Source organism: Sabethes cyaneus, chromosome 1 (assembly GCF_943734655.1).
Source record: "Sabethes cyaneus chromosome 1, idSabCyanKW18_F2, whole genome shotgun sequence".
Taxonomy (NCBI): domain Eukaryota; kingdom Metazoa; phylum Arthropoda; class Insecta; order Diptera; family Culicidae; genus Sabethes; species Sabethes cyaneus.
Window position 1 is genome coordinate 153,052,858 of NC_071353.1, and position 144,179 is coordinate 153,197,036.

Here is a 144,179-nt window from a genome sequence, read left to right on the forward strand (position 1 = left end):
TATGTTCTGCTTTTCTTCGTTTTCTATCCCGGTCTATTTGCTGTTTTTTTGTTCCGTTTTTTCTCTTCCCTCCAGTTTGTCATTTTCTTTTTTTCTTTTCTCGTTTTATTTATCGAAGGAAAAACCTTGTTTGCTCTCATTTTTTATCTCTTCCGTTATCCCTCTTTTCCTTATCAGTCTCCTTTTTTTGTCTCGTTTCACCTTTTTATCTCATTTTCTTCTTTTTCGTATCGTTTTCTTGATTTTTCTCCATTTTTTTGATTTCCTTCCATTTTTCTTTCTTTTCTGTCAAGTTTCATTCAGCTTTCTTCGCTTTTTTCCCATTTTTCTGATTTTTAATCCTGTTTTTCTTTATTTTTTTATATTTTCTCTTCCGTTTTTTCCTGATTCCGTCTTTTCTATTCTGTTTTTTTTTATCTGCCATTTTTCCGTCTCTCTGTTTCTCTCATGTTTATCCCTTTTCTTTGGTCATTTTTGCTACTTTTCTTTTCTTCTTTTTCTATCCCAATTTCCCATCCCGGTTTGTCCCATCTTTCTCCTTTTATATTTTATGCCTTTTTCTCTCGTTTTCCCTTTTCACCTAATTTTTTCATTTTTCGTTTTTTATTCTTTTGCTTTCCTATTTTTAGTACTGGTTTTCCTCTTGTTTTTCACTGTTTTTTTGCAATTTTCTCACCCGTTTTCCATCTTTTCTCTTCCCTTTCCCCGTTTTTCGCTTCCAGTTTTCGTCTTTTTTTACTCTTTTAATCTTTTCGTCTTTGCCTGTTTTACTATATACATAGTAGAATTTAGCTGGAAGGTTTTCTTTCTCGTTTAATTTCAGGTTGCCTGTTTTGTTTTTTCTCTTTTGTACGTTCCGTTTTTTTTTCTGTCTCGTTTATTCTGTGTTAGGGTCTCTCAAGTTGTGTCTGGTTTTTCCGGCTTTCGCTCCATTTTCTTTGCTCCGGTTTTGCTGGTTTACTTTTTCAGTCCCATTTTAACATTCCATTTTGTCCCATCTTTCCCCTTTTATATCTTGTTTAACCTTTTTTTGCCGTTTTCCTTATTTTCTATATCAAATTTCTTTTCTCTCTCTCACGTCAATCTTCTTCTTTTGATTTCTCTTGTTCCGTTTTCGCTCTTTGTTTTCGTTTTCCCTTCTTTGTTCTTTTGTTTTTCCTTCTCGTTACCCACTGTTTCTTCTCTCTCTTCTTTTCTAGTCTCGTTTTTCGCACTTTACAGTCCTGATTTTCCTTTTGATTTTTCTCTTTTATGTTCCGTTTTTCGTCTTTTTTCATTCGTTTTTCTTTATTTTCAAGCCCATTTTTCCTCTTTTCCTGTTTTGATTTTCTTTTCTGTCACGTTAACTCCTTTTATATTTTCGTCTATTTAGGTTTCCTTCTATTCTGTCATGTCCTATTTTTCTTTTTATCCCGGTTGTCTTTCTTTTCATTCTTTCTCTCCATTTGCCTCTCTTTTGTTCTCTTTTCCTAATTTTTATGCTCTCGTATTTTCTCCTTTTCTGTCCGCTATTTTGTTTATACTATTTTTATCTCTCGTTCTTCCGTCTTATTCTTTCCCATTATACCTTTTTCTTTGATCCATTTTGCTGCTTCTTTTCTTATTCTATGCCATTTTCACATCCCATTTTGTCCCATTTTTCTCCTATTATATCTTGTTTGACTTCCCTTTTCTGTTTTCCTAATTTCCTTTTCATCCTGTTTTCCTTTTTCGGCAGTCTTCATTTCCCTTGAATTCTTTTGTTTTTCGTCCGGTTTTCACGTCACGTTTTTATTTCTTTTTTATCCCGTCTTCCCTTTATTGGTCTCGTTTTCCTTCGTTTTGCTATGGTTTTTGCTCTCTTGTTTTTACTTTTTTCTGTCCGTTGTTTTTGCACTGTCTCTTTTTCCCTGCGCACTTTTTTATTTTTTTTATTTTATATTTCAGAGGCTTTCAGACTGAGGCTAGATCCTTTTTTTCTTGTTTTTCTCCATTTTGCTCCGTTTTTCGTATTTTTTCTTCTGTTCTTCTTCCTTTTCAGTGTCCGTCGTGCATCTTTTCCTGTCACGTTTTTTTTGTCCCGGTAAATCCTTTCTTATTTTATCATTTTTATCTGCTCCATTATTTCTCCTATTATGTTCTGATTTTTTCTTCTTTTCTGTCATGTTCAATTTTTCCGTTTCATTTTGTGTTCTCCAGTTTCCACTTTTTTTCTGTATTTTCTCCCTTTTTTCTCTTTTCTAAGCCGTTTTTCTGCTATTTGGTTCGGTTTTTTCTCCTTTGATGTCCAGTTTCTCGTGATTTGCTTTCTTGCTTCTCTCGTTTTTAGGTAGTTTTTCTTTCATTTTTCATTTTTTTTTCATTTCTCTTTCGTTCTCCCTCTTTTTCTGGTCAATCTCCTCTTTTTCGCCACGTTTTCCCATTTTTCTCCCATTTTGTTCTGATTCAATATTTGCTCTTTCTACGTCCCATTTTCCCTCGCATTCTCTCACGATTTTTCTTTCTTTTATTGTTTTTCCATGCCAGTTTTTCTTCTTTTTCTCTGTCGAGTTTTCTCTTTTCTATATTCCGTTTGTCCAGTTTTAGTAGTCACCTTTTTTCTCATGCTCCTTTCCGTTTTTTTTTCTCCGGGACCAGCAAAAGACGGATTACCGTGAACGCACGTAACTCCGATCAGTTCCTAACTACGGTCACACAACCAAAGTAGCCAATTTTTAAAAGATTGAACTAAAATTCATAGTTCAAGGGTTAGCTTTGACCATGAGGATTCACATTAACTATGGTTTTAGGTTCAATCTTCTAAAAATCGAAAAATTTAATCAAAGAATGGGGACTTTTAATGGAGAATTTTAAAAAGAAGCTGGGGCACGTGCCCCAATGTGCCTCAACCTGGGCACGCCAGTGAGTGTAAGTAACAACAAATAATGGTTATTGCGAATTTTATGAACCAAAAGGAGGAAGCATCGATAGGTTGGAAAAGGTTTTGGTAAGAATGCGCAAAACATCAGACAACGGGCAGTTGTCGGAAAATATCGATTATAATGCTCGATTGATGGTTTTTATAAATAATAAAAATAAACAAACCTATTGCCATGTATAGGTTTGTACCTAAACAAATCCTTTTTTCCCATTCCAGAAAATATCCAGAACTGCCTTGACCTCTTTCCCGTGTCGCATTACTGCTGATCCCGATCCGCAACCAGGTTCAACAGAATTCTACTTGTTTCCTTCACATTATCCCCACACACCAGGTCACCAGGGGTTAAAAGTAAACTCTCCCACTTCCCCCCGGCGGGGGGAAGTGGGGAGACATTAACGATCGTAATTTAAGATTTATTTTTTCCACTCAATAGAACCTTCACCATGGGCAACGGCATGGGTCGTTCGTTATAGTCCTCCAGGGGAAAAAGAAACCTGTGTTCCCGCGTATATTTATGACCCCATAACCCGATTTGTCGACCGTTCCCAGCGCAACGGAACGTCAACAGGCAGCTTGACAGCTCGCGAAAAGTGGGCCTGCTTTGTTTCGTTCGTTATGTTGCGCCCAGGCTTGCAATATATAGTAATGATTCCGCTATCGATGTCTGGATCTCTGCGTTTGCCAAATAGCACACTGACTGGTCGGAGCAGAGATAAAATAGCCTGCGACTGCGAGTTTATTTCGTTGCTGCATTCCCTGTTTCCCTGTTTTGGAACGAACAATATATTCCTCCCCGCGGAAGGACGATTGTTAGATCAATGGGCACTGACTGTGCCCGTCACTAGACACATAGGACAATACAGAGGTAAGTAAGGGTAGGAGATTGAAGTTCCAAAGTTTTGTCATTCGAAAGAGGCCTCTTCTCTTTTCCCTTTTTTGCGCCAATAACCAACAACGGTGAGACAGACTGTCGCAATTTCGGATTGCAAATGTTTACTTACAGTAAAAACAGAACAGCCGTTCTGGTAAAGCTGCTTGCTTTTACTGTGAATATCTGAGGGGCCAACCAACGCAAAACGCCAACGGTTGGGTGGGAAGTTTTGCAATTTTCCTTTATGGGTTCTACGAAAAAAAAATCGATGGCGGGAAACATTGAACAGTTTGATACGTACTTTTCCCAATCGACATTTCATTCAATTTTTAATTTACAAAATCACAGATGGTAAATGAGTTCATTGTGTATTTTGTCATCTTTTTCTACGTATGGACCCGACAACCGATAACTTACTTTCTTGATTTTTGCTAATCCGTTCCTTGATTTCATCCAAACTTGCTGGTGAAAGCATAGCGATTAATGACCCAATTTCCTCACGAAATCTGCTATCCTTTGAAAGGTTATCCTCTAAGCCAAAGTTTACCTTCTCTTCTGCTAGTTACTTAACTTGTTCACTAACCACTTCAAAGTTACTGTCAACTCATTGAACACTTATGTTTTCCACACAATTTCGCAACGAATCACACTGGTTAGCACAGACAACTTTATCTAAATTCTCCAGGTCAACGCCTACTAACCGTAACTAACAATCATGATTGGATGACAACGATGACGGCGACGACAACAACGGTAATACTTCTAATTCCGGAAAACAGATGATGACTCGGGCGAAATGACTCGTTCCGGTCGAAAGACGGTACAGGAATGATGTGCATATCTGGAGCACCCTCCAGCACAGTTCGGGATTGGGGCTTGTTTATGCGGTTGCCACCTGGAGACCGTGCGTTGCGTTTTTTTGGCGAAACTTCCGTGCCCACCATTTACCAACCTATCGCGGGGTTAACCTGGCTGGCGAGGTTGCATCTGGGGAGAACCGTTTTTGAGGTTGCCTACGAAAGTCAGCGGGTAGGTATATACTAGCAGGGCAGCACGTTGTCTGTCCTATGACGACTGACGATGATGTTTACGAATGGTTTTAGGAAGTGAAAGAAAATCACCCATCAGTTAGTAGTTCATAGGATAAGTCTCAGTTTTTGCCTTGCGCGTACAGCGCCTTCTGTTAAAAATTTAACGTGATTTCGTGTAATTTGATTTATTAAATTGAAAGACAAAACTGAGTAAATTAAAATTAAGAAAAGAAAATTTAGGTTTCATTTAAGTTAAATTGGTTATTAGGTTAAACTGACCGTATTTAACACTCCTTGCTTCGTGGTGCCGAAAATCTCGTTCGAAGCGTGAGCCTTCGTACGTCTTTTACCAAGTGTTTCGAGTCTCAGGAATCCGATAGGTATCCGATAGGCACGAACGTCATGGCATGACCTAAAATAGAGTAATTGAGGTAATCGGGCTCAGAATGCGGTACTACTTGATTATGTTACATTAGTGAACACTGAGAGTCAGCTATTTTTTGTACACCATGCTTTAATCTAATTGCTGTTGTTTACAACATTCAAATCACGACTAACAACAATTAAAAAGAGCCTCCAAACTGTAAATCAACCGAATGAAGGTTATACTTTGCTAGACTAGCATAGAGAAATGAACTCTCACTCGGTTTGGTTATATGTATTTTCGATTTAAGACTTATTCAACGACTGCCAACGGTTACCGTCCGTGGAAGACACGCGTTTGTTGCCTTTGAGCCTCTTCCTTTCATGTATTTGGTCTTCGACGCATTTATTTGTAGCCCAATACTCCTAGAATCCGCTATCAGCCTGGAGTAGATTACCTCCGCCGTCGCAAAGTTCCTGGCTATGATATCGAAGTCATCTGCAAAGCCTAGAAGTTGGCTACCCTTAGTAAAAATCGTGCCGCTCGTTTCGATGCCCGCTCGTCGAATCACCCCCTGAAGAGCGATGTTGAACAGCATGCAGGATAGACCGTCACCTTGTCTCAACCATCGCCGCGTCTCCAAGGGATGCGTACGAAAAACATCACTCGATCCAATGTAGCTCTGATTAGTCGCGTCAGTATGTCCGGAAAACCGCGTGTTCCTGCATTATCTGCCATAGCTTGTCTCGATCGACTGTATCGTATGCTGCTTTGAAATCAATAAAGATGTGACGCGTGGGCACGTTGTACTCCCAACATTCCTGCAAAATCTGTCGGATACTAAAAATTTGGTCCGTAGTTGCGCGAGCCCCCATGAAACCCGCCTGATAATTCCCTACGAAACCTTGTGCTATCGGTGACAACCGGCGTAACAGGATCTGGAAGACTACCTTGTAGGCGGCGTTTACCAGCGTAATACCACGATAGTTGCAGCAGTCCTTCCATCCATCCACTCCTTCCATCCATTGCTCCGGTTGCTTTTCTTCCTCCCAAATCCTCGATATAACGTAGGGTGACCATATCGATCCAACTAAAAATCCGGACATTTTTTGCCCAAACATGCCGATGAAGATTTACTTACATACTTAAATATTTTGCCGTCCTAAGACAACGTATGTTGAATAACGTTTCACCAGTTAACTCGGCTGTGGGCTACTGCTCTCCAATTCCTCGTACACCGAGTACTCTCCGCCAGATCTCGCTCCACCTCAAACTAACTCGCTTGTAACCGATGATTACAAGTTTTTGTATTGTCTCCGCCAATTTAGTTTGTTATTTCAAACTGCTCGAAAACGCCCCTTCCTAAGTCCACCTCTGAGCAAACTGTCGACAGTTGGAGTGATAGCTCTCCAAGTCTTCGGACGGATAGATGATTCCGAGAGGAAAGTTTGCTCCGATGTGGATAGCGAGTACCCATCGCTGGGCGAGCTGTCATCTGTGAGGATGATAGCGCTCCACGTCTTATAGACGGATCGGTAACTCAGGCGGGACGGCTCGACCAAATGGAACACAATGACAGTATGGGTTATAACATTCCATGTCTGCGGACGGAACGGTAACTCACGGTGGTAAGCTTCCTTAATACAATCACGAAGACTCGCAACAGTATGGGTGATAACCATCCAAGCCTGCGGGCGGACGGATCACTCATACATAGCCGCGTACAGATACGTCGGAGATGTAACCAAGGTATTCAATACCACAGGATGACACTACCGAGGGAATTGTCCAAAAACGGCCTATTGTTTGGAATCGGAAAGCTTTTGAAAGCCCGATTCCAAACTGACAGAAGCTTTAAAAAGGCTCTACTCAAATAACTAGGGGTATTCGATCTCGGGAGCTAACCGAAGTTAGAAGTGCGCGCGGTGTTCGAAACGAGAAGTTTTGTTTAAAATTTATATTATCTCTATCTGTATAATGTCTTGTGTAAATTGTAAAAGAGGCAAGGTGTGAAGAAGAAAATCAACTATACAAAGTTATCAAAGCAAATCAAATAAGTGAAAGTAATACACTCAAGTCTTTTTTTACACGGTTTGTTTTTTTTTCGATTACTCAAGAACGGTGTAACTTAAGGACCACTTACAAACTACCTGACCAATGTCGGGCCCCTCCCAAATGTATTTAGAAATAAATGAATGGTCCCTAAGTTGCCCCGTTCTTAATAATCGAAAAAACAAATCGCGTAAAAAAGTACTTGAGTGTAGTGTCAAAAATAGTAGAAACAAAAAGGTCATTGAGGGGCCTTTATTCTCAATTCTGGTCTTCACAGATATCGGATCGTTTAAATTACCTTCATTGCCTTCGTCCGTGGCGGTGACGATCGATTTCGTCCACCATCAGCCAGTAATACCGGAAATCGACACTACGTTGCGGGGCGGTTGAAGCCAGTCCACGTCAGAATCATCCCACTAGTCAAGGCGAGGCTAACCATACTGGCACGCTCTATGCCGGGGATGGTGAAACGCCCAGTTTAACAACGGACCGAAGGAGAGAGGAGAGCCTTGATAGTACACACCAGCAACATGAAAAGCGCGCAAGTAGTCTAGGCTAAGCATAAACAGGGCCAGGGAAAAATAAAATGGCAAGGTAGACGTTAAACCTATTCTTTTCAACTTCACTGAACATTATCCTATAGTATAAATTCTATTGCTATTCGCGAATCGGACTCAAAAGGAGTCGCCAGCCCTCGTCTGTTAGTTTCCACTTCGAACGACTGACTGGTTGTTTGGTTGATCCTTTACAGCATCTTGGTACATGGTAAGATTATCGCTTTGGTTACAGTTATCCGTGAAAATTGGTTTGCTTCGGCTATTGCTGTCCCCGAGTGTTACGTGCATGTATTAATTTAGCCCAGAGACTCACACCCTATTCCCCTTCTGCATTTTCCCTCCCCAACCGCTGAGCAGTTATAGGCTAACACGCTCGCTGCGCTCCTGGTCGTCTTCTTCCTACTGGATTTGAGGCAAACACCATATTTGCAGGGTAGTTGTCCGGCATTCTTGCAACATGTCCTGCACATCGTATCCGTCCAGCTTTAGCCACCTTTCGAGATCCTGGGTTCGCCATAGAGCTATGCAAGTTCATCGTTTGGTTGATGGTTCATCATTCATCCATGGTTGATCCTCCATCTCCATACTCCGTTTTCCGGTACGCCGTCGGAGATCGTTCTTACCGATCGTATTCCGAAAACTCCGAGTTGTAACTGACGAGGTCGTAACTACCCAGCACTTACGACACCCCCTAAAACAAACCTCAGGGACTGCAAACGTTCGCGACTTGTTGTCAAGAAAACCCCTGAAAACCTTCTGCTTACTGTTCCCTTTATTAACGGATTTCCCTCGGTAACTCCTACCTTTAGATATCTAGGGATTTCACTTCCAGCGGAGATGCTGACCGGGATCCGTTTGCGGTCAGATTGATGACTTCTGGTACGAAGCTTGATGGCCTACTCCCGGCGTTCCGGTTTCGGGCGCACTTGGGGCTCTGCACAAGCGCGATGGCGACGACGCGGCGTAACTGCGATGACGTCGTTGGCAGGGACGCTTCTTCAGCTTCAGGATTGACGGATGTGGTGGTAACGGCGGACGTGAGGACTAACTTCGGTACAACTCAAGTACAGTTTCGGATCACGTTGGTAACCGTCAGGTAAATGCAGAAAACTCAGGAAACTCAGGGGTCCTAAGAGCGAGATGGTTTGTTTAGCGTCGAGTTTTGGAGCGGTCATGGTTGGGAATATGCCGTGAGCCATACCTGTTGTTTGCTTCTTTTCACAGGTCTTTTTAGTCTACGTTTAAAACTTTGTATATTTGTAGTGGTCTTTCACTAAGAATTTCTGATACGTAGCTTCATACACTCAGCTCAGACTTTTACTTTAGTTTTGTCTTCACTGTCTCAGTTGTGCGACTAGATTTCGTTTTTCAGTACCGTACTGTTTGACTTCAGACAGGGTAATGGCTCAAGCTATCTTTTGTCCAACGACCTAAAACTAAAACTAAAACCTCCACTGTCTCTCGCTTATCGTTTTTTGGACTCTTTATCGCCACACGCAATCCATGTTAGCTTTGCTCCATTTTGCGCCCCCTGGTGGTGGGTGGGTGGCAGCCGTTGACGTATGGCTGCGTACACGTCATCGGGGAAAGCTGTTCGCAACAGGGTGTTCCAACTACTCTCTTGACAATTTATTGCGGGACATTCATAAAATATTTTGCACCCGCGACAGTATCCTAAATCTTGGGCAGATACTAAGCCGACGGTTACAGAGAACTCAAAGGTCCTCCTCGAGCATTGTCCATGTTTCATGCTTGTAGAGATCAACCGATTTAGTAAGCGTCTTGCACAGGGTACACTTTGTACAAGGCCGGTCTGCTCGACCGCAATTACTTATGAAGCCCATAGTAAGCATGACTTCCGCCTCCGAATCTCACGACTAGTATCATTGTCTGCCGTTACCAGTGAGCCAAGGTAGACACATTAGTCGACTACCCAAACTCATCGCCGTCGGCCTATGAAGATTTAGATTCGATAAATCGACCAACCTAACCTTCCGCTTCTTGTGTTTAGAGGTACAATTCTCACAATGCTAGACAAATATGATCGTGATGATGTACCACTAACACCATACAGATAACCAAATTTATTTATTTATTTATTTATGTACCATCTCCGACTACGTCGTACAGATTACTAACTTATTGCTATTTTAAATCTCTTATTCTAACACTGAACACATTTCTAGACATCGTAAAATCAAACACTTTACAAACATCATTAAAAGACCGTAAACAAAAACTAAAACACTCTATTGTGGAGCCAAATGCTTTCTTGTATAGTGAGCAAGCTAAACCTAACTACCATCGAAATGGTACCGAAAACCAGAGGAAAAGGCCTCAAATATCCTGGCAAGCCCCAGTAAAACATCATATAGGAGACCAGAAACGAATAAGGCATACCATACGAACCCGGGGTTGCTCATGCTATATCAAGAGCTTTTCTCCATTGTACTTTTCTTGGGCTATTGGGCGTTCTTGTGCATCCCGACATTCGCAAGTCAGCTGCAATCTGGTCGAGCTACACAGCACGTAAGGCCTCTCTATTTCTAGAGTCGCTGGTGCATTTTTGCGACATGGCTCACATGCCTACGCCATTCTCTGCTTTCTACTTGTACTCCACCCAAAATAGTCCGCAACACCTTTCGTACAAATACATGTCTATCTTCCATAAACAAGGCTGCACACGTCTTGTGGAGTGAAAAGAAGGTCCGAATTCCAGCTTAAATGCATCGTTGAATCTCCTTAGCTGTATTATTAGCGGTTCCCCTATATATTTGGGTTGCTACTCATTGATTTTTTATCCAATCCTCTTAACCTCCGTTTTCCGTCGATTACAAAGACAAGTAGTTGACTACGTTTGTTGACGTTCGTCTCATTCGTTCCGATGCTCGCTCCTCGGATCACCTTCAATAACGATGCTAAACAAAAAGTCCAAAGGACAATTCGAAAGGAGTCAACCGCGTTAGTTGGTCTGGATAACCGTTCTTATGCACTAACTGTCATAGCTCTTCACGTTTAACTGTATCGTATGCTGCCTTGGAATCCACGTCAATATTAACCGTGGGCATGTTGTACTCCCGACAACTCGAGAGGAATTGTCTGAGTGAGAAAATTTGACCCGTAGTAGCACGGCCTCTCGTAAAGCTCGCGTGATGCTGCCCCATGAAATTTCTTGCTATTGTAGAAAGACGCCGCAACAAAATCTGCGAGCACTTTGTATTTCGTCGGTAGGTTTGAGCGCACACCCAAGTAACATTTTTTTTGTATAATAGCTTAATAAACTATTGTATGGCTAATTCCCGTGGAACAAGTGCGTGATAAGCTATTATACAACAAAAATGTTACTTGGGCAGTTACTGGTACTAGGTAATGATTCAGGGTGTATCTGCATCTCGTAGGGAACCCATATTGACGATATTTGAGAAAAATCGACCATCGATAAGAATTAGACAGATTAGGCTCAATACCCCTTGGTCAGGTGATCCCAAGGGTGGCTTGTGATTACCTTTGCTTGGAAAAAAGTGCTTCCGATAATCATGCAAAGTTCTCGTTCGTGTCGGTGCGCAGACAATAAACGCCTTCATAACCCCGATGACGATCTTGATGCCCCATCGAGATCAACTGTCTAACGTCTAGAGAAACTGACAAAGCAGGACTTTAAAAACATTTGTACTTCAATGTCTTTAGTAAAGCAGGATTTCATTTTAAAAATCAGGATTTTCCTATGTAAACTAGGACACCAGGACGCCGCTCGTGAAAACAGGACATGTCCTGGTAAATCAGGACGTGTGGTCAACCTAAGCACTATAGTTGTCAAAAAGACTAATTGCACCGGCATGGATCGTAGTTTTCAGAATCAGGGTAGAGGAAACCGCTATGGGCAGGTTTCCACGAGATATCTGGCAAATTGAAGTCGTCCAAAATAACTCTCATCGAGCGGCGTAGCGTCCCTCATAACTGAGTAAACTGACTGGCGATGAGCGTCAATTAGATTGTTGTTTCGGACACGATCAGGTGGGATGTATAAGGCACACGAAAAGACGAAGTCCAAACCTGTTCTACGCAGTTCCATGAGGCCTTCTCAATTGCTCTTGCTTTCAAAGCACGTCGAACAGCTATCAGAACACCACCGCCAGTGGATTTGCGGCTGTTGTTAGGGGTTTGATCACAACGGAAAACTTCGTAATCGGATCCAAAGACTTGCCTGGAAATCGTCCAAGAGTTAAGCCACGTTTCGCAAATGACAATGGTATCATAGCAGCAATCCGATACTAGTCGGTGGTCTTCAATATCGGAATTCATTCCACCGGCGTTTTGATAGAAGACTAGGATATCTTGCTTGCGACTTGGGGTCGGAGTACCATTTTCCTCGATAATTACGAATGCGTCGGAAGAATGCTGTCCATTAGCGGAGCTGGAGGAGCCCCCGTCGCCGTCGTTAGGCTGGGTTATCCTCGCGTCAGAAGAAGGCCGGGCCAAGACGGAGCTGTCTACGCTGACATAAACGTTGCACGCAGTGCTGTGAATTGGATTGACATCAGACAGCGAATGAACTGATTCTCGAGTATACTTGCCAGAGCAAACAAGTTGGAAGACTTCTGATCCACATCTTGCCACAGTTCCGCTGAATACTGGCGGGAAACGACAGGACAACAAGTTTTTAATTTCCAATTCGGGTCCAGTTAGATGTCCAATTTTCAGTCCAAGTTCAACTTCGAATTCAACTTCCAATCCAATGTGCTAATCTAATATCTAATGTAAATGTCCATTATAGATTTATTTTCAGACCGAATTCGGATTTCATGGATGGGCCCAGGCTGGAACACACTTGCCATCTCCTCAATAAAATTTAATGTAAAACCCGAATTAATCCACCTAGCGGCGTGACCTAGCCTTTCTACTGTCACAATAATCATCATTTAATTTCTCAGGAACATCTATGTATAATTAACTTGACTATATTTTTAAATATCCGTTCCGTATTCCTCAAAATCCTTATTTGCCAGTAAAATTCACAACGTATTGGAAAAAAGGAAAGAAATTTTCTTTCCTTGTGTGCGTAAATACTTGTAACACCTTATTTAGTTTTATAATCGGTCGGCCTAAACTTTCGGGCTTCAGAGCCACATAGGAAACTTGTTTTGAATTGACAATATGAAATATGTGTTCAGAACAGATTTTTTGATAATTAATTAATACCATGTGTTCAAAAGTTAGCATCTTTGAAAAACAAGAGTTCAGAAAAATTATTATTATACTTCGCCTTTGAAGACAAAGAATATCAACAACAAAATGATTAATCTCAAAATTTTACTATTAGTTTGCTTGGCTTCAATTTTGCAGTATATCTGAATTAGAAAAAATAACTGAATAGAGCATTAGATATAGAGATGCCAATACCGGGAGTTATTTTGAAAACCGGTTTTTCGGTATTGATAAATGCAATACCGGTAAAACCGGTAAAAAACCGGTAAAAGTTAACTCTTGAAAACTATATTTAAAAATCAAATGATTTAAAGAATATCCTTCCATAATCAATGATACTTAATTTCTGTCGTATAGTAAATTGACTAGTTCATTAAAAAATAATATTTAACAACGCGAAAAGAATTTACCGTATCATCTTTTAAACGAGAACAAATTTCAATGAAAAACTTCCGGAGGCAGAGAATCTTCATTCGGTGTGCACAGAGAAAAAAAGAACAATTCCTAGTGATAAATTAGAAATGTAGCGTAGGAAAACTCTTGTTCACGAGCTTTTAATAAGCTGCTTAGATACTGACATTTATGATAAATTATAACTGAAGGTTCACTCTGCTGCTCGGTTTCTGAGTTTATTCCATTGACTAAAATAATAAAACATTGCAGAATTTTATTATCAAAACATCCTTGATGTCTTGAAGAATATTACGAAGTCATTGCAAATAGTGCGGCTAATTATAAAACGAATAAATATACGAACTCTCTCTGAAATTCTACCAATACAGTAACTCGAACAGCAGTTATGCGATAGTTGAAAGGTGTTCCTTGAGTAGTTTTAGAGTTCGTAGTTCGTAGAGTTTGCAATTTTTCCGGTATAGCAATTCGACAGCAGCCGAGGCTGGTTCTTATTCAACAACAATTTCTTATTTATTCATGAATTTCTCATCGCTTAAGTAAAGCGTATCATTGTTTCTCAGCAACGAAAACAGTTCTCTTCAACGACCCCATCGACACCAATAACAGAGGAGCTCAACATGCAAGATGGCACGATCAGGTCGATAATGATTTGCGACTTCTGAGACGACTGAGAAATTGGCGACGAGTAGCCCATGGAGTGGAACGAGTTGAATGGAGACTACTGCTTAAAAAGCATGAGGCACTCCGGCTCACGCTGACAGCGGTGAGGTATTTCAGGGTTTTCCCTTTGGAAGAACTACATAATTGAGTTATTATTTGTAGAACCTTCAATCATGAATTTAAGTTTCCCCGTGCTTTACAAGTTTTACCAGCGATTCAGGCTTCTTGAGTTGTTATTTGATCATGCAAAAAAATACCGAAAATACCGGTTTTTGGTCTTGGAAAAACCGGTAATTCGGTATTGGAAAATAGCCCGGTAATACCGGTAAAACCGGTTTCGGTAAAACCGGTATAGCATCCCTAATTAGATATGAAAAAGAGAAATTGAACTTTTTCTTAGCTGGTGCTCCTTCAGATAATTATTTTTGCATGAAAATCAAAACTTATGCTTTTTTTGAATGTACTTTCATGAAAAGATAGTCATTAGCTTGATCGCATCGTTTTTACAATGTTGGAGGGTTAGGAAAACAAGAGGGTTGCAAAAGCTGCGCCTTAAACATGCTTGAGAATGGGAAATATGATCGATATGATTTTCAGTGCTTGTCATTTTTGATTTATTTGTTGAAACATGATACATGACATAAGACATCTGTCCTTTAAAATGTCATTAACGAAAACAAATCTTACAAAATTACTACCGTGGAACGTTTACTTCCTATTTTTCATATAACATTTCTAAGCTCTAGTATCTATTGATTGAAAAGAGCATCTATTGATGCGCAAAATTTGTTTGAAATTTGTATAAATTTATTTGGAAAAATCAACTCATTTTTAATCCTATACACCACTATACCTTCATGCTTAAATCAACTGCTTTTCTTCGCTGTTTGCTTTTCGTGTACAAATGTGAGTAACAGCAAGTGAACAAAATGACAATTGAAATCTGAAATCAAAGAAAAGAAAAAGCTTTTCGATTGAATCCCATTATTTAATATTTATTTGCAACAGATACGTAGTTCGCCTACGACGTGCAGGCTTCAACAGCGTCTTATTTCAAAGCGTATACGTATCTGTTGCGAATAAATATTAAATAGTGGGATTTAGTCGGTAAAAGTTTTTTCTTTCCTTTAATTTCAAATTTCGTATTCCACTAAGAGGCTTCAAAAATTTCAGACAATTGATTCAGAAAAGTGAGAAACATCTTTTCTTGAATTTCAATGCAAATTTAAAAATTGCAAATTGTCATCCCAAGTAACAATTTGAGTTTTATTACACTCTTATGATGACATTCAAGACCAAAATTGGTCATGAAAACCACCAGAAGAGTACAATCAAACTCACATTGTTGCTTGGGATCACATACACACACATACATACATACATACATACATACATATATACATACATATATACATACATACATACATACATACATACATACATACATACATGCATATATACATACATACATACATACATACATACATACACACATACATACATACATACATACATACATACATACATACATACATACATACATACATACATACATACATACATACATACATACATACATACATACATACACACATACTTCACACACATTGAATACAATCAACATTTGTTTTGAATTCACACGTTTTAACGGTTTAATATACGGTGCTTAAGTGTTAAAGTTTAAATAACTTTTGAATGAACTGTCCGATTTTAAATAACTCGGTTTCGTTTGATAGATCTCAGTAGTAATTTTCAAATAATAATAAAATGTGTGATGTTTTTCATTGAATTAATGCTTATATGTTACAAAAATATGTTTTAAATACTATTTTTTCACATTTCTTTATGTAACTTTCAAACTACAAGCCCAATCGTCATGAAATTTGGAAGTTAAGGGTTTGCAAGGCTCCTCTTTCATATGCAATCAATTTTGTTCAAATCGGTTAAGGGATCTATGAGATAATGAAGTCCCATATTTTTCATATTTTTATACATAACTTTTGAACTAAAAGTCCGATCAGTATGAAATTCAATAGCGACCAATGGGACACCTAGACCTTTCATTTGACACTAAGAACATTAAAATCGGTCCAGCCATCTCCGAGAAAAGTGAGTGAGATTAAAAGCGTTACATACACACACACACACACACACACACACACACACATACATACACACACACAGAAAATGCTCAGTTTTCGAAACTGAGTCGAATGGTATATGACATTCGGCCCGCAGGACCTTCTTTCCATTTCCGGTTTTCCAAGTGATTTCTATACCTTTATACTATATATTTATATAGTAGAAAGGCAAAAAGTTTTAATGGTGTAGCTCCCAACTTTGAAATTAAATTTTATCGTTTTGAATCCAATGAGAGGGAGAAGAAAAGACAACAATGTTTGGAGCATTCATGTTCCAGCATTTTAGTACAACAAACTCACCATTTCATTTTGTCTATTTTTTGCGGCAGTTTCAAGGTTTCAATTCATCGCTTGGATGGAGTGGTGAAGTGGTGAATAATGCGGTTTTTAAACTGACAGCACATAGAATCTCATAGAATCGAATTGTGACAATTCGATTCCACTACTAGTGCAAAATCGTATCGTATAACAAAGCACAGTCAAAACAAAAGTGCCGAAGTCGCGGATTCACACAATATAATCTTATTTGCTATTTACAATAGTCTCGAATATGATGCAATTAGTCATCTAATACTTTGCGATCCTCTCGAAATGCGTTCTCCAGCCGCACTGTGGACAATTTGTGGTGATTAATCTGCGAATATTCAAGTGCACCAGAAAGAGTGTGTGATAAAAAGCATCGAAGTTGGAGCCAGTGATTATTGTTTTCTTTTTTCTTGCCCACCCCCTCTTCGAATAAAATTACGTTTGTATATTATTTCGTTTAAGTTCTTATTTAAGCCGGTTATTTAAATAAAATCGAGGGATGTCTAAGCTTTATTTGCTCCCGATCACGGTGTTTCTGCTGTTTAATTTTACGTTCATCGGAACGTGAGTAGTTGCAAAATAACAAATAACTTTTTTAGCGAAAAAAAGACGCATTTAGACTGCGCTTTCGCGCGTGAGTCATTCGCACTTTCCATTTAACTTGACCTCTGTCATTGGCAGGTACATTGCTGCTGTGCTACAAGGACATGTAGTGCCAACGGTGCCGTACATTTCGGATGCAGCAACGTACTCGCCGGAAAGCTGCGTCTTTGGACAGCTGATAAGCGTTGGCTGTGTTCTACGTGAGTAACAATAATTCATTTCCTCTATTTCCTTACGAAACGATGATTCTAATATTCTGCGTTCGGGGATTTTCGCTTGCAGTGGGAATCACCATCTACGTGCGCTATCGACAGATTCAAGAAATTGGCCTTCGTCATGCCGATGTTCAGCCGGTTCTGAACCGGTTGAACGGTCGCGCCTTTTGGGTCGGAATGGGTTCCTGTTTGGGGGTCAGCATGGTCGGAAACTTTCAGGAAACCAACGTACGGCTAGTGCACTACTTTGGGGCATTTTTGGCTTTCGGTTTGGGTACGGTTTACTATTGGATGCAGGTGAGAGGGACCTGTATGATGAGATTGTTCAAAAATACCCATTCTGTGCGTTGTTCTAGGCTTATATTTCCTATCATCTTCAACCGTACATTGGATCAATGCTGAAGGCTCACATTCGGCTTGCCATCGCAGTGATATGCACCGTTTTTTTCATCATCGTTTCCGTCACCGGAATCATTTCACATATCCTATTCAACGGTACTGATCCTCGCAAGTGGTACCCATCGGATGGTGGATGGGAATATCATGTGGCCAGCTCGATTTCCGAGTGGATTGTTGCAACCGCTTTCTGCTTCTATATTCTAACTTTCACCGATGAGTTTCGAATGATGCAGCTGGAACATCCTCCGGTAAGTCACTTGAATTATGACCCTTTGAGAGCGATTCTTAATTACGGTTAACATTTTAGCTAATTTTCATCGAAGTGGAAGGTAACCAGTATTATGAACCGGTGATAAACGAGCCGGTCAGCACCGTCTCGTGATGTGATTCGCGTAGCCCGCCAAACAACCCGTCACCCATATCATCAGCAGTCCTCGTGAAAATTCCCCCCTGGAAGCTTCCATCACAGCCACCGGCCTGTACCGTACGTAAAGTAAAGCGATCGCAAAGTCTACCAAACCTCCACCCACTGAAGCGACACAGCAGAATCGAACGACAGCAGCACTGCCGACCATTGCACAGCCACCCAATCTGCGACGGTTACAATTGCATCATCAGCATCAAAAACTCCTTCCACAGTCGACGGAGTCGGAACGGGCCTTCCAGCAGTCCAGTAGTCGCCGCTGCTACCGCCGCCGATGGCGGTGATCTGTTCCAGCAGGAACTGGAACTGCTGGACGGTTTAGTTGAGCCGTTCGATCTGTGCTCTTCCGAGCTGGAACTGTACGAGCTGGTCCGCGAAAAGCTGGACCCCCGCAAGATCGCTTCGCTCTCGATGTCGCTGATGTTGGTCGCCCTGCTGGAGGCTCTGCACACGTTGACCGTTTTCTTTAGCGACAGCTTCAATCGGCACAGCTATCTCTAAGCCCGTTTGCTTTAGTTTTCTCTCTTTCTCATGTAGGTTTAGGTATAATTAATTCATTTATCATCAAAAAATTTGTGCAGAATTCGTTTTTGTCAGAAAAAAAAACGAATTACTGCAATAATTTTTTTTAATTAAGACTGGGTTTACCTATGATAAATTGTTTCATAATTAATTGATAGAATAAACTTAGTAGTTTTAAGAAGTGCCGATGTATTTAATTCCCATTCTCAACCCATATAGATTCGTTCGTCTATTCACCACCAAATAAGCTGCTCCAAATCAGCTGCTCCAAATCAGCTGGTCAAACGAAAGCAAGACGACGAGTGGTGAATTTGGCACTACTCAGTATCAAAACAAACGACATTCCTCCGCCTCTGCCACCGTTTGGGGCCCGTCGGGCCCATCAATTCAATCAAAACGCTCATATGAATGGATATTTGCGCGAATGCGCAGCGCATGCTGCGCATGATTTTAAACGCACACTTTTGGCATAGTTCACTCACCACAGTCGCAGAAGGCCGCGCATTAGGATTGGTGGTTCAATTATTTTGTTTCTGTCAAAACGAAAACAGTGGACGTGTCCGGCTTAGGTCATTTTTTATCACATTTCTGCTCTGGACTTATCGAAGCATTCAGTTAATTAAGTGCGCATAACCGGGAGGAGACGCCCAGTGTTTATTTGCTTGCATGTGATTGGTGTGAAAGTGTCAAATAAGCCCGAGAATCGGATCAATTGAAGGTAAGTGCGGCGTATAGCTGAAAAAGTGATTAAATTGGCCGACAGCAAGCAAGCGTTCGGTATCGAAACTGGTTTTCGTCGAAATGACGTACCGCACCGACTCTTGGGTTTTACTTACTTCTTCTATGTTGATACCGGATCATGATTGCGCACTTAGAACCGGTTGGAGTTTAGTGACTTATTTAAGCTATTCTTAATAATATCCAGTTACCTAGATACATTTGGCACCGTGAAAAGTTATGTAATCATTGCGTACCAATCAAATGTCATGATTATTTACAAAAATTTTGTTATCGTGACATTGAATTAATTTGAGCGGCATTTGTCTTCAAATCAGATAGAATAATAAGAAATACAGTAATGTTCCGATTTTGTCAGCCTATAAATTTTGCTTAACTTTTGTGCTTTAAACATATTTATAATACTTTTCAGCCTGCTTGAAACTATTCTTATTCTCTGGGGAGAGTTTTTGAATAAAATGATGCCTTCTTGCCAGTTATTCGGGGTCAAAATTAGGGTATTTTTAAAGTAAAAGTTCTTACTTGTTTACTTAGGTGGCTTGCCGTCCTAAGACAAAGCCTGTTGAACAAAGTTTCTCCAAGTAACTCGGTTGAGGGCTACCGCTCTCCAATTTCTCGGACACCGAGTACTCTCCACCAGATTCCGCTCCACCTGGTCTAACCATCTTGCTCGCTGCGCTCCTGGTCGTCTTGTTCCTACCGGATTTGAGGCGAACACAGGGTAGTTGTCCGGCATTCTTGCAACATGCCCTGCCCATCGCATCCGTCCAGCTTTAGCCACCTTCTGGATACTGGGTTCGCCATAGAGCTGTGCGAGTTCATGGTTCATCCTCCGCCTCCATACTCCGTTCTCCTGTACGCCGCCGAATATCGTTCTTAGCACTCGTCGTTCGAAAACTCCGAGCACTCGCAGGTCCTCCTCGAGTATTGTCCATGTTTCATGCCCGTAGAGAACAACCGGTCTAATAAGCGTTTTGTACGGGGTGCACTTTGTACAGGGACTTAGTCTGCTCGACCGCAATTGTTTGTGGAGCCCATAGTAAGCACGACTTCCGCTGATAATACACCTCCGAATCTCACGGCTGGTATCATTGTTCGCCGTTACCAGTGAGCCGTTACCAGACTAGCTCAAACTCATCGCCGTCGATCAATATACTACTGCCCAAGCGGTGTCGTTCGGCCTCGGTTCCGCTGGCCAGCATGTACTTTGTTTTTGACGTATTTACCTTTAACCCAATCTTTTCTGCTTCGCGCTTTAGTCTGGTGTAGTGATGTCCGAAATTTTCAATTATTCGATTACCGATTAATCGGTGAGCCTTGTCTGCACTAATCGATTAATTCAACTATTCGTGCTAGTGGTGTTCGATTCAAAATATTCGCATATTTCTTTGAATAATTCGATTAATCGAACGATTATGAACGATTAACGAGCATTATTCGGGGATTATACGTACTGATTGAACTATTCGATTAATTCAACTACTCGTGCTGGCATTATTCGATTAAAAATTATTCGAATATTCCTTGTGTTATTCGATTAGTTGAATTAATCGAACGATTAACGGACATCACTAGTCTGGTGTACTGTTCCGCCACCGCCACAGATGTTCTGCCGATAATATCCATGTCATCGGCAAAGCAGACGAATTGACTAGATTTGTTAAATATCCTGCCCCGCGTGTTGATATCCGCTCGGTTCATAACACCTTGTACCGCTATGTTGAACAGCAGGCATGAAAGATCATCACCTTGACGAAGCCCTCTGTGTGATTCGAATGAACTTGACAATCCACCCAAAATCCGAACACAGCACTTTGTACCATCCATCGTAGATTTAATGAGTTTGATGAGCTTCCTGAGGAAGCTGTTCTCGTCCATGATTTTCCAAAACTCATTCCGGTCGATGGTATCATATGCAGCTTTGAAGTCAGCGAATAAATGATGCGTGGGAACTCTGTATTCACGGCCCTTTTGAAGGATTTGCCGCAGTGAAAATATTTGATCCGCTGTAGACCGACCTTCGACGAAGCCGGCTTGATAAGTTCCCACAAATCTATTCGCAATTGGTGATAGACGGCGGAAAATGATTTGGGACAGCACTTTATAGGCGGCATTGAGAACGGTGATCGCTCGATAGTTCTTACAGTCCAACTTGTCGCCCTTTCTATAGATCGGGCAGATAACCCCATCTTTCCACTCCTCCGGCAGCTGTTCCGTATCCCAAATTCTAACAATTAGTCGGTGCAGACAAACGGCCAGCTTTTCTGGTTCCATTTTAATAAGCTCCGCTCCGATGCCATCTTTTCCAGCTGACTTGTTGTTCTTTAGCTGCATGATGGCCTCCTTAACTTCGCCTATCGTTGGGGTTGGCACCTCTTCCCCGTTTGTTGCACCGTCGAAATCGCTTTCCCCGCCGCCATGGTTTTCCGCCTGGGCGCCATTCAGGTGTTCGTCGAAGTGCTGCTTCCACCTATCGGTCACCTCACGATTGTCCGTCAGAATACTGCCAGTCTTATCCCGACACATTTCCGCTCGCGGCACAAAGCCATTGCGGGATCCGTTCAGTTTCTGGTAGAACTTTCGCGTTTCCTGAGAACGATGCAGCCACTCCAATTCTGCATATTTCTGCTCTTCCAGGTAGCTCTTTTTCTCCCGAAAGATTTCGTTTCGCTGCATCTTCTTCTGTTTCCACGTTCTGACTTGTGGCACTGCGCATCTTGGCCGCCCGCGCAGCGTTCTCCTCATCCATCACCCTCCTACATTCATCGTCAAACCAATCGTTCCGCTGATTCCGGGCTACATGCCCGATGGAGCTCTCCGCTACACTGCTGATGGCTGTTTTGATAGTGTTCCAACAGTCCTCGAGAGGGGCTTCGTCTAGCTCGTCATCTTCCGGCAGCGCAGCTTCGAGTGAATGCACGTAGTTTGCGGCGATGTCTGGCTGCTTCAGCCGCGTGAGATCTAACCGAGGCTGGCGTCGGTACGGAATGCTGTTCACAACGGAGAGTCTTGGGCGCATCTTAACCATCGCTAGGTAGTGGTCCTGGTCAACGTTAGCGCTTCGATAGGATTTGACGTCGATAATGTCTGAGAAGTGCCGACTGTCGATCAAAACGTGGTCGATCTGTGATTCTGTCTGATTTGGTGACCTCCAGGTGTACTTGTGGTGGATTCTGTGCTGGAAAAAGGTACTACGTACGGCCATATTCTTGGAGGCGGCAAAGTCGATAAGTCGATTTCATTGGTCCGCTGGTGTGCACTGAACCTTCCAATCACCGATTTGTATTCCTCCTCCTGGCCGACCTGAGCATTGAAATCCCCGATGACGATCTTGATATCATGTTTTGGGCAGCGGTCGTATTCACTCTCCAACTGCGCGTAGAATTCATCCTTGTCGTCATCGGTACTTCTGAGGTGAGGGCTGTGCACGTTGATGATGCTTATATTGAAGAATCGGCCCTTGATTCTCAACCTGCACATTCGAGGATTGATTGGCCACCACCCAATCACCCGTTTCCGCATCTCGCCCATCACTATGAAAGCTGTACCCAGCTCGTGTGTGATGCCGCAACTCTGGTAGCTGATATGTCCATCTCTGAACATACGTACCGTTGAGCTTTTCAGCGCACCTCCTGCAGCGCTACGACGTCGAACTTGCGGCTCTTCAATACGTCGGAAAGCACTCGAGTGCTCCCTTGGAAGTTGAGAGATCGGCAGTTCCACGTCCCGAGTTTCCAATCCATAGTCCTTTTTCGTCGCGTGGGTCTATTCCGATTGTTCCAGTAAGAATTTATTTGTTCTTCGTTCCGTGCTTTAGTATTTTTCGTGGTGACGGCTTGCAAAGCCTGCTACACCAACCCCCTGTTTCGCCGGAGGGCCAACGAAGCTCGAAAGAGCCCTCCTTTCCTGTCAGCATGCGACCTTGGCTTTCACCAAAGTTGCTCGTATCCCGGCTGGTACCACGAGGCGGTAGGAATAGGAGTTGCTAAATAAGAGGCTATGAACCACTATAGGGTCTATTTTATGCCTACACGTGCACAAGGCACCGACGGTACGCATTATTCAGCCGTTTACCAGCCCAAATTTATCTCACATAATGGTAATTGTCGTTTTAGTGAAAATACTCCCCGTACCGTTGGTAACAAAACGCGCTGCACAATTTTCTGGCAGCTTGAAATCGTTGGAGGCAAAAAAATTAATTTTGCACTCGCAACCTGAGATCAGCTCGCGGCGAATTTGGCGATGAATTCGTCCGCGACAGTTACAATTTATCGCGTTCGATAAGGTGAAGAATTTACAATAACATTGTCATCTTTTTTCTTGCATTTTGAAAAAAAAAGGTTCGATACCGGTGGTATCGATAGTATCGATACTTTATCGCAGATACTCCGATACTTGGTATCGAATATTGGTAAGTATCGCCGATACCAAGGTATTCGATACTTTGCTTGGTATCGCCCATCCCTACGAAATTGGGATTTTTGACGAAAAGTTAATGCCTGCTAATTTCCAGTCCTAGTCCAGCTTGATGTCTGTGTTAGGGAAGTGTGCCAGAAAAAATGTCTAAAGCCCATTGTCTCAACAGACTGCAAATTCTTTACGGCGAGACGATTAAACCTAGGCGAATTTTATATCTGTGTTGGAAAAATGCGCTACAACTGTAGTGTTCGGTTATAATTTAATTCTGTATGGATAAGCATGTTTGGCGTTTCATTGGAAGTGTAGTGAAAAGATGTGCTGTTGATCAAATGAGATTGAATTGGTAAAATCGCTTCAACGTAGAGGAACCAGAAACCATTGGTAATAGAAACAATCTTTAATTTCTGTAAGGTAGCAGGAAAGCAATTTGAGTTCTTGATTTTGATAAATTGTTTTCATATGCACATAGAAATAACTCTGAAATCTATTGAGGATTGAACGTTTACAATGTTACTACTTTGATAAATGTTACATACAACCCAGGCAACAATGTGAGTTTTATTATACTCTTATGGCGGTTTTAATGACCAATTTTGGTCTTAAATGCCATCATAAGATTATAATAAAACCCAAATTGTTACTTGAGAACGCATGTAGCATGTATATATGCTGCATATAGCATGTATACATGATGAATCGAATGATTACATGCATGGATACATGCTACCATCACTACAAAGAGATTTACGTAGTCTTACGTCACCTACATATGCGGTCGTGTCTTGTTCACAGCCCCTCTGATTTTTCTTTCTTTGGGGAGGTCCACAGCATCATTGTAAGTTCCGGAAGCGGTCGAGAGACTGGCAAAATCATCCATCAATGCCAGAATGGGCGCAGAAAGTACCAACCAAGTCTTTTGCTAGATCGAGTTGGTATTCGCCCAGATCCAACCAAAACCGCAGCGATCAAGAGCATCCTAACAAACATTTTTGCTGTATAATTGCTTACTAAGAGGTTGATTGCTGAACATTGGCTATATAACAGTTGAATAATCTACTGTTCAAATAAAATGTTTGTTGGGATGCCTCCACCGATTCATTCCTTTCCCCTCTTCTGTTGGATACTCTTACCACTGCGTCCAGTATTTTGAACTATTGTGGTATGCCCCGTTTTATTATTTTACTATACGCTACATGCTTACCCATCACTTGTTGAGGAAGTGACAGGCTGGTAGCTGGAGCGAGACATGTGCCAATCAGGGATGATTAGGTTTATGAACCTAGTATCCTGATCGGCGACGCCAACCAGATCTCCCCTTTTTGAGATACTGCCGTCTGCGTACTATTTGTGCTCCGAGATTCCGAAGATGTTATTTACTCGGACAATATCCTGTCGCAAGACCGGTATGCTTGCTGAGATCTCTCTTATTGAGACTCAGCGACTTTTGAGTAACTCTCATCCTCGACGTTATATATTTTTAGATTGTTTGAGCGGTTGTACAGCCATCCTACTGGCCATAACTGTTCGGTTCTCTTTTTGTTTCAGCCCACCCTCCAGCATAGTCAGAGATCAAGCAGAGTGAATCTCGACCCGTGAGTAGAGAGTTGGAGCCACATCTTCGTTTGTCGCCTCACAACGAATCGGCGTGTGCATCGTTCAGGTCTTGTTCCTTCCCTATTCTGCTCTTCACCTCACTCGTTTCTTTGTTTTTCGGCAGAGAGAGCATGCACGGTAAGAAATCGTCCACTGCATCAGTGACCGGCTTCATGGTACCACGAGGAGGTAGAGATAGGAGTTGCTGAATAAGATATCCATATCCATATGCACATATGCGCATTATTCAATCATTTACCATCCGGTTCGTTCCTTCCTGGGCGCAATAAATTATTACGGGAAGTCTCAAACATGGGTTGGCCGAGTTACTCAAAAACAGCTCATCGTTCAAGTGGACTGCGGAATGCCAGCAGGTGTTTAAAAAATTCAAGGATATTTTATCCTCCGAACTCTTGCTTACCTATTACGATCCAAAGCAGGAGATTATAGTGTCCGCTAACGCGTCCTAAATTGGATTTGGTGCAACAATTAGCCATAAGTTCCCTGACGGCAAAATCAATGTCATTCAGCACACTTCCCGGGCACTCAACGCTGCAAAGAAACGATACTCCCAGCCGGATCGTGAAGGTCTGGCGATAGGTTTTGCAGGCACTAAATTCCATGAGCTCATTTTTGGAAGGAGATTCAGGCTTCAAACGGACCATGCGCCGCTACTACGGATTTTGGGGTCTAAAAAAGGGATCCCGGTCTACACCAGAGATGCCAGAAGTGAAGACATGTCTTCATTTTGAAGACATTTTTGTTACAATGAAGACTTTTATTTTGAAATGTCTTCACTTGAAGACATGTCTTCACCATGCAATTCAAATGGGTAAAAAAATCTGGAAAGCCGGAAGAAGACAAATGAGGACATTTTTCTTGATTTGTGAAGACTTTTCAAAAAATCACCTGGCATCCCTGGTCTACACCGCCAACCGGCTCCAACGTTGGGCCCTTATTCTGCTCAACTACGATTTATTCATGGAATACGTCTCGACTGACAAGTTTGGGAACGCCGATGTGTTGTCCAGATTTCGATTCACAATCTAACGACCAGTCCGACAGTTTACGTTCCAACGAGCAGTCCACAAAATTCAGGAGGAAGAAGGAAACATCAGTCTAGCATTGGATATTCTCTCGAATCGGACAACACCAAATCCGAACATTGATGGGAAATCGCCGGCTGAAGCTATGTACAGTCGGCCACTACGAATATCTCTGGATCTTTTGCGAGCACCTCAACAACAGGTTCACGACACCGCAAGTCAAGCTGAAACTAACTAACTGAGAACGTTTGCACCGAAGGCAGTTGTGTAAGCCAAAGTCTACGCACACAACAAGTGGACTTGGGCACCTGGCACTGTGGTGGAGAAAATAGGCAACACAGCAAGAGGATGATTCGATCCCACATTAGCTAGCTTCGGGCCCGAACTCCGTCAGGACTAGATTTTGAGCAGATAAATAAGCCATCGAAACAGTTTCCAATCAACATTCTGCTAAATGAGTGAAAGCACCAAGGTCACCAGTAGGTCAGCCCGTAGCCTCCACAGCATCCAGTAGGCAAAGCTCAACATCATTCTCAACAACGGAATTTCTAATCAACTCGTCTCCTATGGTCCAGCTACCTAGACACTCTTCTCGCTACCAAAGATCGCCCCAATGGTTCCAGGCATACCGGAGGTATTAAGGAGGGAAATGTTGGGTACACGTGCAACCCTAACACAGAAGTTACCACACCAGTTAATCGTGAATTTTCATACATTTATAACTCCACCTTGTCACGTTACGACACGCAGCTATGCGCCAACAAATGCTGCCGACCTGCAGTAGAGAGCGTTTACAGTCAGCTGAACAGTGTGGTTGAGAAAATCCCGAAGGGGGATAGTCAGATCCACTTGGGCGACTTCAACGCGAAGATTGCCTTAAACATTGCGGCCCCTCAACGCGTTCTCCCCCATTGACCTCCGCACAAGGTCACGTGTGTCCCTCCGAATGGCCGAATAAAAATCAAATCGATTATATCTGCATCAGACGAAAGTGGCGAAGGAACCTTCCTAATGTACGCAACGAACACAGCACCGATAGTGCACTGTCGAAGAATACTGTTGAAGTGGATTGGCACTAAGACCGCATTTGTCACAACGAGTGATGATGTAATGGAATTCAGATGAATCCTGGAGAAAGGTGAAAGTCAACACTGTGCGGGCACGGAAAGTAGGTTATAAGCAATACGCTGGAGATAGCTGTTAATGCGGTTGAAAAGATATAAAAGACCCTGTGATAGCACCTTAACTGAGGAGGGAGAACAAAACCAGCAGCGTATGACAGCGCACAAAGTATCTCACAGCAACCGCATCAACGTATCAGAGGTTTACGTACTAAAATGGGCTAGTAATCGGCTGGATAATGCGTCTCAAGTTCTTTCCTACCATAGCTTCCGTTTTGATGGCTCCCGGAGCATTTGTTGTGTTAGGTTTCATCAAACGCAACACTCAGGAACACACCTTAATACCACCATATTGCTTAAAGTCATTGCACTGCTCTCTGGCATGAAGCATCCTCGAGTAGGAAGTTCAAGTTTGGGCGACACATCAACAGGATTGAACGAGTACAACATTCATACAACATTCAGTACCATTGCACTGCCACCCAATGAACGAGATAGTATAGTATCAACTCATTAGTCTGTCTACTCTTGAATGCAGATAGTTACTGCTTCAATGGCTTTTCATCTTTCATTATCAGCAATAACATCGGCTGCATGCTCTGGTTGTCACTATTACGATTCAACGATTATCTAGGTACCTTCTTCAGAACGGCTCATAATCGCACGTAATTTGGCCAATTTAACCCTCTAGAAAGGTGTTGCCGAAGATTCAAAGAAACATTATATGTATATAATTATGATACAGCTAAGTCCGTTTTTAGATTGCATCAGCTCTTCAGCATTATCTGGCAAACCGCGAAAGTTCTGGTGAAATGGCTACAGGGCATCAGAACAAAAATCCTCGATCTATCTGAATCTATCTGAAGTTGTGAACTGGCGTTGCTCTGCGTCACTTCCAAAATACTCAGCAAAGCGATCCTCAGTCAGTTAGCTCCAGCAGAACGGGAATTTGAACGGATAGGTTGGTAGGATAGCGATGTTTTTGGAACATCACCAACATTCGCCCCGTAGGAATGCAGACAAAGACCCGCGACAAAACCGTTCTCTTAGGTCAAACATTTGGCAATCGAACAGTCCGCAAGCTGCCGAGGACTAAGCGTACCGTCTGGATGAGGCTCTACTGTCCTCTCAGGAGGTGATTCGACCCTCGAGTACTCTGGCATGATAAAAGCCACAAACGCAGTGCTAGGTGATGAAACCACGAGATCGAGTTTAAGAAATGACTGGATTAACCGGGGGTGCCAATAAGGCAAACACGTAGTATCAATAGTTTCAGTGTGAAGGACACTTCTAACTATGGTCGGTGTATTCCACACGTATGTACAAAATCCTAATCAGACCGGTAGTCCTTTACAGTTTTAAGACTGTAACTTTGCTTACGGAAGACATTTCAATTCAATTTTGCATATCTCCTATACCTTCAGATATTAGGGAAAACTTTTGTCGACATATATGGATTAAACGTTTAGCATGCGACAGATCCCAGATAAGTTCTGGGAGCACAACCTGCCGATTCCTGCATGCCGATTTCAAGGCGACATACGATCCAGTTAAGCTAAATGAGCTATGTCAGATAATGCTTATCATAAGGTTACCTGAATTTTAGGAAATTTTCGTACTAAATATTTTTTCTATAACTTAGTTTTGTTGCTTCACAACAGTTCAGCTTTAATTTCACAAAAGTTAAATGTTGCTAGTTGTAGGCATATCCTTGCTACAGTCTAGTTACATACCAAAAGTGTTATTTCAGCGTTCGCTCGTCCGAAGGAAATCGAAAAATTACCATTTTAACATCAGCGCCCCCATCCCTACGTCTGTCTATCTATCCATCCATCTGTATGCGAACTCCTTTATTGGTTTTATCGATTTTCGCTTGCCAGGGCAGCATGTCTTCGGAGGGACTTCTTTCCTCCGAGCGCAAAGAAATATCAATACTACTGAACTTGGCCAAGCGGCAGCATTCGCAAATATTGGACGGAATAATGATGATGACGACGACGACGACGACGATGTTGGGGGATGGAGGCCTTTTAAATGGACGAACGGACAGGTCGCTCAGGCTCAGGACTGATGGAGGAAGACGGAATTTCTGTTAAGTGTGTCCAAGCTTCAGGACACTGCCAGCCAGGGAATCCAATTTATATGATAACGACGACGTTCCACCGGTCGCTTGCAACAACAACAATAACAGCAACAACAACGTCGACGGTCTCGGTCGTAACGATTGCTTCGCTAGGCCAACTGGCCGGGATTTACTCGCCGGGAAGTTTATAGCGTCAGTGAAAAAAAATAACGAAACGTAAACGTTTCTCTTTTGGAGTATCGTTTCGGTTCAGTCGATTTTGCATAATTTGCCAAATTTTGTGACAAAGTGACACGTAATGAAAAAGTGTTGATGATGCTGGCTGGGATGATTTTTGCTATCGAAGAGTTGTTTTTACTTTTTTTAATCAAATTTTCATATCAAACTACGCCCACATAGGAAAAATCTTTAACCACCAGGAAAATCCTAATTTGTAATTCCTATTCTATACACTAGAATAGGTTTTAGACCCCCGTTTTTACTTCCATCAATTTTAGAATGATTTGATAGATGCAAATAAGTTATTAGCTGTCAATTGCCTTGATTACATCATTATGGAAATCAGGTATATATTTAACGAAATACCTTCCACAATTCTCCCACGTTCGATTTTCCCTATCTAATAGTTTCAATCCCCCCTGATAAGGGGCAGGGGAAAATACCAACGACGACACAGTCTTTCATCGTCATCGGGAGGACCTAAACGATAACACTCAGCACTAGCGTGTCCAGACATAAACGAAAGGTGGGTCACCTGACCTTTCAGATGAATGTTTTGGTCTGGAAAAACGGATTAATCGTAGGATGGCGAATCTATTTTATTACTAATTACACAAATAACAAATACTGGACGATTGAGGCATTACAATAGACTTGAATTTGGACTAATTTGAACCTGAATTTTACTTTAAACCGGACATGGACACGAAATTAGACACGAAGTTGAATTTAAAATCTAAATTGACATTTTCTCACACGTTTTACCTTTTTTCTGTTCCGTTTTTTTCAGTTTTTTCCTCTTTTTGTTTTTCTTGTCTTTACTCCAAATTTCCATTCGTTTTTTCTTTTTTTTGCTTTTTTTCTGTCTTGTGTGTTTTCTGTTCCAGTTTTATTTATTATCAATTTTTTCTTTTTTAATTTTGTTCGTTTCTAGTTTTCGTAGTTTTCTAACTCTTTTTATGTCCTTTCCTTCTCGTTTGACGTTTTCGCTAGTACCGTTTTTGATGCCCCGTTTTTCATCTTTTCAATCATTTAATTCTGTTTTTGTCTCCTTTTTATCTTTCCTCTCCGGTTTTTCTGTTTTATCTCCCAGTTATCGTCTTTTTCTCTTTCGTTTTAACTTTTTTTCGGTTCGCTTTTGCTGTTCTTTCTCTGTCCCATTTTTCCGATTTTTGTCCCATATTTTGCCTTCTATTTCCCGTTTGATCCCCTTCCTCTTTTCAACATTTTCCTTCATGGTTTTTTTTCTCTTTCGTTTTTCTTTTTTCACTTTTAGTTTTTCTCTGGTTTTTGGAGTCCTGTGTTTCGTTTTTTGTCTACATTTTTCCGTTTTATCTGCTTTCAGACCGGTTTCTCCTCTTTTCCTGGTGCGATTTCTGCCATTTTCGGTCCCGTTTCACCTTTTTCTCGGTTTTCTTTTTCTTGCTTTTTTGTCGTTGTCATTTTCTTTCCCGTTGTTGGTCCTTTCTCTTCTCTTTTTCCCTTTCTTCGTTTCCCGTTTTCGTATTTTTCAACTGTTTTTATCTCATTTACTTTTTATTTTACGTCTTCGTCTTCTTCTTTCGTTTTCTTCTTTTTATGCTCTTTTTATTGTGTTTTTAGCTCCTTTCTGCTCTTTCCTCTACAGTTTTTCTTCTTTCTCTCCCATTTATTGTCGGTGTCTTCCGTTTTACCTATTTTCAGTTCGTTTTTTCTGTGATTCTCCTTTGTCCTTCTTCCTTTTTATCTATGTTTTCGGTTTTGTGTCCAATATTTCTTTATATATATTGATCTCTTTTTCTCGTTCTCTGAACTGATAGTGGAGAAATTCGGGTTAGAAAACGGAAAATTGGCTTTATTATTCTTCTTTTTCCTTTTAGTTTTTCTCTGGTTTCTGTTTTTTTCACTTGTTTTCTTTTAAATATTCCCTTTCTTCAACGGTTTTTTTTCTCTCTCCTTTCCTTCGCGTTTCCTTGTCCCATTTTTCGCTTTGAGCTCGTGAGTTCCTCTGTCTTCAGACCGGGGTTTCTTCTTGTTTTCTGTTTCATATTTCCTTTCTTAACCCGGTTTCTCTTTTTTTCTCTCGTTTCTTCTTTTTTCGATCTCTGTTTCTTTTGTTCTACTTGGCTGTCCTGGTTTTTACCTTTAAAATTAAAATTAAAATTTTCTTAGTTCTGAATTTACTCTGTTACGTTTTTCGTCTTTCTTTTTCAGTGTTCCCTGTTTTGAAGTTTCTCCTCTTTTCCTGTCTCGTTTTCCGCCCCGTTGCAACTTGTTTCTTCAGTATTTTCAGTCAGTTTCTATCCCGTTCCCGTTCGTTGTTCGTTTATTTTTTTCACTCGTCTGTTTCGTTCTTTCTCTTATTATATACTGCCTTCCTCATTCTCATACTCATTTGCTGTCATTTGTCCTTCGTTTTCATTTGTTTCTTTTCTTTTCATTCTTTTCTATCTCGTTTTCTCTTTTTTCTCTTTTTTGTAGAGTTTATCCTCATTTTCTTCATTTTCTATAGAGTGCTTCTCACTTTTCTCTTCAGTTCTTCTTCTCAAATCTTTTCATTTTTTGCCTTGCTTTCGCTCTTTCACCATCCAGTTTTCTCCTTTACCACTTTCTTTTTGCTTTTTTATGTCACGTTTACACTTCCGTTCTATTTTTTCTTTCATTTCTCTTTTTTAATCATGACAGTTATTGTTATTTTCTCTCTCTCTCTCTCTCTCTCTCTCTCTCTCTCTCTCTCTCTTTCGTTATTATTTTTTTCCATTATGGTTTCTCTTGTTTTCTGTTTCGTATTCCCCTTCTTGACCCGTTTTCCCTCTTTTTCTTTCTTGTTTCTACACGTTTTTTCTGCTCCTTTTTTCGTCTTTTTCTATTCAGTTTTTCACCCTTTTCCTGAGTTCTGAATTTCCTCTGTCTGTTTTTCGTCTTTTTTCTTCCGTTTTTCCAGTTCCATCTAATTTCTTTTGTTTTTCTGTTTCGGTTTCTGTGCCGCTTCAACTGTTTGCTTTTTCCGGTTTTCTTCTTGTTTTTTGCTTTTTAACTCCTTTTCTGTCCCGTTTTGCGTTTTCTCTTTTTTTTTGGCTCGTCTGCTTTTCTTCCTTTTCGGTCACGTTCTTGTTTTTTCGCATTTCTGTTCTAGTTGCTCTATTCTCCTACTTTCATATTTTCTGCTTTTCTTTCCTCCTTTTTTATTTCGTTTCTTGTCCTTTTTTCTCTTCGTTTCTGTCTAGTTTAACTTCATTTTCTTCGGAGTGCATCGTTATTTTTTCTCATTTTTCTTTTCTCTTCATTTTATGTTTTTCTATAAAATCTCTTCGTTTTTTGTCGTCTTTTACAATCCAGTTTTCTCCTTTTCCACTAGCCTTTTGCATTTTTATGTCCCGTTTTCACTCCCATTTTGTTTTTTCTTTCGATTCCCTTTTTTATCATGACAGTTATTATTACTTTTTTGCTCTCGTTGTTCTTCTTTTCCATTTTGGTTTCTTTTGTTTTCTGTTACGTATTTCCTTTCTTGGCCCGTTTTCCCTCTTTTTCTCTCTGGTTTCTATACGTTTTTCTGTTCCTTTTTTTCTTTGGCTGCTCAGTTCTTCGCCCTTTTCCTGAGTTCCGCCCTTTTCCTGAGTGTCCATGTTTCGCCTTTCTTCTTCCATTTTCCCTGTTATCAAGCTGATTTCTGCTCTTTTCCTGTTCCGTTTTCTGCCATGTTTTTTGGTACCCTTTGCCATCCCGTTTTTCGTTCGTTCGTCGTGCGTTTTTTTTTCGCTCGCCTATTTTGTTCTTCCTCTTATATCCTGCTATTCCTCATGTTCTGTTTTTTCTTGCCGTTTTATCCCTTTTGTTTTCCGTTTTCATTTGTCTCTACACATTCTCTATTTTTTCCATTTTCTTCTTTTTTTCCTCTTTTTCTATCTCGTTATTTGTCCTCTTTCTCTCCGTTTCTGTCAAATTTATCCTCATTTTCTGCATTTTTTACGGAATGCATCCTTCTTTTCTCTGATTTTTCTTCATTTCCTTTCTGTTCTTCATCTTTTTCTATACAACCTCTTCGTTTTTTGACTCGTTTTCCTCTTCTACTGTTTTGGTTTTGCTCTCTTTTCGCTTTCTTTTTCTCTTTTTATGCTCCGTTTTCACTCCCATTCTGTCGCGTTTTCTCTTTCGCTTCGCTTTTTTTTTCGTGCCAGTTTTCCTATTCTTTTCTCTCTAGCGTTTCCTTTTTTTTCTAACACATTTGTCAAGTTTTTACTATCCAGTCTTCTCTTTTCTTTTTTTGTGTCTTTTCATGTCCCGTTTTCACTTTTATTCTGTTTTTTTCTTTCGTTTCTCTTTTTTATCATGACAGTTAGGCCATTGCAAATCATTTTAAAAGTTTTTGTCACCCCCCCTTGGAAATTGGCTTGAAAAATCGTGGGGCAAAAAATAATTTGTAGAATATGAGTTAATTTTATTTGTACACTCAAATCTCGTTTTACGTCCACTATTGGGGGGACGTAAATCAAATCGGTCGTAAAAAAAGTGGACGTTAATTCAAATTTCGGACGTAAAACGAGAGGACGTTAATTCAAGTTTTGGACGTAAAAAAAGTGGACGAATTGACATAATTAGTTCCAACATGGAATAACTCGTGATCCTGACCGTATAGAACGTTGGTGTCTTCGACAAAGCTGTTTAGCAGATCAAGGGCTTTTCGTCGGATTGTATGGATTATAGAATTGTCTCACTACGTGGCGCTAGTGTATATGTAGTACTCTTATGCAGGCCATATCTTGCGCTGCTGACTGTCTAGAATGTTGCGGTCTTCGGGAAGTTTACTCAAATGACTGACACCTTCAAGATGGTATGGAAAATAATGCAGAATTCGCTCATTACGTGGCGCTAGCGTATATGTAGCATTCTTATACAAGCTGTACCTTGCTCTGCTGGCTATCTAGAAAGTAACGGTCTTCGGGAAGTTTCGGAAAAATTTCTGTTTTATTTGTATGAGAGTCCTTATCCTCGTACCACAGGGGTGAGGAGTCTCAAAGCATTGAAAAATAAATTCATGTCTCTAAAAACACCCACAAGCCAAATTTGGTTCCTTTTGCTTGATTAGTTCTAGAGTTTTGAGGAAATTTGTGTTGCATTTGTATAGGAGCCCCCCCTCTTACGCCCTACTCAAAATTGCTCTTTCACCCACCCTTAAAATTGCTGGTCATTTTATCTATCCAACGACATATAAATTGTTCAGTTTCGTTCAGTAGTTTAGTAGTTATTCGCATTTGAAATCTTTCATTCAAACGTTACACTTCTATTTTCGTTTTCACAAAGTGGTACCCAGTCCCAGTATAGTAAACAAAGACGTAGTCCTACGTCAACATATTTTAAAAATTTGAGCAGTCAATGAAAACCGTGAGCTTTAACTCCATATTTGGTACCAAAATAATAAAAATCAATTCTGTGGTTCAAAAGTGATAAATTATTAAAGAAGGAAAGCTTGGCAAAAGTTGGGATTTTTTGGGACCACTCTTTCTCAAAACGGGGCTCCCTAAGTGCCAATTGGAAAAATACGGGTATAAATTTTGTAGAATTTTTATGGACGGTTGACCAAGCGGGAAAGTGAGGGATAAAAAATACACAATCATCCTAAGAAACTCCCTCGGCCTGCACGTTAATTCAAATTTTGGAGGTAAATCGATAGAACGTTAATTCAAATTTCGGACATAAAATGAAATCACGTAAAATGAATGGACGGTTCGGCTAAACTACCTTTCCGAAGAAAGGAACTTCTTGTACAACCAAGATCATGAGCTATGGCAAATACAAAAAAACATACACTAGTGCAGCCGGTTCCATACCACCTTGAATTTTCCATACCATCTTGAAGGCGGCAGTCATTTGAGTAACCTTCCCGAAGACCGCAACTTTCTAGATAGTCAGCAACGCAAGATAAAGCTTGTATAATAGTACTGCATATACGCTAGCGCCACGTGGTGAGTCAATTCTGCGCTATTTTCCATACCATCTTGGAGGCGGCAGTCATTTGAGTAACCTTCCCGAAGACCGTAACTTTCAAAATAGTCAGCAACGCCAGATAAAGCTTGTAAAAGAATGCTACATATACGCTAGCGCCACGTAGTGAGTCAATTCTGCGCTGTTTTCCATACCATCTTGAAGGCGGCAGTCATTTGAGTAACTTTCCCGAAGACGTTAATTTAAATTTCGGAAGTAAAACGAGAGGACGTTAATTCAAATTTCGGACGTAAAACGAGAGGACGTTAATTCAAGTTTTGGACGTAAAAAAAGTGGACGTTAATTCAAATTTTGGACGTAAAACGAGAGGACGTTAATTCAAAATTTGGACGTAAAAAAAGTGACGTAAAACGAAATCACGTAAAATGAACGGACGTAAAACGAGATTCTAGTGTAAAATCAATTGTCTGTGGGCTCTACAGCCTAAAAAACTTCAAAAATGAGTGTACGAGTTGAGTTAACGCTTCTAGCATGAAATAGAAATGGAAATTCAAACAGCGGAATTTCCGAAAATCGGCGAAAAAAATTATTTTTTGTTTTTGTCTTTTTTCGTAGATTTTTGCATGGAAATTAACAACGTATTTATTAAAAGCAAGAATAGATTTAGTTTTCACGTTTAAACTTAAAATAAAAATGCCAAAAATCCATATTTTTTTGCCCGATTGAAAATTCTCTGTTTTTTTCGCCCCCCCTCCCCCGTTCAGTGGCCCAACACCGGAGGGACAAAAACTTTTTAAAATATTTATAATGGCCTTATTGTTATTTTTCCTTTCTCGTTATTCTTCTTTTCCGTTTTGGTTTGGTTTCTCTTGTTTTCTGTTTCGTATTCCCTATCTTAAACCGTTTTTTCCTCTTTTTCTCTCGTTTCTACTTTTGTGCTGTTCTATTTTTCTTCTTTGCCTGTTCTGTGTTTTGCTCTTTTGCTGAGTTCTGAATTTCCTCTGTCCGTTTTTGGCCTTTCTTTTTTTTATTTACTTTATTTATTCTTCTTCCGTTTTTCCTTCGTTGTGCGTTTTTTTCTCGTCTGTTTTGTTCTTCCTCTTATATCCTGCAATCCCTCATTTTCTGTTTTTTCTTTACGTTTACCGCTTTTGTTTTCCGTTTTCATTTGTTTCTCCCCAATTAATTTGTTTTTTTTTTGTCTTCTTTTTCCTCTTTAATGTTCCCGTTTCTCTATTCTCCTGGTCCCATATTTTATGCTTTTCTTTTCCTCCTTTTTATCTCGTTTTTTGTCCCGTTGTTCTCTTTTTCTGTCTAGTTTATACTCATTTTCTTCATTTCCTTCAGAGCACCCCCCACTTTTCTCTCCCTTTTTTCCTTTACTCTTATGTTATTTATCTTTTTCTATTCAAGTTTCTTCGTTTTTGCCTCGTTTTTCCTCTTTTCTCTCTGGTTTCTATACGTTTTTCTGTTCCTTTTTTTTCTTTGGCTGCTCTGTTCTTCGCCCTTTTCATGAGTTCCGAATTTCCTCTGTCCTGTTATCAAGCTGGATTCTCCTCTTTTCCTGTTTCGTTTTCTGCCATGTTTTCTTTTTTTTGGTGCCCTTTGCCATCCCGTTTTTCGTTCGTTCGTCGTGCGTTTTTTTCGCTCACCTATTTTGTTCTTCCTCTTATATCCTGCTATTCCGCATGTTCTGTTTTTTCTTTCCGTTTTATCCCTTTTGTTTTTCTCTATTCTCTGTTTTCTCTATTTTCTTCTTTTTTCCTCCTTTTCTAGCTCGTTATTTGTCCTCTTTCTCTCCGTTTTTGTCTAGTTTATCCTCATTTTCTGCATTTTCTTCGAAATTCTTTTCTCTCATTTTGCTTCTTTTTTTTCTGTTCTTCATCTTTTTCTATACAATCTCTTCGTTTTTTGCCTCGTTTTTCCTCTTCTACTGCTTTGGTTTTGCTTGCTTTTCGCTTTCTTTTTCTCTTGTTATGTTCCGTTTTCACTCCCATTCTGTCGCGTGTTCTATTTCCCTTCGCTTTGTTTCGTGTCAGTTTTCCTATTTTTTTCTCTCTTGCGTTTCCTTTTTTTTCTAACACGTTTGTCAAGTTTTTAATATCCGGTCTTCTCTTTTTTCACCTTTTGTCTTTTTATGTCCCGTTTTCACATTCATTCTGTTTTTTCTTTCGTTTCTCTTTTTTATCATGACAGTTATTGTTATTTTTCCTCTCTCGTTATTCTTATTTTCCGTTTTGGTTTTGGTTTCTCTTGTTTTATGTTTCGTATTCCCTTTCTTGATCCGTTTTTCCTCTTTTTCTCTCGTTTCTACTTTTCTTCTTTACCTGTGCTGTGTTTTGCTCTTTTGCTGAGTTCTGAATTTCCTCTGTTCGTTCTTGGCCTTTCGTTTTCCCTTCGTTGTGCGTTTTTTTCTCTCGTCTGTTTTGTTCTTCCTCTTCTATCCTGCTATTCCTCAGTTTCTGTTTTTTCTTTACGTTTATCGCTTTTGTTTTCCGTTTTCATTTGTTTCTCCTTAATTAATTTGTTTTTTTTTGTATTCTTTTTCCTCTTTTATGTTCCCGTTTCTCTTTTCTCCTAGTCCCATAGTTTATGCTTTTCTTTTCCTCCTTCTTTATCTCGTTTTTCGTTCCGTTGTCCTCTTTTTCTGTCTAGTTTATACTCATTTTCATAATTTCCTTCAGACTACCCCCTTCTTTTCTCTCACTTTTTTCCTTTTCTCTTGTGTTATTTATCTTTTTCTATTCAATCTCGTCGTTTTTTGCCTCGATTTTCCTCTTCTACTGCTTTTGTTTTTCTTCCTTTTCGCTTTCTTTTTATGTTCCGTTTTCACTCCCATTCTGTCGCGTTTTTTGTTTTCCTTCACTTTGTGTCGTGTCAGTTTTCCTATTCTTTTCTTTCTTGCGTTTCCTTTTTTTCTAACACATTTGTCAAGTTTTTACTATCCGGTCTTCTCTTTTTTCACCTTTTGTCTTTTTATGTTCCGCTTTCACTCCCATTCTGCTTTTTTCTTCATTTCTCTTTTTTATCATGACAGTTATTGTTATTTTTCCTCTCTCGTTATTCTTCTTTTCCGCTTTGGTTTTGGTTTTGATTTCTCTTGTTTTATGTTTCGTATTCCCTTTCTTGATCCGTTTTTCCTCTTTTTCTCTCATTTCTACTTTTCTTCTGTTCTAGTTTTCTTCTTTACCTGTCCTGTATTTTGCTCTTTTGCTGAGCTCTGAATTTCCTCTGTCCGTTTTTGGTCTTTCTTCTTCCGTTTTCCCTTCGTTGTGCGTTTTTTTTTCTCGTCTGTTTTGTTCTTCCTCTTCGATCCTGCCTTTCCGATATTCCACATTTTCTGTCATTTTCTGTTTTTTCTTTTCGTTTTATCCCTTTTGTTTTCCGTTTTCATTTGTTTCTCGCCTTTTAATTAATTTTTTGGCTTTTTTTTCCTCTTTTCTGTTCCCGTTTCTCTATTCTCCTGGTCCCATATTTTATGCTTTTCTTTTCCTCCTTTTTTATCTCGTTTTTCGTCCCGTTGTTCTCTTTTTCTGTCTAGTTTAAACTCATTTTCTTCATTTCCTTCATAGTACCCCCTTCTTTCCTTTTCTCTTCTGTTCTTTATCTTTTTCTATTCAATCTCGTCGTTTTTTGCCTCGTTATTCTCTTTTACCATCCAGTTTTCTCCTTGTTCCTTTCACTCGTCCCGTTTTCACTCCCATTCTACTGGGTTTTTTCTTTCGCTTCGCTTTTTTGTCATGACAGGTTCTATTGTTTTGGTTTTTTTCCTAACCCGTATATCAAGTTTTTATAACGTTTTCCCTCGTGATCTCTTCCGTATATTCTCCTTCTGTCTCATTTTTGGTTTTTACTTCTTTTTCTGGAGAGCAGAGCGGCAGAAGATACTCCATCTATGAATATGCTAAGAAAAGTTATTAACATCTTCAGAAGAAACTGTTGGTTTTGTGTTGTTCGGTTCATGAATTTTTGAACAAAGTAAATATTCAGGAAAAGCGAGTTTTTCAGCCATATCTCAGGAATAACAAAAAATGTTATCTCGAATATTTTATAATCGACTTTAGTGTAGAAATTCACGAACAAGAAAAAAAATATTGAAAAAAAATCCATGTGACAGAACTAACTTTTGCGACAATTGTTCTGAAGTTTTCCATCATCACTTAACTTAAATTGGGCTTAAAAATAGAAATGAATTGGTTTCAAATTGGACTAGAAACTAGATTCAAAAATGGACTTGAAATTGGTGTTGAAACGGGATATGAAATTATAATTGAGTTTGAACTTGACATTGAGCCATTGAGACATTGATTAAATTTCTAGTTTCAACCCTAATTTAGGGGTTGAAACTAGAAATTTAATTTACAACTGGATTTGTAATTAGGTTTAACTGGAACAAGTGTTACGCATTTAATTTCCTTATAACAATAGTGGCCAATTAAATTGAAAACCGCGGACGTCTTTGTTACAGAAATTATTTTTACATTTTACATTAAATTTTACAGAGAATCTTACAGTGTGACTTACCCTGGACACGCCAGTGTCACTCAGGACCAACTCTACTCCACGTCCCAACATCCAACCGTGCGATATAATATGAGCATGTAATGGAACTCCCGCGTGCCGATACGCACTCTGCCTGCACCCACCGTGCACCGATCCGATCCGATCCGTGTCGGACGGTAAAGCCTACGTGGGTGATTGTGATGCGATGAAAATGCGGTCACCACCATCGACCGGGAATATTGTTGTTCGTTCGTTCAGGGTCGGTCGGAAACGACCGGAGAAGCAGCACCGGAGGTCGGTTGGTTAGCACGTACCCGAAATTCCAGCATGTACTTCCCCATTCCAACGCAGGCGGCAGCTGATCGGCCGGGAGGATTTGGTCCATGTCAAACAGAAGTACCACACGAGCAAGGGGGGGGGGGGGGGGGGCATGTATTGTGTGTACTATTTGTGGCCTATTTGTATTCATAAATGTCTCTCGATGGTACATCGACGGTTCGGTTGGGGTGCTGTTGTCATCGATCTGCCTCCGGCTCTTTTCTCCGGTGGAGATTGTGTAGTAGTTCTTGGCCGAAAAGGCTGTTAGCTGTATCTGAGAAAGAGCTCCAGAAGCTCTCTATCAATACATTCCCGTTTGATAGTTCATTGGGCAATAATCACATCTGTTCCTGCAGGTAGGATTTGTTATTCTAAACAAATGCTTATACGACACAGACAGAGCGGCCTATCAGTGCAGGTGACTGACCAACCTAATGAAGTATACCAACTGTAATTGGCAGCATTGTTGCTAACCTTTCAGTTACGCATCCTATTTTAATATTAAAACGTTCGTGCTTGCACCGATTGTTAGTGAGGTGTGATAAATTAAATTTTGCAATGAAATCAACTTATTCTAAACTGAGAAACAGACCATAAATCAACCCCAGCGTGTCTGCTTTGTCCTACACCCACACACAGAGAGGAAAGTACAGTCTCCGCCCTTCGACCGCCCACACCCCGGGACGGGTTCGTTCTCTCTTCGTCAATATGCAAATCCCTCATACATACATACATACAAACCTACACGACATGCAGTGCATGTGCATCGCATATTCCGTATGCATATTCATTAGTGAAAATTTTCCAACTGTTAAACGTGTACCGTTGTAAGTGATTTATGACAACATTTTCTTCTGTGTGCCGCATCTGCATCAGCCCCGTTCTGAGCAGGGAGCATAGATGCAGCACTGCAACTTTGTAACGCGTGCATAGAACGTTGTCGTCCTGCTGAATCCGGTTGGTTGGTTGGTTGGTTGGACCATTGAGAAGGTACCTATCTTTCAACAAATCCGGAAAATGTAACGAGCGGAGCGCAAAAAGCGTAAATATAACCACGGCAAAAAAAGAAGATACACGTCTGTGACAGTTTTGTCGACGACGAACGCGGCGGGAAAGTGTGAAGTGTGATAATTTTCAATCCTGCAATTATGTTCAGAAACGTTAATTACAGTTTCAATTACTTTTTCCTGTGCGTTGGAGTTTTATCACATTCCCGAACTGTCTTAGCTTAGGAAGCATTTAAAATTTCGTGCGCAATCTAACTTTTGGAATCTTAAAAAAATATTAGGAAAAAAACGACAAAAAATAAGAAGGTGAAATAATTTTAGAAATGAGAACGGAAAAGAGTTAGAAATACGTCTAAAGTTATAAGCACCTAGAAGGAAGAATATAAACACTAAACAATCTATTAAAAAATTAGAATAAAAATCAATGATCGAAGAGCGGTTAAAATAATTTTTTCCGATTTCGCTTCTCGGCAAATTTTCGCATGGAAAATAATAACTTTGCATAATAACAATGAATTTTGCGGTGTCTAGTTAAAGTGTCAAGGTTGATCAGTTTACAGCGATCACGGTAAGGTGGAAGATTCAGAGGGTCACGCCAAGGCAAGTTGCGCAGAGCAACGCGGATGAATCGTTTTGGGATTCTTTCAATTCTTAGATCCCATGTCAGTTGATGAGGGAGCCAGACTAGAGCTACGTTTTCCAATACAAAGCCTTGAGACTGTAAAATCTTTGGCTTTGCCTAATTGTCTATTAGCTTTGGCGATGATAGCTGACCGATGATTGGTAAAGGTGAGTTTTTTGTCCATCAGAACTCCTAAGTCATTTCTTTCTTACAGCCACCATCGAGCAATAATGCAACATCGTTGAAATGAATAGTGAACAGCAGTGGTCCCAAGTTGCTCCCCTGGGGTACCCCGCTTAGGTTACCAAATGGCGATGAAATACATGCAGCCATTTTTACACGTAGCGTTCTATCGCTAAGATATGAGTTGAGCCATTCAATCAAGCAATCAGAGGTTCCATGACGACGTAGCTTGTGCAAAAGAATGCGATGATCTATTCTGTCAAAAGCTGCTTTGAGGTCAGTATAAATCACGTCAACCTGAGCTTTCGATTCAATATGTGCAAAACAAGGAAACGTGAAATCTAATAAATTCGTAGTAACTGAACGGCCAGGCATGAATCCATGTTGGTCTGCAGAGATGTAACATTTTGCGCTGGAGAGAATGTTGTGCGAAACAATTATTTCGGATAATTTCGATGCTGCCGAGAGATTGGTAATTCTACGATAATTGCGAACATTTCTTCTATCACTTTTTCCCAAAATTCCCAAAAATTTGGAAACAATCACTAATGTTGCACTAGTGTTCAAACATTTGGAATTCTTTCCAGATTTTTGAGAATTTACGCTGTTCGAAAGAGCTATTGAATATCACGTTAAGTGGGTAGGCACGCACTCTTTTATTCTGCGGAACGGCAACACCGACTTCGACGCTGAAGGGCATTACGTACTCGTTTTAATCTTCCCAATTCCCAACAAACTAGTATTGCTGCAAGTGATCCAGCCGTCGGTGATTGATCAATGCAAGTGTGGTTGATTGTAGTCGCCACATACTAATACGGTGCTGTTTTATCGCATATCTCACGGATTGATGAAACGTGTTGTTCGAAAGCTGCAACATCACGACTTTTGTCCGGTGGCAAATATACAGCGCATAACGAAAGTTTCTTTCCACGAATTATTATTGTAACACATACCTGCTCAATTGTTGAGTCGTTGCCCGTCTCTATGAGTAAGTGAGCTGACATACTTTGCAGCGACTGCAGTAAGGACTCCACCAAAGCTAGTCTTATGGCTATTACGAGGTGAGCAGTCACAGCGGTAAACACTGAAAGCGGAGCCAAACAGTTGCACAGAGCTGATAGTCATTCAGGCCGGATTCTGTTAGAATAATGTTAATATAAATACCTCGTCAGTGCGAAATTCGTGCTGCTACGTACAACTAGATGCCGGATTGTTTATAATGACAGAAAAATTCTCGCCTTTGGCAGAAACCCTTGGGTTTCTACCGTCCACATCCAATCGCATTATAAAAACATCATTCGAGGCAAAACCCAAGGGTTTCTACCGTCCACAGGTAAAAGCATATTCGCAGTGTCATCTAAATTGCATCGGACGGGTTTGCACCAGACTCCGCCGTTCCCCCATATCTATTTTTTGACATATCGACGAATTCCCGGAACAATAATCCCCGCGGCCAGGCAGATGGCATCAGCGCCAGTTGTTTAAACGATGGGTCCAAACCAATTTTAAATGACACAAACGCCAATTTTGAAGTGTCCGCCCCGTTTGATACTAGGCGAACGACGTCAATTGAACGCTCGTCATCGAAGCCAAGGCAGCGGGAAACAACTTTCCTTCATGAGATGACATGAGATTAGTCTATTACATAGGAACGGAGCCTTCCCCCGAAAACCCGCGCTAAGAATTGCGGCCAGCACGCTGACAGACGAACAACGTCACGTGCAGTACCTTGCAAGTCGTAAGGGCCTGCATAGTGTTGTCGTCCTGCCAGTAAAAACAAGTTAGATTTAAACTTCTCGGTCGGTGGTTATCTACAATAGACGGAGGAAGAGGCACAATTTGTGTCTAAAACCCAACCAGACGCGTCGCTATTGTGATAAGTGGGTTTTGCAGTCTCCTTTTGTCCAGCGCCTCTATGCCAGCCGATATTCACAGAATAAATTAAGAAGTAATATTGATTTGATAGAAGCCGCACGTGTGCGTTTTATTCGCCCCATTTTCTGAAAGTCTTTTCCGATAGTTCGTCCGCTTCGGTCATTGATATTCCTTGCGCTCCTTGGACCTCGCGCTAACACCTTCTATATTCTGTTTGACCTTTTTTCGTTTTTCTCGTCTCTTCTATCGTTTTTCTCTTTTCCCTGTCGCTATTCAGCTTTTCCCTTTTGATTTCTTTTGTTTTCTGTTCTATTCTCTTTTTTCTTTCCTTTTTTCTGTCTCGTTTTTGTTCTTTTTCTGTCCCGTCTTCCCGCTATTTGTCTCGTTTTCCCTCTTTTGCTCTCTTGTTTTTCATTTTTTCTGCCCGTTGTTTTCTCTTTCTCACGAAAGAATTGTTGTCCCATTTTTCTCGTTTTTCTTCTTTTCTGCTTCGTTTTTCGTCTATCTGTTATGCGTTTTTGCTCCATTTCAGGCCCGTTTTTTCTCTTCTCCTGTGTCGAATGTTTTTTGTTTTCTGTCCCGTTAACTCCTCTTCTATTGTTTTTCGTTTTTCTCTTCCTCGTTTCGTTTTCGTTATTCCTCTTATCATGTTCTGCTCTTCCTTCTTTTCAGTCACATTCTCTTTTTCTTTTCCTTTTTATCCCGTTCGTCTTCCGTTTTCATTGTTTTCTCCATTTTCCTCTTTTTTTGTTCTCGTTTCTTAATTTTCCTCCTCCCCTACCTTTTCCTCCCTTTCAATCACCCGTTTTTACTGCTTTTCTGTTCCGTTTTTTCTCCTCTTCTGTCCTGTTTGTCGTCATTTTCTTTTTTGCTTTCCTCATTTTCGTGTCATCGTGTCATTTTTTTTCTCTCATTTTTACTCATTTTTCTTGAATTCTCCCTCTTTTTTTTGTTGATGAGAATTTTTGCCTGTTTTCTCCCATTTTCTTCGTTTCCACTTTTTTCTCTTTGTACGTCCCGGGAGTTGAACCCGAGTTTTAGGCATAAGAATTGTAGGATTAACCCCTGTATTTTAACGTTTGTTAATCGTTTTTCGCTGTTTATAACCAGCGCCGTAGTGTGATAATTGGCCAGGTTGGTCCACGCCAAGGGCGCTAGCTCTAGGGGGCCCCAAAACTGGGCTGAACTCCAGCAAGGCGCTCTCAGAGTTAGCGAAGTACTGGACATGAGGAGTTGTACGAATCATATATGACAGTTTAATTCTGAAAAACAAACTTTGGGGGAACACTAATTTAAGAAACGAGGAGGCGCCAACAATGATGAATAATGTGGTCTAGCACATGTCCAAAGAGTCCAAATGTGTTCCAAAATCTGGAAAAAAATTGATAAAAAAATATGGCCTAGATCCAGGATCCTGTTTAAAGTCTGATCCAAAATCTGTTTGCTGGTTTAAAATCTCACTGAAAATGTGGCCCAAAACCTGATGAAAAATGTAGTCCAAAATCTGATTTCTGATCTGGCCCATATTTAGAATCTGGTCCAAATTTTCCAAGTTCCAAGAACTGGACCAATACTAATATAAAATGTGGTCCAGAATCTGCTCCATGCCCAAAATCTGGTTCTGGTCTGGTCTGGTTCTGATCCAAAATTTGATCCAAAATGTGGTCCAAAATCTTATCCAAAATCTGGTCTAAATTTGATGAAAATGCCGTCCAAAATCTTGTCCAGAGGTTCAGGACCAAAATTATGGTTAAAATCTAATCGAAATCGTATTCTAAAATCTGTTCTAGAATCTAGTTCAAATTTGTTACAAAATCTGTCCAGGTTCAGGTCCAAGTTCAAAATACGGCCCAGATCCAGAGTCTGATTTAAAATCTGATCAAATATGTGGGCCAAAATCTGCTCATTTCCGGTCCAGTACCAGAACATAAACCCAAAATTGACTCAAAATCTGATATAAAAAATTTGGTCCTGAATCGGGGCAAGGTCCACAATCTGGTCCAAATCCGATAAAAATGTGGTCCAGAATCTGATGCAGGTCTAGTGCAGGTCTAGAATCTGGGTCCAAAATTTAATCCAAAATCTTGTCAAAAATCTAATCGAAAACTTGATTCAAAATTTGGTCAGAATTTGGTGGTCCAAATCTGGAACAAAATTTAATAAAAATTGTGATCCACGATATAGTTTACTTAGGTTCTAAATATGGTCCAGGTCCAGAATCTGGTTCAAAATCCGATTCAGTTACTGGCTTAAAAGTGTGGTCAAAAACCGGGGCAACGTTCACAATCTGGTCCAGATGCAGAATGTGGTCCAAAATTTGATCAAAAATGTGGTCCAAAATATTATCCAAAATCTGGTCCAAATCTGATCAAAAATAAGGTCCAAAATGTGATAAAAAATATGTTCCAAAATCTAGTCAAATCTAAAAAATATTGGTCAAAATTTGGTCCACAATCTAGTACAAATCAGTTCGAATATCTGAAACAAAAGTTCATAAAAATTGTGGTCCACGATGAAGCCAGGTCCGAAATTTGGTTCAAAAGCTGATTCAAAATATGGTTGGTGGCCGACAAATAGATCAATTTGGCCTAAAAAATCTGATCAAAATTGTCACTCAAAATCTGATTTATAACCTGGTGCAGTTTTAGAATCTGATCCAAATCGCGATAAAAATGTGGACCAAGATGTGGTTCAGGTCCGGGTCCAACATCTGGTTTTGGAACAGAATGGGGTCCAATACCTGGTCCAGAAGCTTGTTCAAATCTATTCAGGAAATGTGGGACAGAGAAAAAAGAAAATCAGAGAAAAAGACGAAACATGGTTGGAGTGTGAGAGCATCAATTAAGAAAACGTTGCACTTTACTGGGAATTCGACTAGAAACTGGAACAGTTTTTACGCGATAAATTTACTAATCGCAAACATAGTGACGAATTAAATTAAAAATGCGGACTTTAAGAAATGAGTTTAAGAAATCATTTTGTTTTATATTAAATTTTACGTTAGTACATTAGTTGAATACCTACTTTAAGAGAATGTGCAAAAACTCACGCGATCTTCATTGGTATTCATGGGCCCAATGTAGTAGTAATATACGATTTATGTCCTTACGATTGTAGAATCGTTTTTTCGTCGTTTTTGCTAACTTTTCAACATTATAACATTCTTTTAGTCATTTTTGGGCGTTTTCGTTTTGTTATTTATTATTTTGTCGACTTCTTTGGCATTCAAGGCGTTCTTTCGTTGTATTTTTTACCGTCTTTCCGCCGTTCTTTTGACATTATTGTCATCTATTATATTTTTTTATTGCTCTTTTGGCGTCTTTTTATTGACCTTTCGTTATCATTTCATTGTCTCTTACATCATCTTTCGTTGGTTTTTCGACGTCTGTTTGGTTGCTTTTTCCGTCTACCCTTTTGGGTTTTTTGTCTCCTTTTTCAATCTTTCTTTCAGCGGTTTTGGTTGTCTTTTTTGTTTTTTTGTCGCTCTTTTGACGCCTTATTGACATCTTTGCGTCGCCTTTTCATCATCTTTTCGTCGCTCTTTCGTCGTATTTTTGGCGTTTTTAGCGTTATTTCGCCGATTTTGTAGTTTTTTCTTCCATTTTGGGTCTTCTTTTGAGTTTTGATATGGCGTCTTTTGACATTGACATCTTGTCTCGTTTTCAGTTGTTTGTAAAGCCTTCGTTTTGATGTCTTCAATGCTGTTCGTTTTTTCATTCGTCTTCTCTTCATCTTTTCATTACTTTTTTCTTCGTTTTCTCAACATCTATTTTGTTTTTGTTTTTTTGTTTTGTTACTGTTTTTTCGTTTACTCTTCGTCAGATTTCCTTTTTGGTATTTTTTTACTACTTTTTTGACGCATTATCAACCTTTTTTTTGGCATTTTTGCCGTCTCTTTTTGACTTTTTTGTTGCTGTTTTGACGACTGTATATAGTCTCTTTTTTGTCCTCTTTTCGGTCAATTTTTTGTCGTATTTTTGTCATCTTCTGCAGTCCTTTCGTCGCCGTAATTTAGCCGTCTTTTCGTTTTTATATTTTTGTTTGTTTTGATTATAGTCACTTTGACGGCCTGGGTCATTCGTGGTTTTTCGGGATTGGGATTTGAATGCGGGTCCTCGGCGTGAGAGGCAGGAATGCTAACCACTACACCGGGATTGACCCCACGTTTTTCTACCTTTTTCTGGAATTTTTGACGTCTTTTTTGACTTTTTTTTTGTCGCTGTTGTGATCCTTTCATTGTCGTATTTTGATCTGTTTGTGGCTTGTGCCGTCAAATTTTCATCGCTTTTCCATCTTCTTTTTCGTTGCCTTATTTATCTATTTCTTCAGCATTCTGATCGTCTTGTCGTTGTACTTTCGTCGTCTTCTCGTCGTTTTTTTTGTCATCTTCCTTTCGTGGACCTTTATCTTCGCATTTTCTCTTTTCATTTTTGACTTTTTTGGCTCAGTTTTGTCGTCTTTGTGGTGTCGTCTTGGCGTCCGTTAGTGTTGTTGTCTTTATGTTTCATTTTACCTATCTTTTTTTGCCTTTTCATCGTCGTTTATATTATAGCATCGAAAAGATAAAATTTCGACATTTTATCACTTTTCAAAGCCGCTTGCTAATCGCGATTCTGCGTCTTTCTGCAATTTTTGGCGTTTTGGATGCTTTTAATAAGGCCATTACAAATATTTTAAAAAGTTTTTGTCCCTCCGGTGTTGGGCCACTGAAGGGGGGGGGGGGGTCTAAAAAACAGAGAACTTTTTAATGGAGCAAAAAAAATTGATTTTAGGCATTTTTACTTAAAGTTTTAGAGTGAAAACCAAATCTATGCTTTCATTATGTTTTCGTCATCTTTTTTTCGTATTTTCAACGTTTCTTGTTGTTTTAATTTGACTTTTTTAAACGCTTTACAAACGTTTTATTGATCGCATATTGTCATTTTTGCAACGTTTTCTTATCATTTTGCCACTGATTTGCCTCTTTTTCATTGCTTTTTTTTGTATTTTTTGCACATCTCCTTTTAGATATCTTTTCGTCATGATTCTTTTATCGTCTTTCTGCCGTATTTTCGTCACTTACTGGCATTTTCCAACGTTTCTTTTTGTCACGTTTTATATCGTCTTTTCGTCGTATTTTTGTTGTTTTTTAAGCTAACTTTCCGTCGTGTTGTCGTCGAATCATCTTTCCAGCATCAATTTTTCGTCGTCTTATAGGCTTTATTCTTTTTCTTGTCGACGATGTTTTGTTGTACTTTCGTCATTTCTTGCCTTTTTACCTTTGTTTTATATATTTTATGTCGCCTAATTAATCTTTTACCGGTTTCTTTTTGGTATTTTTGCGTCTTATTTGTATTTTTTTAGGCGTCTTTTCATCGTTTACACATCATCTAGTTTTGTTCTATCATATCGCCCTCTATTTTTGTGGCGTATTTGGTGTTTATGATTCCTTTTTTGGCCTTTTTTATCACTTTTATGTAGTTTTTGTTGTCACTTATAGTTATTTTGTCACTGTTTGGAGCTTTTTGTTGTCTTTTTCTCGTCACATCGTCTTCCCAGTACATTTACGTCGCCCTTTCTGTCGTTTTTCTTTTCGTAATGAGGAGTTGTCGCCTCTGCTTCTAGCCTATTCTTTTGCTTTAATAGCGTTTGTTGAACATCTTTTTTTTTGCTCTTCTCTTCTCTCACATGTCACAGTGTGTCCCAGCCTGGACACGCCAGTGATTACCAGTGAATCGACGTCGTTAATTTTGCGAAGGAAAGTAAAATAAATTAAAATAAAAACTGCTTGCTACTGAAACTTATTTCAACCAAATCATGCGAGTCAGGGTTCGAGCAAAAACATTTCGGTTCGTCCAGCAACATTATCATCATCATCATACCTTCCCCCACATGCCATAAGTGAAAAATTTCACAATGAAACCCTACCTTCCATCATCACCGTCGTCATAAGAGATTCCTGATGTGCACAGCAGAGAAATTTTCTTCCAAGAAAACTGTCACAAAATATTTAGACGAATTCCGTTGGCGCGAAGCGCTAGCTGCCTGCCTTTGGCACGATTTAATTAAATACATATATATATTTTGCGCTTCCATCGACGGATCCTAAATTCACGGAATCCGACCGTCCGTCTGCCTGGTTGACGGTTGTCACACATGGGAAAATATTTTCGGTCTTGGAAATCACTTACAAAGTCACATCACACCACCAACATCGGCACCAGGGTAGTGCACTGGAGCTGTTGCTCCCGTGCCAGTCATTTCCGACACCACATCGTCTTCTCAACGCCAACGTCAGCGTCGGTTCCGGAAATTATGATTCCAATGTCTGCCTGGACGGGGATGAAATTTATGCTCCATCGCTCCAGCATCAGCAGCATCGTCAAGGTTCTTGCTTTGCTGTGTAGTTGTTGTCGTTCGGGTCGAAGAAATAACATAAAAATAGCTGAGATTTGCGGTCTACCTACTAGCCTCCGGCTAGACATGACATGCAAATACCAACCTGGCGAGGAAAGCGATCGGGACAAATGAACGAACGAAACAACGCTCACGAAGGTTGCTGCTCTTGCTTGGAAGAACGGTCTCATCAGATCAGCATCATACACGCATACGTGAATGCTAAAGTGCCTGTCTGTTTTTATGACTTTCAACCGGTCGGTCGAAGGAAGGAAAGTCATTCTTGGGGGCCCCAAGAAACAACAACGCAACAACGATACGCACGGTCGAATTTCCCAGATCGTTGCCGTCACACAATTCATTCCGTTCCTTTCCTTGGTCTGGTTGCTTTTTGCTTGTACAATGTACCATCAGGCAGTCAATGTTCTGTTATCAGTCTCCGGTTTCTCATCCCCCACAGCCTCGAGAGAAACTCCGTTTCCGTGCGTTTCCGATTGATATATGATCTGGGATATTTTTTTTTACAAATGTTCAGTGAAACCGAGAGCGAGCTCGATGTCTGTTGAATATGCCTTCAAGGCCGTGAAATGTTATCTTCTAATGGCACAAAGGCATGTGGGTAGGAATTTTTTTCCATGGAAACTTTTTCTGACTTTAATCAGCTGAACGAAATTCGTTGTTTCTGGACCTTCTCACTGGTAAAAATTTATGATGCGGAAAATTTGATCCGGATTTCAAGTATAACCCAGCGTGTGGACTCAACTTGCGAAACAGAAACGTGGAAAACTTCTACGGACGTTTACGAGTTATTAAATTATCAAAGTTTAAATTTATGAAGCTGCTGCGTCCGATTAAAAACTGGCGGGTGGCGATTCTTTTGCCACTCACTGGAGTAGATGTGAAATGGCGTTTGAAAAATTACCAGTAAAGTTAATATTCTCTCTTTGCTGTTGACAATAATGAGTTGAGTTGAAAAACTTCACAGCTGTTAGTGCAATAACAAAGTTAGTGGTTCGGAATGGAACCAGTGATGGCAATGGAATGGAAATCGAACAAAATTAGGCGGGAAATTGTTATACCACTGGGGAAGTCACATTTACCTAGCGTCAAACGACGACTAAAGAACAACGAAATAGCAAGAGAAAGACACAATTTTTGACAATGAAAAACATCAAAACATCGACAGAAAAACGGCAAGAAACCGCCGAAAGTAAGTGACAAAAGTGCCAAAAATAGACGTCAAAAACGATGAAAATACGATAGAAAGAGAGCAAAAAGAAGACCATGGAAAGATAAGAAAAGCACGACAGAGAGATGACAAAGGGACAACGAATATGAAGAAATGACAAAAAGACGGCGAAAAGACAGCAAATAAACGATAAAAGTTCGTCGAACTGATAGAAAATAGACAGCAAAAAGTCGACGGAAATATGACGAAGAAGTAAAAACAACATGTTTTTGAAGAAACGACGTAAGACGACAAAAAAACGGTCAAAAAACACGGACACCTAAACCTAAACTCAGTTCTGGTTCATATCTGGTTAATTAATGCATAAAAAGCAAAACAGTCTTTAGCAAAAATATTCCTCTTTTATGTACAAAATGTTGCCTGGAACATCACATTGAGCTGTCTGTTGAAATAAACATGTTACAAGAAGAAATGTGATTTGACGGGTCGTTTATAAACCAAGGTCTATTGCTGAAAATGGGTAAAAGGTAGAAGTTTGATATCCTCAGAAAAAATACTTGAAATTGGTTTATCTTTAATATTTAGAAACCAAAAAGGTGAAAAGATGTTTACTCAAAAAGTTATTACTTAAATTGTTGTTTAAGTAACGCATAAATATTGGATGACCCCTTCAAAATATGCATCATTTTTTTATTCAAAAAGTTACCGAAGTTACCACGTTGAGCTGAGACATGCCGTTTAACTGCAAATATATTCGTCCCGAAATTTTAATTTCTGGCCCATAGTGCGTTGGCTGCTGGAGAAAAAACGAAAAGGAGCACCCGAGAAAACGTGACAAAAACTGGACAAAAGTGGTAGAAAAAGAGCGAGAAAGTGAAATAGAAGTAAAAATGGCATGAAAAAAATAAACAATAGAACATTTTTGACTGAATGCAAGGAAGAACGGGATGTATAAAAGAAAAAGAAGGAAATTGATAGAAAATTGAAAAGAAAAAAATGGAAGAGAAAACCGGAAAAATGAGGTAAAAATGAAGAAAACGGAAGATAAACAGGATAAAAAGTAAAAGAAAAATATAACGTAACTGAAAACGAGGAAAAGCAGAACATAATAAGAGGAAGAACGTAACAGACAGACGGTGAAGCAACAAAATAGGAAAGGAATTGAGGGGAAAGAAAACATAAAACGGGACGGGCAATGAGAAAAACGGGCCAAAAAATGAGGAAAACCGGAAGACGAAAAACGGAACAGAAAAGAGAAAAACAAAAGAACAAACGAGGGAACGCGGGACAAATGGAAGGACGAAAAATGGACGAGAATGACAATAACACGTGAAAGGGTGAGAAAACGGTAAAGGAGAGAGAGAAAGGAAATAAAAGAGTTTGAGAAAAACGAAAACTGGAAACGAAGGAAGGAAAAAGAAAAACGAAAAGACGGGAAATAGGAAAGAAAATTGCAGAAAAATGAAACACAAGAACAAAAACAGGATTAAAAATACGGAACAAGAAACAGAAAAAACGATATCTCGTAAATCGATAAAATTCGCGATAAAATAAAAAAGGAGACAGACAGAAAGGAAAATGGAGAGAAAAGGGAAAGGAAAATGGAGGGAAAATGGGGAAAACTAGGCCTAAAACAGGAAATCGGACAGAAAAAGAAGGAGAACGAAATGAAAAAGAAGATGAGAGAAAAGTAGAAAAAACAAAAAAAAGGAAAACAAAAACTAACGAATTGTACATTACGAGACAGTAAAACAGGCCTGAAAATGAAGAAAACTACGACAGAGGGATGACAAAGAGGCGACGAAGAAAAGGTATCAAAGAGATGACAGAAAGACGGCGAAAAGAAAGCAAATAAACGATAAAAATACGATGGAAATATGACATGAAAACATGTGTTGAAGAAACGTCGAAAGACGAAAATACGATTGAAAAACACCGAAAAACGCCAAAAAAGATAAAAATGCAAAAAAAAATACAAAAAAGACTATACATAGACGCAGAAAGAGCAATGAAGAGACAATAAAAGCACTGCAATGTCAATACGACAATACAAATGACGAGGCCATCAAAGACATACGAGACGTATACACAGAAGAAAGTGGAAAAGAAGAAAATGGGAGAAAAGACGGGAACACGAGGTAAAAAAGAGCACACTGGATAGAAAAAAAGAACGGAAGAGAAAAGAGAAAAATAACAGAAAATAAGAACAAACCATAAAATACGAAGAAAGCAGGACAGAAAAGGAGAAAGGATGGAACAAAACAGCAGAAAAAATGGGACTGAAAAGAAGGAAAAAATGGAACAAAAAAAGAATAAAATGGAGAGAAATCAATGAAAACGGAAGACAAACGGCATAAAAAGGAATAGAAAAATAGATTATGCCAGAAAAGAAGGAAAAGTAGAACTTAAGTGGAAGAACGGAACAGAACAAAAAAAACAGTGAACAAAAAACGATATAGAAAAAGAGTAAAAACGGGCCTGAAATGAAGAAAACCGGATGAAAAGACGAAAAACGAAGCAGAAAAACAAGAAAAATCGGACAGGAAAAGAAAAGAAAGTGGAAACATCGGGCAGGAAAAAAGGTAAAACGGCAGATAAAAAAAAATTATCGTGACCAAAAAGAGAAAAAAAAACAAAACAGGTGAGGACGAAAATCGAAAAGGAAAAGAGGTAGAAAGAGTTCGAAAAAGGCGACTACTGAAAATGAAAAGAAGAAAAGACAAAAATCGGGAAAAATGGGTGGAAAACAAGAGGAAAAACAGGACAAAAATAAGAAAAATGAGATGGTGAACGAAGAACATCGGAACAGAAAACATGAGAAAAGGATAGAGAACAGAAGAAAAGACGAAAGATCAAACAAAGCGAGGAAAGCAAAAAAGAAGATGACGACTGATTGAATAGAAAAGGATAAAAATGAAATAAGAGGCAGCAAGACGGGATGGAAAGAAGGAAAAGCAAGGGTGAATTGGCGATAGCAGGAAACCTAAGAAACGAGAACAAAAAAAGAGTAAATTGGAGAAAAAAATAAAAACGTAAGATAACGGGATAAAACGAAAGGAGGTGCATGTAAGTTAAATAATAAGTACCTTCGGACATAGCGTGCGAAGTCATCAAAGACAAACGGGAAAACTAGACGTAAAAAGAAAAGCAAGTGGAAAAGAAGAAAATGGGAGAAAGGGCGGGAACACGAGGTAAACAAGAGCACAACGGATAGAAAAAGAGAATGGAAGAGAAAAGACGAAAAATAACAGAAAATAAGATAAAACCATAAAAAAACGAAGAAAGCAGGACAGTAAACGAGAAAAGATGGCACAAAACAGCAGAAAAAGGAGTGAACTACAAGAGGAAAAACAGGACAAAAATAAGCAAAATGAGATGGTGAATAAAGAACAACGGAACAATGAAACAGAAATGAGAAAAGGATAGAGAACAGAAGAGAAAAGACGAAAGATTAAACAAAACGAGGCAAGCAAGAAAGCAGATGACGATTGATTGGATAGAAAAGGAGAAACAAAAAACAACAAGACGGGATGGAAAAGAAGGGAAAGCAAAGGTGAATAGACGATAACTGGAAAACTAAGAAACGAGTAAAAGCAAAAAAAAGAGTAAATTGGAGAAAAAAATGAAAAACGGGAGACAACGGGATAAAGTGGAAGGAAGATATAAGGTGACAAAAAAGAAGGAAAAGCAGGACATGGCCAGGAAAACGAAAAAATGAAATAGATGTTATCGGGACAGAAAGCAAAGCACGAAACAGAGAGAGAGAGAAACGAAGAAAACGAGCTTAATATATAAATAAAAGGAAAAAGGTGGGGCAAAATGGGAAAGAAAAAGAATAAAAGAAAAGCATGAAAAACAGACCAAAGGCATCTAGAAAAACTAATGAAGCAATGGAAAAAAATGGTGAAGGAAAGAGTATTAAAAGAGTTGGAAAACATAAAAACAAAAAAGGGAGGAGAAAAGATGAAAAACGAGAGAGAAATTGACAAAAAAAAAATGTGAAAAACATGAGGAAATCTAATCTCACATTAACGCAGCCAGTTCCGGAAAGCAGGAATTACGTGAATCAAACATTTTTCTTGTCAGTTGCCAGGCCAATAAAACGTGGACCTCCCGTACCAGCCCAAGTATCAATTTGGGTTTTATTACACTCTTATGATGGCATTTAAGACCAAAATTGGTCTTGAAGACCACCATAAGAGTACAATAAAACTCACATTGTTGCTTGGGAAACGCTTCCCATAGAAATAATGATTTGTTACAATCTATTACAGTTGGGAGCTTCTTTGCTAGTAAAGGTTTAGTGATGCTCTGGACCCTCGGGGATGAACTTTAGAGTATTTAGATCCAACTGGAGTATTTCCACATATGACCACGTGGACGCGCTAGGCAGGGGCTTGAGATGTTGAGCACTTCTTTCCAGTTTTTACACCTAATAATCCACCAGTGAATGTTGTAAAAAAAAATACCAAAAATTGGGCATAAGCTGGATTTAAATTGCACTTGAAACTGTGTTTGGAGACTTGAAACCAATGTTGAAGTTCGGGTATGGAACACATTTCAAGCAGCCCTAGCGGATCACTGATTTTTACCTTATTATAAGCAATGCGTTGACTAGGTAAAGGATACCAGCATACTAACTTAATAACTTAACTGTTACCATTGAAAGTTACTATTATTAAGCTAAGCTTTTGATTTTATACATTAAAAATTGAAGTGTGTGTGTGTGTGTGCGTGTGTGTGTGTGTGTGTGTGTGTGTGCGTGTGTGTGTGTGTGTGTGTGTGTGTGTGTGTGTGTGTGTGTGTGTGTGTGTGTGTGTGTGTGTGTGTGTGTGTGTGTGTGTGTGTGTGTGTGTGTGTGTGTGTGTGTGTGTGTGTGTGTGTGTGTGTGTGTGTGTGTGTGTGTGTGTGTGTGTGTGTGTGTGTGTGTGTGTGTGTGTGTGTGTGTGTGTGTGTGTGTGTGTGTGTGTGTGTGTGTGTGTGTGTGTGTGTGTGTGTGTGTGTGTGTGTGTGTGTGTGTGTGTGTGTGTGTGTGTGTGTGTGTGTGTGTGTGTGTGTGTGTGTGTGTGTGTGTGTGTGTGTGTGTGTGTGTGTGTGTGTGTGTGTGTGTGTGTGTGTGTGTGTGTGTGTGTGTGTAATAAACAGGAAGTGGAGGAGTGTTCAATTGGTAAGTGGGACTTCAACTCACATTTTATAGGTTGGCGCCCGAGTGTTTTGGCAATTCAACTATTACCACATTTATATTTATTTATTTATTTATATTTATATTGTTCAATAATTCATCTGACGCTGTTGTCTACATGAATAAAAACACTACTAACTCGAAAGTAATTCATACCATTGAAGAGAAGGGACAGCTAACAAGATTTGAAAGCAGCTTTTGACTATAAAACACTGATAAAAAAGTCAACTTAAGTTTGCTTGGTTTTCATCGTCATCGGGTGCAGAGTTATAAAACATTTTCTGTAGAAGTTTCTACTGAAGATTGATTATGTCCTATTGGAACTTGATTGAAAAATTGAAATTAAATTGAATCTACTTTTGGCACACCACAGAACATATTCCCAGTCGGACTTTGATCGACGTTATCATGTCTAATTCCAAGTAAAATGTCCAGTCCAAATTACTTCAAATATAAATCCAATTTGAAATCCAGTGTTAAGTCATATTTCCAGTTTATTTGCAATAAAGTCTCAAGCCCAAATTCGTCCAAATTCAAGTCTAATTTAATGCTAATATCAAGTCCTATTTCAAGTACAATTTCTACTGTAAATTCTAGTCCCGTTCCGAGTCTAATTTAGAGTCTAATTCCAACTTTGGCTTCAAATCCAATCGCACCTTAAAGTCCGAAGTTTTCAACCTAATCAACCGATATTCTTGTGATAAGTAACAACAGATTTGCCATCCTAACGCTAACTCGATTTCCCAGGCCCAAACATTCTTCTAAAAGCTTATGTCTGGGCATAATACTGAGAATTTCAAGACAGTTCAGTTGATCGATCGATTTTTTGCCAGTTCTAATGAGTTTTATATTTTTGCATCTCTTTTCAGAACTCCTGCATAGCTGTTAAATTTCTTCTCGCTTAAACAAAGGTAGGTAGCATGTCTTTGTAATATAATAATTTTCAAACCATGAAACGTTCAAAGAAACAATCGCTAAAATCCTTCACTATTCAATATAAAATGCCAAATCCAACCAGCTTCGCCCACTCGAAGCTATCCCGAGAAGGGACAAATCCGTTTTAATATCAATTGACAGATATTTACATAAAATTATTTAATCGCTACGTGCTTCAAACACTGACAGTCCTTTCCTTCGGAAAAAAAATCCACAAACAAACAAACCCCAGCTCTCTCGTCCCCGGCTCATCTTTAATCCAAGGGGATTAAATTTTCCGAAAGCTTCCCGGATTACTAACGTGAATTTCTTCCTTCGATAGCGCTTGATCCTCCGCCATCGCCAGCCGGCCTGCCTGCCGGCCGGATCCGAAAGTAAAATATTGGACATCTATTTAGTTTCCAATCCATACCAAGCGTACCAGCACCACCAGCATGAGCAGTGAACGGAACGGCAAATCTTATCTCATCCCATTCCGTCCCGTACCTAAAGGAATCTTAAGCCGGCAAGCCGGCAGAACCTAACCCACTCCGACGTCAGTCGGTCGGTCGGTCTTTCGGTTACTATTGCAAAATACACCTTCACCGGCTTCGTCTCGATATCGACCGCCAAGACGACTAGTGAGCGGCGAGACTGGGCCTGGGAGGGAGAGAGCGCCCGAAAGGACACGAACAAAGTAATTTGCTGTAAGCTGTAACCCTCCCAAAATGAACCTTCCTTCCGTGTGTGTTCAATCGGTTCAATGGAATCGATAGACGATGGAAAAAGAAAACCAAAAGCGTACGGGCTTCAAATCAAAATCTTTAGACATGGATTTTTCCTGCCTGGTTCTGGGGTTCATAGATACAGACACACATACACACACACCTGTGAACACGATAGATGTTAGACATACCTATAGCTATAGAAAATTGGATGTTTCCGGTTGTCTTTCCATATAGGTGGAAAGTTTATGTTATCTAGGAAAAATGTCACCCACCCAACTATTGCTCTAGAAGATGAGTGTAGAATCGTATTTATATAACAGCACCAAAATGGTATAAATGGAAACTACCCCTTTTAAAGCACTTAATGATTCGAAAGAAACTATTTCAGTTCGGTTCACATTTGCCCTTAAAAAAGAAAAACAATTCTAAATCGTCATGCAACGGGGGTGCACTGAACAATTAATTTCAATCATATAAAGTGAATAACAGCGAAGATTTTGGAAACTCTCGCATTCATCTTTTGAGTTTCAAAAACTTTTGAAATATACAACTTTTCGCTCGATTCTTTAGTATGTATAGCATTTGTTCATTTTGACTTAGATTAATTAGCTAAACCTTAAACTGAAGCCTGAAAATTTGCAGACTGTCTGCAAAATCTAATTTCCAACAGCTGTGGCAGTGGGAAGGGATGAATATTCACCGAAGTTATAGGATAGTTCTCTGTAACACTGTGTTCGGCTAGAGTACAAGAAAATTGCTAAAAAAAGCTGTTGCAAAGATCGTATTGACTCCAACAGGCACTTTCAGTCGTAATTTGACGATTCAGTTATTTTATTCTTGTTGATCAGTACAATTTTTATTCTTATGAATATTCTTAAATGCCTTTGGACACTTTACTTTTTGTTCTTACAAAGTATACTTCAAGTATACTGTCCAAAGTAAAGTATACTGTTCAAGTAAAGTGTCTAAAGGCATTTAGGAGTCATTCTAGTTCTTACGTTAGCACGACTACGTAATTGAAGTTAAACTTATGAATATTGTTTGTAAACCGATAAAAGTCTACGTATCATCTCGTTTTATAATACAAAAACTGTCGCCCACATGTCTGCATTAACGAATTGGCAAGATGGGATGCTCCCATGGGTGCTCCCTTGGTTTGCTTATAATAGTCAGCTGCAAGGTCGTATTAATTTCATGTAAGGAGAGGAGCCGTGCTCTTGTTAATCGATTTCAGTAGGTAATTTTGTTATACTATCTCAGCTAAGCAAAATTTATAAAGATCTAGCACCTAGCACCAGAAGCAAGTGGTTGTCACTCACTAGCTATGTCAACACGATAGAAGAGTTTCAGGTGCAACTGCCTCACATATTGGTAGTAGTGTAAATAGAGCACCATATGCTGAAATTAAAAGCAAAATGCTGCGAATTGCTAGTGAATGAAAATTGATTTATATTTTCATATCAGAGGGGAATTTTTGTGTTCTTCCGTGATAAAAAGATGTAGAATTGTTCGGTGATACCATATTCACAGCTGTTTAGTTTCTAGAATAAGTAAACGTGATCATAGTTGTGTATTTTCCAAACCATCATTAAGAGCGAATACGCGTAAGCGATTGCTTCTGTTGTTTTCAGCCTAATTACGTGCTAGTGGAAAAACAGTGGTTTTGATGTTTATTGAATAAAATTGAGCAAATTACTTACATTTTTATGAAAATAGTTATAAAATAGACAATGTTGAATAGCAGGTTAGACAGTGCATCCCCTTGCTTCAGTCCATGCAACGACACGAAAGCGGCTAAGCTATTCTGACACATGATTTTCCATACATCCAGCGTTGCATGAATTAGCGTCATTCCGTTTGACTAAATCGTACGTCGCCTCAAAGTCCACATATGGATGATGAGTCTGCAAGTTGTAATCCCGGAACCAGGAAGCGAGCCTCGCGAAAACCGGCTTGGTACTCACTGACTTCGAGGACTTCGCTAACGGTTTCGGTCCACAGAATAGGATACAGCTGAGCACCTTGTAGGTAGAATGCAGCAATGTGATACCTCGATCGATGTGCTCCTGGAGTACGAGAGTATCAGATGAGTCATTGACTTTTGCGAACAGTTTCAAGTCGTCGACGAACGCAAGCCGAAGACCTTTGAGCGTTTCTCTTGATATCGTTAAAATAGATAACAAAAACCAACGATCCAGGATGGCTACCTTGCGGACTTCCGGAGAAAGCGGTGAAAGCCGGCGAAATGGGACCGGTCGATAGATACATTAACAAGACGATTCGACGGATATGGTTTAAGCCACTGGAGCGGCGGCTCTCCGATGTCGAGTTTCTCCAATTTAATGACGGCTATTTGATGATTCAGCATGTCAAAGGCAGCAGAGCGGTCCGTATAGATGACGTCTGTCTGAACCAATCCATTATGTAGGAAGTGAGTGTTTATAGCTTAGTGGAGGTTGAGCGCTTGAGTCCCTCTGTAATTGTCTACGTTTCTTTTATTGCCCTTCTTATGAACTGGAATCATATAAGCGGATTTCTAGGTAGAAGGAAATACACCTGTGCTAATTGATAAGCTAAATAATCGACGAATTGGAGCTACTAAGTCATCAATACAGTTCTCTAAGAGTCACCGAGTTAAAACACTATTATAGCTAGCTATATAACCATAATAAAACTGTTAATAAAGTAAATTTATTTTGGTTACTTATATTGTCCTGATAAAATTGGTTGGCTAGTTGGCATCAGTTATAAACTTCCTGTGGAGTACCTATACAAAATTAATCTTATCGCGGTTACTTGTTAAACCGCAATAAATCTGTTAGTTATCTAGTGCTATAAATATGGTAACACCATAGGGGCCTCCATAGCCGAAAGGTTACCGACTCTGCTTTGAAAAGCGAGTGGTCGGGGATTCGAATCTTAGTAGAATCAGGCCATTCGATGTCAAGTGGCTTTAGCATGGGTTTATTCTCAGGCCCCTCATTTACCCTTTCTTCATGCTGAATTCTGTACTTCCTCGATGCAACCTTTTGACAGCGCAAACGTCTCTGCTATAGTCCAGTGAACTGGGGTCAGAGGAACGCAATGAGTCCTCGTCAGGGACGACCACCGAGAAACTCCGCTAATATGAAGAACACCTCATATCGATATGCACGATAAAATTTATTGCGCATATGATGCACAACAAGGGAAACTGCACAAAATTTGGTTTTTATTTTATTTGATATTTTATTATGGTAGCTATAAACCAAATCGATCAGGATGATCTGACAGTAAAATTTTAATTTTTATTCTCACGGCAATATATTTTCAAGCTGTAATGCATGAAATTGGGGCTTAATTCAACTCTCGCATAGAAGGAAATTGTTTGCTTCTTGTGATCGGCGGTTTTCGGCGGAAACAAATTTAAATTCAAGTGCCAGTCTATCCGTATGTTTCGAGTTACTTGCATCTTAATACTATACATATTCTATACTAGTAGTTGAGCCCGAATCTAACGATTCGGAAAATATAAATGCCCAGGTCCAGCGCCTCTATGGTTCAAAGGTACACGGGTACCAGTGACAACGCTCTGGCGGGTGTTGTGAGTTCAAATCCGGTTATAATCTCAGATTATTGCTTGGTTCGACCCATGCACCTTCCAGCATTGGACAAGAGGTAGGAGTCACAACGACAACTTGTTAAGCGGAGCTTCCCATTATCCCCTCCCCCTTCCTTTCCACCCTTCCCCCTCCATTCCCAAAATTTTCATTACTTTCCCCTACCGTCCCTCCATCAATTGTAGAACCATCGTTTCATAAAAATATTAATATTAATGCCTGACCGCATTTCAAGGTCAGTAATGGGTACCCATTTTCTTTGCAATTTGAGGTAATAAGCTATGCCGCTAAAATATAAACTTTTCTGTGTATTTTCCGGTCAGGGGTGGACTGTGTTCGGTGAGCTCCGATGGAACGAAGAACTACCGCCGCTAATTCGATGCCCGAAGTAAAGAGTGTCATCTAACTCAATCGTATCGTCCACAGTCTAGACCGGCACCGTGCGCTCCTTAGTTTACAGAATGGATGCACTTCTCAGTTCAATAGCTAGGAATAATATTGTTGGCAATAGCGTAAAAGTACTTTATAATAGCAGAGCAGTTTAAAAGTTTGCAATATGGTGCAAGGTACAAAATCTTGTTCAAAATATGGTCCACAAGCGTAAAAAATCTGGTCCAAAATATAATCTAAAGTATAGTCTACATCTAAAACATGGTCAAAAATATGGTCTAAAAATGGGCAAGTCTATGGAATAACATATGGTCCAAAGTATGGCCCAGGTCTACAATCTTATCTAAAATCTGGTTCAAAATTCAATAAAAAATGTGGTCCAGAATCCGATCGAAAATCTGGTCCAGATCCCGAACGAAACTGTGGTCCAAAATCTGGTCCAAGGTCAAAATTATAGTTCAAAGCAAGGTAAAATGTGGTCCAAAAGCAGTTCCAAGATGTCCAACATATGGGCCAAAATACGATCCAAAGGCTGGTCCAGAATCTAGTGCAAGTTTGTTCCAAAATCTGGAACAAAATCGAAGAAAAAATGTGGTTCAGAATCTAGTCCAGGTCCAAAATATGGTCCAGCTCTAAAACCTGGCCCAAAATGTAGTCTAAAATCTGATCAAAAATGAGACCCAACATCTTGCTTACAATCAGGTCCACTATCTGATCGAATATGTGGTCCCAAAACTGGTCTATAGTCTGGTTTTGATACCAAATTGTGATCCAAAATCTGGTCCTGAATATGATGCTGGTCAACAATCTGGTTTAAGTCCGGAATGTGGTTCAGGTCTAGAGTCTGGACTGATTAAAATGGGATCAAAAATCTAGCCAGGATCTATCCAGGCCCAAAGTCTGATCGCAGATCTAATTCAAAATGTGAACTAAAATTTAAACAAAAGTATTGCCCAAAATGTGGTCTAAAATTTTATTAACAAAAATACCAAAAGGTTCAAAATACGGGCCAAAATGTAGTCCAAAATCTGGTTTACAATCTCCAATATATAGTTTGAAATATGGGTTATAAATTGCTATAATTAATGTTATAATTTTGTTCAAAGAATGGCCTAAAACATGATCCAAAATGTGGTCTGAAAATGGTCAAGTATATGGTATAAAATATGGTCCAAAATTTGGCCCAGGTCCACAATCTTATCCAAAACATGTGGTCCCGAATCTAGTCCAGCTCCAGAATATGGTCCTGGTCTAGAATCTGGTCCAAAATGTAGTCTAAAATCTGATCAAAAATGTGGCCCAAAATCTGGTCTACAATTTGATCCAGAATCTGGTCCAAAATTTGATACCAAATTGTGACTAAAATCTGATAAAAAATGTGGTCCTAAATCTGGTACAGAACCAGATGCTGATCAATAATCTGGTTTAGGTTCAGAATGTGGTCCAGGTCCAGAATCTGGTCCAGGTCCAGAATTTAGTTCAGATATGTTCCAAATTTTGGACAAAAATGTGGAACAAAATTTTACAAAAAATGTGGTCCAGAATTTAATTCGGGCTTAAAATACGGTCTAGGTTCAGAACTTGGCTTAAAATTTGGTACCAAATCTGATCCAAGATGTGATCGAGGTCCAAAATCTGGTCGTCAAATCTGATTTATAATCTGATCCAAAGTACGAGCTAATTAAATTTTAATTTAAACAAAAACATGGTCCAAAACCTGGTCCAAAATCTGATAAAAAATGTCCAAAATCTAGCCAAAATGGTCCAAAATCTTGTTGAGGTTCAGGTCCAGGTTTGGAATCTAGTTCAAGCTCAGAATCTGATTCAAAATCTGGTCCAAATCTGATCTAAAATCTAGTGCAGGTTTAGAATTTAGGCCAGGTCCAGAATCTGATCCAAAATGTGGATTTTGGATCAGATTCTGAACTTGAACTAGATTCTAGGTCTGGACCTGAACCTCGCTATGATTTTGGACCATTTTGGATCGGTTTTGGACATTTTTGATCAGATTTTTGACCAGATTTGGACCCAGTTGGTCTCGAGATACGACGCTGGTCTAACAAGCCAGTCGTTGCATGTTCGAATCTCAGCTGGGAGATGCTTTAGAGTCAATAGGATCGTAGCACTAGCCCCGCAACTGTCCTGTACTCTAACAGGTGACTGCGAAGTCTGTCATATAAAACAGAAGGTCAAATTTCGAAAGCGGAATGCACCTAGGCTTTGCTTTGCTTTGGACCAGATTTTCCATCAGATCTTGGATAAGGTTTTGGACCATATTCTGGACCGGGACTACATTTTGGACCTGTTTTGGGATCACATATTTGATCAGATAACGAACCAGATTCTGTACCTGGACTAGATTTTGGGCCACATTTATTATCAGATTTTAGACTACGTTCTGGACCGCATTTTTCCGATTTTGTTCCAGATCCAGAACCACACTTTTTATCAGATTCTAGTCCACATTTCTTTAGATCTTGAACCACATTTTGGTCCATATGTTGCATCTTAATACAGATTTAAAACAACAATCTGGTTCAAGTCCAGAATGTGGTTCAGGTCTAAAGTCTGGCCCGAAATCTGATAAAAAATGGGGTCAAAAATCTGATCCAGAATATGCTCTAAGTCTAGAATTTAGTTCAAATGTGTTCCAATATTTGGTCCAAATTTTGGAACAGAATTTGACAAAAAACTGTGGTCTAGAATCTAATCCAGGTCTAAAATATGGTCCATGACCAGAACATGGTCCAAAAACAGAAAAATGACAAAAAGTCGACAACAAAATGATGATCAAAGAACAATGAAAAGACAGCAAGTAGACGACGAAGAGGCGGCGAAAGACGGCCTAAAAAATACAGCAATAAGAACAGCGAAAAATGACAAAAAGTTGTTTAAAAAACACCAAAAAAGCGATAAAGCTTGTTAAACGAAGACGACGAAAAGATGTCGAATACACAACGAAAGAACAACATAGAGGCAGTGAAAAGACAACTGACAACCAACAATACAATGAAAAGATGGCAAAAAGCGACGAAAGGACACTGACAAAACGGCAACCGAAAAACCGACAAAAACAGAACAAAAATATGACAAATAAATGACAATAAGACGATGAATACGAAGAAAAGACAACAAAGAGAAGACAATATAGGGATAAAAGAACGGCAAATAGGCAGCGAAAAGGCGATGGAGACACGACGAAAAGGTAATGACAAATAGGAGAAAAGCTCAGTAAAAAAAGACGGAGAACGATGAAAACCCGTCGGAAAAACGCCATAAGAGACGACAAAATATGATAACAAATCGCTGAAAGGAAACAAATAAATGATGTAAAGATGGCGCATATACGATAAAAAGGTGCCTAATCAACAATTAAAAGAACAAAAAAGTACGACAATAAATAACAAATACGACATAGAGACGACGAATACGAAGACAACAAAAAGTTAACAGAAAAGACCTCAAAAAGGCGTCCGAAAGACTACAAAAAGATAACGAAGAGATAACAAAACACGACAAAGAAAATTAAAACCACGACAAAAAGGGTTTTAAAAGTATCAAAAACGACAAACAGACGACAGAAACAATATGAAAATATGATGAAAACGACAAAAAGACGCCAAAGCAGCGGCCAGAAAGACGCAAGCCATTCTTCAAAATTCAAAAAGTCGTCAAACACGACCATAAACGACAAAAAATCTTTTGAAAATCGTCAGAAAGGCGACAGAATAAGCAAAAAAAGACGATGTATATTGGATAAAGTGATTTATGGTTTCCCACCGCTGTCACCACTAAATGAAGGGGCCTTACGGGCCCCCTCGATAAAAAAAGACTACGATAAAAAAAACGATAAATAAATAATTTGAGTCAGGTGAGAAGTCTCTTGGCTTAACTCTCACGCTGTGCAGTGCAACTCTTAGATGCCCAAGAGGCTTGCGACTTGGTTGCGATTGCGCTACAGCGTGTCTATATTTCGTCAGGCACAAAGGTGCGCCAAATCAGCACTTTGATGGCTTATGTTTGATTTGCGCTTCCAAAACGCGAAAGGCTTGCGTTTCTTGGAAATGTTGTTCGAATTGGATTAAGTAAATTGAGCCGGGCGTTGACCATCCTGCTTTGGGTTCACCAGCACTTGATGGCATGATATGAAAATATAATGGAATATGCCTTGATTTGATCCAGGATTTCGTCCTTCGGATCCAGGCAGGATTAGTATAAGGGAGAGTAGCGGGCAGGGTCGCTACAAAAGAATCAAAGACCGATGAAATGACAGTAAAAAAACAACGTTTTGGTTGTATTTTTTATGCACCAAAGACTTTGGGTTAAAGACCTCTGCGACAGTCTTGAAGATCGTCTTTTGCGGCAGTTTTGATCGACGAGAAAAAAAGGCAAAAAGGCGATGAAAAGAAAACAAAAACAGCAAAACGACTATAATAAACGATGCAAAAATGTCAAGAAAATCAATGTCAAATGACGATACTAAAATGAAGGTGTCAACAATATAACAAAAAAGACGACAACTATAAAAAGACGTCAAAAAAAGTAACGAAAAATGCAAAAACGGACCAACAAATGATGAACAGACGACGAAAATGTGATGTAAAGAAGGCGAACAGACTATGAAAAGACGACAAAAATACGACAGAGATGACAAAAAGACAGCGAAAATGAAACGATGAAAAGATGGCAAATAGAGGACAAAAAGACGACAACAATGCGTTGAAAAGAAAACGAAAAGATGACGGAAAGGTGACGAAAAAGTAATGAAAAGTTGGCAAAAAGCCGAAGTAGATAAAAAACGAAAGACGACAAAAATACGACAAAAAAACGCCGGAAACGCCAAAGAAGTGTCAAAAACTGTAAAACGACGCGAAAACTAAAAATGAATACAGAAAAGGCGACGGAGAGACGGTTAAACGACATCAAAATAGCGATAAGAAATGCCAAAAAACACCATCAAAAGCAACCAAAAACGCAAGAAAAAGTCTTGGACTTAAACTTCTTTTCTAAGAGTTGACCCTTCTTTACCGACAGACTTCACAGTCGGTTATTAAAGTACAGGACAGTTACGAGGCTAGTGCAACAATCGATAAAAACAACAAAAACGCAACCAAAGTTAAAAAAAACAGCCAATCGCTTCAAAGAGACAATAAGAGGTTGTAAAGGTGCCAGGAAGGCGGATGTTAAGAAAAACGAACCACTGAACCACTATCGAATGGAAAATACACAAGAAGAAGAATGAAATATGAGAGATAAAGAAACATAGATGAAAAGCGAATGATGAAAGATCAATAACGCAAGTCGAGAGTAAGTGTCCCTAATTAATTGAAGTCAAATCTGAAATCTATGATTTAATGATGTAATTCAAAAAGAACTAATTTATTTCAAATAACAACACCTATAAAACAAATGTGATAAAGAGTGATTACACATTTAGAAGGAACCTGCCACTCAAGCACAAATGTCGGTTCAACTTTTATTTAAACTAAAGTTTTGTTCAAAGTTTGGATGAACTTCGCAATTAAATTGATCTTTGGTGATAAAACTACTATTCTGGGCAAAGTCTGGTCACGCTGATTGAGACGTGTGGTACCATAAATGGTGACCGGCTGTCAAAATATGCAACTATTTTTCTGATTTAAACTCACAAATTGGTGACTGCCATTTACTTTTTGAAGACAATTTCAGCGAAATGCTAGTCGTGACTACACTTCAGGTGGTACACGCGAATGATCTAACTTAAAAATTGTGCAATTAAAACACAGAATTTATGCAATTAATTTACAGGCTTAAAAAAACAGATTAATTGCTCACCGAGCTTACATTCCAAATGGTAAATTGTTTGGCGTGCTGTATGGCGTGCAACGCCGTCTTGTTGAAACCATGCATCGGTCAGATCAAAGGCTTGCATTTGAAGACAAAAAAGTGCGTTATCTTCGAACGATAACGAGCTCCACCGACAGTAATATGACGACAATCTCAACTTCTGAAGAAAAAAAAATCGGAGGGGTTGTATACAACACACACGACCGCGTAGGTGACGTAAGACTACGCAAATCTCTTTGTAGCGATAGAAGCATATATCCAGGCATGTATTGCTAATTGCAAGGAAAATTGTCCAATCAATTAGCGCGCAATCACTCATAACAGTGCTATTTTAGCTAAAATCGTCTCGGTGTTTTTCGCGCACTTATTGCTTGGACTGTAACGAAAAAAAATGCTGAAGGTACCGAAATGATTTAATGTAAAAAAGCACTTTTATGAGAGACTAACTGATTACCCGATCTTACTCGGGGCCACTTTGCCTCTCAGTCACATCTATTATTGTAACGAAAATTCACATAATGCAAGAAACAAAACACTTTTTCACATTTGAATGTGTCTACTCCCTTTCCTCCAGTTCTCCTCATGCTGTTCCCAGCCACTTGTAAATTTGACTTCTTCCTGGTAATCTCTATAAATCGACAGAAGGCATTTTTTTACGTTTTTGAATCTCCCCTTTGTCGGTGGCCACCTTATTCTCCTTTTCAGAAATCCAGCAACTTGTACAACTGCTATCGTTCCAAATCGCAAAAGGAACGCACTCTTTTATTCATTTGAACCATTCTCTCCCCTTGTAAGAGACCATCTCTCTCGTTAGTCAACCCCCTGCGCTGATTCTTTTATACCAGAATTCATGTGTTTGACAAACGACGTTTAATGAAGAACAGTCCAGAAGTTTCGGAGCTATGGCGAAACATATATTCATACTCACGTTCCTCGTCCCCCTAATTGTTGGTTCTTTCTCAGTCACGTAGCGCTCTTCTGTCACGTAGCGAATTGTGTATTGATTGATTCCCTCATACCAAGGAACATGTGTGACAAGTTTGATGAAGAACCGTCCAGGCATTTCGGAGTTATGGCCTCCCCACTGTTATAACCTCCCCCTCATTTTGTCAACCCGCCAGTGCTGATTCTCTTATATCAAGGAACATGTGTTCCAAGTTTGGTGGAGAACGATCAAGGTGTTCTGGAGTTATGGTGGAACATACAAACATACACTTGCACACTTTGGATCAGAGCCGGCGTTTAGGCCGGCAAACCCGTACGTTCGCACAGAGCCTCGCGCTTCGGGGAGGCCTCACGCTTGGTGATGACTAGAGAAAAATATTTAAAAAAAATCTTGTGGACAATCCCTGGTATTAAATGCAATGCAACATATTTGGTTGTTTAAAAATATTTGTATGGTTTCCATTGTTTCCTTTTTTCTTTTATAGAGTATTAAGAAAAAATCGATGAAATTATGCCTTGGTGCTCGACTCGACTCAGCGTGCACGCAAATTGTTTACGAAGGTTTCGATGAAATTGGCACTAAGCTCCTTTGATCCTATGAAATCTCCAGGTCCAGATGGTATTCCACCCATTATTCTACAGAAAATTGACGAAGTTATAATGTCCGAGCTCATCAACCGTTTTCGAACCAATTTCGCTTTAAGACACTTGGCGGAGAATTGGCGGAAATTAGAGGTTCATGTCTAAGGAAGATAAAGAGAAAAAAGCGTGCTTAGGGCTTTCTTAACGCTTCTTAAGTTGGTGGAGAAAATTCCTGATAATTATATTTGCAACGAGTTTCTAAAGAGCTTTCCGTTGTATGGAAATCAACATGCTTACCAACATGGCAAATATCCGGAAACCGCACTGCACTGTGTAGTGACGTTAATTGAGAAATCACTCATATATAAGGAAACGGCATTTTGTTCTTTCCACGATATTGAAGGAGCTTTCGATTACATATCCCTCGTTTCAATTTTTACGGCTCTCTTTCAAAATGAAATCCACTACACTACAATGAGCTATATTCACGCAATGCTTTCGAGCAGAGAAATCACAGCATCATTGGGAGACACGTCGGTCACGATCTCGGTGTTCAAAGAATGTCCACAAGGAGTTCTCTCCCCTTTGATTTGGACCCTGGGTGGCATGAGCAGTCTCTAAACTTTGTAGAGCAATCGAAGCCTGCCTCAAAGGATGACCATTAAGACTGCCACGGCGAGTTTTTAGTACAATGCCCTTGTTGTATACATAAAAAATCTGCATAGGGCCTCGTGCGTTGTAACGCCGGCTCTGCTTTGGATGGTACAATTTTCCTTGCAATTTGCAATAATAATACGATTATTCATTTATCAAATCAGCAACATTGTATACGTTCAAACTTTAAAAGATTTCAGAGCTATTTCCAATGAAACGGCAAACATACGCATCCTAAGTAGCAATGTGAGTTTTATCGTACTCTTATTACGGTTTCCATGTCCAATTTTAGTCATAAAAGCTATCATAAGCGTGTAATAAAACCTACATTATTTCTTGGGATCCATACAGAATCATATTTTAACCGGACACTACAGTTGTAGCGCATTTTTCGAACACAGATATTAAGTTCGTGTAGCCTTAATCATCTCGCCGAAAAGAAATTGTGTTTATCACGGAAATCATTTGACTGTATTATAATATTGTGACTGCTAGCTGGATTAAACCAGATTTTTTCTCTACTGCCAATCTATATGACAAAAAAAACAGCAAAATTGCCATTGTCGCTCTTTGTCTTTCTTAACTAGAGCAACCTCACTATGTCGTATTTTTAGACTGCGGTGTCCAGTAAGGTGCAAAATGTGGGATAAATACTTTCCTATAAATGCTCTGTATATCAGCTTTATCCGTTTCGAATTTTTACTTCCACTAAGAGTGCTATCAGGCTATAATTATAATTCCTTGGCGATTGGCGACGATATCGCGTATTGAAAATTTTTGTGTGACTTGTAGCACTAGTCATGTGCGAGATTCGACTGTGAGTGATAATCGTGTAAATCGGGGTAGTCTAAATAGGGGCAAATGTCGCAATATTAAAGACCAATGTTGTCTACCAAGCAGTCAATCGTTGCTGGTTTATCCGTATAAACTAGAAATTTTTGTGGAACCTTATACAAAGTTGTCTAAAGGTGTCACGATCTAGGCAATTAATTTACAGGTTCAAAAAGAGAGATCAATTGCGCATCAAAGTCTGCTCTCAAATGGCCAATTTTATAGCGTGCTGCATGGCATGCAGCGCCGTCTTGTTGAAACCATGCATCGGTCAGATCAAAGCCTTGCATTTGAAGATAAAAAATGCGCGTTATCATCAAACGATAATGGACTCCACCGACAATAATGTAGCGGCTATTTTAACTTCTGAAAAAAATAAAACGATTTTTAAATTAGTGTGTGAAAGACGCCCAAACCCTGTCGGGTGCATTGCGATGGTTATCACAATGGACCTTGAAAGAAAACCTGGACTTAACCGATGGTACAGATTGAATTTATTAAGTCTTGCGGTTGAAATTCCATTTTCGGCACGATTTCCTTGCGCTCTTCTGGCAAGCCAGCCGGCAAGCAAGCAAGTAGGCAAGCAAGCACAGATGGAGCAACCATTAGGAGCACGTTTTATTTGACTATCGGTTATTCCCGGTGGACATCCTAGAGGATGTGCTAGCGGCAGCACGTGGATCGAAATGGATCGGAAGGGATGTTCCATTCCTGATCACAGGGAAACTTGTGGAGAATGTGAAACGTGCCAACGTAAGCCCAACCGAGAAGGAAATCCCAGCAGCACACTTTATTCATGTTCCAAGTTCCAAGATTGCAAAACAGCAAATTGTACGTTGCAGTCAGTAAAAAATGTAAAAACGCAACGTCAGAACAATTTCATTTATTCATTGAATGCGGTGTCGATGATGGATGATCCCTCAAGGATCAGATGTTGATAACAATGCGCAAGCTTCGTGCTGTTCGTGAATCATAACATTGCATCAAGATTCAAAAGCAACCTGTGCTTAAGCCCGGCACGGATTCGTTTGATGTGATAAACAAAGTAAATGAAAAAAAAACGGTCATAACTTCGCTCTGGATGTTCAAGTTTGACGACTGAACTTTATGGTCGAATTTTACCGAAACAATAAATTGTGTTTTACTGCTGTGCTGCGGCTAATCTGCGGGCGGAGATTCCGAGCGCACCAGAGTCAAGTCACTCAGACTCGGAATCAGGACTTTGCCTGACAAAGTTTCACACCGAATCCGATGTGGAGAAAATGTACTCGACACGCATGCAGTAGCAGCAGCCGTAACCATCAACTGCAGTAAAAACAGCGCAGCTCTGCTGTAAATTACAAAGTTCGTTACATTAATGATCTGCAGAATTTCGAGTCCCCGTGTATGGTTCGATGCAGCATCCCTATGTGTGCCCGCGTGCGCGGGACAGAGAGAGAGACAGACCCGTCCGATTGACACCAACTTTATCTCGTTTTATGGGTAGTTCAACTTTCTGCTCCATTGGTTACGGGCCAACCTTCTTGCAGTTTTGGCTTTGGCAGCAGCACAGCTCAGCGCACGAAAGTTAGGTCGTTAAAAACACTTTTGCACGAAGAGTTTTTTTTTCGGCTATTTTCCTTTTTTTCCGGAGCCAACCCGGTGGACAATGATAGCGGAGCACAGCGAAGAGCACATTCCGAGAGCTGCAGCGAGCCATGTGCTGTCCCATATAGACGGCGCCAGTCGTAAAGATAGAAAATGGGTAATGCCGTACCGAAATTGTTCAATTTCGAGCAGCGAGCACAGTAGAAGAGAGAACTATCCGGCAGATGAAGCATTTGTCGGTCAGAAAGCTATTTCAGGGGAATTATCAATTATAAAGCTTTCCAGTGTGGTTTTAAAAGCGATATATTACAGTCTGTCATGCTGGAACCGTTAATTAATGGCAGTTTAAATTAATTTAATTGCGGAAAGTTTATTTTAATTTGTTTCTATTTGTGTTTCATTCGACGTTAATTATATGTCAATAAAACTATAAACCTATTTCGCAACCAGTCATTAGCTAAAAGCAGATGACAAATTATAGCAACCGATCCGCATTCGCTTCTGAATAATGATAAGCTCGACGGCAGCCCATGCCCCAGACCAATCGATTTTTCCACAAAAGCCACCTATGAATGGAAAATGGTTTTCACATCACATTATTTTTTGCTATTGTCGGGAAAAACGACTCAGTTAATCAGTGGACTCATAATGGGCTGCTTTAAATTCAACCCGCTTTTGTGTCGATGTAACTGACTTGTGTCATCGAAATATCGATGGGCCCTCTATTTCTCACAGGTTACTTTTTCACTGTTTCATAGTCGAATTGACTAATGGTTACACATTAAATTGAAATTAATACACTATTTAAAGTAAGTTTTAAAGTAAATCCCTTTTGGATTCCTTTCCCGAGCTAACCTCTGCGTCCACCACAAACGTTTCCAACGCCTCGTCGGTCGTTCAGTTTCCGATTGTTTGTTGCACGCCGTCTCTACAGCTGTCTTAACTAAGCGTACCACCCGCTCCCACGTTCCGCCCATGTGCGAGAGGCGCTGGGAGGGTTGATGTTCCACTTGGTAGATGTTCATGTGAATGTGACAGGCAGCTGGACTTATTGTTCATTTCGCAGCTTAACGGGACTCTGAAAATTCGTGCCTTGCCGGATTCACTTGCATCGCCAAAGAGTGATGTGATGGTAGCTGTCTGTAACAATCACTACTCGTAGCTTCCGGGAAGTAACACCGTGGAATTTTCAGCTCACGATCGTCTGCCAACAAATTCGTCCAATTTCCATCCAATTCCATTGGATCCCAGCTCTTCACACGTGCTTCTGCAGTAATTGACTGTTTTTGACTTACTTTTGAGATTACTTTTTTCTAACTTATCTTTATCTGTAGACTCTTGATTGTCGGCTTTTGACTTCTTTTTTAATTTTCACTTATTTTTCTCTTTCTCTTCGCTTGCTTCAGAACTTAATTTTTTACATTAAAAAGGGAGAAAGTGCCTGATGGGAAGAATGATTAATTAGATGAACTCGAAAATTTCGATATAGACCAAAAACATACCGGGTTGTGTAATGGCAGGTGGCGTTCGCAACCCACGCTCCTTCGGTTGGTACCCGGGTGTTTTACTCACTAAACTACTGCCGCTCGTTATAATAGGTAGTCTCATAGGGTAACGGCAGCAAACATCGACACTTTTCAGAGAGCAAACAAGGCAACTAAGATTCCATATTGACATTTTTTCAACGTTTTCAGTATAAAAATTTAGACTGAATGTTTTAAAATGTCACTGTGAAGGTAAAATTTGTGATTCATGTTGAGGTACCAGTTTTCGACCCCCAAAACCCAGTTTTCGCCACCTCAAGAAGCATCGTTTGCAACTTGTTCTAGTCTGAAAATTCATTTATCTTTACTTTTTTTTTCTGAAAAATGGAATTAATTTAAAATTAAGTTTGAAGTTTGACTTAAAATTTCATTTGAAATTAGGATCGAAATTGAACTTAAAATTTAAATTGTACTTGAAATTAGACATAAATTGAACGATAGGAGACCTGACAACTCGCTTCTTTGTCTCCTCTTCAGCAAACTTTCGATACTTTTCAAACGTGTCGCCTAGCAGTTTTACCAAAAGTTATGACTATTTTGTTCTTGAAAACACTGCTGAGTATCCTGTTTGTGTTTTTTCATGCGTGCAAAGCAGCCCAACTCGGCCAATCAGTGGCTGGACTAAAATGGTCTAAAAATCTACTTGACATGTTCACACGTCTCGTCTCAAAATTGGACTTGAGATTAGACTTGGAACTACATTTTTCCTCTTATTCTCCCACATGTTTTCTTTCTTCTGTTCTGCTTTCCCTTTTTCCAGACCTATTTTTTCACTTATTGTTCCTTTTTTTCCTTTTCTGTATTATTTTAGATTGATTCTTTTTGGTTTTTTTTTGTTTATTATTTTTCCTGTTTCAAGTTTTGCTTATTTTCAGTTCTGATTTTCTTGTTGTTTTTCCTTATGTTGTCAATTTTACTACAATTTTCTTTCCTGTTTTCCGTCCTTCCTTTTTAGTTTCCAATTTTTTGTAACTCTTCTCCTTCTCATTTTTTGTCTTCGTCTGTTCAATTTTTCCTCTTTAAGCCACGTTATTTCTTCTTTTCTGTGACGTTTATTATGTTTTTAAGTTCCCTGTTTTCCTTTGCTCTTCGATTTTCGTTTTATAGCTTCCTCTATTCTTTCCAGTTATGGCTCGTTCTTTGCTCCGTTTTTTCTGTTTTTCTTTTGTTCTTTTTCTGTCCCATTTTAACTAACGATTCCCTTTTTCCATTCCTCTATTTATTTTATAGTTTTCTGTTATATCCCGTTCGACAACTTTTTCCCATTTTGGACATTTCCTCTATCAATTTTCTCTTCCTTCTCTCGCTATTCTTCTTTTCCCTTTTATTTTTTGTTTCCGTTTTCCTTTTATTCTGTTTCCCTTTTCCTTTTCTTGCCTCGTTTTCCCTCTTTTACATTCCCGTTTCTGACCTTTTCTGTCGCGTTTTTTTCTATCTCGTCTTTCCTTTATTTGTCTCGTTTTCTCTATTTTTCTCTTTCGATTTTGTCTTTGTCTGCCCGTTGTTTTTTTTTTCTCTTCGTTTCCTGTCCCGTTTCAGTATTGATTTTCATCTTGTTTTTCTCTCTTCTGTTCATCTTTTTTTCTTCTATTTTCAGACCCGTTTTTCCCCTTGAACTTGACATTGGGCACTAAATTCGACTTGAGTTTGGACCGATTCGGTCTTGAAAGTTTGCTTCAAACGAAATTAAATACGAAGTTTTAAATTAAAATTGACATTTTTCGTCTTATTTTCTCATACGTTTTATCTTTCGGCCTTTCTTTTTCTTCAATTCTTTTTTTCTTGTTTTTCTGTTCAGTGTTTTCTGATAGATTGTTCCGTTTTCTTTTTCGTTTCCGGACTCCTTTTTTGTCTTGCTTAGTCCTGATGTTCTTCTTGTTTCCAGTTTGCAACTTTTTCCAATTCTCCTCCTTCTCGTTTTCGTCTTCGCCTACTAAGTTTTTCTTCGTTTTTTTCTTTTTTCCTGTCATGTTTATTTCCTTTGCCCTCCGATTTTTGTTTTATATTACCCGTTTTTCTCTCCAGTTGTACCTTCGGTCTGCTTTTTCCTGTTTTTCTTTAGTTCTTTTTCTGTCCCATTTTTCCTTATCATTCCCATTTTCCATTCCCCTATTGGTATTATCTTTTTCCTTTTGTTCAACCACTTTTTCCCGTTTCCCTCGTTTCCTCAATCGATTTTCTCTTCTATATCTTACTAATTTTGTTTTCTCTTTTCTTTTCTGTTTCTGTTTTCCTTTTCTTGTCTATTTTTCCTTCTTTTTCTTTCCTCCTTCCCACCTTTTCTGTCCCGTCTTCCCTCTATTTCTCTCTCTCTCTCTCTCTCTCTCTCTCTCTCTCTCTCTCTCTCTTTTTTTTTTCTTCTTCTTCTTTATAACTCAGTCATCTGTCAATAGATTCTAGATATCAATCGATTGGAAATTTTTCAAAAAATTAATTACAGCACATTTTTACATATTTACAAATTACATATTTCTCTAACAGACGTTTAATAATTGAGAAAATTAGACGAGTTAGATTAAATTAGACGAATATTCATTATTTAATTATTTTCATTTTTTTGCCTTCCCAATCCTACGTCAATGCTTCCCTAGCACGGATGACAGAAATATATACGAGATGAGCTATGGGTTAAGCTCCTTTATGATTGAACTTAATTTACGCCCTATAGAATCCGATCGAAAATTGTAGAGCTTCAGCTGTTGCTGCTTCCCCGGATAGGGCAACGGAAACATCCAAATTCACCAAGCGAGACGCCAACAAACCGAAAAATCCTTCGACTTATCCGCCAGCGAACGATATGGTTTTGTCTGCTATTTATTTGAAACTATTGCTTGCCTTTCGCTGTGCATCGTCATTCGGTCAGCGGCTTTGGTAGGTAACACATCGGCAGGCAGCTTTCGAGTCACATCCGTGGCATCATTTTAAAGGTTTTGTTTGGAACATTGCGTGCCTTTCGGTGCGCATCGTCATTCGGTCAGCGGTTTTGGTTGGCGACACATAGGCGAGCAGCTAGGTTGCGACACATAACATCATCATAACATAACATCCACTAGGCATGGACCCTGGCACTTTTTCCGATTCGTCTTCTTCGGCATCAATTTTCCTCATTTTTTGAAATGAAGAGAAATCCGTTGTTTTGCCATCTGCGTTTTATTACCGAAACAAGGGTTATAATTTTATTTTATTCGGCATCGTTTGAAGGTTATTAGGAGCAAATTAATACTTTTTTAAATCAAAACAATTTATGATACATTTGAGATTTGACTTTCGTATTTGTTTTCCGTCTTTCATCTTTCGTTTTTCATCGTTTGTCTTTAATTTCTCGTCTTTGTTTTGTTATGTTTACAGTAAACCTTTTAGTGTCGTCTTTCTATCGTTGTTTTATTGTCTTTTTAACATCTGTTAGTCGGTCTGTTCTACATCTGTTCTTTCTGGCGTTTCTTGCTTTTTTGAATTGTCTTTTTGGCCTTTTTCAAGGATTTGCCATTATTTTTTTATCGTCTTTCGTGACGTTTTGGTTCCTTCCGTTTTCTCTCAGATTCGTTCGTTTACTTTTTTTTGTCGCGTGTTTTCTGTTTTATTTCTCGTTTCTTCGCTTTTCTTCTTTTCCTGTCCCATTTTTTATTATTTTCGGTCCTATTTTCATCACGTTTTTACTCGTTTTTGTTATTTTCTTTCTCGTAATCCGACTTTCTCTTCTTCCCTGTTTTTCGTTTCGAGTTTTCGTGTTTTTTAATTCTTGTATATCGTTTCATTTTCGTTTTTCACCTTCGTCCGTTTTGTTTTTCGTCTTTTTGATGCCTCGTTTTTCCTTTTTTTTTCTGCACTTTATTTTGCTGTTGGTTCCCTTTTTTCTCTTTCTTCTTCTTTCATTTTTTTCTATTCCGTTTTTCTTTTCTTCTTTTCCCCATTTTTTCTCCCCTCTTTCGTTCGTCCCGTCAAGTCCACTGTTTCTACTGTTTTCCCTTTCTCTAGTTCTTTTCTCTTCATTTCCTATGCCATTTTTCACCCTGTTCCATTGTTATTATTTTGCTCTGTTCCGTTTTTTAACCATTTTCTTACGTTTTACCTCATTTTCATTTTCTCCTTTTTTGTTTAGTTTGTCATGTTTATTCTCGTTTCCTTCGGCTTCTATATCGTTTTTCCTTCCTTTATCTTATTTTTTTCCACCGTTTTTTTCTTTTCCCTTCGTTTTTCTTTTCTTCTTTTTCTGTCACATTTTCCCATTTTTTGCCCCGTTTTCTTTCTCGTTTTCTTCCTTGTTCTCTCTGTTTTTATTGTTTTACCTTTTTCTTTCATTCCATTTTACCTATTTCAGTTCTCGTTTTATACTCCGCTTGGCCTTTTACGCATTATTCTCGTTTTCTCTATTCATTTTCCTTTTCTTTTGCCCGTTGTTGTTTTTCTTCGTTCTTTTTCTCTTCGTTTTTTGCCCTTTTCCTGGGTCCTGAATCTCCTCAGGTCCGTTTTTCGTCTTGTTTCTTCCGTTTTTTTTTTCGTTTTCAGGACCTTTTTTCCTCTATTGCTGTTTCGTTTTCGGTCTCGTTTCGACTTTTTCCGTTCTGGTTTCAGTCTTTTTCCTTTTATATCTCGTTTTTCGTTTTCGTCTGTTCCGTTCTTCGTCTTATTATGCGTTACGCTTTACTTTTCCATTTTCCCCTGTCTCTGTTGTCGTTTCTCCATTTTTCTACTCTCGTATTTTCTCTTTTTCTTTTCCGCATTTCCCATTTCATGTTTCCTCCTACAATTTTGTCCCGTTTTTGCTCCTTTTCTCTTGTTCTTTTTCCTTTACTGTCCAGTTTATCTTCATTTTCGTTACGCGTTCTTGGTTTTCATTATACTTATTCCTTCTTTTTTTCTTTCTTCTCATTTTTCTCCTTTTCGCTTTTGTTATTCATCGTTTGCTATAAAGTGTTGTCGTATTTTATCTCGTTTTCCCTTTATTTTTTATTTTATTTTTTTACATTTGGACTAATTTTAACTTCAAACCGGACATGGCCACGAAATTAGGATTGACATTTTTCGTCTTATTTTCTCACAGGTTTTACCTTTTTTCTGTTCCATGTTTTCTTCTTTTCTGTACTCGTGTTTCCTGTTTTATTTTTACGCTTTCCTTCGTTTCTTATGTTCCTGTTTTTCCTCACGTTTTCACTCGTTTTTTGTTATTCTCTTGTTCGTATTCCAATTTTTTGGTCTCATTTTTTCTTTTCTCGTTTCCAATATACTTTTTTTTCTAACTCTTTTATTCCTTTTCATTTTTCGCTTTCGTTTGTTCTGTTTTTCCTCTTTTTGGTGCCTCGTTTTTTCCTTTTTTCCATCACGTTTATTTTATTGTTGGTTCTTCTTCAATTGCTCTTTTAATAATTTCCCGTTTTTCGTCTTTTTCAATTTCGTTTCCTTCTTTGTCCCATATTTTGTCCCCTCTTTCGTTCGTCCCGTCCCGTCCTCCCATGTTCTCATGTTCTCTCTTGTTTTTCCTTTTTGACGCTGTTTCCCTTTTTTCGATTCCTTTTCTCCTTAACTTTTTCCTTTCGTTTTACCTCGTTTTTATTGCCCATTTTGCCTCGTTTTACGTATCTTTTTTTTCTCCTCTTTTGTAAGTTTGTCATTTTCTTTCTCGTTTCCTTTCTTTAATATTTTCCTCCGTTTTATATATTTCATTTCTCTTCAGTTTCATCGTTTTTCTTATTCCGTTTTTCTTTTCTTCTTTTCCTGTCAGATTTTCTCATTTTATTCCCCATTTTCGCTCTCGTTTTCTTGATCATTTTTCGTTATTTTTTCTAGTTTTTCTTTCCCGTTTTACCTTTTTCATTTTTGTCCCGTATTACCTATTTCTTTTCTCCTTGTATATCCCGTTTGACCTATTTTCCCCTCTTCCTAGATTACTCTATCGATTTTCCTCTTCTTCTGCCCGTTGTTTTTTTTCTTCGTTCCTTTTGTCTTCGTGCTTGTCCCGTTTTACGCCCTTTTCCTGAGTCCTGAATCATCTCAGCTGCGTTTTTTATCTTGTTTCTTCCGTTTTTCTTCGTTTTCAGGTTTAAGAGGTAAAAATCCTGTCTTGTTTTTTTGGCATTTTCGGTTTCGTTTCGATTTTTCCCGTCCTAGTTTTAGTCTTTTTTCTTTTCTATCCCGTTTTTCGTTTTCGTCTGTTCCGTTCTTCCTCTTATTATGCGTTACACTTTTCTTTTCCTTTTTCCTCTGTTTCTATTGTAGTTTCTTCATTTTTCTACTCTCGGATTTTCTCTTTTTCTTTTCCGCATTTGCCATTTCATGTTTCCTCCTACAATTTTGTCCCATATTTGCTCCTTTTTGTCTTGTTCATTCTCCTTTTCTGTCCAGTTTATCTTCATTTTCTTACGTGTTCTTGGTTTTCATTATGCTTATACCTTCTTTTCTCTCATTTTCCTTTTTTTCACTTCCGTTATTCATCGTTTGCTGGAAAGTGTTTCCGTATTTTATCTCGTATTCCCTTTATTTTTTAATTAAATTTTTTTTCTCTCGCATCCTTCCTTTTCATATCTATTTTCTATCCTTTTTCTATAAATTTTTTTTGACTTAAAACTAAATTTGAAATTAAATTCATAAGTGGTCTTGAAATTGGATTTCAAACTGGAACTATTTTTACCCAATTGATGTGCTCATCGCTAAAATAATGAACGATTAAAATATTGGCATTAAATTTTACAGGGAAGGTGGGGTACGTGCCCCTGCGTGACCTAGCCTTGGGCACCAATTGTTTAGCATCATTCATCTGAAACATAGAAAAATAGTTCCACCCCCTAGGGATTAAGCAAAGATTGCGTCATTTCGGTTAAGCGAATCACAACCGGCGGCGGCGCCTCCCCGGTCATTCGGACAAGGACGAACGACGGACGGAAAAAACATCTTCGCCAACACAAGAAACCTATTATGAAAGGATTTCGGTATGGAATGTTCTTCCAAATCCCACAACTTTTCTTCCACCTGCCGTCTTCCTCCGTTAAGCCTCCCACCGCTCATGTAAGTTTATTATCAAAATTGGTGCACGTGCCATCGGAATACCTAAGCCCGAAAGCTGGTCCGTTCCACACGCAGAATGAAGCTTGCCGTTAGTTGACTGGCGGAGCCAGAAAAAAGCTAACATCATTAGCATGGCCGTCACGTAAATCGACGCCCGGGAAAAACAGAGCGACTTAGTGTGTGGCATACGTGCCAGATTAACACCACCATACCAAAGATGGTTGGTCTTTTTAGTGAACTTTAGTTTAGTGCGGTTCACTATTTAATGCACTGTGCGCTGTGCAACAGGCGCCGGGAATCCGTCAGATAAGGATTTTTTTTGTTGGAAACTTTACAAAGCAAATTCAATAATTGGAAATGTGAAACCGCCTTGAATCAACTAGTGCCCGAAAGAAGTGGTTTGATTTGCTCTAAGCGCCCTTGACGCCTTGCTCAACGAGAAAAAGGAAAGTTTCGGGAGGCTAGAAAAAAAAGCCGGCTCCTTTCATCCCCCGGATGACAACAACAGAACGTGACAGATTCAACTTTCGGGCGGAGCTGTTTATCGTTTGGAAGTCAGATTTGGTTTCTTGCTTTATCCCATCGAAATTGTGTGCTGGATAAAAGTGGATTGTTATTGTTTTGCCGCAGTTCGGTGTCGTGATCGGTTGTGGAAGTTTTTCCAATTGTTTGCTTTTGGCAGTTCGCATTTCACAGTGATCTGAATCGAATGAATAAGTTTTTGTTGATTTTTGATGGGTAAATTTCGCAATTGGGACACCCCAACGAGACACTGCTTAACACATCACTCAGTAAGTTCACAGCACGAAAAATGGATGGCGCCACTGGTAACAAATCCCTGAATTTTGAAAGATTAACCCTTCAAATGGTGAGTAATCACAGGTGACACTTTTTTTTAGTAATGTTTTAAACAAGTAAAAACTGGAATGTGTATTTTGATTTTATTGGAAATAAAAACAGCTGTGACTTGTGAACTGGAACAATTTATAATTGAAGGCCCCATCTATTTGTCACTGTACAAACTTATAGGACGAAGAATTATTTAACTCAACCGCAGTTAAATTCAATGTCTGATTAACAGCGAATTGACATTTTCCATTTATTTTCAACCGAAATCGTAGACCATCACAATCGAAATTTTCCAAATGGTTTCTGTGTGGCTTGTGATTCACCCTCGAAATCGTTGTACGTTCCTGTCCTTCCTTCGTCCGGGCGCGAGCGGCAAGGACATCCGCAATCGTCACCGGGGGACCGCACCGGTACCGAGCCGGCTACAATAATGGAATGTGAAAATATGCTTCCCAATCCCAAGCAGACGACAGGAGGAATTTTTATTGCAGCTGGCGATTTTTCATCAGCGGGAAAGTAATGTTATTGTGCTCGATGGAATTTGCTTTCCTAGATGGCCCACTCGGTGCCAAGGTAAAGTAGGTACACTGCCTGGGATTGTGCCAGTTGTGTAACGACGACCTCTTGACTTCCATCACAAAGTTACTGACATTATTACTATACAGAAGCTAGGTGCGTCACAGAAAAGAGGACCTCCCACGCGTCAGAACGTAAATTAATAAGTCATTGCTTCATCTCCGAAAAGGTTATCCAAAAAAATCTATTTATAAGTTTCAGTAAAATTGTTCGATAAAAATATCACACCTGTTTGATCGAGCTATTTGCAGTTCCACCGAACTTTTCCGGTCAATAAAGCTCAGAGTGGCGATTGTTGGATACTCTACTTGTTACTCCGAAGGCTGCCGCGGGATTTTGAGCGAGCGCTCGCTCGCTCGCCCGACAGACGCTTCATGCCAGATCATCAATCATTCAGATTATTATTATTTTACTCGTGACTTGATGGAAACACCATTTGTAAGTTGAGCCTCGGCGGACAAATGAATCATTTAGCAGCTATTTCCGGCAGAATAAATTGCTGCTGTTTATAAGCACGGAGCACTCTCTTAGGACGCGATGCTTTAGTCCTGGTTTTATTTTTTGTTGTCGCTTGCCTTAAGGTAAAAATAAACCCGTAAGAGCTGACAGGATTTATCACCTCGCCGAATAATACTGGACAGGACAAACTTAATTTGAGAATCAAATTTGGAAATTGTTTACTGACTAAATAGCATCCCTACCTCCTGTCACCTTTTAACTTTTTTTTTGACTTTTTCTAGCCACTTTCGAAGTTTATTTTGATTTATTTCTGACCCTTTTCGGATTTTTTTCTTATTCATCTACTAACTTTTTACTGAGTTTTGCTAGACTCTTTACCTGACTCTTTTCCTGACCCTTTACTAAACTTTTTCTGACCTCTTTTTCTGATTCCTTCCGGCACTTTTTGTGTCTCTCTTTCTGGCTCTTTCCTAAAATTCGCTCTCACTCTTTTTCCGGCTTTTTTGACTCATTTTATAATCATTTTCGGACCTTTGGCAAACTCTTTTTCTAATTCTTTTTCTGACTTTATGCTTTCTACTGGTACTTTTTCTGCCCCTTTTTTTAACATTTTTTATATTCTTTTTCTGACTATTTTTTAAATCTTTTTCTGGTCCTATTTTTGACTATTTTTCTGATTATCAAACTTTTTTATGACACATTTTCAAACTTTTTTCTGAGTTTTTGCAAACCTTTTTTCTGACTCTCTTTTCGTTTTTTTGTGCCTTTCTTTCGTCCTTTGCTGACTACTTACGTAACTTTTTTACGACTCTTTTTCAAACTTAGTCTTACTCTTCTTAACTGTTTTTCATACTGTACAAAAATCTGTAATCTGTACCGTACAGAATCTGTACCAAAAAGACTGAAAAAATCTGTGCTTTTCCAGATGAATCTGTACTTGTGGCAACACCGCGTTGCAGCGCATGAATAAAGAAGAGCGAGAGTCCGGAATGGGTGTTTATGCCGGCGAGTTCGTTAGCATGAGTACGCGTGTGTGAAAAAATTAGACCACACGAGTGCGGGCTTCGCAACACCGGTCAGGTAAAGAGTTGCGGAAAGAGTCAGAGAGAAAGTTGAAAAAAAAAAAAAGAAAACAGTCAGAGAGAAAGGCAGAAAAAGAATCAAAATGAGAATCAGAAATGAGAAAAATAGTCAAGAAATAAAGACAAAGGCAGCAAGACAACAAAAAACTTAACAAGGGTCAGAAAAAAGTAAGAAAAAGGCAGAAAAAAGTTTAAAAAGGGTCGCAGAGAAAGTCAAAACAAAGAGTTACGAAAAGAGTCTCTCAGAGTCTCTTTCCGACTTTTCTGCCTTTTTCGGGCCCTCTTCTGACACAATGGCTGGCCCTTGAAATACCACCATTTTTCTCACTCTTTTCCTGACCGCATGATAAGTATTTGTTCATGTCCTATACTGACCATTTCCCACAGCGATAACTTAATCCGGAACATTTCCGGTTAGTCCCTATACAGCGTAAAACTCCTAAAATGGTCGGAAATGGACATATGTTGCATGAAAAATTAATACCGGCTGTGATTTAAGTTCATTTTGGAAGTGTCATTGAAGATTTTTATTTAAATTATATGAGCAATCTGCCCTTTCAAACTTCAAAAGGGCGTAGCTCAAAAATTCGTCGATCGACTTTTTTAAAAATTGGCTCAGAGGTGTAGGATGACAATACACACCAACTGGTATTTGCCGTTTAAAAGGCATATTTTATTTTTTAATAATGGTATTTTGAACACCGTGTGCTCTATTTTTCTTATTTTTCTCTGCTTTTCATTTTATTTTTCCCAGTTTCGTTTTTCAATTTCCGTTTTTTTTTTCTTTTTCATATTCACATCTTACCCCTTTATTTCCGTTATTCTCTTTTTTCTCCTCTTTTCCGTTCCGTCCTGTATCTAATATTCTATCCGGTTTCCTTTTTGATTTGTTCCCTGATTCCCTTTTAAAAAACCAATAAAAGGCGTTGCGCTGCCAAAAGGCATAACAATGGATGTTAAATAAAGAATCAAATGTTCGATACATCTGCTAAGTTTTTTGGTACAAAAATCCTAAGCGAATGTAAATCAACGTTTTCTTTTTTTCTGTTTCCCTTTCTTTCCCTTTATCTTTTTTCCGTCTCGTTTATTAAATTTTCCTACCGTTTTTCTTTCTGTTTCTTCCAGTTTTTCATCTATTTCTGTGCCGTTTTATTTGCTTTTCGATTAAGTTTTTCTCTCGATTTCCTTCTGTTTTCCCTTCTATTTATCTTTATTTTCGGACCCACTCTTTCTGTTTCTTTTTCGTTTTTTGTTTCATTCCGTTCTTTTTCTGTTAACATTTTGGGCTAGTGTGTTTTCGTTTTCCTTTTTTTCTGTTTGATTTTCTCTTTTATTTTTTTCTTTTACGTTTTACTTCTTTCTTCTTTCGTTTCTTTTTCTCTTTGCCCCAACAATTTCTTATTTTTCCCCTTAATGCAGTTTTGAAAGCATTAAAGAGACATAATGACCGGCAATTCTTGGCCAATAAATTGAGAATAAAGACATGGATAGCTTCTACTTTCCACAGGATGGCACAACATGCCATAAAAGCAGGAGCAGCAGTCAACAAGCTATTGCTAGTCTGTGCCTTGTGTTCGATGAGCGATGTCAGTTGGTCGCCTCGGAGCTGCAATTTGGCGGCATTGTTTAACTTTTTGAGAAATATTTTTGAAGTTGATTGTTGTCGAACAATCTACTGGCGATTTACATGCCCGTCGTAGGTTGAATATGAGCCAGTCGCCAGGTGTAGTTCGAAACCGTCAACAACGCTGGAATAATGATAAAATATGTTCAAACGTTTTAATAAAATCCTCAATTTTTTACTAACAAATTTTTCTCATTTCTTCGTTAAACAATAGCACTGCCAAAAGGCACAAAAAATGTATGTTAAATGTTGGATGTACTCTTGTTTTTTATTCCCTCTTTCGTTTCGTTTTCACTTTTTTCTGTCTGCTGTTTCCTTTTTTTCTGTTCTTTTTCTGTTCCGTTTTTCGCACTTTTCTTAAATTTTCTCTGTTCCATTGTTCGTCTCTCTTCTTCCGTTTTTCTCCGTTTCAGGAGAGTTTCGTTCTTAGTCATTTTCTGCCCCTTTCGGATTTTTTTTGGTTCCGGGTTTCGTTTTTTTTTCGCTTTTCAACTCCTTTTCTATCTCGTTTTCGTTCATCCATTCCGTTCTTTCTCTTATTATATTCTACTAATTCTCCTTTTCTGTCACGCTGTATTTTTCATTTCCGTTTTACCTCTTTTGTCTGTTTCAATTTTTCTCCCCATTTTATTTTTCTTTTGTTCCGTTTTTCTCTTTTCCTCTTTTCCCCTTTTATTGTCCCAATTTCTCTGCACTATTTCCCTCTTTTTCTCGTTTCATTTTATACTTTTCCTTCTAAAGAGTAGCGTATTCCAGTTTTTATTCCTTTTTATCTTCTTTTGCGACCGTTTTGATTTTTTTACCAGTTTTAATCTCATTTTTTCTTCTGTCCCCTGTATTGCGTTTCATTCGTTTCCGTTTTCTACGTTTACTGTCCCATTTTTTCTTATTCTCAGTCCTGTTTTACCTCTTGTGTTTCTTTTTGTTTTTCACTCATATATTTTCCTTTTTACTTTTCTTTTTCTGTTTCCAGCTTTCGACCTTAGTCTTCTCATGTTTCGTTTTTTTTTGTCTTTTGGTTGCTCCGTCTTTTTATTCGGTTTTTGGCGGTCCTTTCTACTTTTGTTCTCCGGGTTTCTTTTTGTATTTCTCGTTTTTTCGTTGTTTTCTATCCCCCATTACCTTTTTATTTGGTTCGTTCAACTCCAACTTTCACCTTTCATGTTCTTTTTGACCACTTTTTCTCGTTTTCCTCGTTTTCTCTATCGATTTTTTTTCTGTCTAGTCTTTTCCCCATTTTCATTTATTTTGTTTTATGTTCCATTTTGCCTCTTTTTCTCTCTCGTTATCACACCTTTTCTGCCAAGTTTTTTCTTTGTCCCATCTTTCCTCTATTTGTGTCAAAGGATGCAATCCTTTGCTCTCTTGTTGTTTTCTTCTTGCTGTTTTTTTCTTTTTCTTCTTTTCGTGTCCCGTTTTCCTCACTTTTCAGTTCGGATTTTCCCTAAGTTTTTCTCTTTTCTATTCCAGTTTTCGTCATTATTCTTCAGATTCTTGCGCATTTTCAGGCCCGATTGTCTCGATTGTGTCTTCCTGTCTCGTTTTCTGTTTTCTGTCCTACTAACCCGTTTTCTACTTTTTAGTTTTCCGCTGTTCCTTTTTTTCCTTTTAAAATGTTCTCCTTTTCCTCCTTTTCTGTCACGTTTTATTTTTCTTTTCTGTTTTATCCCGTTTGTTTTCCGTTGTCATTTTTTCTTTCCATCTTCCTCGTTTTTTGTTTAATTTTTCTGCACCCAAATTTTTTCCTTTTCTTCTTTTGCTATCCTGATTTTTCTCTTATTCTGTTCATTTTGTCGACATTTTTTGTCTTACTTTCCTCGTTTTGTTTATCGTTTTTGCTGCTTTTCTCTTCTGTAATTCTGTAATTTTTCTGTTCAGTCTCCACTTTTTTGCCTCGTTTTTTCTTTTCCTTTTTTTTCTTCTTTTACGTTCCGTTTTCTCTCGCACTCTGTCACCATTTTACCTTCGTTTTTATGTTTATTATGGCAGGAGACGGACTACCTCTGGATGCGACGGTGATTCATCTGAGAACATACTGAAAAAATTCATTTACATTTTCATAAGAAACTGTTTACTCTGCGAATGGGGTAGTACTCAGAAAAACCTTCTTTTTTATTTTCTGTTTCCGTTGAAAGAGAAGTTCGTCTCGGTTTTTTCCATCCTGGACGTTTTACATACAATTACGCTCCTTTTTTCTTTTTTTTTATTGAAAACACCAAAGAGACATAATGGCCAACTGTTCATGACCCAGAAATTGAAAAGATGGACATGAATGACTTGTGGTTTCCACAGGGTGGCGCAACATGCCATAAAAGCAGAGGCAGTAGTCAACAAGCTATTGCTATTCTGATATCAGCTGGTCGCCTCGGAGCCACAATTTGGCGTCATTGTCTTGCTTTTGAGGAATATTTCTGAATGCGGAGTGCAGAGCTGTAGCGTGGCATTGTGGCGCCCTTGGCGAAGACTAGATTTCGCGAGATCCCTCGTTTCCTAAATCCGTTTTTTTCGATAAGATTTTGAACCACCAACCAGTTCCTGAACTTACACGAAATCCTGGACCACATTTTTGTCAGATTATGTTCCAAATTTCGTAACAAATTTTAGAACAGATATGGACTAGATTCTGGACCACATTTTTGATCAGATTTTAAGTCAGATTTTGGACCACAGTTTTTTAATCAGTTCCGATACCAACAACCAGATTTTTGATCAAATTTGGACCAGATTCCGAACCAGCACTAGATTGCGAACCGCATCTTTGATCAACTTTTGTTACAGATTGTAGAACAGATTTGGACTAGATTCTAAACCAAATTTTGAACCACATTTTTGATTAGATGTTTGACCAGGTTTGGATTAGATTTTGGGCCCAGATTCTAGACCTGGTCTGAACCGTATTCTGGACCTGGGTCAGATTGTGGATCAAATTTTGGACAATATTTTCATTACATTTTGATCAGATCTTGGATAATATTTTTATCGGATTTGGACCAGATTTTGGTTGTTATTTTGAGCTACATTTTTTATAAAATTTTGAATTAGATTCTAGACCAACACTAGTTGCGGGCCTTACTCCAATTCTGAACCAGATTTTGCATTAAAATCAGAAATTAAATTATTTCATTTCCAGGTTTCGTATTCTACTAAGACGCTCCAAAAACTTCAATCAAATTCGGGTCCAGACTCTGAAACTGGACGGAATTATAAACCAGATTTTGAACTACATTGTTGATCATCAGATTTTAATCCACCACCCAAATTTTGGTGCAAGTTCTGAACCTGGACCGTATTTTGTACCTGGACTAGATTCCAACCACTTTTTTCTATTAAATTTTGTTCCAGATTTTGTAATAAATTTTGGAATTTTTAATCAAATTTTGGACCAGATTCTCCTACTGGGCCAGATTAAAAACTGGATTTTGGACTATATCAGATCAAACATCTGATTTTGAACCACATTTTTGATAAGATTTTAAGCCAGCAACCTTTGAAACAGATTGCAAATCGCATTTTTATCAACTTTAGTTTCAGATTTTAGAACAGATTTGGACTAAATTTTGGACAACATTTTTGTCAGCTGTGGACCAGAATTTGAATGAGATTTCGGACACCATTTTGACCACTTTTTGGACCTCATTTTTGATCAGATTTTGGATCAGATACTGGACCTGAACAAGATCTTGGAGCTACACCAGATTCGAGATCAGGTTTTTGGACCACAGTTTTATCAGATTTGGATCAGATTTTAAATGATATTTTGGACCACATTTTTTATTAAATATCGGACTAAATTCTAGACCAGCACCAGTTCGTAGACTTTGCCCCAACTGTAGACTACATTTTTTATCGGATTTTGAACTAGTTTTTGCATCAAATTTGGGTCCAGACTCTGAAACTGGAAAGGATTATAAACCAGATTTTGGGCCACATTTTTTTATCAGATTTTAATCCACCAACCAGATTTTGGATCAGGACTCTGGACCTGGACTAGATTACGGATCACATTTTTCATCAGATTTTGTAACAATTTCGGAACAGATTTGAACTAGCTTCTGGACAAGATTTTGTACAATATTTTTAATTAGTTTTTGTACCAGATTCAAGACTGGATGATCAGATGTTGGACTTCCAACAGATTTTAGGCCAGATTTCTACCAAATTTGGACCAGCTCTTGGATAATATTTTGGACCACATTGTTAATCAGATTTTGGATCAGATGTGGGACCCGATTTTGAACCACATGCTAGACCAAGAGTTGAGCCTGGACCAGTTCCTGCAGCACATTTTTAATCAGATTTTGGTCCAGATTTTGTATCAAATTTTGGACTAGATTTTCAAATTGGGTCTGATTATAAACTAGATTTTGGACTACATGGTTGATCAGTGTCCGGTACTTCGCTACACTCGAGAGTGTCTTACTGAGGTTCAGGCCGTTTTTAGCGCCCCCTAGAGCTAGCGCCCTTGGCGGGGGCCAGTCTGGCCAACTGCACGCTACGGCGCACAGCGGGACGGAAAGAAGACGGACATCGATATTTGTGACGAAACTACTATAGATATTAACTTACTGTCTTCTGCGATGTTTTATAACGTTTTTTCTTACTCTTTTCTAACTTACCTTTTCTTACCTTTTACTAATCTTGTTACTCTTTTTCACCTGTTTCAATTATTTTTCTGTCCCTTTGTCATACACATTTTCTAACTAAATTTCTGACTTTTTGTCTGGCACTTTTTTAAACTTTTTTCTAACTATCTTTTTTGTGACTCTTGTTCTTGCTGACGAAGATAAACGCAACAAAAACTGGAAACGCGATTGTTTCTCTCGCTGACATGAAAAAAAGAAAAACGAAAAAAACCTGACAGAATGAAATGAAATGGTATGGACAAAGAAAGCCGGGAGAAAAAAAGAAAAGTGGAACGGAATAAAAAAGGACAAAAAAGGAAAAAAAAGGCATAGGAAAGTAGGAAAAGAAAAGGAGAAAACACTGGAGGAGGAAAATTTAGAAAGGAGAACAATGAAAGACAATTAACGTGACAGAGAATAACAACGAAAGACAAAAGGAATCGGAAAAGAAAAACAGTACGTGACAAGAAAGGAGGAAAGAAGACGAAACCCAGGACTGAAAAAAAGAAAAAAGTTGAAACGGAACAAAAAATGACAAAAAGGGAAAAGAGTACAAACTGGCCTGAAAACGAGAAAAACGGAAGAAAATGACGAAAAACGGTTAACCACAATCAGAACTCAGAAAAAGGACAAAAATGGGACATGAAAACAGGAAAAAAGAACAGCGAAAGCGGAAGCAACGGACAGACAAAGGAGAGAAAAAGAAACCAGAAAGGGAATATGGAACAGGAGAAACCAAAATGGGAAAGAAGAATACCAATAGGAGGAAAGTTGAAATCTGGGACTGAAAAAAATAAGAAAAATGTCGAAACGGAAAAGAGGAAAATGGGCCTGAAAACAAGGAAAAGCGGAACATAAAAGAAAACAACAACAAGTGGAAAGTCAAGACTGAACAGAGCAAAAAGTAGTACAGGAAAAGAATAGAACCGAAAAGGAGAAAGAGGCAGTAAAAAAAAGTGACAAATAGAGAGTAAACGGGTCAGAACAAGTGAAAAAAGGAGAGAAAACGGAAGAAAAAAACAAGAGATAAGAGAGAAAGAGAAAACAGAACAAAAAACAAGTGAAACCAAAAGAGAAAAGAATAGTGAAAATAGAGAAAAAAGAAAACCCTATAGAGGAAACGAGGAACACGGAAAAAAGAGGTCAAATGGGATTTAAAAGGAGGAAGATTTGGTAAAAAACGGTAAAATGGAAGGAAAAAAAAGAAAAGACGAAAAACTGGACTGGAAAACGAGCCAAAATAAACGTTCAAAAAAGATTGAAAATGGAGCACCAGAAGCGAAGGCGATAAACGAGAAAGAACGGAGATCAATAGAGTCAAAAGAGCAAAGACGAAGCTGGAAACGAAAAAAAGGGAAATAGAAAATAACAAAAACGAGTTTGACACATAAGATAAAACAAAACTGAAAATGAGGAAAAATGGGACATATAAAGATGAAAAACGGTATAATGAAACAATGAAACAGAAAACACGGGACAGAAAAAAAGGAAAACGAGGGAAAAAGAGAAAAAAACAAGAAAAATGAGGCCGAAAACCAAGCAAACGGTACAGAAATGGAGACAAAACGAAACAAAAAGTGGAAAAACGGCAATGCATGTGAAATAATAAAACAAGAAATGTCTATCCCAATTTCAAGTAAAAATTACGTGTCTAATTTAATGTCGATATCTAATTTGAAGCAAAACTGCAAGTACAAATTAGTCCAAATTCCAGTTTAAATTAATGTCCAATGTGAAGCCCAATTTCAATTGCAAGCCCACTTTTCAAATTTAAACTTTGATTTCAAGTCCAATACCAAGTACAATTTGAATTCCAATTTAAGTTTCATTTCTAAGCTTAACCCAGCACCCAGCTTAATTTTAAATCCAATTCCAAGACTAATTCAATTCCAATTTCAAATAAAAACGTCAAATTTTATATTAATTCGATTTCATGTCTAAATTCTAGTCCAGTTCCAAGTCCAATTTCTAGTCCGATTTCAACTTTGATTATAAGTCGAATTGTACCCAAAAATGCGGAGTTTCAACGTACTCAACCGCTACTTTTGTGATAAGTAATAATAGATGCCGCATCACACGATTTTCCCGTTTTTTTAGGCCAAACGTTTTTCTAAAAGGTCGGGAGCAAGGTCCACGCAAGTGGACATGGCTGACTTTTGCTTTCCACAGGATGGCGCAACATGCCATAAAAGCAGGGGCAGCGGTTAACAAGCGCTGGCTATTCTGTGCGTTAAAAGCTCGATAAGTGATAACGGTTAGTCGGCCCCGGAACTGCAATTTGGTGGCATTGTCTTGTTTTTTGTGGAATATTTTAAAAGTTGAATGTTATGAAATAATCCGCAGGCGATTCACACGGCCTGCGCAAGTTGAATATGAGCCAGTCGCCAGGTGTAGTTCGAAATCATCAACAACGCTGGGAATAATTATGAATTATGTTCAAATGTTTTAATAGAATTCACAATTTTGCCATTTCTTCGTAAAAACAAGACTGACAAAGTACAAAAAGCTTGCACGAATGCAAGCAACCTTTTTCTATAGAAAAGATTTTCTTGTTCGATGGTAGGCAGATGAACACAGCGAGGATGAGGTGCTCATTATTGCCTACTTTTTACATACGAATCAACAATCACCTAATTTATTGCGTGCCTAATTAATTATTTTGCATTAATTTAGCTATCGCTGTAAACGTCGGCAGCTTTTTGTTCACGCTAATGCAAAATAAGCGCAATTCCATTAGGCTCTAAAACAATAATTAGTGTGGTAGGTATGTACATAATTTGGTTTCATTTCGTTTGTTTTTCCACGGCGCCGTTATTTATTCAGGCAATTTATCATACATACTAATTATCCGGTTCGGATGTTCCGAATTATGAATATGCTAAATGAGTATTGGAAACAACGGTTGTGCCATGCGAAATGTTTCGAGTCGTCTTTTGAATTGTTTGGGAACAGAGTTTATTAATTCGAATAAAACGTGGTTTTTCAGATTGTGATTCAATTGTGAAAACACAAATTTCGGTGCCGAAGCCAACCTTAATTCAACTATTTTCCTGCTCGAGTCGAGTCGAAACCTCAAACAGTCCGTCCAACCGACTTGCCTGCATTCAACAGATGACGGGCATTCTTCGGTCGATTTCGACCGACAAAGCCAAATGACAAAACGAATCAACTCCGGCCGACAGGCTGGACTGGACAGAAAGAGACTCTAACTGAGACCGAACAAACAGAGCAAAAAAAAAATAGAAAGGAGAAAATCAAGTCACGGCCACGAGCCGAAACGAAAGCCGGCAGCCATAATTAATCACTAATGACCATAATCAGACGAACGAGTCCTGCGCGGTCTGTCTGTCTGTATGCTTTTCACAGCACAGTAATCCTATTCTATGCCGGTGGTAGCTCCCTGCGTTTCGCATTGTACGTACCGTCCCGTCCGATCCTGTAGGAAATGATAATAAATTCCGCTGGTGGAGCATCTGGAAATTCCTATGATTAATGACCGCATGCCAGCATCATTTTCATTCCTAAGCCGTGCCGCTCAAACCAGTTTCTTTTTTGGCCACGTCTCTTTGTTATCTGATCCGAAGATTTTTTTTTCGTTTGAATCCTCCACAGCCGGTTCCACAGCCAGTAAGTTGCAATACTGGTGGTTAAAGTGTCAGAGGACAGGGCACTGTCGATTGACATCAGCGATGTCGCTTCGAACCTCTTTTTTCTTTTGCTCAGCGTTCCACCAAGAAGAGAGCCTAACCTCTTGACCTCATCTGGCAAGCAAAGTTCCACCTTTCTACCACCCACCACCCATCACACACCTCACTTGGCTTTGCAGTAAAAGCAGAGGAAAAAAAACTCCACTCTGACAAGATGAATAATCGATTCCGTCGTCGCTTTTACATGCTCCGTAAAGGAGGCTGTACGTGGTTCCTTTCGAGTCCTCCATTTGCTGTGCGCTCCGCGCTCTGGTCGGTCGCTTAGGTTAGTTCGGCAGGTTGGCGATAATCCGGTTGGAAATTCTCTTTCATTTCCCGGGGCTTCACGCCCGACAAAGTCTGAAATGCTTTTGCATATAATTTAGGTTAGCTTTATGAAAGCAGCAACAGCAGCATCTCTTGCCGTGTCTCGCTTTGCGAGGCCAAGGCAAAAGTTATTCGTGCTGAATAACTTCCAACCACCGGAGGCGGAAGCGCAGATCCCAGGAGGGAGGAATAAACCGGTGAGCATCATATAATGTGTCATTACAGTCTGCTGCTAGCGATAACATAGAATGCATGTTTGCAAAATGGCATCCGAAAGTACGGTAAACATCAGCACTCGCGCTGCAAACAAACACACACGATAAGCAGCAGCAGCAGCACAGTACATTCGGTCGGGTGATGATACATCTCCCCCTTCGAGCAATGAATTTCTGCCAATTCTTGTTTTGTTTGGGAAGGCGTGGAGGTGTTTGTGCAGTCTCCATCAAATCAAGCCTTTATTTACTCCTCCTCCTCGGGGGGAAACTGCCATAGTGCTCAGCTGAGATCGATCGTTCGTTCGAAAAGCAGCAGACAGGCAGCAATTCACTAGCGTGCCCAGATAAAAATAAAGGGTGGGGGAGAGAGGGTACTCGAACTTTCAGGAGAATGTTTTGGTCTGGAAAACCGAGTTATCATAGGGTGGTGCATGTATCTTATCACAAAAATATCGATAGATCCGGACTTTCGGTTTTAAAATCAAAGCTGAAGGTGGACTAGAAATTAAACTTGGAACTGGATTAGATAGTAGTGTTGAAATTGGACTTAAAATCAAATTTGACGTAGACTTAGAATTTGGACTGATCTAGGATTGGACGTTTTATTTAGAATTCGACTGGAAATTGGACTTAGAGAATCTGAAATTTTTATTATGAAATTAGATTTGAATTTTTACTGGAATTTGGAATTCAATTAGGCTTGGACAGGACTTGACATTGGATTTAAAATTTTGCTCGAGATTGAAATTGGATTTAAATTGGACTTAAAATTAGACTTGGAATTACATTTGAAATTAGGCTTGAAATTGTGATTCAAATTTTACTAGAAATTGGATCTACCATTGTTTCACCTCTTTTCTTTTCATTTTCCTTCTATTTATCCTAGTTTTTTGACTCACTATTCTTGTTTCTCTTTCGTTTTTGTTTTTTTTTATTCCATCCCTTTCCTGTTTACATTTTGGGTTAGTGTCTGTTTCCGTTTTTGTTTTTTTTCTGTCTGATTTACTCCTTTATTTTATTCTTTCCCGTTTTTTCTCTCGAGAAGGTCAAAAACTTCCAATTTCCAATTTTTTCTGTTTTACTTTTTTCTTTGGGCCTGTTTTCTTAATTTTTTTCTTCTTTTTCTGTTCCATTTTGCATCTTTTTGTCCCATCATTCTTCTCCTAAATCCCGTTTGAACTCTTTCATCCGTTTTTCTTGTTTCTTCTATCGTTTTTTTTTGTCTCTGATTATTTTCTTTTCACTTTTGGTTTCTCTTGTTTTCTCTTATCTTGTCTCATTTTTGTGTTTATTTTTTTCAGCCTGCTGTTTTCTCTTTGTCTTTTCATTTTCTGTCTTTTTGTATATTTATTCTGCCGTCTTCCGTTTTTCTCCGATTTCTCATTTCTCGTCTTCTTCTGTTTCGTTCTTAATCATTATCTGTCCCCTACGGATTTTTTTCTGTTCCGGTTTTCGCCTTATTTTGCTTTTGAACTCCTTTTCTATCCCGCTTTTCGGTTATCTATTCCGTTCTTTCTCTTATTATGTTCTGTTTTTTCCTCCTTTTCTGTCATGCCTTGTTTTTCTGTTACATATTATCCCATTTGTTTTCTGTTTTCATTTTTCTATCTCAATTTTTTTTCTTCTCCGTTTATCCTCCTTTTCTGTTCACATTTTTCTATTCTTTTGCTTCCGTTTTTTTTTCTTTTTTCTTTTATTTCCCTTCTTTTTCAATCTTTTTGCCCCATTTTTTCAGTCTCATTTCATTTTCTTTTTTCTCCTTTTTCTAAAGAACAGCGTTTGCCATTGTTCCGTTTTGTTCTGTTTTTTTTTTTCGACCTTTCCTTAGGTTTTGTTGCCACTTTGTTTTCTTTTTCCTTCCGGTTTTCCTCTTGTTATCTCATTTTTTCGCTTATTCCGTCTCGTGATTCTGTCCCATTTTTTTTGTATTTTCAGTTTTGTTGTGTTTCCTTATGTTTTTCATCCATTTTTTGGAATACCGTTTTCTGTTTCTTTTCTTTTCCCTTTTTCCTTTTTTCGTTTCGACCTTATTCCAACTCTTTTTATCTTCTTTACTGTTCGGTTTTCGTCTTCGCCTGTTTCGTTTTTTTTTGTTATCTTTTGGTTGCTCAGATTTTCTATCGTTTCTGTCTTTTTATTCTGCTTTTGGCGGTCTAGCAAAGAAAGAACTTTGGTCTCCGGTTTTCTTTTTGTATTTCCCGTTTTTCTTTTGTTTTCTATCCCGCATTACTTTCTTATTTGGTTCGTTCAACTATCGTCTTTCATATCGTATTTGACCTCGTTTTCTGTTCCGTTTTCTATATCTTGATTTCTGGGCACCTTTTCTTTCACATTTTTTTTCCTGTTTTTCTCTTTTATATTCCATTTTTCCTCATTGTCAGGCCCAATTTTCATCTCTTTCTGTCTTTTCTCTTGTTCTGTCTAGTTTGTCGTCATTTTCTGACTTGCTTTCGTCGGTTTCTTTATCGTTTTTACTTCTTTTCGTAATGATTTGCCTCTTTATTCTCATTTTTATTCTGTTTGTCGTCGTTTTCTGTCCAGTCTCCTTTTTTGCCGTGTTTTCACTTTTTTCCCTTTGTTCGTCCCGTTTTTGCCTCATATTTTGTCACGATTATTCTTTCGTTTTTCTTTTTTTCTGTCCCGTTTTTTGTTTCAATTTTCTTTCGTTTCCGTTCCCATTTTTTATGTTTCAGTCCTGTTTTTCCTCTTGTATTTTCTCTTATTTTCCACTTTCTTTTTTGTATTTTCTTTCCCATTTGCCGTCGCTTCGCTTCCCTTTGCCGTTTTTTCGTTTCCAGTTTGCGTAAGTTTTCTGCAGACGGGACTTTTCTTTTCTCTGTTATGTTTATTCTGTTTTTGGCTTGCTTTTTTCACTTTGTTTTTCGGTTTTTCTTTTCCATTTGCCGTTTTTCGTTTTTTTTTCTCCAGTTTCGCCTTTTCTTTTCTCCTTTTCCTGTCCCATTTTCATACCCAATCCCATTTTGTTTGTTCCATATTTCGCCTTTCATATCCCGTTAAGGTTTCGGTTGTTGTCTGTCTCGTTTTTCCTTTGTCTCGCTTTTCTTCTTTTTCTTTCACATTTTCCCTTATTCTCTGTCTCGTTTTTTCCTATACTTTCCCTTTTCCTTTTTTTTCTCCCTTCTTTTCACTCTCATTTTTTCTTTTTTCAACCATTCTTCTTTTTCTGTCCGAACGGGACCTTCTCAGTCCTGATTTTTCTCTTGGTTTTCTTGGTTCAAACAGACGAAATACTGTTTGCTACTCTTTTACGCTTTTCTTTGGTCCGTTTTCCCGCTTTTCTTTTCTTCTTTTTTGTCCTATTTCCCATTACGTTTTCTCCCACTCACCGTTTTGTTCTCCTTTTATTGCCTGTTTGACCTCTTCTCCCGTTTTCCTGATTTCCACTATTGGTTTTCTTTTCTCACTTTCTCCCTAGTCTTCTTTTCCCTCGTGATTTCTCTTGTTTTTTGTTGCGTTTTCTCTATTTTTCGTTCTTGATTTCCCACTTTTTCTGCCACGTTTTTTATGCTTTTTCTGTCCCGTCTTCTATCTATTCGTCTCGTTTTTCTCGTTTTGTTGTGTCCCTTTTATTGTCCGCTTGTTCCATTTTTTCTTCATTTCCTTTACCGTTTCACTTTTCAGTTCTGATTTTCCTGTTTCTTGTTTTTCTTTTTTCTTTTTCGTTTTTTTGTCTATTTATTTCTGTTTTCTTGTTTTCAGGTCCGTTTTTCTTCTTTTCCTCTGGCTCGTTTTTTTGTTTTTTGTCTAGTTAATTGTTTTTCTATTTTCCATTTTCCTTTTCTTTTCCTATTTCTAAGCCATTTTTTCTGCTTTATAGTTCCGTTTTCCGCTTTTCTGTCTAGTTTGTCGTCATTTTCATTTTCGCTTTCCTCGTTTACTTTATTTTTTTCTCTCATTTTCCTTCTTTTCTCTTCCGATTCTCCCTGTTTTTCGGTCAAGCCTCCTCTTTTTCCCTTTTTGTCCTTTTTACGTCCTATTTTATCTCACATTCGGTTACGATTTGTCTTTCATTTTTCTTTTTTTCTATCACATGTTTTCTGTTTCATTGTTCCGTTTCGCTTCGTTTCCTGACCCATTTTTTTATTTGCAGTCTTGTATTTTCTTCGGTGTTTCACTAATTGTTTTGTAATTTTCTTTCCGTCTTTTCTCTTCCCATTTTCCTTTTTTCGTTTTTCTTTACCTCTTCTCGGTTCTTTTCCATTTTTCTTCTTTTGGGTGCTTCGGCTTCGGCACTAGCCCCACATCACAGGCTTTGCTTTTTTGGGTGCCTCGGATTCGTTTTCTGTTACGTTTATTCTGTTTTTGGTTCCCTTTTCTCCTTTGCTCTCTGGTTTTCCTTTCTTATCTCCCGTTTTTCGTCTTTCTTTTTTTATTGTCTCATTTTTTCATCCCTTTTTTATTTAGTTTTGCTCCTTTTATATCCAATTTCCCCTCTTTTTCCCATTTTCCTCGATTCTTCTATGTTGCTATATTTTCTCTCGCTATTTTTTCTTGTTTTCTGTCACGTTTTTCCTCTCTTGTCTCATTTTCACTCTTTTTCTTTCCCGTTTTCCCACCTTTTCTGTGTTTTTTTCCTTTTTGTTTCCTCTTTTCCCAACTTGTCTCGTTTTCCCTCTTTTTTCACTCATTTTTCCTTTTTTCTACCCGTCCTATTTTTCGAAAAACTGACCTTTTCAGTCCTGATTTTTCTCTTCGTTCTCTCTTTTCTGTTTCATTATCTATTTCTTTTTTCTTTTCTTTTCAACGACGTATAGCAGTCGGCTTTTTACTTTTCTGTTGGGGAAGAATAAATGCTTAATGCGAGAAATGTAGATTCAGGCAAACTGAAAATTCTTGATATTAGGCCAAAAATATAGACTTAGCGAAGGTGAGAGTTGAACTCACAGCTCCCAATCTCTAGTAGAGCGTGTTGTTTAACCAATTACACCACTAAGCCGTCTATTTATAGACGATATCAAGAATTTTCAGTTTGCCTGAATCTACATTTCACGCATTAAGCATTTATTCTTCCCCAACATTATCTGTTTCTTTCATTTTCATTTTCATATTTTTTTCTTTTTTTCTCGTTTTTTGTTTTCCATCCGATAACCTCTTTTTTATTTGTTCCTCTTTTTATGTCCGCTTTTCCTCCTTTTCTGTCACGTTCTATCGTGTTTTATCCCGTTTGTCGTCTGTTTTCATTTTCCTCTTTGTGCTCGTTTCTCAATTTTCATACTCCCGTATTTGTTCATGGAAAGGAACAAAGGAAGGAAAGGATAGGATAGGAAAGGAAGAATCCTTTTCTATCTCGTTTTTTCCTATATTTATTCCTTTTTTCTCGTTCTTCTGTTTTTCTCCATTTTTTCTGGTTTTATCTTTCGTTTGCTCTCAGGTTTTCCTTCCATTTTTAAGTGTCCCTTTTTAATCTATTTCTCCCCTGTTTCATCTTCTTTGGTTCTTTGGTCCGTTTCATCTGTTTTTCTTTACTTTTTTTTCTACCACATTTTTCCATCCCATTTCCATTATGTTCTTCTTTCTTTTCTCCTTCCATAACCCGTTTGACCTTTTATTCCTGTATTCCTCGTTTCTTCCCACCGATTTTCTTTTTTCTCTTTAGGTTTCTCCTGTTTTCTGCTTCGTATATCTTTGCATGTCTTCTTGCCGTTTTCCCATCTTTTCAGTCTCGTTTTGTTTGTGTTTTTGTATTCCACTGCTTTTTTCTTCTGTAACATCTTTTTTCTTCCATTTTCCGGCTCGTTTTTCCTTTTTTTTCGGTCTTGTTTTTTTTTGTTTTCTGTCAGCTGGCTCATCTCCCATTTTTTTTGTTCCTTTTTTTATGTCCTGTTTTTCGTCCTTTTCTGTCACCTTCTATTTGCTACATTCTTTTATTTTCTATCGTTTCATCCCGTTTGTCTTTCGTTTTAATTTTTTCTTTTCAGTTTACTCTTTTTTGTACTCGTTTCTCAATTTTCATACTCTCGTATTTTTTTCTTTTCCTCCTTTTCTATGCCGTGTTTTCCTATTTTGTTCCATTTTTTCTAGTTTTTCCGTCTTTTCTCACATTTTACTTATTTTATCTTCCGTTATTTCTTTTTTACAAACTCTTCGGTTTTGCTTTAACTTTAACTTTTGCTTAAAAACGGGAAACTGTTTTTCTTTTTTTTCTCTCCAATTTTAGTGGGAAAGCAGTTTTATATTGGTCATCAGAAAGTTCGGCTCATTCGGTTCGGTGCTCATAGCTTTATTAGCAGTTTTATGAAATTCACGAAAGCCATTAGAGGAATGTAATAAAACTTACTTGGGAATGGTGTTTGAAACGGAGTTGATCTCAAAATAAGTCTTTAACCCTCTAACGGGCAACATCGTAAAAACGATGCGATCAAGCTAAAGAGTGTTTTATCATGAAAAAGAACCTTAAGTTCTGATTTTCATGCAAAAATAATTATCTGGAGGAGCGCCAGGTTAGAAAAAGTTCAATTTATCTTTTTCGTTTTCCATGTCTAACGCTCTACCCAGATATTTTTTCAATTCAAATACATTGCAAAATGGATATAAAGCATGAAATTTACTCATAGAAAATTTTTAAGGTCAATCATTTCGTTCTAGATGTGCTTTTTCATCAAAAGTAAAAAGGAAATATTCGTGCGATAATTATTTTCGAAATTTTTTGGAATTTTTGTTTTTGAAAAATGATAACTTTTGAATGCATAGTCAGAATGTTGTGATATTAATATCAAAATGTCAAGAAATCTGTTCTGAACACATTTTGCATATTGTCAATTTAAAACAATTTTCTTATGCGGCTCTGGAACTCTAAAAGCGAAGGCCGTCTACAGACGGCCTTGCCCGTTAGAGGGTTTTAAATGAAACGTCATAAATTTTGGAATGGATTTCAAAATATACCTAATCAAGAACCTTGAAGTAAATCTTAAAATAGACCTCAAAATTAGGCACAAAATGGACCTAAATTGGACCTCGCAATAAGGTCCCTCAAAATGGATCCTAATATAAATATTAAAAAGAGGACCTCGAAAGGATCATGATATGGACTTTAGTTTGGTTCTTAAAACCAGCCTTGAAATGGGCCTCAAAATAGACCATTAAATGTGGAAGTCTAAGAGCCCCAAATGAACTTTGGAAATGAACTTAAAATTGACATTGCACTAGACCTTAAAATGGAAAGTAAAAGACCTCGCAATGGACTGTAAAATGAACAATAAAAGGAACTTCAAAATCGGTCATGAAAATTGGAGCTCAGAATGGATCTCAAAACGGTCCTTTAAGTGTTGAAAAGCTCGATGACTCTTGACAATAAAGCTCAAAATGGACCCTAAAATCGACTGTAACAAGCGGCTCAGAATACAGCTTACAATTGATAATACAATAGATTTCAAAATGGATCACAAAATGGTCCTTAAAATGGACTTTTAAATTATTGGGCTGTATCTCAAAACGTAGTAAATCAATTCAAAAGGATCTCGAAATAAACAACAAAACAGAGCCCAAAGTGATCCTCAAAAAAGGTCCTGGTTTTCAAAGTGGAACTCTAAAATGTACCTTAAAATAAACCTCATAGTCGTGGACCATAAAAATGACCTTCAAGGGGACTTCGAAACTGACCTAAAATGGTCCTCAAAATGATCTTCAAAATAGAGCTTGAAATGGAGGTCAAAGTGGACTTCAAAATAGATATCTAAATGGACTTTAAAATAGACCTTAACATGGTACTAAAAGTGAACCTTAAAAAGAAAGTGCACCACCGGTAATTGAACCTCAGAATAGATCCCAAAATGGGCCAGAAAATAAACCATAACTAAATGGACATCAAACTTGATTTCAAAATAGACCTCAGAATGGACCATAAAATGGATGACGAAATCTGCTTCAACTGGAAACTAAAAATGGCGCTCGGAATGAACCTCAACGAGGACTTTAAAATAGACCTCAAACAGGATTTCAAAAGCAGAATTGGTCCATTTACGGTCCTACGATAGGACTAAGTAGAGTTTTGTTTTTCGGCATTGCAGTCAAATTGCGGATAAAAAGGAATGTTTTTCTTCTACTACCGACGTTTCGATTTGTATTGAAAACGGTCATTTTTATTAGCAATTTGACTGTAAAGCCGAAAAACAAAACTCTACAAATATACTCACTCAGTCGAAAGTTACAATAAGGATAGGACTAAGAAATCTTCAGTCATCATCGTATGTATTACCATTCCTTTTCTTTTCCTTCTTTTCTATCCCCTTTTTCCCTTTTTCTCTAGGAGCAGCAACATACTAGAACTGTTTGCTCGTACAGCGTACTGTTTGGTTCATGAAATATGTTGAAAAGGAAAGGAGTGCCTGATTCGAAGAATGAAACTGGAAAATTTCGATATAGAGCAAAATAGACCACTCTTTTGGTTGGTACCCGAATGTTTTACTAAATATCTGCCGCCTGTTATATTAAGTAGATTAGACCAAACTTTGTTTTGTTTTCTCAATATTATCATTCCCCGTTATTGCGCCACTTACTTCCTATGCGACGATGCTATATTTGTATGACTACTCTTCGTTGCCTCTTGTTGATCTACAAGGTTAGTGCGATAGAAACAAACAATGCGTTGCCGACAGACAGGTCAGGACAGGACAGGACAGACAGACAGACAGCGACAGGTCTCGTGATTCAAACTACCACCGATCGTGTTTTCTTTTGTATTTAGTCGTACGTGGTCGTGACGTAAACTATTTTGGAAAGGGAGGAAACGTCCAATACGAAATTGGATTGAAATTGGAATTGAATTGGAATTGAAATCAGTGAAGAAATTGGACCTTAGGCTTAAAACTAAACTTAACTTTTAATTTATAAATGCTCTTGAAATTAGACTTGAAACTGGAACTATTTTTACACAAATAATTTACTAATCGCAAAAATAGTGGCAAATTAATTTGAAAACTGCGAACTTTTAGGTTACAGAAATTTTTTGTTTCATATTAAATTTTAAAGAGAAAGTGGGGCACCAGCCTGGGCACGCCACTGGGCAGTCTACTATTCGGGAAGAAAAACTTCCCATACTACCCCCTCCCCTCCTTCCCAGCACCAAACCAAGCGAACGAAAGAAGAAATAGTATTTGTCGATTCGGTAGCAAGTTTGACAGCTCGTACAATCCCACTCGTCGAGATGAGCTGGAATAGCAGAGATGGTTAAAGTTTGATACGGGAGAAAACTAGATCGTATTTCCCGTTCCTGCTCAGCCTGCAGCCCTCCGCCGGAACGACACGAAATGGTTGGAATTTTCGACGAAGCCTTGGGTGGGTGGTTGGTTGGAACATGATTTCCATAGTAAGTAGGATTTGAATCGGGGGTTTTACTGGCAAAACGGGTTAAGATATGTGCCGTCACGTAAAATTGAAAGTAATCCCTTTGGAGGAACATGATGGGGTAAGATAAATGCGGTCCAAGTGTAATCTCGATTGTAATGTTTTTTTTCCGAACCATCTGTCGGTAGGATTTTGATTAAATTTTAATTTCATTTCGAGAGAAACCATTTAAATTTGACTGTTTGTGTCCACAGGTTAATTAGCAGTACTGCTGAGTCACAACCTTTTAACCACCAAAAAAAAAGAATGGCAAAACAACACTGCCATAATTCATCCAAGCCTCCACGACCAAATGCTACTGAAAAATGTAGACCTTTTAGCAGATTGCCTTATACTTTTCAACCGGAAGTAAAATCCGGGGACGACGTGGCAGTAGATTCGGTTCGAGTGACGTGGGGTGGCGCGAGAAAAGGGCTGTGTCGAGCTGCCTGAAAATTTCGCAAACATGTGTGCACAGATGTGTACACAAAACCCAGATCCAGAGATCGGAGTCCGTTGTTGCTGCTGCTGCTGCTGCTGGCTTAGAAAGAGTACCGAGTACAGAAGCAGAGAGCAAAACATCGTCGTCGTCGTCGTCGGAAAATCCGTGTATTCACACGGAACAGACACACAAACATACTACGCCCGCCTGCCTAGCCCAGCCTAGCCTTGCCTTGCCTCGACTGGTTGGTTGCGGGTCAAAAACAAAATAAAATGATTTCGTTTGTCACCGAGCGAAACAATGACATGAATCCTGGCCCCGGCCGGGCCGGGCCGGGAAACAATGATATATACTTCCGGGCGGAAAAAGGAAATAAATCCGGAGCTTGCAGAGTACGTACAGTACATTTCGCTTGTTACTCGAGACTCGAAGCTGATGGGGTTGGTTGTAACCGAACGGAGCAAATACACTTCGTTTATTTTCCTTGGAGGGCTCTTATGAGCGCAGTAAATTAGGTCAATCAAATCAACTTCAGTTTTTGGATTTAGCCAGACCAACGGAAAAGAGCATGTGATCAAATTGGATGTCACGTTTGTATTTTTTAGTACAACTCAACTTCGATTGTAACGTTCCTTCGAGTACGTTCTTCGATATTGAGGTAAAATTTAAGATGATGTGCCTGTCTCACTGAATGATGCTTTAAACCCCTCATAGATCAGTAATTCACGTTCCGAAATTCACGCATTAGATCTAATTGCAAGAGTTTTATGGGCATTTTATAAACGGAAAGAATATTTAACAATTTTCCAAAATAATTCCAAGGGAAATTTCCTAATTTTCTCGGACATCGCTTATTTTTAAAATTTACAAGTCTTCAAGTAACAATGTGGGCTTGATTGCACATCTATAATTGCACCTGTTCATACACACAAGTAATCCCAATAAACCGCACAATAAACCGCACTCCACTTACGTAAGTGAAGTTAATTTTGTTAGGCGATAGTAGTGAAATTTATCGTATTTCACTGCGGTTTTCCAGAGCCATCCGAAGCGGGACACTTGCAGTGCAATCAATGTAAGTGCGATGCAAATGGTAACGGTTGAGAAATTGCCTACAAGTTTAATGTGCACTGTTCGTGTTGAAATGACGTCGTAAAGTTTTGATAAATCTGATAATTTTGATATTTTTGACACATTTTTAACATATTTTTAAAATTTTTAGCAAAATTTTATCAATTCTAGCTTATTAACTAAAAAAAATTTATCAGTTTTAACACTTACGGAACTTTTTTGGTATATTTTAAAAAATTGTTACCTCTTTTTGACATATTTTGGACAGACTTTTTGGATACATTCTGCCATTATGCCAAATGATTTTATGACAAATGACCGGTGGCGGTTCTCATTATATTGTGACGCAGCGATGATTGACTGAAGTGCGCATTTGTAGGAAAGCGAAATTTTGTAATTACGCTTGACGTCCATTATGCCTACCGTCCAATATGCCTATCATCCGTTATGCCTAACGTCCATTTAGCCTAATGTCCGTATGCCTAACGTCGCGTACCCGCAGATGACAGCTCTTCTGCTCTACATACATTCAATATATTTCTAACATTCTTTAAATTTGAAGTATTTTTGGAATATTTTCGACAAACCTTTTTAATTTTTTTATACAATTCTTGTTTATTTCTGAAAGCTTTTTAATAAATTTTCACTATCCAACTAAGTTGTTGTGAAGCAGTTGTGGCAACTGATATACGACTGAAGTTTTTGGAGCGTCTTAGTAGAATACGAAAGCTGAAAATTAAATTAAAACAAAACTTGTCTTATTTTCGAACAGTTCGAAAACAGACACTGAGGAAGCCTGCAATAAAATATACATAGTTGAATTAAATTGGATAAGTTTTCTTTTTATTTAATTTCCAGGATCTGATATATGACTAATTCTGGTTGTAATTAAGTTTATGCAACTAAAAGTGCTAAAATTGTGCTGCTTGAGGGGACGTATACGTGACGTATGACTTTTTAAAGGTATTTAAACATTTTTGATATACTTTTCGACTTCGATGACTGCCGTTGGTCAGACTGACTCCTGCCAAGGGCGCTAGCCCTGTCCTGGGGTGCAAAAAATGCCCTGAACCTCAGTAAGGTATTCCTGAGTGTAGGAAAGAACTTGATATAGAGAGTTGTACAAATCATGCATGAAATCATTTAGAAACGAGGGCGCGCCAAATCGGGCATTTTCCAGGGCCGCCACGATGTCACTTTACGACTTTGAAACCGGGGCTAGAATCTGGGTCCAAAATTTGATAAAAAATATGGTTCCGAATCTGGTCCAGGCCAAAAATCTGGTCTTGGTCCACAATGTGGTTCCTAATGTGGTACCACATCTGATCCAAAATCTGATTAAATGGTGGTATGTATTATCTAAAACCAGTTCCAAATTTAATAAAAATGTAATCCAAAATTTGGCCCAAAATTTGTTCAATAATTCGAAACATAATTTGATAAAAATGGGGTCCGCAATGCTGATCTAGAATCTAGTCCAAAACGTGATCCAAAATCTAGCTAGTGGTTTAAAATCTGATCAAAAATGTTGCCCAATATCTGGTTTATGTTCTGGTGCAATTCCAGAGCCTGCAAGCTCCAGATCAGTTCTAGAATCTGGGTCTAAAATCTAATCTAAAATCTGGTCAAAAATTTATTCTGATTTTATGAAAATGCGGTTTAAAATTTGGTTCAGAATCTAGTCCAAATCCGTTCCAAAATCTGAATCAAAAGTTGATAGAAAATGTGGTCCACGTAACTACAAAATCTGGTTGGTGATTTAAGAACTGATCAAAAAAGCTGTGGTCCAAAAAATCTGATTAAAAATGTTCCAAAATTATTTGTCAAGTTTTTGGATAACATTTGGCGCATTTTCAAAAAAATTTTAGTCATATTTTAGACATGTGCAAAGTTTTTGGCATACGTTTTTTTTTTCAGGACAATTCCATTAACATTTTCAACACCTAGTTAATCTACGTTGTCCCATTTTTGACACGTTTGCGACAAATTTTTTTTGTACACTATTGTCATATTTTTATTTGCTTTTAACACATTTTACATTTTTAGAATTTTGTCACTGTTGATTCATTTTGGATGTATTTTTGACACCTCTGGAACTTTTTTTGACATGTTTTGAAAATGTTTACCCTTTTTTGACGCATTTTTAAAACTTTGAAGGTCTTTTTCCACTTTTTTTTCAAGATAGTGATATGCTCATTTCTGGCTTATTTTTGACAATTTTTTAACATCTTTTTGACATCGTTCAGACGCATTCTCAAACATATGTTTGACGTATTTTGTACATTATTAACGTTTCTAAAAATTGAAAAACAGTGTTTTATCAAAATTTTCATTAGTTTATGTCCAATTAATTCAAAAATTGTACTAATAAATCGTGTAAATAAGTCTTAAGTGTATTCTTGATATTATTTTGACGCTTGTTGGGAAACAGTTGACACATTTTCAACATATTTTCGTCAAGTTTTTGACATGTGCCAATCTTTTGGTATACTTTTGACATATGTTATAACTTTTAACATTTTTAGTACTATTACAAGAATAGATTTGGTTTTCACGTTTAACATTACATAAGTAAAAATGCTTAAAATCTATTTCTTCTTTGTTTTTCAGTGGCCCAATACCGGAAGGACAAAAATTTTATGAAATATTTGTAATGGCCTTATTGAAAATTTTAAGCTCTTTTGAAATACTCCTGACATCTCTTATAGTTGCAAATTGTTTTGTCACCCTCCCCCCTAAAATTGGCTTTAAAAATCGCGCGGCAAAAACAAATTTATGGACATGAGCAAAATTTTTTTTTGATAAATTCTCATCCAACTACGGCTTTTATAATCACTGTTTACGAAGCCCGCACTCGTGTGATCTAATTTTCTCACACACGCGTTCTCGTTCTAAGGAACAGGCTGGCATGAGCATCTCTTTCGGACTCCCTTTCTTATTTTTTCATGCACAGCGACGAATTTTTGCGAGTGTATATTCAGCTGGCAACCACGGCAACGATCGTTCGCGAGGGCTCGCACTTTTTGCCCGCTTGTGTAAGTGCTTACTTACTTACTTATGTGTCCATGTCCGCCGATCCGGCAGAACAAAGGGATGAAATCAGAGATCTCCACTGCTGACGGTTACTCGCCATGGCTTTTACCTGTCGCCAGGACAGATTCGCGTCTACAGCCCGGATGTCATTGGCTAGGCTGCGTCGCCAAAAGCCTCTGGGTCTGCCTTTTCTACGCTGTCCTTATGCTTCTCGCAGTCGAGTGCTTCTCTGCAAATCTCGTTCGCTCTTTTCCTCAAGGTGTGTCCGATCCACTTTCACCTACATTCACGAATTTCTGTGGCTCTCGGCCGTTGATGACACCGACGATGGAGTTCCTCATTGGATAGCCAGTCAGCAGGCCACCTGGCACGAATGATGTATCGCAGGCAAGAAGAATGAGAAGAAGAAAAAGTGGGACCGAGAAGAAAAGAAACAACAATGAAAAAATCTGTATTCGTCCATCCTAATAGTGTGCCGCTAACCCTCACTAGTTGTTGGCTACTTGCGGTCGCGAGCTGTTGGCTTCGTGAGCGGGCTGTGCAGAAAGACGCTACGAGACTGTACGCTCGCGAGTGTGTAGGTAACAGAATATATGCACACAGCACCAGCGATTGTTTATCGTACGCTTGCGTCAGTGGAGTAAGCGTTGGATGCTGTGCTTGTCACACTCACTCGCGTAAGAGTGGGGATGGCTTGCCGAATAACCTCGGTGGAAAAAACCTCGTTCCTGTAGAAATACGATTTTCAAACTCAACAAAACAAAAGTTTGTTCCAATCGTGTTTTTACAGGAAAGGGCGTTTTATTCCGCCACGATTATTGCACGCCGCACTGGGGAATGCTTGTGAGCATGATCGTTTTTCATCCACTTCCCGTGGTCACAAAATTAATATCTAAATAAGCGAAAAAATCTGTAGGATTGATATCTGAGGTAAAAAAAAGGATTTTTTTGAAATTTTAGTCGTTTAAGTCTCCTTGAGACTCAAAAGTGTGCGATTTAATTCTTCAAATTCGATGCAATAAGTAAAGAATCAAAAAAACATCAACTGAAGACTGTTTCCCTGATACTATTGGGCTGTAAACAGAGAGTTTGGAAGAGGTAAATACTTAGTGATTGATATCTTTTCTCCTCCGCTGGATTCTTACGATGAAATGTTTATTTTTTGTTTTGTTGAAAGGCAGAAGGAGCAGTTAGTTCCTTTATGTGCTCTAAAAACTCGCAAATTTCTTCTAGATTCTAGGATCACAACATTCGGTGGGGTACTTTTTTTATGTTAATTTTTCCAACCAGTAGCGCGAATGCTGCTCGTTAATTAACATGTAGCTCGGTGTTATTTATTGATTGCTGACTATTTAAAGCGCTGGAAGTTACGCAGATCAATCGCAGATCGCTATTTCAAAATTAGTCACTGAAAATGCGTGGCGGCTACAGCTTGATTTAAAACTTGACGTGCAATTACAGAGCTTGCCTTCTATCTATCAAAAGCAGGTTATAATAATTGGAAAACCACAATTTAGAACATCTTAGGCTACGAACGCAGATTTGATGCAACGCTAATTGTGTTCCACCATTTAAAATATTTAAAGAGTGGAATTCATAGATTGTTGTAGAAATATCGAAAAGAAATAGTATACATTACGACCCAATAATGTTCAATTTGATATCTTTATACGAAATCTATTCCGTTTTGATATTATTTCTGATACTTTTTTTTAAATTTAATTGAGCAGAGAAAAGCCTGCGGGAGTAAAACTAGTATACGATTCCTGTGGTTTGGTAAAGCATTGTAGGCTTTTGTGGCATAATATAGGAAGGTCTTTTTTCCCATTTCGGTTTTTGGCAGGCTTAAAGATGAGTTGTGATGGGTGATTAAATTGGTCATGAGGCCTTTTAGCTGTACTAGGCATTGCAGGTCACGAAGGCCGGAAACAGGTAATACGGATCGGTCGGCTTGACGACGTAGCTGTCGAGAAATGCGGTGGTTTCTTAGAAACAGCCCTCAAACTACAGTTCTGCGTTACTTGTACCCAAGTAGCACACTTCGACCACATTTAGTTGAAATAACTTATTTGTGACTTATATTAGTCATATAGCAGTAACTTCAACTACTATATAACAACTGTACTGCTAGGGTAGGGAATTTAAACAAGTTCTTGCCGCATCCCAGATAGACACCAGATACTGCCGTTAGGACTGAACTAAAGCATAGTAGACAGATATACGCCATTTAGTTGAAGTAATCTCTCGTTTGCAGTGTATTTATATGATGACTAGTTGACCCGACAAACTTCGCATTGCCACAAATTAAGGGGGCATAGCACTTTTAACACCATATTTTTTGCCTAATTTCAAATATTTTATTCTCGATAACGCGAAAAGCGAATCGATTCGGGTTTTTTGCATTCCAAACATTGCACTTTATACTAATACTAGCTGACCCGACAAACTTCGTATTGCCACAAATTAACCTGTGTTGTACATAAATCATGAATCTCGGATGATCTTTGTCACAATCTCGAGTTTTGCAAGCCCCCCAGTGGGCGGCGCTTCCGACGGCGGGTCACCGGCAACACTCGCGACCGTCTCGTCCTGAATGATCTAGTGTTACTATAGATAGTTTTTGTGGTCTTGTATTGACTAATGTTTTATGGAAGAGTCTCGAATTTCTCGAGTTCGATTAGTTTTTGAGTTTCGCAAAAATTTCTGTTTTATTTGTATGAGAGTCCATATCCCCCTACCACAGGGGTGAGGGGTCTCTAACTATCGTAAAATAAATTCAAGACTCCAAAATCTCCCACATGCCAAATTTGGTTCCATTTGATTGATTAGTTCTCGAGATAAGAGGAAATTTGCATGTCATTTGTATGGAAGCCCACCCTCTTAAAGGGGAGATGGGCCATAACTCGCTTTTTAAAGAAGAAAGGGGTCTCAACTCACCATAGAAAAAAAGCTTGCGTCCAAAACCACTTACATGTCAAATTTGGTTCAATTTGCTTGATTAGCTCTCGAGTTATGAGGAAATTTGTTTTTCATTTGTATAGGAGCCCCCCCCCCCCCTCTTAAAGTGGGGAAATCCATAGAAAATATACCATAGAAAATATTCTTGCCTCCAAAAACACCCACATGCCAAATATGGTTCCATTTACTTGATTAGTTCTCGAATTATGTGGAAATTTGTATTTCATTTGTGTAGAAGCACCCCCTCTTAAAGTTGGGAGGGGTCCTAATTCACCATAGAAAATATTTTTGCCTCCAGAAACCTCCACATGCCAAATTTGGTTCTATTTGCTTGATTAGTTCTCGAGTTATGAGGAAATTTGAATTTCATTTGTATAGGAGCCCCCCTCTCCTAAAGTGGGTAGGGGTCCCAATTCATCATAGAAAAAATTTTTGTCTCCAAAAACACCCACGTGCCAAATTTGGTTCCATTTGCTTGATTAGTTCTCGAGTTATGAGGAAATTTGTATTTCGTTTGTATAGGAGCTCCCCCTCTTAAAGTTGGGAGGGGTCCTAATTCACCATAGAAAATATTCTTGCCCTCGAAAACTTTCACATGCCAAATTTGGTTTCATTTGCTTGATTAGCTCTCGAGTTATGAGGAAATTTGTATTTCATTTGTATAGGGGCCCCCCTCCTAAAGTGAGGAGGGGTCCCAGTTCATCATAGAAAAAAATTTTGTCTCCAAAAACACCCACGTGTCAAATTTGGTTCCATTTGCTTGATTAGTTCTCGAGTTATTAGGAAATTTGTATTTCGTTTGTATAGGAGCCCCCCCTCTTAAAGTGGGGAGGGGTCCTAATTCACCATAGAAAATATTCTTGCCCTCGAAAACCTTCACATGCCAAATTTGGTTCCATTTGCTTGATTAGTTCTCGAGTTATGAGGAAATTTGTATGGAAGCCCCCCCTTTTAAAGAGGAGAGGAGTTATAATTCTCCTTATAAAGAGGGGAGGGGTCTAAATTTACCATAGATTAAATTCTTGTCACCGGAAACACCTACATGCCAAATTTTGTTCTATTTGCTTGATTAGTTGTCGAGTTATGCAGAAATTTGTGTTTCAATTGTATGGGAGCCCCCCCTCTTAGTGGGGGGAGGGGTTTCTAACCATCACTAAAACCTTTCCTGGCCCCAAAAAACCTCTACATGCATATTTTCATGCCGATTGGTTCTGTAGTTTTCGATTCTATAAGGAACATATGGACAGACAGACAGACAGAAATCCTTCTTTATAGGTATAGACTAGCTTTCTGCCTGTTACTTCTGTCTTTTTATTGATTTCTATGGGCATTCTTTCCATTTTCGATGTTTTTTTCTATTCTGTCCTAGTTTTTTCTGCGCTTATTTTTGTTTCTTTCGTGTATGTTCTTTGATTTTTTTTACTATTTTTTGTTATGTCTCATTTTTATGTTATTTTTGAATAATTAAATTTTGTTTAAATGTTTCTACTCAGTTTGCTGCAGTATTGGATGTTGGTACAACTCTGCACTTCGACAATTTTTTTATCAGATTATGAATTCGATGAAATTTTATCTTATTAAAAAAACCTAGAGTAGAATAGAACTCCTTTTGACGTAGAACTGTGTCTTACCGCTGGGTGTCAATCCAAAGTTTGGATTCAAACCAGCAGCGTCACGAAAGAAAGATTTTCAACGCTAACAGTTCTTCAAATTTAAAACGGATTTTGATGGTTCGCGTACCATTCGATTCATAAAAGATACAGCAATTGTATGGCTCTTATGAAAAGACTGTTTTCTAATCGTTACATAGTGAAAATCAACGGAAACTTTCAAATTAAAAAATTTCTACTCATTTTCCGTGTCGACGGACGACGATTACATTCACCAAGCTTGTGTGTGACTGCTGCTTCAAGACCGAGAAGCAAAATAAACTTGGCAGTTGCGTAGTCATGCCTTCTTGACATGTAAAGATTATTGAAATGACGTAAACAGAAAAGCAAAGCCATTATCGTTTGACTTTTTGCTGGCTACTACATAACGCTGCAAACAGACGGGCGACATATGCAGTCATGGACTGGCTAATGTAAATCAATTTTCGTGCCTTGACAGTTGCAACCGCGGAATGAGAGAACAGACAAGAGCGAATATGTTCAGATGACAAAGTAAATATAGTATTACATTTGAATTTTGGAGCAGTCAGATCAAGGAATGGCTCTTATTAATGCCAATAATATATTGTTTTCAAGATTTAATTTTTTTTCCTAGAATTTTGTTAATAGCTAGGTGCGTGAGAGAGATTTCTATTCTAAAATACAGCAATGAATCGCTAATTGGGGGTCCGTTAACTGGGCCATGCTCCAACTTGAATGCTAGCCTCCCAGTTCGCTTCGGGGTACGATGCTGGTCTAACAAGTAACTCGTCCGTAATTGTCCTGTACTCTAATAACCGGCTGCGAAGTCTGTCGATAAAGAAGGGTCAAGTTCTCAGTAGGACGTTTATACGCATGGCTTCGGTTTTTCCAACTTGAATGTCAAAATTCTAATGGACTTTTGAGTTTAGAAATTAACGCTCTTTTACGCCACACGTAGGCCAATAGGGTGTGAAAAGTTTTCTTTAATATTCCATTCTTCGCAAAAAACCGCCTAACGTAATTCTACGCCAGCTACGAGATTGTGTCTGGAGTACAAACTTTCTGTTTTTTTCATAATTCTTAATCGATAATTCTAACAACTTTAACTAAAAATATTTAGTGAGGCTCGAAGTTGATTGGAGATTAATTATTTTCAGCCAATAAATTTGCCCAGAAAAATTATCACGGCGAAGATAGCCGACGATGTATGAAAGTGATGCTCTTTCAGAAACCAAACAGCGATAAAATAGACAGCAAATAATGTTTCACATTATCTACTGACCAAATGACGCTATTACGGCTTTTCTAATTCTGTAGACTCACGGCGAGTCATCGCCGGAAAGATAGGCCGGCCGGACCCTTTCGATGGCCACATCCATCCATTCAATCTGGCCCCGCCAACCAACCAGACACATGATAGGTCAGCAATTCAGCGCCATAAATTTCGGGGATAATGACCTTGCGGACAGCGAAGATAGCTTCCTTGGCAAATAATAATGTCGCCCCAGAATAGAAGACAGAAAATACCGTCATTAGGAAACCGTAATCGGTCGTTATTGGTCGTAGTTTGTCATTGGTGGCGGGTTGGTGGCATCGAGTTTACACCTAAATGTTTATCCCATCCTTGTTTAGCAAACCCATACTAAACACGTCACGTTTCTTTAGGTGGAAACCCCATTTTAAACTTCTATCCCGTACTTTTATTACACAGCTCTCCCATCATGAATAACTGCCGAATTCTAGTCGATGTCGACTGCAGCCGTTACGAGGACGATGCCTTCTCGCTGTTGGATAAATCGGCCGAAGTTAACGTGGTCAAGGATCTCAAATCCTCCACGGTGGCCACCTTCGACCAGTAAGTCGTTGCGCTTTCAATTTTTGGTGATTGGTGTTTGGGTTATTCATAATTTACCTCCAAATTAAATTGCTTTCAACCTTCCTTGATTCTCTCTCGCAACACACAAAAACACAGGACAAGCTTCCCGCATCTGAACACTTCCTCGCGTACCCAGCTGAAGCAGCAACTGCTGCGGGAGCAGCTTAAAAATAGTGACAAAAGCCCCTCGCCAATGTCACCATCTCCATCGGTTTTCTCCGTTCAGCTTCCGCTGGAAAACATGGACATCGATTTGCCGAAAAAGGTCCTCCAGGTGGAAACCCGTCTGGAGAATCCAACCCGCTATCACGTCATCCAGAAGCAGAAGACCCAGGTTCGCGAGTACGTCACCGCCGCGCTCAAGCTGACGAAGCAAAACGTCCTCCGGGAAGCCACCCACTCGCGCATGCTGATCCTAGCGAAGCTGTACGATTCGTTTATTGGCAACAAACCGGCGAGCGGAGCGACGCCAAATCGACCAACAACGCCGTCGGCGACGGCAACCCAGGCTGCGGCCACGGTCGAGCAGCAGCAGGAATGGCGACTGGAGATGAAGCTGGCGTCACGGTTTGGCAACAAAATCTACCAGACGTTCATTGACGAGTTCGACTACATCCGGGACTTGCTGTGCCAGATTCGGTTCGAAATTCCCAAGTGGGTCTTCGTGGTGACCGAATTCGAGGGCGAGATTTCCTCTTTTCAGAGTGCGAAAGCTGCGGCTGGTGTTGAGGAACTGCTGCTGAAGCAGTCGCTTAGCAGCGAGAAGAACTCCAAGCACGAGAAGTTTATCGAACCGGAGGTTCGCGATCGGATCAAGAAGGATAACCATAACTGCAGTATGTATCGGTGGGTGGGGAAGGGCTAGGCTCGTGGCGTTGAGCTACCCGCTTGTGATATAACGTACGATGGATTGTAAAGAGGCTAGAGTCCCGTTTCGAAAATGCACATCGAAATGATTTCACTCACTGCTTGTTTTTAGTTGATTCATTATTTTTGTTTAACACAATAAAGAAGCTCATTGCTTCTAAATTCCTTCCAAGTTTCTTCCAAATTTCTTTCCAAGTTTTTCTAGCAGGTCTAGGGTTGGCCAGTACTGGGAATCGTTGTACGGAATTTTTACCGGACCTGGGAATTCTGACTCGTGTTCATATTTGGATTGGAGCTACAGTCACGTGACGTCATTTACTGAGGACCGTTCCTGAATTTTGACTTATCTCTAGCTACACAAAAGTTTTTTTTTAAACTCGTCAAAAGCTACCTTAGCGCTGTGATATGATGTTGAATAATATTATTGCATTTGTTTTATTAAAAGTTTTGTAAAGAATTGTACATTTTTGTTGGCATATGAATTTTTGTTTGTGAAATTCCAAACTAGTTCAACTTTCAGCCTCTGGATTCTAATTCACTTGGTCGTGAAAAACTGTTTCAAAACAGTTTAACTAACTGTCTCTAATCAGTTGATATAATTAAAAGTAACGCTGCTTAGACCAATGGTTAGTAGACGGCTTCAACGGCTTTAATTTGGATTCCTACGATTTTTTGCCTTGGAGGTACTGGGGAGATGTTTTTGGCTTTGTGGAATACTTGCTACTAAAAGGATGTGTAAAATCGGCGTAAATAGAATTGATCTTTTAATCATAATTAGTAGATATGTAAGCGGAAATGTTTTCGCACGAAAGTGTCTTTGATATAATCTGTGAAAAGTCCAAAGTAAAAATCAAGTAAACAACGTTTTTGCCCATTAATAAAAAAGAAATCCAAAGTTAAAAGTAAGTTACTTACCCTGGTGTGATGTTCTATAGGATTTCACCTGCATAGCAATACTTCGCTAACAATCTCGGTCCGTAGCTGTCAACTCTCCAATTTCTCGAATGTCCCACACTTTGCAGGTTTTGCTCCACTTGGTCTAACCAGCGAGCAAGCTGCGCACCTCTGCATCTGGTACCTTGCTGGATTCGAGGCGAACACCATTTTTGTCTTTTTGTAAAGTTAAGTAAAGTTGTAAAGTCAAAAAAGTCAATTAAGAAACAAAATGAAATATTCAAAAGTAATAATGCAAGGTCAAAGCTCCAAAACCCGTCAAAAATCAAGAAAATATGAAAAGTGAATTCGAAAATCAGTAAAATGGAGTCGAAAGCCAAAAATCAAAGAAAACTGAAATATCTTAAACAACATCTAAAAACAAATCAATTTGAAAAACAAAAGAAGCTTCTTTACGTTAGCTTATTAGGAAATTAAAGGTCAATACAAGGTCGACAGTAAAATGTAAAAGAAAGACAAACTCAAAGGGAAAATAAATGTAAAATTAGGAAAATGGCGATGAAAAGAGTTATAAGTAAAAGTACAATAGACTTACTTTACTTTATTTCCTTACGCTTGGAAAAAATAAACGGACAAGTAAAGAAATCAAAAGTTAAAAAAAACTCGGACAAACGTCCTAAACCTAAAAATGGAAGTCAAAATTCAGGAAGAAAGAAGCCAGCTAAGTTGAGACCAAAAGTATAATAAGGAAGCTAAAAAATAAAAAAAATCAAAAGTCCCAGGAAAGTAAAAAAAAGTTAAAACTAACAAAAAGAAGTTGAAACCGTTGGTAAAAATTAAAACACAGGCAAAAATCAAGAAACCTAAAAAAGAAGTCAAAAGTCAATTTACAAGAAGTCAAAAATCAAAGAAATGCGTCAAAAGTCGAAGTAAAAAAGTCAGTAACCAAAGAAAGATACGTCGAGAGTGAAAGAGATTAATTTGAGAGCAAGAAGTCAAAGAATAGATATTAAGTCAAGAAAGGAAGTCAAAAGTCAATGAACAGAAATCAGCTATCAAAGAAAAGAAGTTAGGCGTCAAAATAATAAACCGAAAGACACATAAAAGAAGTCAAAAGTCATTGAAAATAAGTTAAGTGTTAAGGAAAAGAATTAAAAGTTAAGAAAAGAGAAGTCAACATTCAAAAAAAAGAAGCAAAAGTAAAAATAAAAGAAGTCTAAAAGTAGAATTAAGAAAAAAAGGGCAAAGAAAAGTAGTTAAAAATCAAGGGAGAGAAGTTAAAAGTCAAAGCAAAGAAGTCAAAAGTTAAGGAAAAACAGTTGAAAGTCAAAAGCCAAAATAAGAAACCATAAATCACAGAAAATGCGTTAAAAGTCAAAGCAAAGAAGTCTACAGTTAAAAACAGGGAGTAGAAGGTTAAATAGTAGAAGTTGAAAATCCAGAAAAAAAGTTAAAAGTAAAAAAGAAGTCAAAAAACAAAGAAAAGCAGCCAAAAGTCAAAGAAAAGAAGTCAAAACACGAAGAAAAGCAGTGAACATGCGCAGGAAAAAGGCAAAAGTCAAAGAAAAGAAGGAAAAGAATTAACAGTCTAAGAATAGTGAGGTCAAATGTCAAAGAAAAGAGGCTAATGAAGAAAGAAAGAGAGTCAAAGAAGTGAAGTATAAGGTTAATAAAGAAGTAAATAGTCTTAGAAAAGAAGTCAAATATCGAGGAATTTAAGTCAAAAGTCACATTAAGAAATCAATAGTAAAAGACATAAAGTCAAAACTTAGAGTAAACAGGTAAAAAGCTAGAGAATAGAACCAAAAGCCTAAGAAAAGAGGAGTCAAAAATCAAAAAGAAGCAGATGGAGAAAGAAAACAAGTTTTAAGTTAAATACAAGAAGTGGAAGGTAAAAGAAAAGGAGTTGGAAATCAAGAAAAAAGAAGTCAAAAGTCAAAGAAAAGAAGCCAAAACACAAAGAAAAAAAGGAAAACAATCGAAAGACTATGAAAAGAGAAGTTAAAAGCCAAGAAAAAAGCTAAAGGTCCCTCCGGAAGTAGCCGGAAGTCAAAGAAGAGCAGTTAAAGTGAAGAAGTCAAAAGTCAAAGAAAAGAAATCAAAAGTCAAAGAAAATGTAAAAGCCAAAGAAAACAAAATAAAAATCAAAGAACAACTGTCAAAGGTCATAAAAAAGAAGTCAAAAGTCAAAGGCAACGAAATCAAAAGTCAACGGAAAGAAGCCAAAAAAGAAATAAAGTCAACACCAGAGAAAATAACTGAAAGGTTTGAGAAAAGAAGTCAAATATCAAAGAAAAGAAATCAAAAGTCAAAGATAAAAATCAAAACCATAGAATAGGTATCAAAATCAAATTAAGAAGTCAAAAGTAAATTAAAAAGAAGTCAATAGTTAGAGAAGAAGTCAAAAGACAAAGAATGAAGTCAAATCAAAGAACAGAAGTTGAGTCACAGAAACGAAGAAGTCAAAAATCAACGAAAGGAAGCCATAAGGCCATTACAAATAATTTACAAAGTTTTTGTCCTTCCGGTGTTCTGACACCGGGGGGGGGCGGGTCCGAAAAATAAACAAAGTGAATTTTTTAATCGAGCAAAAAAAACATGGATTTTAAGAATTTTTATTTAAGGTTTAAACTGAAACCCGAATCTATTCTTGCTTTTAATATATACGTTATTATTTTCTATGCAAAAAAATACGAAAAATGACAAAAACGAAGTAAAATTTTTTTGAACGATTTTCGAAAATTCCGTTGTTCGAATTTCCATTTCTGTTTCGTGCTAGAAGCGTTAATTCAACTCGGAGACTCATTTTTCGAGTTTTTCAGACTGTAGAGCCCACAGACAATTGATTTTATAAAAAGAAATTTGACTCATCCTACACATAATTTTTTTGCCCCCCGATTTTTCAAGCCAATTTTCAAGGGGGGGGGGGGGGGGTGGCAAAAACTTTAAATATGATTTGCAATGGCATTAAGTCATAGAAATAAGTCAAAGAAAAGAAAAACCAAGGAAAAGAAATTAGAGTCTAAGACAAGAGAAGTTAAAATTTAAAAAAAATGAAGTCTCAAGGATTTTAAAAAAATTCTAAAATTAAAGACAAGAAGTAAAAGGTCAAATGAATAGAAGCTGAAAGTCAAGCAAAAGAGATTAAAAATCAAAGGCAAGGAAAAGAAGCCAAAGGTCAAAGAAAAGAAGACAAAAATCGGAAAAACAATGAAAATTCAAAGAAAAAATTGAAAAGACAAAGAAAAGAAAGAAAATAATTAAAAGTCTAGGAAAAGAGAAACCGAAAGCCAGAGAAAAAAAGCTAAAAGGAAAAAAAGGAAGTCAACAGTCAAAGAAGAGAAGTAAAAAGTTCAAGAAAAGAAGTCAAAAGTCAAATAAAAGGTAAAAGTCAAAGAAAAAAACAAAGAAAAGAAGTCAAAAGTCAAAGGCAAAGGAGTCAAAAGTCAAACAAAGAAAGTCAAAATCTAAGAAACGAATCAAAAGGAGAAAGAAAAATCGAAAGGCAAAAAAGTCGAAAATCAAATATCAAAGAAACGCTGTCAAAAATCAATTTAAGAAATCAAGAGTATAAAAAAGTAGTCATAATTCAAAATTGAAACTCAATAAACATAAAAAAACGGAAAATAGTTGGAAGTCTAAGATAAGGAAAGTCGAAAGTCAAAGAAAAGAAGCTAAAGGCGAAAGAAAGGAAATCAGAAGCCAAAAAATAGAATTCAAAAACCAAAGAAAAGCTGTCAAAAGTCAAAAGTAAAAGAAAAGAAGTCAAAAGATAAAGATAAGAAGTCGAAAGTCATAGAGAACAATTGGGAAGTTGAGTCAAATCAGAGAATAGAAGTTAGGTTACAGAAAAGAAGTCAAAAGTCCAAGCAGAAAAGTTAAAAGGCAAAGCAAAGAAGTCAAATGTCAATGAAAAGAAGTCAAAAGTCAAATTAAAAAGTCAATGAAAATAGTCAAGAGTCAAATTAAGATTAAGAAGTCAAAAGTAAAAGAAAATGAGTTAAATGTTAGAGAAAAGAATTCAAGTTTGAGTAAAGAAGACATAAGTTAAAGAAAAAAAAATATCAAAAATCAAAGAAAAGAAGTCAAAGGTCAATAAAAAAATTTACTAAAAAGGTCAAGTAAAGAATTGAAGTTAAGTCAGAAAAAAGCCAACAGTCAAAGAAAAGAAGTCAAGTCGAAGAAAAAAAACCTAAGAAAAAAGAAGTCAAAACTAAAAAAAGAAGCAAAAGGAGAAAGAAAAGTCTACAGTCTCAGAGTTTGCAGTTAAGACTAGATGCAGAAGTTAAAGACAAGAAGAAAAGTAGGTAAAAATCGACGAAAAGAAGTTAAAAGTAAAAACAGAATTTAAAACTCAAAGAAAAGCAGTCCAAACTAGACAGAAAAACAGAAAAGAATTGAAAGTCTAAAAACAGGGAAGTCGAAGGTCAAAGAAAAGAAGCTAACGGAGAAAGAAAGGAAGTCAGAAGGCCAAGAACAGAAGTCAAAACTCAAAGACAAGAAGTCAACAATCAAAGAACAGCTGTCAAAAGTCAAATTAAAAAGTCAAAAGTTTGAGAAACGAAGTCGAAAGTTAAAGAGAACGATTTAGAAGTCGAATAAAAAAGTTAAATCAGATTATAGTCTCTGGTTACGGTTAGATTACGGAAAGGAAGTCAAAAATCAATGCAAAGAAGTCAAATGTCAAAGTATAGAATTCAAAAATCAAAGAAAATAAGGTGAAAGTTAGATTAAGAAGTCAAAAGTAAAAGAAAAATAGTCAAATGTTAGAGAAAAGAATTCAAAAGTTACAGAAAAGAAGTCAAAAGACAGCAAAAAGAAGTCATAAGTAAAAGAAAAGAAATCAAAAATCAAAGAAAAAGAAGTTAAAAGTAACAAAAATGAATTCAAAACCAAAAGAAAAAGAAGAAGTCAAAAGACAAATAAATGATGTCAAAAGTCAAAGAGAAAGTCGAAAAACAAAGAAAAGCAGTTAAAAGTCAAGGTAAGAAGTCAAAAGGAGAATAAAATCAAAGAATAGAAGTCGAATAAAAAAATCTAATCAATAGAATTTAGGTTAGGAAAAGAAGCCAAATTCAAAGAGAGAAGACAAAAGACAAAGCAACGAAATCAAAAGTGAAGAAAAAGTATTAAACCCCTTAGAAAGGAGAAGTCCAATTGAAAAAAAGGAAATAAAAGGAGAAAGAAAAGAAATCTAAAGTTTAAGACAAGAAGTAAAAGGTCAAAGAAAAGAAAGAAAGTCACAGAAGAGAAGTAAAAGCTTAAATCCAAACCAAAAGGGTACAGAGAAGAAGTCAAAAGTCAATGAAAAGTAGTCAAAAATCAAAGAAAAACAGTCAAAACAAAGAAAAGAAGTCCAAAGTCAAAGTAAAGAAGTCAAAAAAACTAAGTCAAAAGTGAGAGAGAACAATTTAAAGTTAAACAAAAAGTTATGTCTAAAAATAGAAGTTAAGTCAAAACAAGTAAAAACTTGAATTTGTCTTTTTGACTCGATACTAATAGTAGGGTATTGTCGTTATCGTCGGGCCACTGTTATGGTCGGGCCATCACGATTTTACAATTTTAGTAACTCATGATATCAATGATACAACCATTGTAAAACTTCTTACTGTGATAGCTAACTTTTCACAATATTGTGAGTTTCAATCGTGTATTTAAAACACCCGTACTGAATTCAGTGACTAAATCTTACAAAAAAAAGTTTTCAGGCGCAATGATTTGTTCAAGAAATGATTCATGAAATGCAATTATCGAGATAAACTTTAAACATGTATAAAGTGTGTTGTGCTGCACACAAAGACAATAGAAAAATCCCCTCCAGTAAGGTGTTTGGGAAGGCTAAGGTGAAATACTAGAAAAGCGCTATTTGTAAAGGTCGGGCCACCTGAGTAGTCAAGGTTGGGCCACCATAATTTTAAGCGCAGAAGCGCAATAATCGCTAGAGAATGTCAGTCACGTAAAATGTGATGAAATAAAGCAAAATTAATACGATAAAAACCTAGATTTTTTATGTTTTTTTTATTGTACTTGTACACTACGGAAAAGGCGATTGTAGCAATATTGATTTTACAAGATCGCCAAAATTTTACAGAAATGCAATTAAAAAAAGGGTATTTGTACCTATACGAGTCGTTGTTCACGGAATTCATTCTTTTCATGTCTCTATATAGAATTTCAATACGTATGGCTTAGATTTTCTGCGGTGGCCCAACCTGTACAACATGGTCCGACCGTGACAACATTTTTTATCTTTACATAAATGCCTATAACTTTTTTATTTTTCAAGAAATCAGTTCAAAACTTTTTGGAAATATACCTTACCTTCCAAAATTCCTTTTGAAACGAAAGTATGGGCGAATTCCAAAACGTGGCCCAACCACGACGACACTCCCCTAATGCAGCTCAATCTTGTTTCGTCTATTCTGTCCCATCTGAGCTGCAACTGCCAAGGCAACGAGTTGAAAGAAGAATGGCGCGTTATAGCTGTTTGCTGTCTGAATACTATTCCACAATAGCTAGTTTGTATGTGCATCTGTCATCTGTGTTTGGAAAGTTGAAAAAATGTATCGAGAAATTACAACGTACTTATAGTAAATTTTCACAATTTAACGATTGAAATATAAGCTTCTCTTTTATGTAAATCGTTAAAAAAGCCGTTTATCCCATTTTACTCTCTCACCTTCTTGTACCGACGGTCGCAGTGGTTGCATCGTTTTGTATCCAATTAGTAAGCGACCGTTTTCCAGATGACCTTTGCCGCATATTATCCGTTACACGTCTTCGTTACACCAAAGCGTAGAAAATTACCACGTAGCAACGAATTTCATTGCTATCGGAAACAAAAAATCTCATCCTTTCAATGTCCAGCTTCGATTTTCCAGTCAGTCGATCCCGTCGGTCGGCTCTCTTTTTCTGCACTGCTTCCCTTGTTTTGCCCCTTTTGAATTTGACTCCCAGCCAAGGCTGAACCCGGGTTGAACAACTTCCTCGCTCGCCTCCTTTGATGTCGGATAAAATGCGCCCGAGATCCGGGCAACTCTTTCTTGCTTTTTCTCGATTTTTTTTTCTTGTTTTTCCTTCATGAAAGCATAAAAATTTAGGCCAAAATGCCAACGATTTTGCACCGAACCGGATCATTTTATGAACAAGCAATCGAAAAAAAAAACAAAAAAAGTTTCTTCCCAGGAAAGGTTCGTTTCCCTAAAACATAATTTTATTGGAATGTATTCCAATTGTTCGTTAGAGTTTGTTTCGTTTTTCTTCCTTTAAGTTTCAGAGAAAATGGTTACCCTTATGCTAGCGGCTAGTGACTTCCCCCTCGGTTGCAAACTTGCTGCGTTGCAGCAGACGTGGACTTCATAAACAAAGCACTCGTCACTCACACGACCGACGCCCCGAACCGATTAATCGCATACCCACCCGTCAATGTTAATGCAGGATGCGTACAAAATGAACTGAAAATTGATTATAGCAAAATAGACCTGCTGTTTGTTGTGCGTGGAACGCGATTGTTTGCACATAATTAAACGCACCGAAGCATAACGAGTACCTAGTCGATTCGGAGCGGAGAATGATCTGCTTGGTGAGGGAACACAAATTAATTTTCTCCATCAGAGTCGGTTCGACAGCCAGGCAGGTAGGGAGTACTAGCGTGCCCAGACCAGAGATGGGGCACCCAAACTTTCAGAAGAATGTTTTGACCTGGAAATTTATTATTACCTAGCAGGCTGAAAACTCCGGACTTAAAAGGGCAATTGGACTTGAAATTTGACTTGAAATTAAACTTAAAATTCTAAATTAAATTATACTTGAAATTGGGCTCAAATCGGATGTGCATTTGAACTTGAACTTGGCATTAGACAGACTTGGCGACAGAGTCGGTCTAACGTAAATCATGTTTTATTAAAGGTGGAGGAGCGTTTGGCGAGGAAGAACGGTAGACTGAATGATATTGTGAAACTTCGATGTGGGACCAAAAAACCTCCACCTTTATTAAAAAAAAATTTCAGTCCTGTTTTTCCACTTGTTATTCACTCATTTTTTATAATTTTCACTCCCGTTTTTAGTCTTTTCTCTTCCATTTTTCTTCTTTTTACCTTTTTTCCTTCTCGATTTTCGTCTTCGCTTGTTTTGTGATGCCACTTTTTTTTTCATTTCGGTCACTTTCATAATGTTTTTGGTTCTTCCTTTTGCTCTGCCCTGGCTTTTCCCTTTGCTCTCCCGTTTTCCTTTTTGATTTCCCGTTTTACCTTTTTCTTTGATGTTTTCCTGTTTTTCTTTTCTTCTTTTTCTGTCCTATCCCAATTCTCCCATTTTCCATCCCATTTTATCCCATGATTCTCCCTTTATATCCTGTTTGACCTCCTTCTCACTAAAGTTTTAAAAGCGTCTTAATAGTGGAATCTAATTTTAAAATAGGTTTTCTTTTCTTTAATTTCAAGCCATTTTTCTCGTATTTTTTGTTTCTTCTATCGGTTTCTTATTACCTCTCTCGCAAGTCTTTTTTTCCTTTTTAATTTCTCTTGTTTTCTGTACCGTTTTCCCTCTTTTTGTTTCCCATTTTCCCACCTTTTCTGTCACGTTTATTTTCATTTTCTGTTTCGTCTTCTTTGTCTCGTTTTTCCGTTACTTTGCTATTGCTATTTCTTTTTCTACGCGCTTTTTTCACTTTGTCTTCTTTCCATGTCCTGTCTTTTGCACTTTTGAGTTCTAATTTTCCGCTTATTTTCTCCTTTCTGTTCCGCTTTCGTAAGTTTTCTTTTTTTTCCTCATTTTTAGGCCCATTTTTCTTTTTTTCTGTCTCGTTTTTTTTTTGCTTTCTTCCCGTTAACTCCTTTTTTATTTTTTCAACTATTTCGTTCTAGCTTCTATTACTTCTTCGTTTCCATACTTCTGATATTATCCTTTATATCCTCCTTTTTTTACCGTTCTATTTTCTGCTTTTCGTTCCGTTTTTTCTGCTTTTCTGTCCAGTTTGTCGGCATTTTCTTTCTTGCTTTTCTCGTTTTTTTATCGAAGGGAAATCCTTTTTTTCTCTAATTATCTCTTCGGTTGTCTCTCTTTTTCGAGTCACTCTCCTCTATTTTGCCTCGTTTTTTTTTGGTTTTCTCCCATTTTCTTCTTTACCGTACTGTTTTCCTCTCACTTTCTTCTTTTTTCTTCCGTTTTTCCTCTTTTTCTGTTTCATCACGTGTTTATTGTTTCATTGTTCCGTGTTTCCTCGTTTTAGTCCCATTTTTCTTATTTTCAGTTCTGTTTTCCTTCATTTTTTCTGCCGTTTTTTTATGATCTTCTGTTCCGTTCCCCGTTTTTTCTCTTCCTTTTTCCTTTTTTGTTTCCAGTTTCCGTCTTTGTTGTTTCACATTTTCTTTTAGACTATCGTCTTCGTCTGTTTCGTTTTTTCTTTTTTGGATGCTCCGTTTTTTTCTTTCACGTTCATTCTGATTTTGGCTCTCGTTTTTCCTTTTTCTCTCCGGTTTTCCTTTTATATCTCCCGGTTTACCTCTTCATTTTTGCTGCTTTATTTTCATTTTCTTCTGTACCATTTTCCCTTCCCATTTTGTCACGTCGTTCTCGTTTTTCCCGTTTTTCGCCTATCGTTTTGTTTTTGTTTCCTTTCGCTAGTCTTCAGGCTTCGTTTTGCTCATCTTATATATACAGAGGCAGAGAAATCTGCTTCTCATAGTGATCAAGTACTTTCATTTTCTGTTCAACCGTTTCCTCCCCCTCCGAACAATGCCTGAATACTGTTTTCTCTGACGACTACTCTTCTTGCGCAGAAGGAACACAACTATAAGCAGAGCTAATCTTTTCTTCTGGAGACTAGAGACTGGAGACACGAGACTATTTGCACGAGACTAATTATATGAACTGGAACGATTTGCTCCGTGACCTTGAGATCATGAGTTCGGTAGCGCTCCGGCAGAAAAAGAATGATAAAACCAAACTGATGCTCACTCGGCGGCAAAGCAAAGCAACAAAGCACAGCAAAAGCAACAAAAAACTCGTTGTGTCCGGGAAGGTAACATCCGACTGAGAGAGAGCAAAACGTTTCGTTTTCTGCGCTGTGCCAATAAAACGCCGAGAATTGAGATTTTTTGCAGAGCACGGCAGAAGCCTGCTAGTCTTCTTTTCCCTTTGAATTTTTCTGCTTCGTTCTCCCTCTTTATCTTTTCCATTTTCCCTCCTTTTTTGTCACGTTTCGTTTTCTTTTTCTGTTCCGTCTACCGTCTATTTGTCACGTTTTTTCTCCGTAGCTCTTTCGTTTTCCTTTTTTTTTGTTCACTATTTCTTCTTTCTCTTCTTTTCCTGTTCTACCTTTCGCACGTTTCGGTCCTAACTTTTGATTTGTTTTTCTTTTTTCTGTTCCGTTTCTCGTCGTTTTCTTCCTCATTTTCCCCATTTCTAGACCTGTTTTTCCTCTTTTCCTGCCACGTGTTTTGTTTTTTTGTCCTGTTAACACGTTTCCTATTTTATCGTTTTTGTCTGCTTCGTACTACTTTTTATTATGTTCTGCATAACACTTTTTCTGTTACGTTTGTCTTACGTTTTCATTTTCATTTTCCTCAAAATCTTCTTTTTTTTTCAATTATCCTGCTCCCGTATTTGCTCTTTTTCTTTTCCTCCTTTGTCTGCTCTTTTTTGTTCCAATTTCGGCTTCTCCATTTTTTGCTTTTCCTTTTCCCTCCCATTTTCTTTTTTTCGACTCATTTTTTTTACGTCCCGTTTTATCCCGCGTTTTGTCACGATTTTTCTTTCGTTTACGATCGTTTTTTCTGTTGCATTGTTTCGATTTGCTTTGTTTCATGTCCTATTTTTACTTATTTTCAGTCTTGTTTTCTTCTTTTTTTCACTCATTTCTGGTTCCGTTTTTCCTTTTTTCGTTTCCGGGTTTCGTCTTTTTCCAACTCTTTCTTACTCATATTTCGTTTTTTATCATGTTCGGTTCCATTTTTTCTTTTCTGTTATGTTTATCTTATTTTTGAATCTCGTTCTGCCCTTTGCTCTCCGGTTTTCTGTATTTTTCTCCAGCGATTTAACAATTTCTTTGGTCCATTTTCTTACTTTCCATTTCTTCTTTTTCTGTCCCATTTCTCATCTCACTTCGTTCTCTTTTTGTGTCCTGTTTGACCACTTTTTCCCATTCTCGGTATTCTTTCTTTCCTCTCGCTAGTCTTCTTTTCCCTTGGGATTTCTTTTGTTTTCTGTTCAGTTTTTTTCTCTTTTTCTTTTTTCACGTTTTTTGTTCTTTGTCCTTCCCGTCTTTCACGTCTTGTTTTTTCCTTTTACTGTCCGTTGGTTCCACTTTCTCTTTGTTTCCTGCTCCTTTTGTCCCTGGTTATCGCACTTTTCCGACCTGATTTTCCTTCTGGTTTTCTCTTTTCTGTTCCGTTTTTCATCTTTTTTCTTCTGTTTCCTCGTTTTAAGGTCCGTTTGTCCTCTTTTCTTGTCTCGCTTTTCTGTTACGTTCTTTTTTTCTTTTTCTTTTTATACCATTTGTCTTCCGTTTTCACTTTTATCTCTCCAATTTCCACTTATTTTTCTTCTTTTCACCTCCGTTCTCTCTCCTTTTTGTCTACTTTCCTCTTTTTTGTGTGGTTTTTCCCTTTTTTCTTCCATTCTCTTCTTTCAGACTATTTTCCCTTTTTACGCTCTGGTTTCCTTCACCACGTTCCGTCACAATTTTTCTTTTGTTTTCCTATTTTTCGAGCTAGTTTTTCTTCTTTTTCTCTCTCACGTTTTCACGGTTCTTTCTTTTTATCTCCCTTATTTCTCGTATTTCGTCTTCGCCTATTTCGTTTTTCCTCTTTTAGATACCCCATTTTTTCTTTTCTGTCATATTTATTCTATTTTTGTATCTCGTTTTCCCCTTTTGCTCTCCGGTTTTTGCTTATTTTTATCCAGCGCTTTAACAATATCTTTGGTCCGTTTTCTTGCTTTTCTTTTTTTTCTGTCGCATTATTCTCTTTTTTCCCATTTTCCTCATTTCCTCTATCGGTTTTCTTTTCTCTCTCGCCCGTCCTTTTTTCCCTTATGATTTTTCTTGTTTTCTGTTCAGGTTTTCCTCATTTTTCTGTCTTGATTTCGCACTTTTCCTGTCGGGTTTTTGTTCTTTTTCTGTCCCGTCCACCCTCTATTTATCTCGTTTTCCCTCCTTTGTTCTCTTGTTTTTTTTTTCTTTTTTGCTGCCCGTTGTTTCCACTTTCTCTTCGTTTCTTACTTCTTTTGTCTTGCTTTTCATGCCTGATTTTTCTGCTGGTTTTCTCTTTTCTTCTCAGTTTTTCGTCTTTTTTCTTCTGTTTCCACGTTTTTAGGTCAGTTTGTCCTCTTTTCTTGTCTCGTTTTTTTCTGTTACGTTCTATTTTTTTCGTTTTATCCCGTTTGTCTTCCGTTTTCACTTTTATCTCTCCAATTTCCACTTATTTTTCTTCTTTTCACCTCCGTTCTCCCTCCTTTTTCGTCTAGTTTCCTCGTTTTTGCGAGGTTTTTCCCTTTTTTCTTTCATTCTCTTCTTTCCGACTATTTTCCCTTTTCATGCCCTGGTGTCCTTCAGCACGTTCTGTCACGATTTTTCTTTTGTTTTCCTATTTTTCGAGCTAGTTTTTCTTCTTTCTCTCTCTCACGTTTTCACGTTTCTTTCTTTTTATCTTCCTTCTTTCTATTTCGTTTTTCCTCTTTTAGATACTCCATTTTTCCTTTTCTGTCATATTTATTCTATTTTTGTATCTCGTTTTCCCCTTTAGCTCTCCGGTTTTTGCTTATTTTTATCCAGCGCTTTAACAATATCTTTGGTCCGTTTTCTTGCTTTTCTTTTTTTTCTGTCGCATTATTCTCTTTTTTCCCATTTTCCTCATTTCCTCTATCGGTTTTCTTTTCTCTCTCGCCAGTCCTTTTTTCCCTTATGATTTTTCTTGTTTTCTGTTCAGGTTTTCCTCTTTTTCTTTCTTGATTTCCCACCTTTCCTGTCAGGTTTTGTTCTTTTTCCGTCCCGTCTACCCTCTATTTATCCTGTTTTCCTTCCTTTGTTTTCTTGTTTTTTTTTCTTTTCTGCTGCCCGTTGTTTCCACTTTCTCTTCGTGTCTTACTCCTTTTGTTCTGCTTTTCATGCTTGATTTTCCTTCTGGTTTTTTCTTTTCATCTCAGTTTTTCGTCTTTTTTCTTCTGTTTCCACGTTTTCAGGTCCGTTTGTTCTCTGTTCTTGTTTCGTTTTTTGTGTTCTCTCCCGTTGACTCCTTTACTAATTCCTGTCTTCTCCGTTCTCCCTATTCTTCTTTCTAGTTTCCACTTTTTTGCCTTGTTTCCTCTTTGTTTTCTTCCATTCTCGTCTTTCCCACTATTTTCCATTTCACGTCTTGTTTTCCATCGCATTTACTCTCCTTTTTTTCTTTGTTTTTCCTTTTTTTCGTATTAGTTTTTCTTCTTTTTTTCTCTCTCTCTCTCTCATGTTTTTCCGCTTTTTCTAACCCATTTATCCAGTTTTTCCAATCATGTTTTCTCCCGCATTCCTTTCCGTTTTTTCTCTCTAGAAAAAGCAGAAGTTATCCATCTGTGAATATGCTCAAAGAAACTCCCAAGTAACATTGAAGATTTTACTTTGATGATAGTTGTTGAGTCCAAAATTGGTCACTTGGGCTGTTTGGTTTATGACATATATAAGTTTTTGACTTAGGTAAATCGTCAGAAAACCCCAGTTTTTCCTCCATAACTCAGGAACAACAAAAAATGTTGTAAATGAGTAATTCTCGCTGAAACGGGCCCACTACTGACACGAGGTCTTCAAATATTGGAACTTTTGCGCTTAATTGGTTGAAAATTGTTAAAAAATAAGAATTACACTTTTGATACCCCGAAATAGTGGACCCCTCAAGCGCCAAGGGGTCTAACAGGTTCAAAAAAATTGAATTTTGAGCAAATCTTGAGATCTATATCATGTAATATTTCATAAATTTGTCATGAAACGACTAACAAATGGCCCGGTTTTGTAAAGAAGAAGAACAGGGCTTTCAAACGGAGTAAAAAATTTTTTGGTGGTCATCTTGGATTTGGTCGCCATATTGGACTTAATCAAAAAATGGCCGTTTTCACCATGAGTCCCTTAACCGATTTCATTTTAAGACCACCATTGAAAAGCTGAGAAAAAATGCTATCAGAAACATTCATGAAATTAGGTGTACAATGGCATTAACTGAATAAAACAACCAGTTATTTGTAGCAAGACTCACAATTTTCATATTATTGTGATAATTCCAAAATTTGCTATGAAACAAACTACAAACGACACGGTTTTCTAAAGAGGAGAGATAGGGTTTATCAACGAAGTGAAATTGGCGGCCATCTTGAATTTGGCCGCCATGTTGGATTTTATCAATAAATCGACGTTTTCGTCATGATTCCCCCAATTGATTTTAATTTTAAGACCACCATCGGAAAGCTGAGAAAATCGGTTGGGGGACTCATGGTGAAAACGGCCATTTTTTGATAAAATCCAAGATGGCCGCCAAATTTATGAAATATCACCTGATATAGATCTCAAGGTTTGCTCAAAATTCAACTTCTTTTGAAACTGTTAGGCCCCTTGGCGAACGAGGGGTCCACTATTTCGAGGTATCCAAGGTGTAATTCTTATTTTTTAACCATTTTCAACCAATTAAGCGCAAAAGTTCCAATGTTAGAAGACCTCGTTTCAGCGAGAATCACTCAAATAAAAGATTAGAAATCGACCAATAAAATAAAATATTTCAAATAAAATCCACGTAACTAACACGGGATAGCTTCCTGACTATTCTTTGGAGTTTTCCCCCATCACTTAGTTTACAATTGGAAATGAATTTAAATTGGACTTGAAACTGGATTTGGAATCGGACTTGAAATGGCATTCGAAAGGATTTAAAATACGACTGGAAATTGTGCTTGAACTTGGACTTAAAATCAAAGTTGAAATTGGACTTGAAACTAGACCTAAAATTGGACCTACAATCAGTGCGAACATTGGACATTAGACAAATTCAATAAGAGTTGAATTTGAACAATAAATTAAACTTAAAATAGGCTTAAAATTAAACTTGAAATTGGATTTATAACTGGACATGAAATTGGACTTGCGACTGGAACTATTGTTACCTAATTTACTTTATTAATCGTAAAAATAGTGGCAGATAAAATTAAAAACTTCGAAGTTCTGGGTTGCCGGATTTGGTTTTTTTTTACATTAAACTTTTCTGCACGTACCCCAGTATGCTCCAGCCTGGGCACGCCCGTGGCGTGGGAGAGTGCGGTAATTTGCTCGTTCCCCTCCCGCCCCCTAGTAATTCAATCGCTTTTCCGGAGAATGCTGCCTGGAAAATGATCGATTCGAACGAGTTTGTGGGATTTTTGAGTTTGTTTATAAACATTTAATCCATCTGCAGAATCAGATTCTCTTTAAATTAGAAGGTTGTAAATTCCAAGGTTGGTGACTGTAAAATGTTAGAAGGCAGCACCTTTCCTTTTTTTGTGATGGATAGATAGAATATCTGTCTAAAAATAAATGAGAAACCTCATCAAATGATGAAGAAGCAAATGCTTTGAAATATGTTTCCCACAGCGAAAAGAATACGCTTTTCATCAATCAATAAACCGTTTAATGCTGAACAAATATCCACCTTTCACGCAAATAAATCTCATTCAATCAACCTCCCAGCCGCCAGCCGGTCGGCACATAATCTCACAATCCGACAGCCAGTCCGGCTTTGTGGAGTGCACCAAATCAAGGCAGCGATAAATCACCTTCCTCCCGGTTGCGCGTCACACCGACCGACCGGGGCTTGGGACCGGACTAAGCACGCGGACACGTGGGAAATAATTGAATGTGACATAGATTTATCGAGTCCGCCTCACTCCAACGCGCCGTGGCCGTATAACATCCGGAGCTCCGGCTCTCTCCTCTTGTTAAATGAGCTCCAGCGATCTCTACCTCGCGCTTAGGCAGAGCCTTCCGGTGTGACATTTCCAAAGTAATCGATTCCCCCCACACGGCTACCGAACTGGATGGAAATCTTTTAGCATGATCCCGGATAATGACAGAGCACAGCTGTGCGGGTCGAAACAAACCAAACCAACCGAAGGCCATTCATCATTTAGGCCGGAAAACAAACGGCAAGCGTAGGATAATTCACTTACGGAATGAATATTTTCTTCCTCGCGGCCGCCTCGGCGGATTGTGATGAATGGCCGTCGCGATAAGTTGATTGCCGTGTAATGGCCGTAAACTGACAGTAAACTGATTGCGCTCGGCATGCATCACCTCGACGCGATCCGACGCGACGACGGTCACATTGTATTTGACCTTTCCGGTTTCACAGTGCAGCTAATTTATTGGTGACGTGAAAAGCTGGCTAGTGCTTTGTTTGAGCCACACAAAATGTTCGATAAGTACGGCATCTATTAAAGCAGCATAAATAATGTCGAATCGAGCAATTATCCTGCTCAGCTCATGGGAAGTGAATTAGAAATGGATTAGAAGAGGACGATGAACGGCTGGAAAAATTTCCTTTAATAAATCATAAACCGACAAAACGGTGGCTCTCCTAGGACGACTAGGATGACGCTCGAAGCGAATCGATTGAAAGTTGTATAAAACTAAACGCCGCCCGTTGGCTCGTTCAGAGCAAAGTTTTACCACCACCATCACCGCCGAGTTCTAAATATAGGCCACTGTGATGCTGCTGCTGCTGCTACTCAACTCCCATGGCTGTGGTTGTTGCCGAGAAAGGATTGTGGGCTGTACGATACTTAAGCTTCACAGTAAGTTTAGAGTAAACTGAGCCGAGGAAGGAAGAGAGCTGTTGCAACTGGCTAGGAAGGGAGGAAGAGCTACGAGAACTCGTCACTTCATAAGCCGGAGCTGATGGTTACAAGTTTAATTAACCTCCGTCTTCGGGCTGCTGCTACTGCTGCACTCACCCGCCCACGCACTGTGAACCAGTTTAAACTGCTGCTGCTGCTTGCGGGTGGGCCACCTCAACAACAATGTGAAGGACTAAAGTTGAGCGGAGTTCGTCCTTGGGATTTAAAGGCTTTAAAGTGATAGCGCGGAAACACTTCGACCAAGCTGAATGCAAAAAGCTTTCGATTTGATTGATGGTGCTGCAAACAATTTCCTTCTACTAATTCTGTTCCGTGGAGCAAACTTTTGCGCGAATGTTTCCTTGCCAGTCAGAAATAAACGACTGATCAAAATTAATCAGAATTCAGAAATGAATTTAATTTTTCAGTAGGCAGTAGAGTTTCTCAATTTTGAAGAAATTATATTTTCAACCATGTTTTAATATTGCTTCAAATTTGACATAGTTTGCGCTTCTAATTTTCGCGGTCCAGTATTTTTACCGGCTGGACTAGTTGAATCGGCCAGATCCAAAGTCCAAAAGGTCCTTGACGGTCAGACTGGGCTCACTGACTACATCGTTAATTTTCAGTACGAGGACAGGAATGCACACACTGTGTGCTCCCATGTGAAAATTGCAGGTGAGCAATAAGCTTTTGTGAAGGGTTTGAGGGGGTTCTGATCTTTATTTGGGATCACTTTCCTTTTTGGCTTTTTCCGCCCATATGCATGGCCCGATCAATCTGAAATGAGGTTCCTCGCTGAATAGAATTCGTAAAAAAGCGGATGTTATTCACTAAAAATTCGAGTTTGACACACAAATCATTTCAATCGGGTCATATTTTACGAATCACGCTGACGCATGTTTGAAAAACGAACCTCCAAAAAATAACCATTGCAAGGAAAAATGAGTCAAAACCCATACCTTTCAAATGCTCCACATTTCGGTGGAATTCCGGATGCTGGAAACAAAGGCGTTGAGTCTAATTCATGTACTTTTTGAAACTAGTCGAGTTTCCTACTTTATGACGCTCAATTGCTGAACACATAATAATTGATGGACCGTCTGAACCGTCATGCACCAATGACCTTCCTTTCTTCCTCTGTTAACCTTCTATTTTCCACCATCTTTCCAATCCAATTCTTATTTGACCTTCTTTTTCGACTTCCTTTTGTCAGTCTTCTTTTATTTTTGGTTTTCTATGGCTTTTGACTTCTATTCCATGACTTTTGACATCTGTTTTTTGACTGTTGGCATGTTTTCTTTGCTCTTTGACTGATTTTCTCTGACTTTTGACTTCTTTTTCTGTAATTTTTTCACTTCTTTTCAGTGACTTAATTCCAATTCTTTAACTTTTAACTTTTTCTTAGACTTATAACTTCTTTTCTTTGGTTTTCGGCTTTTTTCTGAGACTTTTGGCTTCATTACTTTGAAGTTTGATTACTTTTCTTAGACTTCTGAACCTTTCCATTGATTTTCTTCTTCTTCATTTTGACTTCTTTTTTTTAGCTCTTGACTTCTTTTCTCTGACTTGGAACTTTTTCTTTCTTTTCTTTGTCTTTTAACTTCGTTTTCTTAAATTTCGACTTCTTTTCTACGACGTTTAATTTCTTTTCTTTGTTTTTTAACCTCTTTTCTATGACTTAAATTCTTTTCTCTCAGTTTTGACTTTTTTCTTCAACTTTTGACTTCATTTTATTATCCTACGACATCTCCTTCTCCTTTTGTTTGTTTTCTTAAACATTTTACTTATTTTCTTTGACATTGGAATTTTTTTGGCTTTTGACTTATTTTCTTTGACGTTTGACTTCTTTCATTTGACTTTAGACTTCTTTCCTATTGCTTCTTTTATTTCTCTTTTGAAGTTTATTAACCTAACTAACTAACTTAATAACCTTTGACTTCTTTTCTTGCACCTATTGTTTCTTTTCTTAGGCTTTTTACTTAGGCTTATACAAATTTGAAAAAAAGTTTATGTCCTGGTCTCAAAATTTTGTGAAATGGGGGGGGGGGGGGTCAAGAAAAAAATAATAACATCAAACCAGCGTTTATTTGTCCATATTATTACACTTGACAAATCTACAGCTGCGAGCAGTGCCGTTTAGTGTTTCGTATTTTGATTTTTTCTGTTGTACGGATACATTGTTACAGTCATGTGGATGTTACTCCCCCTTCCTGTCAGCAACCTCCTGTCATCTGCTTCCTCTTTTGTCCCACTGTCACTTAAGGAAGAACCGTCCAAACATTTCGGAGTCTTCCCCCTGTCACTCCCCCCTCTTTTGTCAACCCCTTCAATTTTGATTCCCTTATATCAAGGAACAAGTATGAAAGTTTGATAAAGAATAGTCAAGGCGTTTCGGAGTTATCGTTTCCCCCCCCCCCCCCTATTAGTCCCACCCCCCTTTGTCAACCCCCGGTGCTGATTCCCTGATGTCAAGGAACATGTGTTTGATAAAGAACAGTCAAGGCGTTTCGGAGTTATGGCCCCTATTAGGAACCCTCTCTCCTATCAGGGAACCTCCCTCCTCGTTTTTGTTAACCTTCCAGTGCTGATTCTCTTATGCCAAGGAACAATTATTCCAAGTTTGATGAATAACCGTCCAGGCATTTCGGAGTTATGGCCTCCCCCCCTGTTACGAACCCCCCCCCCCCCCATTTGTCAACCCCACAGTGCTGATTCTCGTATATGTGCCAAGAAACATGTGTGCTAAGTGTGGTGAAGATCGGTCAATGCGTTCTGGAGTTATGGTGGAACATACAAACATACAAACATACTCATGCTCACTTTTATATATATAGATAGATAGAGCCCACAGACAATTGATTTTATAAAAAAAGTTAACTCATATCCTACAAATTATTTTTTTGTCCCCCGATTTTCAAGCCAATTTCCAAGAGGAGGGGGGGGCAAAAACTTTAAAAATAATTTGCAATGGCCTTATTTTCTTCGTTTAACTTTATTTTACTTTCTTTTCTAAGACCGAAGATTTTTTTCTTTGATATTCTTTTTTCTGATTTTTGACGTTCGTTACTTTGATCTGATTTTGTTTCAATTTCTGTTCGTGGGCCTTTTTTCTTTGATCTTTCTTTTATATTCTTTTCTTCAGCTTGTAACTTCTTTTGTTTGGATTTTGACTTCTCTTCCTTGATTTTTGACTTCTTTTTTTCTATTTTTGGACTCTCTTTCTGACTTCTTTTCTTTGACATTCGTTTCTCCCTGTTTAATTTTTAGCTTGTTTTATCTGACTTTAGACTTTTTTGCTTCTTTTTGTGCCTATTCTAAGGCTTTGAAATTCTTTTCTATGACCTTATTTTTTACCTCTTTTGACCTAACCTTCGTTTTCGACCCTTTTTAGACCTTCTTTTTTGACTTTTTATATTAACTTTCTTTCCTAAGAGCTCTTTTGCCTTTCATTTCTTATACCTTCTTTTCTTCGACTTTTAACTTCTTTTGTTTGACTTTATACTTTTCTCCTTCGATTTTTGACTTCTTTTCTTTGACTGTTGAGTTATTTTCCTTGACTTTTGAGCTATTTTCTTTGACTTTTGAGCTATTTTCTTTGAGGATTGATTTCAATTTTTTTTTTAATTTTGACTTCTTTTCTTTGATTTTTCGTGTGTTTTCATCAACTTTAGAATTATTTTCTTTGACTTTCGTCTCTGTTGACTTTGTACTTGTTTCATCTACCTTTTGACCTGTTTGCTTCGCCTTCTTCTATTCCTTTCATTTGGACTCCAGTTCTTTGCCTTTTGACTTCTTTTAATTAACTCTTAACATTCTTGTTTCTTTTTTGGCGTCTTTCTGACATTCTCTTTTTGAATTACTTTCTAGACTTTCAACCTTTCTTTGAACTTAACTTCTTTTCTTTACTGATGATATTTGGCTTCCATTCCATATTGCACCAAATTTTTCACCTTTGACTTTCATCTCTTTGACTTTTGACTTCTTTTCATAAACTAATAACCTCTTTTTTTAATTTTTAACTTGTTTTCTTGTTTTGTTTTGACCACTGACCTCTTTTCTGCCCTTTTACTGCTTAATAGGCATTTCTCTTTGGATTTTTTCGTCTTTTCCTTTTATAGTTTTCTTCTTCTTTGCTTCTTTTTCTTTTTCTTTGAATTTTGAATTCTATTTTCTTTTTCTGATTTCTAATTTCATTTTGGCTTTTGTTTGACCTTTACTTTTTTATGATTTTTATTTTCTCATATTTGATTTTTGGCTTGTTTTCTTCGACATTTAAAGTCATTTATTTGACTTTTGGCCCCTTTTTGGCTTCTGAACTCTTTTTTTAGACCAGAACCTCTTTGCTTTGACTTTTGCCTTCGTTTCTTTGCCTTTTGATCTCAATTCATTGCCTTTTGCCTGCTAAGACTTTTGAAGTTTTTTGTTTAGGCCATTACAAATATTTTATAAAGTTTTTGTCCTTCCGGTGTTCGGCCACTGAAGGGGGGGGGGGGGCGAAAAAAAACAAAGTGAATTTTTTAATCAAGCAAAAAAACATGGGTTTTAAGCATTTTTATTTAAAGTTTAAACGTGAAAACCGAATCTATTCTTGCTTATAATATATACGTTATTATTTTCTATGCAAAAATCTACGACAAAAAGACAAAAACGAAGAAAAAATTTTTTGGACGGTTTTCAGAAATTCCGTTGTTTGAATTTCCATTTCTGTTTCGTGCTAGAAGCGTTAACTCAACTCGTACACACATTTTTCGAGTTTTTCAGACTGTAGAGCCCACAGACAATTGATTTTATAAAAAAAAATTTGACTCATATCCTACAAATTATTTTTTTGCCCCCCGATTTTTCAAGCCAAAAACTTTTAAATTAATTTGCAATGGCCTTACTTTATTAACTTTTCACTTCTTTTCTTTGACTTTTGGCTTCTTTCCTTAGACTTTGGCTTATTCTCGTTTACTTTTAGCTTCTTTTCTTTCATTTTTGGCTACTTTTCTTTAAATTCACCTTTCTTTCACCGATTTTTGACTTACTTTCTTTGACTTTTCTTTTTCTTTGAGTTTTCGGTACATTCCTTTCTATTGATTTCTTTTCTTTGACTTCTTTGAATTTAAGCTTCCTTTATATGACCTTATTTTATAACATTTTTTACTTTCTTTTTTGATCTATTTTATGCACTTTCGTTTGGGACCTTTATTTTAGACCTTATTTTTACTTTTTTACCTCTTCTCTGTGAATTTCTTTTTTTTTTATTATCTCTTCTTTGCTTTTTCCACTGACCTGTTTTCTTTGGCTTTCTTTCTTTTGCCCTATTGTTTCACCTTTTTATTCTTGACTTCTTGTTTTTGATTTTTGATTCCTTTTCTGTGACTTTTGATTTCTTTTCTTTGAATTTTGTCTTCTTTTCTTCAACTATTGACGTTCTTTGCTTTGACTTCTGACTTCTCTCTTTTCGGAATTTTGACTTGTCTCTTAGACCATTAGAAAGATTTAATAAATTTTTTGTCTTCCCGATGTTGGGCAACTGAAGCTGTGGGGGAAGGGAGAAGGCCAAATCTATTCTTGCTTTTCCATGCAAAAACCTACAAAAAGAAAGACAAAATCGAATGATTATACGAATAGTAAAAGAATTAACGGGGTTGTATTTATTACTTCATTTTAGCTTATTTCGTTGACGGCTTTTCTCTCTGAACTTTGTTCTATTTTAAACTTTTACCTTTTGTTTGGTTTTTACCTTTTTGCAATACTTTTATTTTATTTTCGATTGTTTTTTTTTTTGTTTTTTGGTATCTTTTCTTTGACTTTTGACTCCTCATCTTTGATTTATGACTTTTTTCGTCGACTTTTAACTTATTTACTTCTTTTTTTGACATGTGATATCTATTTTTAATTTTTGATTTTTTTGGTTCTTGAACTCTTTTCTGTGATTTTTGAATAGTTTACTATAAATGTTGATTTCATTCCTCTAACTATTGACGTTCTTTGCTATGATTTTTGATTTATGTTTTTTAACTTTTGATTTCTTTTCTCTTACTTTTGACTTTTTTTTTCTTTGACTTACGACATTAATCGACCTTCTTTTTGACGTTCTTGTTTGAACTTTTTTTAGGCTTTCTTTTCTTTGACCTTTTTATTTTTTAAACTTTTTTTCTTTTACGTTTTTTTAACCTTCCTTTTAGACCCTTTCGTTTGCCATCTTTTTTTTTATTTTCTTTTACTTTTTTTCCTTTAACTATCTAGTCCTGGACTATTAAATTCTCTTCTTTAACTTCTGACTTCTTTTCTTTTTCTCTTTGACTTTCTTTTCTTAAAACTTTTTCTCTTTCACCTTCTTCTTTTGGATTTTTGACATCTTGTATTTGGCTTTAGATTTCTTTTTTTTTCTTTGGGCTTCTTTCCATTGACTTTCGACATCTTTTACATTAATTTCCCACCTTCCTTTGATGTTTTATTTCTTTTTCCTTTGACTTTTGAAGCTCTTTTCTTTGATTTCTAACTTCCTTTTTTGATTTTTGACTTCTTTCCTCAGATTTTCGTTAAGGCGAGTCGAGTCACCTAAGTGACAAACCGTGTGACAAAGCGAGTCACCTAGGTGACAAATTGTCACCTGATTCGCGGCGACTCCAAATAGTCACGCCACTCGCCTCGCAGAATAACGGTGAATATCTCATTGATATAAAAATAACTTTTAGCAGGGAATTATCCCAATAACAGGGGATTAGATAGTCATAAAAATGCAATTGGAAATTGTTGTCTGACAACGAGTAACGACTTTTCCACAGGCACAGAATCCAGTTTAAAATCCCCCGATGGTCCCTTCCCACCGAGATCACATGCATCACATCACTTTAAAAATAAACGAAAGATTATGCACTATCTCAACCTTGAAATCCCGCAACGTAGCAGCGCAACGTTTGCGGGTTCTCGTGTTCTGCCGAGAACCTGCCGGCAACATGCAAAAACTTCTTATCCAGAAACGGAACCAGAAATGCACCCGGAGGGAGCTCATAACGCACCGCTCTCCGACAAGTAGCAGCAATTATGTAGCGCTCGCCTTGAAAAAATGGTCGGTCGGCTGGAGGGTGGAGGCAGCGGCCATAATTTCCTTCACCTTCAACTTGGCTCTCTCTCGCTGTGGCGCCCGGAGGCTGGACGGAATGGAAATCCAACAAGCTGTTCCTGCATCATTACATGCACAACCGACGAGCAGAAGCCCGCGGTGCGGTCGGGGTGGGGGCAGTTGACGCTGGATAAGAAATTTTTCCCACTTTTCCTGTTGGCCGATTTCTGTGCAGCACAGCACAGTGCAAGCACAGTGTCAAGCACTGATTTTTTTCTTATCTCTGATGGGGTTGGGAAATTAATCGGGGATTTAGAGTTATGATCTTTAGATTTTTTTTCCTATTTTCTGATGTTGATTTTTTTTCTCTTCGGTTGAGCTAGCAGTGCATTTTCCAAGGGTTTTTATCCGTCTAAAGTCGGGCAGATGGTCGTTGATTACCGAGTGCAATGCTGACGGGAATCAGCTTTCAAGAGTTGCTAAACCACCCCACCTAGCGTAATTAATATCTTAAATCGTAATTTTATACCTCCATCAAGTAGTTTTTCCTAATTACCCCGCCGGGGGATGAGTTAGCTGTCATTAGCTGTGAAGTGATTTAGACGTTGGAAAAAAACGTTGAAGCGATGCTAACGGAATCGAATTACGCCCCCAAGATTGACTGCTTGCTGTCTTCCGAGTAAATCTCATTACCTACTGAAAAAGCAAAAAGAGACTCACGTGGGAATTGGGTGACGGCGACGGCGGCGGCTCCAGATAGATCCAATTGAAAAATTAATCTGTCAGCTCATCGCGATGGCTGACTGGCATCCTGGAAAGAAACCAGCACAGAGCTCGCGCACACGAATCATCGGTGGACGGGCTGGAGCAGTTGCCGAATTCGAAACAGGAAAATGTGCCAATACCAGCTACTTAACTTAACATCCTTCCCGCTGATTCCGAGTGGCTTCCATCCGATGGATGCTTTTCCCATCAGATGACTGTGAGGAAATAGACGAGAGTTTTCCAACCGAAGTTCATATCGTGCGAAAATCACAGCTGCCGGAATTTGCTGTGGGTGGGGAATTTATATATATTTTCGGGGCCAGCGATTTTGTTTTGGACTCCCACCGACGGGGGATGCTGTGAAATCAATTGATGAAGCTGAAATTGGATTTAAACCGTTCGAGCGGAACTAACGACGCTGATTGTCATTCGATTTCCCCCCAACAGGAGTAAGTGGATTACGGAGAAAGAAGTAGAAGAAAAAGTATTCCCTGGAAGGGAAGAAGGATCTAATAGTCAATAAGCTGGATTATTGTAACATTCTATTGCTTTGTTTCCGATTACAACTGTCGACCAGATTCGTTGTTCTGCCGCGGACATTTTTAATAAAAGTCAGTGCATTTAAAAATGCAAACCCGTAGTCCTTGGCTATAAATATTTCGTTTCACTCGGTCGCGTTGGATAATGCATGAAGCTAAAAATAAACAGCGAAACGATTGAGCGTTTATGCTGATGGATCCGGATGATGGAGAGGCCGTTTACTGCAACTGCAACTGGGTCTAGTTTCGCTTTATTTTTTGTTTTCAATTATACAGTTGGCGGGTTTGTGCGCTCCAGCAAACAAATAAAACCGGTCTCTTCCGACAGACTGAATGGTCGAGTGGATTACGAGTCGGAAAAACGAACCAAGTGAGAATGGATTAATGGTTCCGTGCCGGACTGAATCTGATGTTCGCTTGATGTTTGAATTTATTGAACGAACCGCGATGGGTTTTAGTGCGAATTATTGACTTTGTGCCTATTTGTTTATACAGTTGGTCGCTGGCACCTCTAGTGAGTGGAATATGTTTGCTTCCTAAATTTTACATGAATTCAAAGGGTGAAATCCGAACACAAATGTGAACAAAATCCAGGGCCTGGCGGGTGTTGTGGGTTCAAATCCGGTTATAATCTCAGATTATAGCTTGGTTCGACTCATGCACCTTCCAGCATTGGACAAAAGGTAGGAGTCAAAATGACTACTTGTCAAGTGTAGCTACCAATATCCCCCCACTTTCCTTTCCGCTCTTCCCCTCCTTCATCAAAAAATTTTCATTTCTTTCCCCTACCGTCCCGTCATCAATTGTAGAACCATCGTTTCAAAAAATATTAATGGTCAGAAGCCAAAATACTGGACTCGAAATTCAAAGCAAAAAATCAAAAGTCTGTAAAAATCTCCCAAAGGGAAAAAAAACAAATAAAAAAACAAGCGAAAATAAAAACAAAGCCAAAAAAATTAATTCGAAAATCAGAAGGCGAAAAGACGAAAAAAATTCAATCAACAAAATGACAAAAGGAAGGAGTCTCAAGTTAAAAAAAGCCGTCTAAAGCTAATATAAAAAGGAGATGAAAATTAAAGCTAGTAGACATAAGAGAAAGATCAGAAAAAAATCAAAAATCAAAAAAAGAAAAGCAAAATAAGAAATCAACGAACCCAGCTAAAATGAAATCAAAAGTATAAAGAAATTAAGAAGAAAAAAAATCGAAAGCTGAAGTGAAGTATAAAAAAAATAGTCAGCGCTCACAACGAAAACTAACTGTTCGAATTAAAACTATGATCAAAGCCAAGAAAAAGCAGTAAAAAGTAAAAAGAAGAAAGTCAAACAAAATATGCGAAATGACAAAGAAATGAAATCAAAGAACACCGAGAGAAAGTCGAATGTCAGATTGGAAAGAACAAAAACGCAGAAAGGAAGCCAAAAGTCAAAGGTGGTGAAAAGAAGTTAAGGTTTAGATGTTAAGGAAGTTGCGTGGTTAAGGTCAAAGAAAATAAGTCCAGCATCAAAGGGAAGAAGGTATTGTTAAAGAAAACTAAAATAACAAGAAAAGTTAAATGGCAAAAGTAAAAAAAAAATCGGAGGGGTTGTGTACAAGACACGACCGCATATATAGGTGACGCAGGACTACGTAAGTCCCTTTGTAGTAATAGTAGCATGTATTCATGCTTGTAATCATTCGATTCTTCATGTATACATGCTATATGCAACATATATACATGCTACATGCGTTGTATGTAACATTTATCGAAGTAAAACATTGCATACGTTCAATTCTCAAAAGAT

General features: G+C 38.3%; 3 protein-coding genes across 3 annotated transcripts in view; 2 read left to right on the forward strand and 1 right to left on the reverse strand.

The window, feature by feature from the left end:
* Positions 1-4,245, reverse strand: part of LOC128732875 (ERC protein 2-like) — an 8,042-nt gene extending 3,797 nt beyond the window's left edge. Inside the window, exon 1 of the mRNA XM_053826299.1 lies at positions 4,188-4,245. Within this exon, the coding sequence (XP_053682274.1) occupies positions 4,188-4,245 (58 nt within the window). The remainder of the gene's footprint in view (positions 1-4,187) is intronic.
* Positions 4,246-16,679: 12,434 nt separating this feature from the next.
* On the forward strand, positions 16,680-18,806 carry LOC128742816 (DNA damage-regulated autophagy modulator protein 1). The gene is made up of 5 exons (XM_053839292.1): positions 16,680-17,064; positions 17,182-17,303; positions 17,386-17,615; positions 17,675-17,965; positions 18,025-18,806. Exons 1-5 carry the CDS (start codon positions 17,000-17,002, stop codon positions 18,097-18,099), a joined length of 783 nt encoding a protein of 260 aa, XP_053695267.1. The 5' UTR covers positions 16,680-16,999; the 3' UTR covers positions 18,100-18,806.
* Positions 18,807-19,221: 415 nt separating this feature from the next.
* Positions 19,222-116,565, forward strand: LOC128745254 (uncharacterized). Its single transcript, XM_053842282.1, has 4 exons — positions 19,222-19,381; positions 57,928-57,969; positions 115,287-115,430; positions 115,548-116,565. The coding sequence occupies exons 3-4, from the start codon at positions 115,297-115,299 to the stop codon at positions 116,314-116,316; spliced, it is 903 nt and encodes a 300-aa protein (XP_053698257.1). The 5' UTR covers positions 19,222-19,381; positions 57,928-57,969; positions 115,287-115,296; the 3' UTR covers positions 116,317-116,565.
* Positions 116,566-144,179: the final 27,614 nt, after the last annotated feature.

Coding starts and splice junctions, on each gene's coding strand:
- LOC128745254 (XM_053842282.1), top strand. CDS start 115,297: ATGAATAACTGCCGAATTCTAGTCGATGTCGACTGCAGCCGTTACGAG. Junction 115,431..115,547: donor ACGGTGGCCACCTTCGACCA/GTAAGTCGTTGC, acceptor ACAAAAACACAG/GACAAGCTTCCCGCATCTGA.
- LOC128742816 (XM_053839292.1), top strand. CDS start 17,000: ATGTCTAAGCTTTATTTGCTCCCGATCACGGTGTTTCTGCTGTTTAAT. Junction 17,065..17,181: donor AATTTTACGTTCATCGGAAC/GTGAGTAGTTGC, acceptor TGTCATTGGCAG/GTACATTGCTGCTGTGCTAC. Junction 17,304..17,385: donor AAGCGTTGGCTGTGTTCTAC/GTGAGTAACAAT, acceptor TTTCGCTTGCAG/TGGGAATCACCATCTACGTG.